The following is a 144,179-nucleotide window of genomic DNA, read 5'->3' as shown; positions in this document are numbered from 1 at the left end:
CCCACTACCCAGCCCCCCTTTAGTATTGATTTATGTGATGCCCCCCTTAGCACTCTCTCATGAATTAATGCCCCCCCTTAGCACCCATAATTCACTCACAGGATCTGCCCAACACCCAGAATTGAAGCATAGGACTTCCCACCTTTGCCCCCAAACAACCTGCCTGTGGTATCCTCAAACAGCCTCCCTGTGCAATGATTTCCCCCCACTTATACATCCATGCAATCATACATGTATTCATTCATTCATTATTCACAAACATCCATTCACTCATTCATATATTCACTACCTCATTTACAGATACTAATCATTTACTCATTCATTCACTCATTGACAGATGCTCATCCGTTCCCTCAGTCACGCATACTCATTCATACCACCTCCCCACCCCCTTACCTGAACTGCAGAATTCTGCAGGAGCCGCTGCATCCCTCTGCGTTCTTCTCTTGTACCCCCGGGAAAGCAGGAACAGAGTCATGTGATGTGATGTAAAGTCACGTGACTCCGCTGGTTTCCTGCTTGTCCTGGGTGGAACAAGAGGTGAACAGCAAGCAACGCACAGGTAAGTGGCAGGTCCTCTGTGTAATTTCTTGTGCGTAGCCCAAATCAATGTTCAGTGTTTTTATTAATGTTTCAGAGAAGATAAAGACCAATTTCATTTCCTTTTTAAGGTATGGTGCTTTTACCTCCTTTTTCTTTAGTTGCTGTTTATTGTTTTGCCTTTTTTTATTTACCCTTGTACTCACTCAAGAATCAAATTTCTATGAACACAAAGTTGTGTTCATGTAGTCATACAATCTTAATTTCATTTAGTTCATAAGTCATCAGAGCCATTGTTAACATTGTAACATTGGGGCAGCGCAGTTGCCCTTAGACAGTTCTAAGTTTTAGTATAAACTACTTAGAGTCTCTAGAATCATCTTTTTTTCACATCCAACTTTCTGCAGTGTATGCTCAGTTTGTACATTATTCCAGTGCCACAGGGTTGAGTGAAAGCTGACCATTTTAGCAATCTCCAAAGTTCCCACTTTTATTATAACTCACAGTTCTGTAGTATATTCTATAGGCATCAATTTATTTATTATTATTATTATACTTTATTTATAAAGCGCCAACAGATTCCACAGCGCTGTACAAGGTACATTTTTTTACAGATAACGACAAGTACAAAATGACAAGCAATTGACATACAGATACAAGAGGAACGGAGGGCCCTGTTACCGCAGGAACTTACATTCACGGTATGTTTGGTATATCACTCACAACTTGCAGAATTCTTCTCTTTAATTTCTTGATGCTATATAGTGGACACCAAACACTCCCATCTCCGCAAGAAAATTCAATCAGGCAGTGCTCCGGCCATCAAGTAGTCTGACAGCAATTTTTCACCGGGGATAGTCAGATCCTCAAATATTGACCGGGATCCTCTCCTGCGCCCACATCCTCTGGTCTCTCTGTTCTACTTCCAATTCTCAACCACTCAGCATCTGACACAACTGCAGTCACTTTCCCAAGCGTCACAGTATTTCTCTACCTTAGCCCCGCCTTTGACGTCCTAAAGCACATTCAGATTTCATGGGATGTAAAACCTCCTTTGATAGTACAGAAATCAGTGTGAAACAGTTAACTATTTCTAGTTTCCATATTAATAAATTTAGAATGTTAAACTGATCCATTTAACAAGCAATGGTCCATCATTCCTCATGGGAATGTGACTTAAGATATATATATATATATATATATATATATATATATATATATATATATATATATATATATATATATAATTTAATAGTTATAGTATTTTTCCTCATCACTTTTCCGCTTCTTTGATGAGAAAGTAGCTGAAGTATTTTTGCACAGTTTTGTTACATTAAGTATAATCTGTTATTCTGAAGATGTTATTCATGTGATCAATAATTACCCTCGGGAATGTCTTGATTAATGACTGAAATGATGAAAAATAATTCTTTTTCAGTTTAAATACGTTTTAGGATTATTTTAATAGCGCTCACATCCAACCAGTTCACATTGAAGAAATGATGTCAAAATCTGTCAAAATCTGTATCATAGAATGTACCTTATTTTTGATCTATCAAAATATGTCTGGGGTACTTTTAGTCAATTGCAATTATTGCACTGCATGTTCCCAGTATGGTGCTATCACACACACTGTTAACCTTTGGGTATAATATTGTCATCTTTTCTCTTTTATATGGCACTTATACACAAAAATAAAATAATGTAACACTCACTTGTATAGTTTTCTTCAAAAATGTGTTCTTTATTAAATATGCTTATTATAATCGTTTTTAAACGAGATGTTTTAGCAAAGCTATCATTATGTTATAAGTTTTAATTCTGAACATACCAATCTTTAATGTATTATAAGTTCAAATTGCCATGCATTAGTAGAATGCATTGGGTTCTTTTTTAATATTTTATGGCATTATTATATTTACTGTGTTATTTTTAAACAGCTTGATTTAAGTATATAATTAGCGCGAACTTGGCTGTGTAGCAGGGCTCTTGAAAGATGCTGCCTAGTTAAATTTAATCAAGTAGATCACAAAGTTTGCTGTAAGGTTTTCAACCATTTTTTTGGCCCCTGGGAATTAGCATAGCTTAATGGACAGGGCACATGTTTGAGTAGTGTGTGCTTGGTTGTCGGTATGTTGGGGGTGGGGTGCCCTAGCCAGTGCCATTTTGAAAAGCAAGCTAGCATCAATTTAGATTGTTTGTACTGATAATGCATTGTGCTTCTGAGCTGCATCGCACTACTAACGAATCTACGTAAACCGGTATTTACATGTTTATATATTTTTTTGTATTAAAATAATCTTAAATCCAAAAAACAATCTGCCACAACAAAATCCATAGGAATGCAAGTTTTTAGGCAGCAAACCAAAATATATACATATAGGAGTATTTGTATGGACCTCGTCACACCTATTTGGATGCAAGATAACATACATTAAATATCAAGCTTATTTGCACAAGGCCTTTGCTAGATTTCTGAGTGTATGGATAAGTTACCTTGTGACATACCCTATATGAACAAAAGTATTGGGACACCTGACCATTACACCAACCAAAACAGACTTTTATGGCATCACATTCTAAATACATAGACATTGATTTGTAGTTGGTTCCTCCCCTTTCTATAATAGCCTCCATTCTTCTGAGAATGCTTTTCACAAAATGTTGAAGTGTTTCCATAGGATTTTTTATCCATTCATCCAGCAGAGCATTTTTGAGGTCAGGCACTGATGTTGGATGAGAAGGTCTGGCTCGCAATCTTTGTTCAGATCTATCTCAAAAGCATTCTATAGGGTTGAAGTCAGGCCTCTGTGCTGGCCAGTCAAGTTCTTCCACACTAAACCCATCAGTATTGTCCCCTTTAGCATACCCAGGGGCGTACCTAGAGTATTTGGCACATGGGGCGGATCCTGTATGTGGCACCCCCCCCACACACACACTTTAAAACTTCATAGCTTCTACCGTTATATACCGGCGCAGACACTGAAGGTGGTACAGCATAACACTTACTATTATCATTATATACTGAGGCAGAAATTGACGGTGGTACAGCATAACACCTATCACTATATACTGTGGCAGACATTGACGGTTGTACAGCATAACACCTACCACTATATACCGAGGCAGACAATGACGGTGGTACAACATAACACCTATCACTATATACTGAGGCACACATTGACGGTGGTACAGCATAACACCTATCACTATATACTGAGGCAGACATTGACGGTTGTACAGCATAATCCCTATCACTATACATTGAGCCAGACATTGACAATAGTGCAGCATAACTCCTATCACTATATACTAAGCCAAACATTGATGTGGTGTAGGCCTACCACTTCATTAGTAGTAGGGATGCACCAAAACGAATTCTGGACTAAAACCGAAAATGCAGCATTTACCTGGCTGAAACAGAATATGACCCCCCCACACCATAAAAAAAAAAATCTAACACTTTTATTTAAAGTAAGTAACACACCAAAATAGGACAAAACAATTAAATAACAATATTAATATATAGATATGATTGTTAACAGCAATCACATTCCTATCATGCCCAGGCATACCCAGATTCCAGGATGTACCCGCAGACTTGACATGATAGGAGTATGATTGCCCTATCTACCCCTTCTCACTCCCTTTTGTCCTACCTACCCCTTCTCACTCCCTTCTCCCTATCTACCCCCTATCCCCCCCGTCTCACTCCCTTCTCCCTATCTACCCCCTCCTAACTATCTACCCTCTCCCCCTTTGAAGTTCACTTACCTTTCAGGAGTCCTGCGGTGGGGGTGCAAGGCCTCTGTCTCCCAGCTCTGCCACTGTATGGAACAGTATAGAGTGATGGGAGTTATGATGTACTAAAGCATAATTATAAAATGAAAAATACATTGGAAATGGTACAGCATAACACCAATCACTCTCACACATTTACCAATCCGCACATATACCAATCCACACACACACCAATCCACACACACACCAATCCACACACACAGCAATCCACACATACCAATCCGCATATATACCAATCCACATATATACCAATCCACATATATACCAATCCACACATACACTAATCCACACATATACCAATCCACACATATACCAATCCACACACATACCAATCCACACACATACCAATCCACACACATACCAATCCACACATACACAAATCCAGACATATACCAATCCAGACATATACCAATTCAGACATATACCAATTCAGACATATACCAATTCAGACATATACCAATTCAGACATATACCAATCCAGACATATACTAATCCATACATACCAATCCACACATACCAATCCACACATATACTAATCCACACATACCAATCCACACATATACTAATCCACACATACCAATCCACACATACCAATCCACACGTATACCAATCCACACATATACCAATCCACACATATACCAATCCACTCTCACTCACTGAATGCTTTCCTACCTTTCCTCTTTTCTCCTTACAGCTTCTTTTCCTCCTCTTCGCTCCTCTTCTTCAGTTCTTCTGTCTTCTTCCGGGTTCAGTGGGCGCGGCTTCAGTGTTGTGCGCCGGGATCTGACAACAAACCCCGGCGCACGGCAGCTGTTGCCGCGCGGATCGCAAGGGAGCGATATCGGAGGTCTTTAACAGACCTCCGGCTCCCTTGAGTGATTTTAAGCCGGGTTCAAGGGTTGAACCCGGCTAAAAATCACTCAAGGGAGCCGGAGGTCTGTTAAAGACCTCCGATACCGCTCCCTTGCGAGCCTGCTCCTCCAGCGGCGGACATTACTGTCCGTCTCTGGAGGGGTGCCGGCAAGTTGGCACCCCCCTGATGAGCGGCACCCGGTGCGGAACGCCCCCCCCCCCGCCCCCCGCTAGGTACGCTACTGAGCATACCAATACATTTTGGACAATGCCATGCTTCCAACTTTTTGGGAACAGTTTGTGGAAGGCCTTTTTCTATTCCAGCATGACTGACTGTACTACCGCAGTGCATAAGGCAAGGTCTATATTGTTTGGTGGAGGATTTGCACTTTGTATTAGCCAGCAGACCTTTAAGGATATGTACTTGGCCATGAAAAGTCTAAACCCCATTTCGAAGTGAAGTAATTTTTTTGACATGCTTTCACATCTTAAGGTTCGGTAGAAAGATTAGTTTCCTAGCCGTTTTCTACAAAAAGCTGTTCCTTGGCATTGCACTGTTAATTTCCTTTTAAATTGGAGCCAGGAATGTAACAATTTGGCACCTGGAACGGATCCTGTAAGTGGCGCCTCCCGACACACTTTAAAATGTAAAGATACCTACAAAAAAAATTAATGTTGGCAAGAGTATTCATTACACCTATTTCAAACCATTTCAAAAAATAAATGAATAACTTAAAAAATAACTTAAAAAACATTGACAGGGGTACAGCATAACAGCTATCACTATATACTGAGGCAAACGCTGATGGTGGCACAGCATAACCCCTCTCACTTTACATTAAGCCAGGCATTGACAATAATACAGCATAACCCCTATCACTATATACTTAGTCAAACATAGACGTGGTGTAGGCTCTATGTTCCATGTTCATTTGTTCAGCAGCAGCGTGCATGCTGCAGAGCTGCCGTTGCTCTGCAGCATGACTTATTATGTTTTTGGACTGTTGCAATAGAAAATATTTGAATACTTGACGGCAATTGACGCCAGGCATGTCGCAGAAATGCATCCCGTTAAAGACAATTGGCGTGGCACGTTATGGAGGTCCAAGACCTCGATTTTTGATTCACAGCTAAGGTCGGTGGCCATCTTAAACTATGGGACTCAACCTCTGTGGGCCGTGGCTGCCTAGGTTAACACTGGGCCTTCCCTAGGGACAACCAGATCTGCATTTTAAATCTGTACCCTAACACCTATACCTGTCCTTCCCTTTTTCCTGTGTTTGTCAATTTCCCCTTCCTGGGTAAAGTGTTTATATAAGCTATGCCTAGTCCCAATAATGTGTGTTCTCCTGCATCCTGACTGGTGTGTCCTGTTGTTGTTCTTTGGGAACTGGAGAAGCTACCCATCTTGTAGCCGCCTTTCAATATGAGGGAGATGGCAGGGACTACCAGGGACATCCCGGTAGACCCCTGGTTCCTATTACAATATATTGTATTAAACATGTAGCCACATTAGTAGCTAGTGCCCTATAACACATATTCAGGAATGCAGTGACTGAGATTTTCAAGAACAATTCTATGAATGTGTGAAATACAGAACATTTTATATAACACCTTACTCCCTTACAATCAAATTCACTTTACAATGTTACAAACCAATCAGGCTTGTGGCCAATACAGCTAGAAATAACAATTTTATATGGCATAAAATGAGCATCTGTGCTACATTTTGCCAACAGAGTAATTCATTTTGTATCCCCATCAGAGGTTGTCATTGATAGCCGACATGACATTAAATACTGATGTTATTTGTTAAAGTTTGTTCTATTAAAAGAAAAGTAAGTCCAGCTGACACATTTTTTCCCATAGATCTTAAGAAAGAATCTTTGAGTATGGTAAGATGACAAGATTTTTTTTATCATGGAATGCAGATATTTTTTATACATCTATATACTAAGCTTAAACAAACTTGTCAATATTCTGCCCTGATAGACAAATAAGTTTGCACACCTTATGTCGCTGCATTACTAAAAATGTTGCATAGCAAGTAGCGTGAGTACTTTTATGTTTCATGATTTTTTTTAAAGTCTGTTTATCTCTGTGTGGTAAAAAACATGAGTTGTCAGTTCAGTTAGGATCACATAAATCACATAAACTTGCATGACAGTACTCGCAAAGCAACTTGCGTATTCACTAGACTTGTGCATTCGTATTCAGGCGAACATGAAAACGAACACGAAGGGTGCGTTTTCATTGTTCAGCCCGAATACCAAAGAAATGAACATGGCGGCGGCAAAACGTACATGAAGAGGAAGACACACAACATGAAGAATCTTCGTTTTCATCTTTGTTAATCTACTAATCTCCCTGGTCCATTCCCCATCTAGCCTACCTTATCTGCACAGCATCGCAGGGGTTAACAGGAGCGGAAATCCGTAGGTTCAGGCGAGGTCTCCATTGGACGTCTGGATGGGCTGCCTCTGGCATCAACCAATTGGAGTGGGGAGACCAATGGTTTCCACAGGCCTAGTTTTGGCGTCAGGAATTAAAGCTCCATACGAGCGATTCCCTAACTCCTGGAGCAGGCCCAGACAGAGTTTCGCCGTCATGAGGTAAAGGTCCGTACGAGCGAGATTGGTCTCCTCCGGCCGAGTTTCACCACCAGGATTTTAAAAATTGTGTACGAGTGACTTTATTGGTCACCAGCAGGGGGGTCGTCTGCCATCAACCAATAAAGTGGAGGTGCACTTTATTGGGTGATTGCAGCGGAGGCCCCTGTCGGCGACTAATAGAGTTGCTCGTATGGACCTTTAAAATCCTGGTGCCAAAGCTGCTGCGTATCGTTAACCCCTGTATTAACCCCTTCTAAAAAAAATAAAATAAAAAAGAATAAAAATAAACACGAATATTCGCCCGAACCGAACACAGGAACGAGTGAATATTCGTGGAATACAAAAAAAAAAGTTCCCTCACAAAGACCAACACGAAGAGCTGGCCGGTACCCAAGTCTTTTATTCACCAACATACAAACTGCTTGAAAGTAGATTCAGCTGCACGTTGTTTTTTTCCAAGTTGAAGTCAAAGTCATACAAATGATTATTTATTAATTTATGTAGTAACATCATATTCCACAGTGCTGTAAAATTGACTTATAAATCCAAAAATGTACAAAACTAAAATATTTGATTTAAAAAATAAAAAGACCACCCCCTTGAAAATCCCTATGTAACCTGTAAAAAAAACCTTAATGTAGTGTTTGTTTTTTTAAACTGGGATGAGTGACTCGCATTTCACCTAGCCTATTGTGTTAACAGGGCAACGTTGACGCTATTTTTTTAAATTCAGAGCCAACTATCCTACAGTTGAATGTGGTTTTTTTAAAGTAAAAATTTAATTTCCAAGTGGTACAATTGCAAATTACACATTTAGCTCGACGTGTGAGTTCACAGACAACCCAAGGTGTGATGGCAGCTCAGGGGATTGATGTGCCCTCAAAGGGCTTTATCATCCCACTAAAATGCCATCACCTCCCTGTGGGCCCTTCCATTTACCCCTAGCCTTTAGGAAAGATGGGGATGGCATCTCAAGGTGCGTGGACAGCTGTCAAGGGGGTGTCAGAGATAAAATTACCTTTACGTGTGAAAGAATGTGTTTAGGCCTTAAAGGCCCTTTGAGGACCACACTATGAACCCCCTCTATTGAGGACAATTTACCCCAAGAATTCAGCTCTTAGTTCCTTTACGTAAATTGTAGGCTAAAACATTAGCCAAGCAAATCTACTGTTTTTCTCCTGTACGTTTTAGGCTGAACATTCACATTTATAATAGTTGGTGAATTCATATTTGGTAAAACATTTGAGAATACCTATTTTGTGTAAAAAAAATGTAATATGCTTTCAATGAGCCTTTGTACTTCCTAGTTTTAGTTCTTGTTCACAGTGAGAGTAAATATATTTACTTTTATATTTTTCAGATTGAGTTTCTATTTCTATATTTGTTTATATACTTAAGATTATTTAAGAAATACTGTTGTATTTTTCAAATACTGCATATATTATTTAATACATATTAAATAAGAATTCTATTTTATGATGTTGTGTAAAAACCACAAATAATATTTTTTTTACACTGTTTAAAATAGTTTTCTTATTACAACAAATATAGAAAAAATTGATCTGTGGGGGTAACTGCAAGAGAGGAGAGAGGATGTCACCAGAAGCGAAGTGTTCACCTTAGGGCAAAATGGCGGTGCTTTTGGTGACTTTCTCTCCAGGTAGCGGTATTCTCAATTAAAGAGGGTTTTCAGACATATATGAAGACAGACAGGGGCATAATATAAAATATATCAGCGGTTTAATATAAAAAAATAACATCCATCTTACATTTAAGAAAATGGAGTCCAGTGTCCACAGTCAGCGTCCTGGGGGTTAGATCTTTCCCTACAATATAGTGTATTGTCCACACTTCCTCATTTGGCTCACTCACTCCTCCTCATTTAAGAAAATGGAGTCTAGTATCCACAGTCAGCGTCTTGGGGGTTATATCTTTCACCACGATATAGCATATTATCCACACTTCCTCGTTTGGTTCACTCACTCCTCCTCCTCCATAACAGAGCGTAAAAAACTTAATGACATTACGGCACAATGCGTTTCACTATAGTAGCGTCTTCAAGGTGCCTAGAAAAGCTGTCTGTCCTCATATCTTATATAGCAATAGTCAATTAAGATGATTGATCAGTTAAGATGATTAAAGATAATACCCTTACGCAATTAACAATGGGTGGATGTCAATTTATACAACAATGTAACAATGACTCTGCTCTGTGACTTTACGTTGGTCTTTCGCTGGCTGAGTTGCAGTGGCGTCTCCAGCTTTCATATTTAGGGGGGGCACATGGGGGGCCAGGGACCAAAGTAGGGGGCCAATTATAAACGGTACATATACACTACATATATATATATATACATATATATATATGTATATCTTAGACGTGCAGTTTTAACTACATAATATGTACTTATCTCGTTGAAGTAAAGACCGTGATTGAAATACGATTTCAAGATAACAGCTGAACTGGCAGTTATTTTTCATTCTTTACCATTAGCCCCTGCTGCCAATATATATATTAATATTAACCCCTGCTGCGGATATATATTAATATTACCCCCTGCTGCCGATATTTATAAATATTAGACCCTGCTGCCAATATGAATATAAATACTAGACCCTGCTGCCAATATATAAAAATATTAGCCCCTGCTGCTGATATATATTAATATTAGACCCTGCTGACGAAATATATTAATATTTGTCCCTGCTGCCGATATATATCACTTGTCCCGGCATCCGATATATATTAATATTAGCCCCTGCAGCCAATATATATATATATATTAATATTAAACCCTGCTGCCAATATATAAATAAATATTAGACCCTGCTGCCAATATATAATATTAGATTTACAATATTAGGACAAAATGTAACTGCGGCACATAACAAGGAAGAACACGTTTTTACATTAATTTATTTGTACTTGTGAAAAAAATACAGATGTCAGATGTAAAAAAAAGATTCACCTATAAACGAATGTCATCAAATTGCCAGCTCAGAGAAAGACTGAATGTAGTAGCCCCATCAACTGAAAACTGTTTTATCTATTTTAATAGCCTTCAGCAGGAAAAGACAGCTCTTAGCCTCAAACGCTGGAAGCAGCACATGATTAATGGATATCCCAAACAGAGCAGGTGTGGTAACAGAGATTAAGACATTGATTAAATATTCTACGTTCAACAAGGAATATCACAAGAAGCTAGAAAACCCAGGTTACCTTAGCCTTTCTTCAGTGTTATTGGGAATGATATTGGCAAAAGGCAAGTTTATCAATGTAGTCTGAATAATTTGTTAGGAAGCGTAAGGCATTGCCAACTATTACCTTCTGGTGTTATAATATTATTATTATTATTATTATTATTATTATTACTATTGGTCTATGGGGAGTTATTGAAATATCTTTTTATAAAAATGTTACATTTTATTTTAACATTTTACCAACCCTGTGAGCTTTAGCTAACTTAACAAAATATCTCTGTTACCAGAAAGAAACACTTTGGGCCACTATAGCCAGTATTTCCAACTCTGGATATTTTTTGTGCCTGGTTGAAAAATACATTTGGATTTGTATTATTATTTCTTACAGCAAATCTGAGTTTTGTAACATTGTTCATATAACTAAAACAATGGGACTATTTATTAAAATTGATTCTGGTGCAAAGGATTAAAAGCACTCTTTTTATGGTGCTTTGATAAATGAAGATCGTCTTCATAAAGGATAACCAAAGGTGGGCCTGGGGTTATTGACGTCTAGCTGCAGTAATTTCTTTTGAGCCCCCTGTAACTAAAACATGTACATAATAACGCCCATTCACTTTAATATACACTTACACATACAGTATATACCAATACTATCTCCATTGTACACTAACCCTAGGCTCACCTCTGACACTCTATAACTCATTCTTATAACATACACAAATGCATTTGGATTTGTACAAATTTGCAATTAGAATTTGGAATCGAGGAAGAGGACGTGGCCAAATGCGCCAATTGAGGGAAATATTACGGCGACCGCATTGCACTCAGTTGGCGCTTTGGGTGACTTACTCTTACCCGATTGGATTATCAGGCAAAGGACATTACCGCAAGTACCGTCATTTTGGCGTAAGTTCCCACCCGGTTATGTCTGCGAAGATGCGGAAGCAGAAGAGGACAGAGGAAGTGTTTGGCATTGAAGGTAGGGAAACATTCTCAAATGAATTCTGTGAGAGAATGTGGGCACAGGGCAACAAATTTAGTTCCCAAATAAAAATGTCTCCCAAATTTTTGGCTGAACGGAATCATCAAGGAAATACATTTGTTGCCCGAAAATGAATCAGTAGCATACCTAGCAGGGACCGGCGGTCCGCCCTAGGTACTGCTCATCAGGGGGTGCCACCACGCCGGCACCCTCCAGAGACTGACATTAATGTCCGCCGCTAGAGAAGCAGGCTCGGTTGGGGGATCAAGGATCTCCCTCCAACTGGCTTAAAGTCAATGAAGGGAGCAGGAAGTCTGTTAATGCAGACCTCCGATCCTGCTCCCGTGCGATGCACGTGGCGACTGATGCTGTGCGTCGGAATTTGATGTCATATCCCGGAGCACAACACTGAAGCCACGTCCACCGCCTTTTCACCGCTCACTGCACCGGAAGGAGACAGAAGAAGAGCCAAGAGGAAGAATGAAGAGGAGGAGGAAAAGGAGCTGTAGCTGGAAAAGTGACAGTGACAGAGGAAAGGTAGGAAAATATTCAGTGAGAGTGGATTAGTAAGTGTGTGAGAGTGATGGGTGTTATGCTGTAGTTTATGCTGAATGTTTGTGAATGAATGTTTGTGAATGAGTGTGTGTGTAATACCATGGATGTGTTAGTGGGGGGGGGATAGTATGGCATAGGCAGGCTGTAATCACACTCCTATCATTCCCAGGTTCCAGCATGTACTGGGTACCTGGGCATGATAGGAGTGTGATAGATGTTAGCAATTATATATATATATATATATATATATATATACACACACATATATATATATATATATATATATATATATATATATATATACACACACATATATATATATATATATATATATATATATATACACACACACACACACACACACATATATATATATATATATATATATATACACACACATATATATATATATATATATATATATATATAATATTGTTGTTGATTTTTTGTCCAATTTTGGTGTGTTAACCACACTTTTATTAAGTAAGTAAGTAACACACCAAAATTGGACAGAAAAATTCAATAACAATATTAATAACAGCGATCACACTCCTATGCACAACGGTCCACAACATGTTATTTTTGACTCCAACTCCAATCGATATATTCTTATTTCCAAGTCTTTGAAGCTCTGGTATTCCGCATCACCCAGAAGCAACACCACAAGGTGCTAATACTGTATTTGCTCAAATATATTTGCGCTGAAAAATACTCCTTGTCTTATATTCAAGGCCCTCAAATAGAGGTCTGACTACAAGACTAAGATCCAGATCCCCCACAGCACTGCAGGGGACCTAGACACCAGGGAGTCTGAAGCATGGTGGACAAGTCTTGGGATGCATTGGTAAGTCGAGGGAGGGCAGAGTGGCATATAGGGGGTATAAGGCATATCTGGGGGGCAGAGTGGCATTTAGGGGGGGAGAATGGCATTTAGGGGGTACAAGGCATATCTGGGAGGGCAAGCGGCATATAGGGTGGTATAATGCATATCTGGGGGGAAGAGTGCCAAGTCTGGGGGCAAGTGTGCATAACTGGGGCAGATGTGCATAACTAGGGGGCAGGTTGGGAAATAAAAGGAAATAAAAACAAGAAATGCATTTTTCTCAATTATAGTTTTTATTAAATATAAAAAATAGTGAATGTGAATTAATATATACTAGTAAAACGTTTTCTATAGGGTGGTCTTATATTCAGGCTTATTCTTTTTTTCCTAAATTAATTTTCAAATTTTGAGGGGTGTCATCTTATAATCAGGGTCGTCTTATAATCAAGCAAATACGGTATATTGTCAAACCATGTTGTTTGAAGTCTAGTGAAATATTTCTATACAGAATTAAGTTTGTATTAGTTATTTAAAAAATAATAATAATGCGATTGTATTAGCTAGTTTAATGAATACTTTTTTAATGAATTTTATACATTTATGAATTTTACACTAGCATATTTATTTACACATTCATTGAACTGTTTTGGTACTAATGTATGACAGTAAAAACTGTAAAACAGAACTGCAAAATTCTTGCTTTAAACGTGTTTTATGTCATATTTTTTGAGGAACTTCAGCCTGGGACACTTGACAATGTTATTATTAATATAGTCAAAAAAGCTTTAGAAGAGGGTGAATTGCTTTCAGGAAATATGCCTTGCTGTCTGAAGTGTTGCATTGGCATGATAAGTTGGTATTGAGGCTTTTCATGACATAAATGCACAAGAGATAAATGATATTTCTTAAAGTACAAAGTGACAAAAGAACAAGATGATACTCTACATGCTCAATGAACAGAATATAATAAACTCTGGTTAACCTGCTCATACAACATCTTTGTGCATGTGTCTCCTGAGAAATAATAAAGAGAATTAATCTGAATCAAATTACTATAATTAAGTGCATGTATAAATGTACAGCTGGTTTGTTTGTTTGTTTTTTTTTTAATATGAAAACACGAGACTACCAGAAAACTAATAATTACATATGCAATGTTTTATGTTTCAGTATTCTAATGCATTGTTAAATATATTTCTATATAACAAAAGTTATGGTGGGAAAACCCCTCAACTTAAAATTAATAAGGTAGCAAAGGCATTAATAAATGTCTACACCAATCAGACATTTCAGATGACTTGTTTTTCCCTCAGCAAAAAATTGCTGACACACCTGCAAGGGAGAAACAAAGAAAAGAGAGGAGGAGGTTTATCTGAACGTGTCTGAAGTCAGTGAAGCTTTCACATGATTCCTGGTAGCACTGAGCCCAGGCTGGTGCATAATTTCACTCCCTCGAGTCCCTGCTGCTCAGTCCAGAGTACTAGTATCCAGGTACCCAAGAGTACCCAAGTAGCCCAGGGGCATAGTCTCTATTAGACGTGTGCATTGCAAATTTACTGAATTTTGGTAAATTCACAGATTCAGAAACCCCAAAAAGCATACTAGACTCCCCCAAGAACTGGACAGTAGGATTTGTGAATCCACATTCACTCACACTCTCACTCACTCTCTCACATTCTCATTCTTGTTCACTCTCTCTCACGCTCTCTAAATGTTTCCCTACTTTCTCTCCCCACCATTTCCAATTCTGCTGACTACTTGCACATCTTCTTTCACATCTTCTTCTGCATCTTCTGTCTTCTCCCTTCACATCTCTCTTCTCTATCTTCAATCTTTAATCCTTAATCTGGTATCTTTTTTTTCGGCAACATCTACCAAAATGTCAGCGCTAATGAAGAAGTGCAGAAGATGCAGAAGCGAAAGTGATTGGCAGATAAGGTAGGGAAACATTTAGAGAGCGTGAGAGAAAGAGTGACTGAGAGTGTGAGAGAGTGAGTGACAGTGTGAGAGAGTGACAGTAAATGAGAGTGAATCTGGCCACCAGCCAACTAATCTCGTCCCCAAATTAAAAATGTACCCAGATTTTTGGCTGAATCGAATGAGCAGGGAACAGAATTTGTTGCCTGAAAATGAATGGGACAAAAAGGAACCAAAAAATGTGTCCAAATTCATTTTGGCCAATTTGCACACGTCTAGTCTCTATGCAGCGGTGCACATCAGGGCTCTTCCTACCTTGCCCCATCATGCTGCTGGTATAAGACCTCTCTTCTCCTGCAGCAGTCATAGCACCTTAAGTTTTGATTAACACAATTACTTAAAATGCAATAACTAAAAGTAGAGATCAGTTTCTGCGTGTTTATTTGCAGTATATTTTCCACTGGGATAAAACCTGAACGACATATCAATAGAATCTTTATTTCTGGCAATTAGAATCTAAACAGAGAAAACAAATAAAAGGGAGGCTTGCACGGTACTTGTTGGAAATGGTTACATGAATACGGTGTCAGGGATCCACTGTAAGGAATGGAAGCAGAGAGGAAGTAAAGGAGAGATAAGGAAGAAGGAAGAGAAAGGGGTGGAAGGAAGGAAGGTAGAAAAAGGAAAGAAACAGAAAGAGAGAAGAAGGAAAGAAGTAAAGGAAGGAAAGTAGGGAAAGTAAAAGGGAGGAAGAAGGACAAAGGAAAGTAATGAAGGATATAGAGCCGAGAGAGGCAGTGTTAATAATAAATATAATATTTAAAGCTCTTAAGTTAGAATGGTTGACTCATAGAGCAGTTTCAACATAAGGCAAACAGCCAATGTTCTTTTATTTGACTATAAAACTGCATTTCTGTAACATTTGGTTGAGCGAGATTCATAATAATTATAATATTATGTGTTAATTAAAAAATGTACTAAAATGCACCCATTGTGATGTAAAGCAAATTTCCTCATAGAGTTCTTGTTGGCATATTAAAATGTTCATTGCCATCATTTAAAATGCTTTTACTTGTGATATTAAAATAAAACATGTTTTGTAAGAAGAAATTCTAACATAAGGTTGGTATTAGTTGAGTACTATGAGATGGAAGTTCAGCACAACTTGAAAAGGGACTGTAAGTGGATAATGCAAGGTAGATCAGGTCTGATCAGAGATCTATATTGCCCTCATCTCCTTCCTAACCAGTATGTTATATGTCTGTCATGATTATCATTAATTAAATAAAATTTAATAATAATCATTTTCTACTTCTCTGGGAAATGTGATATACTATATGGCAGCGCTTTTATTCCTCCATATTCTCTTACCTCAAGTTATCAATCAGGCAGGGCCGGCCCAAGGCAAAATGCCGCCTGGGGCGAATTTTAAAATGCCGCCCTCCCCCTCCCTTATCTACCCTTCCTCTCCCTCCGTCCCTGCCGCCCTCCCCTGCCCCATTATCTACCCTTCCCCCCCCGTACTTACCTTTCAGCAGTCCTGCGGCGAGACTCCCTGTTCGGTCTCGGTGCCGGCTTGTAATGCTGAGCGCCGGAGAGGAGAGAGAGAGAGGGGCGCCGAGCGGGTACTGACCACTCGGCGCCCCTTTCTCTCTCTTTCGCTTTAAAAAAAAAAAGAAAAAAAAGGGGGCCGTCTGGAGCGGTTGCCCCACTCGGCTCCATTGTCGGGCCGGCCCTGCAATCAGGAACTTTAAACATCTGCAACACAACAGGCTGGCTGCCACCCCTCAAGGTCCACCCCAGTTTGTGCATGAGGTTACCACCTTTTCCTAAACAAATGAGGCAAAGGGACCACTCAGTGTTGCATGTACTGGTACTGTGTGCCTGGAGCTCCGTTCTTGTAATTCCTTAAAAAACATTCATAGATGGATAAAACCCCATAGATGAGCTATTTGACGTAGTTGAAATAAATAAACCTGTTTTAATAGAGGGATTTTCTGTTCTGTTAAAATGGTTATGCCCCATATCCCTCTTTTTTCCACTCCATAAAAAGCTTTAACACTATACATATTAGACTTCTGCATTCATATTTGGGAGAACATGAAAACAAACGTCAATGTTGTGTTTTCGTTGTTGAAACCGAATACTGAATAAACAGTAAACATCATAAACATATGGCGGCGGATAAAAGGAAACGAAGATGCACAACACGAAGAATCTTTGTTTCTTCATGTTCGTCTTGGTTTCTGCTTCACACCCACCATTTCTTGAAAGAGGAGCAGGGACACTGATTGAGTGAGCTGATTTTTAATCAGCTCCCTCCTGCGACATCATGCTTTGTATAATGCCTATCAAATTTAAAATTAGATAATAATAAAAGATCTTTAACCAAACCGGTGCACTACTACTATCCTTAACCTTACATTAACCCTATTACTCTGTCGGAACTCATTTTGAGTTTTTGACCCACTGTAAAATTGGTCTCAAATTCCCTATTCAACTTCTTCTATGCTTTAATTGATTTCATCAACGAACACGGGAGTGAACGAATATTCGTAGAATACAAAGATTTTTTCCTTTAAGACGAACACAATGATTTTGCTGGCACCAAAGTCTAATACACATGTTTAAGCTGACGGTTTATTAAGATACAATTTAATTGCTGTGTATCTGCCTAATTTATATGTGTAAAATATATGTTCTTATCTCAGTCAAACATATCTAACAAAGCTTCATCTTAGAGATAATTTTGTTTTTTTTGTTTTTTACACTCACTCACTCTCTTTCACACTCTCACTCACTCTCTCACACCCTCTCACTCACTCTTACTCATGTTCTCTCACACACACTCTTACACTTTCTCACTTTTACTCACTCTCTTCACACGCTCTCCCTGTCTCCTTTCCTGCAGGCCCACTTCTTCTCTTGCCTGTTTTTTGTTGTCTTCTTTATTTGGATAGCCTCTCCTTTTTTACTCTAATAGAGGGGAGGAAAGTTCCATGGAGGCTTCGCCCCTTTTGAGGAAGCACTCCAGGAAGCCTGGTCAACTGACCTGATAGAAGGGAGAAGTGGATGAAGAAAGAAGCCAGAAGAACAAAAGGAGGCAGGAGAAGACGTGGAGCTCTGGGAAAGGAGAAAAGGATGCAGACATTTTTTGGCAGAGAAGGTAGAGAGGCTCAGCCAGCACAGACTTTACCCATTGTGCTTTGCTCCCTGACTCATGCACTGCTGCTATTCAGCAGCCCAGTTCTGTATCTGCATATCAATTTGCATAATTCGTCCTCTCCACAACCCCCCTCCGGCTGCTTGGGACGTAGCTGGCTTAAAACTTCCTACTGCATAAACATTTATTTAGGGTAGTGGAGGCTGACATCTTATCTGCCATCTTACCTGCTCTAGGTATGTGCAAGATTTCTGCTGAAGAAGAAAGCCATGCGTTTACTCCGAATGTTAAATCTGTCACAGGCTGAACAATTGTATCTGTAGCAATCAAATTTTTAAATTAAAGTCTGACCTCCTTCCTTTGGGCAGCAATTGGTAAATGGAGCAATCAGCCTACTAAAGCTGTTTACTATAATGGTAACTGATGCTATGGGGATGTTAAAGTTCTAGCAGGCTGGCATGTTGGAAAAAAGCCTGCTATTATGCATGATTAAGGGATCATAATGTCACAAGAGCTACTACCCAAAAGTAACCCCCCTACCTCCATTTAAGAAAAAATGTACAAGAATAATGGAAAATAAAAAAAATAATTTCTTTTTTTATATCTTTAAACAAAAAATGTGCTAGTTCATCTGACTTCAACTTCCATAACTCTCAGTCAGAATACAGATGAGAGTGAAAGATGCTGTGGTCGTTCTGAAAATCTCATTGAATTCAAGTGTGGTACTGTGATAGGATGCCACATTTGAAATAAGTCAGTTTGTGAAATTTCATCCTTACGGTCAACTGTAAGTGGTATTGTTGGAAAATGCAAGCGTTTAGGAACAGCAGCAACTCAGCCACAAAGTGAAAGACTACATAAAGTCATAGAGAAGAAGCTTTATGGAATGGGTTTCCATGGCCAAGCATCCGCATGCAAGCCTCACATCACCAAGTTCAATGCCAAGCATTGGATTAAGTAGTGTAAAACACGCTGCAGCCAGACTCTAAAACAGTGGAGCCTTGTTCTGTTGAGTGATGAATCACGCTTCTCTGTTTGGCAGTCTGAATTTGGCAAGTCCCAGGAGAACGCTGCCTGACTGCATTGTGACTGACTGCAGTTTGATCACTGGGCAAAAAGTCCCACGGAAACACTCCAAAATCTTGTGGAAAGACTTCCCAGAAGAGTGAAAGCTATTATGACAGCAAAGGGGGAACTTATTACATATTAATGTCAATGTATTTAGAATGCAATGTCATAAAAGTCCCTAAACCAGATAACAATAAATACCATATTTGCTCAATTATAATAAGAGGTTTTTCTCAGAGCAAATGCTCTGAAAAAAAACCAATGTCTTATATTCAAGGTAATCTTCTAATCAGACCTCAAACAGAGGTCTGACTGCAAGACTAAGATCCAGATCCCCCGCAGCGCTGCAGGGGACCCGGATCCTACTCTCTGGCAGCCGGTGGACATCTGTGCGATGCACGCAGACAGCCTCCTCTGCTGCCAGCACTTCCTCTAGGGCTTCTATGACGGAGCGTTGGCATCACATGACCTTCCGGTGCTTATTCATAGAAGACCTGGCAGTGGAGGTTGTCTGCTATATATGTCTCAAGTTAACGTGTAAGCTGTTTCAAAGCTTGTCACCTACAAAACTACAAAAATTTCCTACAGAGAAAAAAGTGTTTTGCACCCAAAGGGTTAAAGAAGACTTTTTGAATTGTTTCGACAGTAAAAGAACAATGCCTAATGTCATTTATAATGCATCCTCACCATATTTTTGAGAAAAAAGCCAAACAAAAAACATCAAATATGATTCATGCCACCATTGTTCCTTTACCATACATCTGATTCTCCTGAGGTTAATCTTACATTTTTCAAAGCTTTTTTCTTAGACAGACATATCCTCTTCAAAGCTTAATGGAAAAACACAATGCATGCATTTTGTATTGTATTAAGTATTGCTAATACATAGAATGCAAGTATTAAGTATGAAAACAGCTTATCCTTTTCTTACCAAATTACAATTTAACAATGTGTGCTTACATTTGATATTTGTATTGAGCAAAACAAATGAAACATGGTATACAGCTATGCTGAAATTCAGCTTTCTATGCCATCAATTAAAATAATAGCGTATGGTTAGTATATGTAGGTAACATACAGCGTATGGGATGTATATGAAAGCACATACAGCATAATCTTTGAGAATGATCAGTGATATGATTAACCCCTTTCAAATCGCTGATCAGGCTGAAAGATTACAATTAATAAATAAAAGAAATAATTTCAGAACGACATTTAAAATGTACATAGATATCCAAAAAATTCTAACTATAAGCAGGTTCACCACACGCTGAACATTAAGCAGTCACTTATTGCTTCAAGAGACGCTTTACAAAATTGAAAAAGAAGGTGTAAATTACGTTGTGGTTGAAAAACAGTCTGTTTAACTGATCAAAATGCTGTCAAGAGATTGTACCATTCGTTTCAAGGATGACTGTAGAGGATGAGCTTAATGTCTTGAAGTATCTGAGACAAATGTGTCTCAAATCAATAAGCTGGAATCTAAACTTTCTGTGTTGCTGGGTTTTATAGCTTTTGTTTGCATTGTAAGGACATTTCCTGAAAGTATTTCAGAGTAATATTCCAAAACACAATATCAATTATGCTCCGGGAACTTTTCGTGAACTTTTATCCTTTTGATAGCTCTTAAGGGGTTTGAAATAAAACTAGACTTTTCACTATTGTAGGAAGTTTATATACTTCTGCTTTGCTAACTCAAAATTTTAAAGATAATATTTGTGCAAAAGGTACTAATTTACACTTATGTATTTGTATAATGATCACTAAAAAAAATGTGTAAACAATCCCCAGCAGTAGGGGCCGGACTGAATATGCAGTCCAGGTATTCTTAGGCACAAAAACTACTGATATCCCAGTATAACCAAAACATAACCATTTGCACTAAAATATTAACTAAACAAACACAACATAGAGTTATTGCCAGTCTATGTCAAACATAACGGCAGAAAGACTATCTAATAATCTCTAAGAACATGCCTTAGCCAGATACATTTTGCCTTACATTTTTTTTGAAAGGAACATTCTTAGGGATTTAGTTCATTTAAGTTAGATTTTAGTTATTTAGTAGCAGTTTTAAATGAAAGTTACTTCTTTGCCATTTACCATCTTCTTTTCTTTTGTTACTATTATGACAGTCCCAATTGTACACCATGGTACAACATTCTTAAAGAAATGCGAAGCAGCTGACTATAGCATTTCAAAGCCAAGCTGTGGCTCATTTTGCAACCTTGACTTTTTAGGCCTACAGCCTTCCACAAAAGTTGAGCAGATATAAAAACAAAGACACTAAAAACATATAATAAAAACATATAATAAAAACACAGCGTTTATTAGCCATTCTGTTGCATAGGCCAACAGTCATATCCCCTTCCTCCATTTCCTGACTGTTCAGGCCTATAACCTATATCATAATCATCCACCCCATATACACATACAAAGATTATCTTGTTGTTTAGGGTGTTGGCCACCTGCCTGGCATAGGCCAAGAGTCAAATTCCCCTTTCTTGAGTTCCTGACTGCTTAGCCCTATAGCTGAGACAATAACTCCCTTACCAAAAAACAACTCCTCAAGTTATGTCTAGTATGGTAGTATGTCATTTCTAGTATGCTGGAGGGTATTAGGTTCGCATCATATGTGAGATATTGTTTGAAGTCTGTCTTTCACCATCTGCTATGCTACTGGAGCAGCAACAGTCTTCCACACACAAGGTGACTCAAAAGACTTATAACATACAAACTAGAACAAAACACTATCTACAAAAAAAGTCATTCAGGGAATTAAAGCAAAACTATAGTAGTAAGTGTCGTATTATTTATAAAATGTGGTGTTAAATTTAAACATTGTAAACATTTACAAAAATGTTCGATGACCTGCTGACCTTACCATATATACAAACATCAAAAGTGAAACTGTGACTATTTGGATGGTAGATTTGTTTGATTAATGTTAATCCAAGGTTGGAAACATTTACATGTTTAATTAAATTACGGCTACATTTTTGCCCATGACAAATTTAGCCAATAAGCATATTAATTTCAAGTCTTGACGAAGGCAATTAGCCTTTGTTTTTGCCAGTCTTCACCAGCTTAATGTTATAGAAATTGGCAAAATGATTTTTTTAAGAGATAATTCGGCAGATTGATGGAAACATTCTACAGAATATCTCATATCACTTAAAGATTATTTATACGTATTGAAAACTAATGTGTCTATATCATTAGAACAGCTACTTTAACTTTTTGATGTCCTGCGTGCTTATTGTAATTCATTAGTTCATGCAGCCATAGTAAGGATTTGATAAAGAGAAGGGAGACACCTGCAGGGTGAAAAAACCTCTTCACGTTTAGGAAGCGGTCCTCTAAGGGTAATAAGGCTCAGGAACATTGATTTATGGCAAACTGTGTGCTTTCATTTACAAGTGCATAAAACAAACATCCCCAAAACAAAATCCCATTGGAGACCTTTGTGGCTATACGTTTCTGGCCCAGGCTGACCATCTTAAACATCTACCAACTTAAACTGCTCTGCTCGGCATAGCTAAGCCAGGCTCTGTAGAACCTCCCCCTACATAAAACACAAAAGTAAAGGGAGGTAAGGCCATACTTGAATCTTTTTCATTGTGAGACTTCTGTCCCACCACACAAAAACCACATTTACATCCATTATGCTATATCATAATTAATACATTCATTCTTTCATGCTCTCTTACAGGGCCGCCATCAGGGCCAAGGCTGTCCTGGGGGGCACTGCTGTCCTATGAGGCCCGCTCGGGGAAAACTGCCAAGCTCAGATCTCGATACTACAGAACCACCAATTAGAGAGGGCTGGATTAGGAGTCCTCACTGGCAGAGGCATCGCTAGTCTCCCACCTCAGACATGTTCCAAGAACTGCAGCAAGCTAGTGGGAAAATGCTGCAAATAAATTAAGTATAGTGCATTCTGGAAAAAATAATAATTACAATTTGTAATGAGACCGCAGTGCATTCTTAGCTCTCAAACAGCTTGTCAGTGCCATACTTGTTCCCAAACAGCTTTCCTGTGCCATCTTTGTCACCAAACAAAAATGAGCAGGAGAGAAAATCCTGGAGGTATGGGAGGGGGGTCATCTAGGAAGGAGGGAGGAGAGAATATTTGTTCTGTAGGGGACCATAAAATTTCTGATGGGGACCCAGATATCTATCTATCAAAGAAAAAGACAGAAGAAAAACAGAGAAGAAAATGAGAAATAAAGAGAGAAACATAATCTGAATAACAAACACTGTCACATGTGCTAATTTAGTGGGAAACAAATGTTTTTTGATAAAAATCCCTAAACGAATTAACAAAAACTACTGGTAACCAAGAAGGTGTTGGGGTTTATTTAAAATGTTATGCATTTTCAGTAGTCTGTATGATTTTCCGCTTAAATTTGATAACCACTAAGCAATCAGTACATTTTACTGCGTGACTAATAACTGTTTTCCTGTTGCCTGGTGAATTTTTTCCCAGGCCTGTAAAAAAACAAATTTAATGTTCACACCATACAAAAAAATATTTTACAAGAAGCTTTGCTTGCTTATGTTAATGGACTATAATTTTTAACAACGATGAAATAAACTTCACTATTTGTTTAATTATCCATGGTCCAGCCTTAGATACACAGTTAATGCAATAAAAAATTACCATTTTTTTTTACTCCTATTGGTTTCATGTAACGTTATTACTTCTAGGATATGGCAGTGTAGTATTGTTTGCTCCTGTACTCTGATTATTAATATAGTATATAAGGAACAGGAATGTAAGACATTATATTACCATTATTCTTTCTGAAGCCTTCCACCTGATATTACTGTTCTATTGGTCTTTTATTGTTAATACAGAAGTCGAAAGCTTTTTTTAAATACTGTCTGTGACCCAAAATATCACCCTTGCTTAATAATTACCCCTCAAATGTGTGATTTACAGTTAAATGACTTTGAAATTAAATACTTTGAAATGTACAGACAGCAACCGTCTTCTTCATAAATGTAGAGAAGTAGAACCATAATTTTAACTTCTTTCTCATATTAACATTATAACCTATAAGATCAAGTGATTCCGCTTACAAAGCACTAATGTTATAACTCACATCTTGTGCTTGGAGTTTTGAGCTCAACAGCATAATGTGAAGTCTATTTAATCAGAATATAACTGACCCTATATTTTTATTATGGAAGACATATTCTCTACAATGTCACATAAGGAAATAAATCACTTTACACCACCTTAAAAAGTCCCAGTAAAATTCATTAACTAGTTTTCAGCTGTTCCATGATAATGTTATCCTGCCACCTAGTGGCTTATTTGAATACCTTCGCAATTATGATTATTTTATAACTGATTCAAACCAAGGAGAGGATGGGCTAGATTTCCAACCTTAAACATTGAATGTTAGATTAGGTAGGTTAACTTTTGCAACATCTTTTGAAAAGCTATATATATGCAGAACACTAACTAACTATTATATAACTTATTTTCAAAAAGTAAGGCATTCCTGATGTATGAATATATAATATAATTCTATATTTAGGTGAATAATTAAAATGATTGCATATTAAAATATTGCAGTAAAATGACAATTGTATACATGTAGTGTTGTTGTTTTTGTATTATTATTTTTTATAATTTAGGCAACCCAATAATTTGATTATTTGGGACTTCATGACAAAAGATTTAAGACTCCTCTGACCTCACTTTAACAATTGAATTCTGCAACAACTTTGTGCCAAATCAACCAATAGGGAAGGGGCATACTGATTACCCTAGGTATGGGCCAGCAGCCTCAGCACACAGGTTGATGTTGGCGGTTGTAAAACTTATTCAACAATGAAGACCACCAAACAATAATAATCTGCATATGTTTGTTGTTACCATTTTTAAATAAAGGGCAAGTTTGTTTGTTCAAAAAAACACAAATGGGTTTGTTTATTTAGCAACAAGTGTGTAGATGGGTTTAATATACCAATTCACCAACCCCATTTTGCTTTATGAAGGACCATCTCAGGTGAGCTTTATCTGCAAGATGGGCCAAGTTGGCTCTGCATAATGCATAGACAAAGCAGAAAGATTTGATGCAAGTGACCTAGCATATTCAACTAATCCCTTCTTATAGGAAGATCTTACAGGGGCCTTTTTAAGACACAGTGAGGATGGTAAAATGAAATGATCAGTTTGCCCAGGTTAATCAATACACGTCAAAACAGAGGTGACAGGTTACCATCTGACAGTGGTACAAAAAAATAGTTTTTTTTGTACCATTGCTCAGTTTACAATTAAGATTTCCTGAAAGAATAAATATACGCATTTCACATTTCTAATGTTATATTTCTAAAATGTTATTCTATATTTCTAAAATTTCTAAAATTCCATAAATTTGCAATTCGTCCAAATCTAAATGCACACGTCTAATAAAATGTGAGAGATAAGAGTTTTGTCCTTCTGTTGAGACTAGATTACTCCTGCATGTTCTGTTCTGATTTACAGAGTGAAACACCACATAAAGATGCCTGTAGAGATCTGTGAGTATAGACACACTCTACAACGTGCGCTAGTGATAACATTCACGTCACAGACAGACAATTGCAGTGGAAATCATAGATTTCTGCACAAATGATGAGGGATGATAGAAAGTTATCGCAAAATTCCAAAGTGCTATTCATCAGTCAAAGAGATGGTCTGGGTGGCTTTATGTTTTACAGATAGGAAGCATTACGGAGAAAAAACAAAATGACAGATAGAAGTGAATGCAAAATTCATCTGGCAAAGAGATGTGTCGGGTGTAGTGTTTTTTATTATCAGTAGTTAATATGAGATTTGTTCTAATATATCTCAAACAAAGCAATGCTTTCAGAGAACATAGAGGCCGTCAATACAAGTTTTGCACTGTACTCAACATTACCCTAAAGTGGTTTTGTCCCATGTTCTGTAAACGTAGCATTAATTGACAAAAAAACTATAATGACAAAATGGCTTAGCAATATAAAAAAATGAAAATAGTATGATTGTCTGGTATCTAATATTGGAAAGAACTCTGTCCAAAGTCAGATCAACACATATGTTGTGTTACGCAGAAGTATCAGTATTTGCTTCTGAAAAACTCATTATTTTTTTTCAACATAAGCTCTGGTACATGTTTCAAGCATAGGTTACATTTGACACAATGAGGAATTTAGTTCTTAAATCAGGAGTTCAGGATTTTCCTTCTACAGAAATGTCTCATTAGTATAATTGCTTACTAATACAATTTCATAGGAAACAAAATTATTTATAAAGAACATGACAAATCATTTTGCAACAACAAAGGACCAGGATTAATGCATTAACCTTTCAGTAAGTGCTATAAAGTATAGAAAAAATCATAGCATGATTATACCTACCCTGAAAAAAATATGATGAAGTTAAACCTAATCTTGAAGGTTTTGTTGCTGATGTGCATACTATAAATCTTAACGGTACTGTCAGAGCCCAATGCAATTAATTTCCAGAGTGGTCAGTTTTTTCTACAGAGTAGCCTGTAAGAAAAACAGGATGTATAATTTGAATGTCACATAATAAACCATTCGCCACCTTTTATAAGATACATGTGAGTATTGAGTTAATAGATGAGCCATATGCTTGCAAACCAGTTTGAGGACCTTCTCACATGAAACAGAAACAGATCAGCAGTCATGATTGATTAAAAGGAAACATGTTCAATAATAGTGGTATAACTGTTTTGAATTAGTATGTAAGCTACAAAAATAAACATATCCATGTTCATGCATTGTAGTTCTTTATATTAAACTTGTCTATTCCTTTATTTCAAAGTAATCTGCAATGTTGACTTAGTATATGGGTAAGACATAAACATCCATGTGGTTTAATGCACATGTTTGAACACATCCACACTTTCACAATCATGACATTAACATTCATCACACATACATAGCACAACACATTTGTTTATCGTTTGCGGTCCTATTATCACCCCAGAATGGTGAAATATTTTAGGCAATCTTTAATGTTCTAGGATAGAATGTGTCGTTTCCCCAAGGCTACCACATTCAGCAGAACAGCCTCTGGTGATAGCAAGCATAGAACTTATTTAAGTCAAGGGAGATGCAATTTATCTGAGCTTGTAAAGCCTTTGACAATAATGTTATGCTCTATTGTGTTTATCTTAATTGTATCCCTGTTTAACACTGTTGAGTGGGTTGATCCAAGTGTTACCAAAATAAAGGCCAATGTATTAGGTCTGGTATAGAAATTCCTCATCACCTAATTATAATCACTCAGTAGCCCTATTTTTTCCCCATGCATGAATCATTGCAAAACCACCTTTAAGGTAAGTCTGCGTTTTTGTTCAGTCTTGTTATTAGACTTTGGCACCAAATGTTGTATACATTGCAAGAATCTGGCAAGCTTACTTAAAAAAGATGTACCCTAAACATGATCATTTGACCACTGATAAATATAAACTGATATATATATATATATATATACTGAAAATCCAATTATATTTAACGTAATTAACTTGCTTGCATGGAACACACTAAACGTATACTGTATGTATATATATATATATACATATATATATATATAGTAGGGGTAAATGGGTAGGAATAGAAAGGAGGAGGATATAGAGGTAACTGACATACCAGGTAGGCCTAGAAGAGAGACCCCTCCCTTGAGAATAAAGAAATGAAAGAATAGGACAGATAAAAGAAGAGAAGAGAGGACTGCAAGATGCTGCAATGGTGTTGTGGGAGTGAGCGGCTCTAGTGAAATAATACCACATAACATAAACCGAATGGAACTTCAGAACATGCCCTCAGAGCGGAGCCTATATGCAACAATTTTGTTTCCCGCCCATTTGGCTCAGATGAAATTCGGGAGAAATTTTTTCAGAAATTACATTCTGGGGGCGTACCAGAGGGTGAGAGGTCCCTGACACCTTGTGAACTCACCTTTCACCTACTGCAGCACCGTCCCAAGGTAAAGGAAGAGTTCCACACTCATTTGGACTGCATGCCCACCACCAGCAACAACAACGCTGCACAAACGGATATACACATCCAGCAGCAAGCTATGGGACACAATTTCTCCAAAAAAATAGACTAGGGAGATTAATTGATCCCTCAAAGTAAGGTAGGTGATATGGCAGCAGCAGCAGCAGTAGTAGTAGGGCACTGATTGTAGGTTGACACTGGCACATATCCAGCCCCACAGTACAGGAATTTTCCTTAAATATTTATCCCTCAGAGTAAGGAAGGAAATTGAGCTGCAGCAGAAGCCGAGTAGGGCACAGGGCAGGCACTGGCAGATAGACTGTTCCCTCCCCCACCTTATATTAGAAACCTGAGCAAGAATTGACTGAGGAAGGTCATTGGGGCACAGGCGAGGCACAGGCAGACAGACACAACCAGCCACAAGACTCCCCCTCCCCACCACCATATTACAAAAAAAAAAGTGATTCCCTAAAGTAAGGTACTGTGCCTGAGCATGCAGGCAGTGACAGATGCACATGCAGCCCCCTGGAGCAAGACTGAATTTCTTCAATATTACACAAATAAAAATAATTGATTGACCAGAGTAAAAAAAAGTAAAAGAGAAGCAACAGCAGCAGTATGGCACTGGGCCTGGGCAGACAGACTTGCACTGGCAGTCCCTTGGAGCAGGACTAAATTTTCCAAATATTCTAAAAATTAAAAAAGGTTACCCCAGAGTAAGGACGGTGAAAGGGGAGCAGCAGCAGCAGTAGTAGTAGAGCAATTGGCTTGGGCAAGCACTGGCAAATGATAGGTGCATGCAGCCCCATGGCACATGACTGTTCTCCGAATATTATATATTATACATATTATATTGTCACCAATATTTATTTATTAATGAAAAATAACATATAATATGATATGATAGTGAGGTCATAAAAATTTACTTGTCCACAAAGTAGAGATTTGACTGCTAGCATAAATGGGCACCTTTCTTAAACTACACAGGAACAGGTTTTAAATTTTAACCCCTTAAGGACAATGGGTGGTTCCTAAACCCATTGAAAACAATGTATTTTGAGCCCGTACATGTACGGGCTTTGTCATTAAGGGGTTAAACAACTTTTCTGCTTAGTTTTGTCATCAAAATGTATCAATGAAGATGAAGAATAATGAAGATGAAGAATAATATATGATAAGATAGAATGATAATACAAATATTTTGTGCTTTGGCCTAAAATAAAAAAACTGTTACAAAATATCTGATGCAGTCTCTGTGAGTGGAAGATAAATTAAATAAATACGCTACAGTAGTCACTACAGCTTCTCCATTCCACCCCACACCAGTAACTTTTCTGTGCTAAAATAAACTATTACTGCTTTATTAACTTGCAGTATTGTATATGAGCAATGAGCATCAATGAGCATCAATGAGCATCAATGAGCATCAATCTCAGCCTCTACTAAGATATATATAATTTTATTCAACATATACATGATGACATGTGCTAATGTTAGAAGTACTGTTGTGTTATGTGTTTTCAGTGTTCAGCTCACTGCTCCTTCGCTCAATATAAAAATGAACTCATGACTACTAGTCACACACTGCTTTGGGTAATGTTAATACCTAAAGGAATTTAAGATCCCTAATCCTCAGATCACATGACAATAAGTAACCATCCAGCATCCGGACTGCCAACCTGACAAATGTTACTACTGGAAAAATGCCCCAAACAATTTCATCTGTTTAGAGTTATGAAAATGTTTGGCATAAATTACAATACAATAGTATCAATAAATGGGTGTTTATTTAGTGCTGCAGATGCTATTTATCATAGAAGGAGGTTATTTGTTCTCTGATTATCTTTTTGTTAATGGCAAATAAGGAGTTCCGCAAATAAGGAGTTTTGTGCTATGTAAACTCTGAAGCTTTCTTTCAGGACTGATTTTTTTTTAATTTTTTTGTACTCTCCGTGACAATGGATTTAACATTTCTGCTGTGTTTTTGGGTATACAGGTAAAAATATTCAAAAGGGTTTCAGGGTTTTCATGGATATAAGGAAACCCCACTTTATATCAGTAGTTTATTGCTCATTAGCAAATTACAATACAACTTATATTTCAAGCATTCCTCGCCCGTGATTAAATTATTGAAATATCCTGTTGCTGACTAGATCCATAATTTACAAACACTGGAGCCCAAGGGCCTTAATAAAGATAGACAGTGTTAATTTTTCACTCTGCAAACAGATGCAGACCATTAATCTTTTATATATAGCTACATTTCCAGTGTTATATTGTAATGTTAAAGAGTATATTCTCGAATATATATATATATATATATATATATATATATATATATATATATATATATAACAGTACATATACTGATCCTATGATGAGCTTGACATAATATTCTAATATTCAGTATACGGCTAGATATAGTAATTCAGATTTTTACATTAAGTTGGCCACATCTTATATATATTGGCCACATAGTATATATTTTAAAAAATTAACTTGTGTTGTCAGTATGTACCACTGTAGTTGTAGTTGGGGCACACAAATGAATTTTTATATAATATGGAAATTATATTGTATGTTTATTAGTATAACATAATGTAATGTAATATTAGGGCTGGGTGCTGGATAACTGGTAAGGCCATACAGAGAGACAAGAACAAATCAAAATAATAAAATAGTTTTAATTTTCTTTAGAAAAACATATTTTCTGTTATTTTCATTATTATTCAAATATGTACTATAACAGATCCAGTGGCATAGTTGGGGACATAATGGTATCTTTCAGCACATGGTCAATCATCCAATCATTTGGGAAGTCATTTAGGTCAGTTAACATTACATTTGTCACCTTTTGCAGTGCCTGTTTCTGAAAGGTTGCTTCTAGAGATATGTCTGGAGCTTGGTCAAGGGTGTGGCCACAGGAAAGTAGGCGCTGGAGCTATGGGTGGAAGGGGTGCATGACTCGCCAGTGGGAGGTAAAAGAATTAGTGAAGAAAAATGGGGGGCCTGCTTGGCCCCTGGAGGTTGATACTTTGGTTAGGTGTGTTTTTCCATTTTATTTGCAATAAGAGCAGAAAACATTATTCAGCAGTGAACTGCACACAACAATATGTGACCAAGGCCCCAAAACAACTTTAGAGATCAGGGCCACTGTCCTTGCCTAGTCCATCTTGAGGATTTTGAGGGTGAAGACATGTCCACCCAGGCCACTGATGTCTCCACTAGACCTCCCATGAGTAGGCCTATTCGCCTCCCATCCTGGTTGATCCACAATTTTGTTTCATTTTGCAAAGGGGCAGTGTGGGGCCCTATCAAGATGTCTGGCTCCCAGGTGTCTTTTATACGGGTAACAAACTGAGATTAAGAGCACTCTCTTAAAGGGAGTGCTCCTAATCTCAGCGTGTTACCTGTATAAAAGACACATTTCCACAGAAGCAATCAATCAGATTTAAAACTCTTCACCATGGCCAAGACCAAAGAGCTGTCCAAGAATGTCAGGGACAAGATTGTAGACCTACACACGGCTGGAATGGGCTACAACACCATCCCCACCAAGTACTAGGTCATATTTTGCAAAGGGGTCAAATTCTAATCAATTTATAACTTATTTGAAATACGTTATTCTTGATTTTTTTGTTGTTATTCTGTCTCTCACTGTTCAAATAAACCTACTATTAAAATTATAGACTGATCATGTCTTTGTCAGTGGGCAAACGTACAAAATCAGCAAGGGATCAAATAACTTTTTCCTTCACTGTATTTGGTGCTTGGGAGTGAGATATGACCTTGAGAGGACAGGGGCTGTGTGTGATGGGGATTTTGGCCTTGAATTGGTCAAGTCCACTGCCCTTGGCTGGTCTCCGTCACAGAACATCCCACTGCTGCCACCAAATATTATAGAGACCCATTCACCAACTGAGTAGCTCCGCTGTAGTGATCTTCGTTGCCACTGAAAGCTCAATTGCTCAAGGGAATAACCCTTTGTGATCACCCAAGCACTAGTCAAGACCTAGTGTAGGGTGCAAACAGAACTAGGTTTACTGAGAACAGCAAATATGTTTATGAACACAAACATATTTAGATCAAGAATATAATCCCATCAACTACCAGACAGCCCGAAGCCACCATATGGCTCTATGTCCAGCAATGCCCACCCCACAAAGAGTCACTATTTTGGGGTGATCCTGAGGAGGAGGCATCAGTCCCAGGTTATTGATGGAGAGCTCAGGGTCCAAGGATGTTATGTTCCAAAAAGCGACTCGACTTGTCGTGAGGGCACTGAGCGACTGCATTGGAATCCTTCTTGGGAATAGTCCCCACAATAGCCAGGCCAAAGTTCAAGAGCCGTGGCTGGGTAAACCCTAGTTCAGAGATGAAGGGGAATCCAACTAGCACAAGGGGAACACAGGGACCATGAACCCTTAATCCTTGAGAAAGTCTGTGAATATACTCCATATACTTTAGCTGAGGGGGTAAGGCATAGGGATGGAGGTGCAATACATGAAATGAGGCCAAAATAGTATGTTGGACAAACAAGACACAAGACACAGATGCAGGTCACAGGGCAGACACTAGCAGACACATCCAGCTACATGACTGAACCCCCTCCCAGATATTAGGAGCAGGGTAGGTGGGGGGACACTATCCAACAAATCCCAATATTAGGGAAAAAAAGAATGTATCCCCCAGAGAAAGAATAGGCATTGAGGCAAAGGGCAGGGCACATGGCAGACAAGGCACTGGCAGAAAGACACATTCAGTCGCAAGACTGATTCTCCTTGCGCATAGATATAATTGATGCCCACAGTAAAGATGAACATTGAGCTGGTGCAGCAGCAGAGACAGGGCAGTACACATGGCAAGAATGGGCAGACAGGGATGTCCAGCTACTTTGTATAGGACTGAACTTTCCCAGTATTAGAAAACATTTAAAAAGCGACCACCTCAGAGCAAGTAAAGAAAATAGAATAGCAACAGCACTGGCAGATAGGCCCCTAATCGAGGGAGAGGATGTCACAATTTTTACAGAAGTTTACCAGAAGGTCATGTAAACAGAGATGCAGATGAAGAAAGAAGACAAATGAGAGAAGAACAATTAAATGAAGATGCTAGAGAAGAAACATAGCTGCAAGATACAGAAGCAGAAGTGGATGACGGAGAAGGTAGGGACATACAGAGAACGTGCGAGAAAGAGAGAACGATAGTGGAAGAGAGTGGGATTTATGAGCTCATGAAATTCAAATGAAAATTCAGAGCTTTTTGCTTTGCTTTCGTTTGTTTCCTCTCACACTTCAACTCTCATTAGTCTGTAAGTGCTACTGATAAGTTAAAATGGCATAAGCACACTTATATATCAAATGTTTCTCCCTTTACCTTTGTTAATGCTAATTGGCCAGAGTGAAAAAAAGAAAAAAAAACACAGACTGGTGGCTCAATCACAGCTAACCATACATGAAACCACCCCCTGATTTTTTTTTTTTACTATTTTTACACTCATTTTCTATGTACATTCCCACACACAGTCAATTCACACTTTACCCCATTAAAGAATGCTAAAACAGGTTGAAATGGTGCCTAAATGCCTTGCAATGGCGGGAAAAAGGTGGCAAATGAATGGACAAATCTCACTGAAATTTGGGTGATTTTGCCATTCATTTTAATTTGTTTTATCTTGGACGAAGGCACAAAACCAGCAAATTTCATTAAATTAAAGTTTGTATCCGAAGTCTAATATTCATTGATTCTACAGCAACACATTAGAATCAGCACCTGATTCATTTGAAATACATTCTCAAATCAAAAGGATTAAATATGAAGGAGCTAATCGCTTAATAGCTTTGTATCTGATATGTAATCCAATTTAAACCGTATGTTGTCAAAAAGCCAATGTACATTGCAGGAAAAGGTGGAGAATTAGCAGCTCAAACTACATTAAGCTCACAGCCATAATCAGGGGATCAAATATTGACCACGCACATCAAAAGCCAAAGAGACTTTTAAAGGATACATATGACATTTTGCTCACCTTTTAGAATGTTGCCTGGCAAAAAAATTATATCCTCCTCCCTAATGATGTTAATAACTTATACAGCATTATTGAAAAGGGATGTACAAAAGTCCAAAATATCCTGGAGTAAGAGCAGAGATTTCATCAAGACCAAATCAATTATATCATTGAGGAAATCAAATTATTTTTGGTTTCAAGATTAGTTTTATCTCTAGAAGAGGGGTACACCTATAAACACCAGATTCATCCCCAGTTATGGTAATTTGTTTATGATTGCCTGGGAATATGACCACATCTACTCAGACCATGACTAGAGGGCTAATCTGGTGTCCTATGATATGTTCTATATTTGAAGCAGTTCAAGTGAAGATCTTAACAGATTTTTATAGTTTTTTTTTTTTTTTATAAAAAAAAAACAGTGAGGTCTTAACTACTTAATTCAGTAAAGTTAATTTTTTAGATTAACATCCTCAAATAGCGTATAGAGGGGCACTTAAAATTAAAACAAAATTAATAAAAAGTAATTTGAAAGACAAAAAATACAAAGATTATTATTTTAATGTTCTTAATGGATATTTTGCTTGTGGCTATTCTGTAGCATGCCAAACCGTCCTGACATGGAAAGAGTTAAAATATTAGCAATTTAAATAACCATGGGGTGTCTATTTAAAAAAAATATATGATTTGATGGAGTAAATTGAATTGGCTGGGTTCAAAGATGTCCAAAATAGAGCATAGGCGCAGACTGACCAGATGTCAAAATGAGAAAAAAAGCGCAACTCCCTAATGTGGCCTTTTAGCACCCAAACAACCTGACAAACCCATGCATGTGTGGTATCACTATTCTCAGGATGATGCTGAACACATACTGGGGTGTTGTTTGACAGTTACATATACCAAAGGCTGTAAATTCATATCTAAAGTACAATTTGTGTGAACAAAACACACAAAAATTACTACCACAAACTTTGGGAAAAAAGGCTAGTGGTAGAATTTGTACATGGAAAGGGTTAAAATACAAAAATGTGAAATACCTTGGGGTGTCTAGTTTTCAAAAATATATGGCTTGATGGGGTAAATATAATTGGCCGGCTTCAAAGATATGCCACATGGCACATGGGAGCAGAATGACTAGATTTGGGGGAAAAAATATTTTGAAATAGCAAATATACTTTTGCCCTATAACTTTCAAAAAACATTGGGTCTTCCTAAACTCAGGACAAATAGTAGAATCTATTTAGCAGGTTTTTTCATTAGCTTTTGTAGATAGGTAAAAAATGTTTCAAATAAAAGTGAGAAAAAGTGTTTTTTTCAATTTTTCACCATATTTTATTATTTTTATAGGCGATTAGATGATATGATCAAAGAATGGTATCCAAATAAAGCGGTTCTTGTTCAGAAAAAACAACAGATGAGTGGGTAATGGGAGAGATAGAAATTACAGCTAAACACGAGCACGGCAAAAGTGTTAAAACAGCATTGGTCACTAGGGGTACAGAAAAAAAACAGCCTGGTCCTAAAGGGGTTAAGTAGCACCAGCAGATTCAGTAAAATAATTTAAAATCACACACACAATAAAAGGTAGGAAATGTGAATGTGAGATACAGAGGAATCGGGGCGGGAAAGGGTAAATGTGGGGAGGACATTTTGCCCCCCACCCTGGAAAAAAGCCATCATAGAATAATGAAAGTGAATTGGTTGGGGGCTAATTGCCCAGAGAGTGAAAGAAAAAAGCATACCGCTTGGATACCAATATGATGAGGCATATAGAAACATACAATTTGATGCCACACAAAGACTATCCAGTCTGCCCATTGTTATTGGTTTAAGAATCAAGTCTTAATTAGTCCTTGATCTTGTCTTAGATTCAGGATAGCTTTATGCTTATCAAATGCATGTTTAAATTTCCTTACTGTATTAGTCTCTACTACTTCCTATGGGAGGCTGTTACATTTATCTATTACCTACTTTACATTACATCTTGTTCTAACATTACTCCTCCTTTGACATAAACTTCCCTCCTGTACCTTGTTAAATCCCTTTAAGCATACACTATCTCACAAAAGTGAGTATACCCGTCACATTTTTGTAAATATTTTATCATATCTTTTCATGTGACAACACTGAAGAAATGTAAAGTAGTGACTGTATAGCCTGTATAACAGTGTAAATTTGCTGCTCCCTTAAAAATAACTCAACATACAGCCATTAATGTCTAAACCTTGGCAACAAAAGTGAGTACACACCTAAGTGGAAATGTCCAAATTGGGCCCAACGTGTCAATATTTTGTGTGATCACCATTATTTTCCAGCACTGCCTTAACCCTCTTGGGCATGGAGTTCACCAGAGCTTCACAGGTTGCCACTGGAGTCCTCTTCCATGCCTCCATGACAACATCACGGAGCTGGTGGATGTTAGAGACCTTGCGCTCCCTCACCTTCCGTTTGAGGATGCCCCACAGATGCTCAATAGGGTTTAGGTCTGGAGACATGCTTGGCCAGTCCATCACCTTCACCCTCAGCTTCTTTAGCAAGGCAGTGGTCATCTTGGAGGTGTGTGTGGGGTAGTTATCATGTTGGAAAACTGCCCTGCGGCCCAGTCTCCGAAGGAAGGGGATCATGCTCTGCTTCAGTATGTTAGAGTACATGTTGGCATTCATGGTACCCCCAATGAACTGTAGCTCCCAGTGCGGGCAGCACTCATACAGGCCCAGACCATTACACTCCCGCCACCATGCTTGACTTTAGGCAAGACACACTTGTCTTTGTACTCCTCACCTGGTTGCCACCACACAAGCTTAACACCATCTGAACCAATTACGTTTATCTTGGTCTCATCGGACCACAGGACATGGTTCCAGTAATCCATGTCCATAGTCTGCTTGTCTTCAGCAACGTGTTTGCAGGCTTTCTTGTGCATCATCTTTAGAAGAGGCTTCCTTCTGGGATGACAGCCATGCAGACCAATTTGATGCAGTGTGCGGCATATGGTCTGAGCACTGACAGGATAACCCTCCACCCCTTCAACCTCTCCCGCAATGCTGGCAGCACTCATACGTCTATTTCCCAAAGACAACCTCTAGATATGGCGCTGAGCACATGCACTCAACTTCTTTGGTCGACCATGGTGAGGCCTGTTCTGAGTGGAACCTGTCCTGTGACTTATAGCCTAGGACATCTTTATGTAGAGCAACAATTCTTTTTTTCAGATCCTCAGAAAGTTCTTTTCCATGTTGAACTTCTAGTGACCAGTATGAGAGAGTGTGAGTTAGGGCTGCAACAACTAATCGATAAAATCGATAATAATCGATAATGAAAATCGTTGCCAACGAATTTCATTATCGATTAGTTGAATCGATTTTTATCGATTATAAAATGAGGGTTTTTTCAGAGCAAACGCTCTGAAAATACCCCTCATTATATAATCCGTTTAGTCTGACTCACAGCAGCAGCTCCTACTTACCAGTCCCTCCCTGTAATCACTGTGACAACTGGCCCCGCCCCTTCCTTCTCCCAGAAGGCCAGAACCACATGGCTGTGACACTCATCTAACTGTAAGTATAAAATTAATATTTGGCTACTGAAACTTAGGGGAGCTGGGGGTTAATTTAGGGGCAGTTATGGTTAATGGGTGTTTAGGGTTAATTTAGGGGCAGTTATGGTTAATGGGGTGTTTAGGGGCAGCTATGGTTAATGGGGTGTTTAGGGTTAATTTAGGGGCAGCTATCGTTAATAGGGTGTTTAGGGTTTTTTTAGGGGCAGCTATGGTTAATGGGGTGTTTAGGGTTAATATAGGAGCAGCTGTGGTTAATGGGGTGTTTGGGGTTAATTTGAGGCAGTTGTGATTAATGGGGTGTTTAGGGTTAATTTAGGGGCTGTTGTGGTTGATGGGGGTCTTTAGGGTTAATTTAGGGGATGCTGTGGTTAATGGTGTGTTTAGGGTTCATTTAGGGTAGTTGTGTTTGATGGGGTATTTAGAGTTAATTTAGGGGTAGTTATGGTTAATGGGGTGTTTAGGGTTAATTTAATGATGAGGACTGAGGGTTAATTTAATTTAATAAAGTTAACTTAAGGCGCAGTAAGAGGTAAAGGGGGGGGCAGACTAAGGGGAATCTAAATCCTGGGGGCAGTGAAGATTAACCCAGTACTTATTTATAAAAGTATGGTGTCAGTGTGCTGTGAACAGGTCTGTGACTCTGAGGGGACTATGAGATATCTGGGGGGGGTATAAGGCATATCTGGGGAGGATGGAGTGACATATCTGGGGGTATAAGGCATATACAGTATATAAGGCATATGTGGGGAGGGCAGCGTGGCATGTCTGGGGAGGATGGAGTGGTGTATCAGGGGGTATAAGGCATATAAGGCACAGTGGCATATGTGGGGGTAGAGTGGAGTGGTATATGTGGGAGGCAGCATGGCATATGTGGGAGGCAGCGTGGAGTGGCATATGTGGGAGGCAGCGTGGAGTGGAATATGTGGGAGGCAGCGTGGAGTGGCATATGTGGGAGGCAGCGTGGAGTGGCATATGTGGGAGGCAGCATGGAGTGGCATGTGGCAGGCAGCGTGGAGTGGCATATGTGGGAGGCAGCGTGGAGTGGCATATGTGGGAGGCAGCGTGGAGAGGTATATGTGGGAGGCAGCGTGGAGTGGCATATGTGGGAGGCAGCGTGGAGTGGCATATGTGGGAGGCAGCGTGGAGAGGTATATGTGGGAGGCAGCGTGGAGTGGAATATGTGGGAGGCAGCGTGGAGTGGAATATGTGGGAGGCAGCGTGGAGTGGTATATGTGGGAGGCAGCGTGGAGTGGTATATGTGGGAGGCAGCGTAGAGTGGTATATGTGGGAGGCAGCGTGGAGTGGCATATGTGGGAGGCAGCGTGGAGTGGTATATGTGGGAGGCAGCGTGGAGTGGTATATGTGGGAGGCAGCGTGGAGTGGTATATGTGGGAGGCAGCGTGGAGTGGCATGTCTGGGAGGCAGCGTGGCATGTCTGGGAGGCAGCGTGGCATGTCGGGGAGGCAGCGTGGCAAGCCTGGGCTCAAATGTGCATAAATTGGGGGGGCTGGTTGGGAAATAAAGACAAGAAATGCATTTTATCAAAGTTTTTTTTATTCTGCTGTTTGTATTTAACATCATTTGTTTATTAAATTATTTTAAATAAATGAAAAATGTACATTCTTTTTTTTTATCCGATTAATCGATTAATCGAAAAAATAATCGGCCAACTAATCGATTATGAAAATAATCGTTAGTTGCAGCCCTAGTGTGAGTGTGATAACACTAAATTTAACACACCTGCTCCCCATTCACACCTGAGACCTTGCAACACTAATGAGTCACATGATACCGGGGTGGGGAAATGGCTAATTGGGCCCAATTTGGACATTAATGGCTGTGTGTCGAGTTATTTTTAAGGGAACAGCAAATTTACACTGTTATACAGGCTGTACACTCACTACTTTACATTGTAGCAGAGTGTCATTTCTTCAGTGTTATCACATGAAAAGATGAATAAATCTTTACAAAAATGTGAGTGGTGTACTCACTTTTGTGAGATACTGTACATCTCCTCTTCTTCTTCTTCTTTCATCCAAGCCATCCATATTGAGTTTCCTTAATCGTTCATGATAATTTGTGTCCTGCAAACCATTTAACATCTGTTAGCCCTCCTCTGAGCTTTTTCCAAAGTGTCAAAATGCTTCTGGAGATGTACTTTCCGGGAATGTATACAATACTCTAGGTGGGGTCTGACCAGACATCTGTAGTGGCAGAAAATTATTACAAGATACAACCTCCAAGCTGGCAAAGTAACAGTTCGGTGGTAGTGTGATAGTTCAAAATGCCTTTCACAAATGATGTCAATTTTTCCACATAAGGCTTCAAGACTCTATCCAAATATAGGATGACATTTTGTGTTAACTTAAAACGCCATTTCTGGAGACAATTGGCCATCTGGGTGGATTTGTTTGATCCTTGTGGACTTTGGAAAACAGTAAAAGCTGAGATTCATTAGTTTTCACCAGTTGGAAGCAGGGAGTACTCTTCAGTTGCCCTACCTCTTTTTTAAACGTCTTCCGTTTCTACCTTACTCCAGACATAATGTAGGTCGGGTAGGCAACGTATCATGTAATTGCTGCTGACATATCTCCAATATTAGGTGCAGGCGGGCTCCATTCGAGTGTTAGCAACTAAGTTATCCCTGTACATCTAGGAGAGAGGTGCTTTAAGTAGGATATGACCATCTATACTGCATTAGGGTTTCCCCTGATAATTACTTACAGTTTTATTTTTACTAGGAAACCAATAATATTTTATAACAGCTGATTCCATTAGTCTTTAAGTGTTTATTTGTCCCTAATTTCAATTTCCAATTATATTAAATGAAAAGTTAAGTTTTAAATTTAACACACTTATAAAGCTGCTCCATTCCTGTCTTTTGTAGTGAGCATACAGAATTGCATTCAAAAATATTAAGTAAGAACAACTATTTTCATAGAAAAGTGTTAGCTTCTGACAAATAATATTCAAGAATAAATAACCACTTAACAGTCACAGACAATCCCGTGATATGAAAACTTTTGTACCATTGACATCGTGGGAAATAAACAAACAAGACCCGATTTACTCAGGCATAACCATACTTGAAGAGACTTAAGATGGGATAGCCACATGATTAAAAAGCTGGCTTTAAGGAATTAAAATTAACCTGCAGAGGATTCAACACATTCAGGGTGTCTGTTTATCAGGATCTGTAGATTTTATTCTTACTGACATTTTCTGAACAATGGCCCTGTGTGTTAAGTGGGATAGCGTAGTACAATTTGAAGGAAGTAAGTATTAACACGCTTATTTTGCACAATACACATAATAATAAAAATAAAAATAATAGTAATATAATTATATTGGTTGATTACACCAAATATAAATATATAACATAAGGTAAAACTTTCAACAATAGTGTAACTGCTGCTATGCATGAAAGTTGCAGATTTTCATATAAATCACTTAGCTGTGGGTTTTCCTTTTAAACCATGTTCCTAATCCTTGCATAACTCTCCTCATTGTCAGATTCCTTCATATGAATTGCTGGGTCACTGTCACATGCCTTTAGTATGCACATTCATTCACAGGGAAATGTCAAAGGCCATCAGTCTTCTCAAATTGTTTTCAGAGATGTCCCAAGAAGTCTTCTTTCATTAATCAGAACTGTATATTCCTACTGCATGAAATAATTTTCTTCAATGTTTCATTTGTCCACAATGTAATTAATTCACAGTTTAATTGATTTGAACCACATTTAACAGCACATTAAAATAAACTCAGTTGAAAGATAATATGTGCAGCTAAGTATATAATCACTGTAAATAAACTAAAGTTAAACTAAGATTCTAACACAGAACATCAACATCAATGTATTTAAAAAAAGAAAGAGGATATAGTTTATAAAAAAAGTTTATTTTAAAGAGAAGACTGAAGGGGACCAGGACAAGGGGTAGTGCGTAGAAATCACAGGAAATTCATAGTAATATTAATATTATTAAATTATGGATGAATGGAGATAGCATTGCTGCAGATGTGGTAAGGAATAATACGCTAGACAAGTTCTGACATTTTTTTAACATCACAAGAACCTGGCATGGGAATACAGCAAAAAATGCTAAATCTGTATGACCCAGATAAAACATATTGTAATTTAATAACATATTTGAGTTTGCAATTTTTTTTTTTGGTCAGTTTCATCAGGATCCCCTCGTTTTCGGACGGAACAGGCAATTTTCATTAAAAAAACAAGTTCGTAGGAATCAAATATATATTAGATATACAATAGTTGGACCATTAGCTACAAGTTTAACATGCGTACCCCTAAATAATAGGTGCCCCCCACGAAATGATTAATAGCATTAACATGATAAAATAAAGCAGACCAGTCTTGATATTGACCAGTCCATGATATTTACCAACAAAGGCTGGATTTACTTTAGGGACAAGTCACTTATAGATGCACCGTTTATATGGTCAAGTGGTTCCTCCCACAATGTAGTTACTTACATAATAATAGTGGGCTGATCCTGGTATAACATTAACCACACCGCAGTTGACAAGACTTGCACCTATCCATGTAGACACACACAATGGTCAAAGTACCAAAGAGGAGGAGGTGTTTTGACAAGCTTGGCAAAAGTTCATACTCGTCTTCTTTTGACAAGTCAAACATTGGACCTAGGCCTGGCTGGAGCCCACTGTTGAGCCCATCTATAGTACTTATGTAAACTCACTTTTTAGGGATCACACCTGTCTAAATAGAGAAAACATATATCCTGAAATTGATTTAGCCCATAGTATTCACATAATACTTTCATAAGATAACCAGCTGGCAGCTCTTTAACTACAACTCCCAAATTGGCCACATAACTATAGATACACTCATTTTAGTTCCATAATAGAGCAATCTAGACTTTAGCCATAATGTCTCTATTTATATTTGTTGCGATAAACTAACTAAATCAACCTTGTTGCTGAATTTATTGATAATACAGTTTAAAAGTATTTCAATTTATCCTCCTCTTCTTTCCTCTATTTTAATTAAGTTTTCTTCCCAATTCGCATTCTCTAAATATTACCACATTAGCTTAAATTGAAACTCCATCTCTATTAATAGATTTTAAGGGTGCTTGTTAAATACCAGCATTCCCTTGACAGATGTAAAATGCTACTCGTTTTGGTATTTGGAGCCAATCTGTGAGTTTCTATGGATGGCTGACATGGACAATCCTAAAAGGGAAAAACTTGAAATAGAAGTCAAATGTCGGGTAGTGTCTTCTTGCTAAATAGTGACCACAGAAGTATATTTTCATTCATCTACAAGTAAGCCACTTCATTTTACGCCCAAGATTTTCAGTTCAGCAGAGGGATTTTGTCGGATTATACAATGAGAACACCCGAGCTTAACTACTTTGTTATCATCGTCTTATTTGCTACCCATGAAACAAAAGGTGAGTCAGTAATTTTATTCAAGAAAAATGTGGTGTACTCTGTGTTTTTAACATATTATTAAATTGTCATATAACAACATGTTATTACAAGGACTGGTTCTTCCTTTTTTAATGTTATAGGCAACATAACATTTATTATTACCATAATATGGAGTATCCGTAACTTTTTTATTTCTTTAAACATGCATGACATAAAGCGAATATTCAAATATTTAATAAATAAATTACGTATATTCAGTTTAGTAGTTATATGCTTCTATGTATATGTAATAGAACTAAAAATCCACAGGTCAATAACCAGGTAACTTTCCTTTCCAGTAAAATATACAGTCACAACGATGAATTTTATAGCTTTAGGTATTAGAAATGAATGACTGCAATTTCTATGTAATTCGATAGATAGATAGATAGATAGATAGATAGATAGATAGATAGATGATAGATAGATAGATAGATAGATAAACAGATAGCAGTAAGAGCTAGGTTAGATAGGCAAAATGATTCTTATCTATCATTAATTTCTATGTTTCTATAGATAAATAATAATTTGTGCAATGTTTGCACTATAACATAAGTCAATTACATTGTCATTACTTTGTTGGTGAAGATAAATATAATTTATTCTACAGCACAGAATTAGATATAGATAACCCCACAGATAAACATCGATTAAGTAATCAAGTTATCACATTCCCCCCTGGATGCATGGAGGGGTTTCTTACATATAAAGTGTAAAAGGTATCCTGGAAAACATGTTATGTTATTAATAATGCATGTAAGATTTTGCAACTATGCTCATGGTCATAGGATCACGAGAGTAAACTATGTTTGCAAGATACATGCAAAGACTATAGTAGTCTGGTGGAAAAAAGTTGAGTTGATATCACTGATATGCAGAATTATTGCCAAATTCTTATTTAAAAGCTGAATTGTGAGAAGACCATAAACTATAAACATTTTACTGTAGCGTAATCTGACTGCTACAGTGCAATGGAGGTAAGAAAGACAAGATCAATGACTGATTAAGATCTGAGTCTTATATCATGAAAAATGGGCAGACTTGATGGGTTGGGCACCACCAAATTCTATGTTTCTATGTTAAACCTACACTGTGTAGAAAGGTATCTTTTAACATTCTATTGTCAGGAAATTCGTGATTATTCGCTCTCATTAGGTTATATCTCACCTAATTTTAAATTGCTGATTGCTGTTGGTTGGTTCATATAGTCATTGTAAATCATGAAGAAGATCATGACCTATTACTGATATTACTGATTACTGACCTATTACTGATATTTGAAGGGTGAACTTTAAAACTAAATATATCCAAAACTATTAAACTGATTGACAAAATGGAGAATCTGTAGGTAGTTTGAATTAATGAATTTAGTTATGCTCAATGACATGGCAGTGACGGTTCACCTCATGTTTTGACCAAAACATGCTAAACTGAAGCTGAAGATAAAATCTATCTACCCACAACCTCCCATTTTGAAACAGAGAAATAAAGATCCATTTTAACCCAAACTGTAAATTTCTAAAACTGTAATAATGCAAGAATGTGGACAACTGAGTATATTTGAAATTTAGCTAATGATCGATTTAGTGTCAAGATGGCAAATGCATAAATGAGTGTAAAATGATCTTTGACCAAGTGTAAAAAATATGGGAGCATTATAATTGTCAGAAATCAGTCATGCTTGTGTTTTAAATGATGTTCAGCAGGGAGCAACACAGCACTTGCCCCATTGATTTGGATTCAGGTGCCTGCTGTCTCTACATGCTTGCACTCCCAGAGGTGCTTTGATGATGCTGAATTAGACAATTTAGAATGCGCTTTTGGGAAGAGATAATGTGCTAGTAAATTATAATCTCTTATGAGAGTCTGGTGATGCTAACATACATTAAACAAATAATTAAATTAATTTCAGTGTTTAAAAGCAACCAAGACTAAATCCTACAACAGGGACTATTAAGTGAACGCTGCTTAACCCTTTCCTACACTTCAACTGGTTTAATATTATTTTAAACATTTTTAGTGAAGGATTATTAAAATATGTATTTTAGCAAGGCTCAGATAGGGTTCTCCCATATCTACCTTAAATAATAATGCCTGATCATTATATATTCATAATATTGTATAAAATCTAGAGCTGACCATACTTTATCAAAGACATAACATTTAGCATTTCTCTTATTTTGGCTTTGTAACTTGAGTAAAAAAAACCACCTTTTTGACAAATTTGAGACCTAATAATTGATTTACGGTATTAATAGGTGCAGTCTGAAGCCCTCAATCTTTTATGGGAAGCCTTTAGACAGAGATGAATCCATGGAGAACTTGTTTTCAACTCCAGGCCTTGAGCACAATTTTTTTTAAAAAAAGCTTATCCTTATTCTTATACTATTATTGGCCCTCAAGGCCAGGAGTTTCAAAACCACTGCATTAGAGGATCCTTTAAATGAGTACATCGTGTAGAGAATAAGATGTTTACTATGTGTATTTATTGGATGTGTGTAAAATGTGTACTTGCAGTATGAGAGTGGTTAGTAATGTTCTGTTGAAGCTTGCTATGAGTTAAACCAGGGATCTTGTACGGGCCTTGTAGCACCTGATTCAAACACCACCTCAACGACACAAATCATAATGGCATCCATTTTACACTGCGCAATAATGTAAAATTCTCAAATGCTTTTTAGATATTTTTGACAGCCTTCTTCTACTGCATAGAGATAAAGAGTCTGATTTTCATCTCTGGGCTTACAGAAAAAAAAATCTTTAATTTCATAAAACTACTGTTGATATTTTCTATTGCTTCACAGGTCTAAATAAAATATGTTCTATGAGGGAGATAAAAATATTTACTGTATGCACAGTCACTGGTTAAGTGCAGTTCAGGTAGAAAGTGGACAAATGATATTTATGCCTGTCTTGAAAATCGACATAAAATAATTTTACAGAGAAAGCCGTTTGGCTAAGGAGTTTTATTACACGATAAATCTGCCACTGTCAGAGGCCTAGCATAACTTCTTGGTAAATCACAATTGGAGATTTGAGAATCTACCTACACTGCAGACAATAGTAGTGTGCATTGAAACACACACACACACACACACACATATATATATATATATATATATATATATATATATATATATGGTATTTTTTATTATGAATTTTTTGTTTAATGGATTTTAAATTTGATTACTATTTTGTTTGCAGGAAATGTTTCATCTCCGGCTCCTGGTTTTTCCTCTTCACCACTGATGCCAATATCAACCGTGAAATCGTCTACTAGTGTTACCCAAATTGAACAGAATGCACATATCTATCCATCTATCACAATACCAGCTGAAGCACACCCAACACTTGAATCAGGTATAATAATGTCTTCAATAAACGAAGAATGGCGATAACTGAATAACTGCTATTAAATTTCACCAATATCTAAAATTGCAATAATAATATTTAATCATTGTCTTACAATATGTTACTATGTTTATTTAATCTAGTAATCAAGGCTAGGTTTATAATTCAGATATCTTTATGTACAAAGACCACTTGCATAGTTGTGCTTAAAAAATAGAAAGCTTTTGCACGAGATGCTTTCACAGAGCTGTTTTTATGTTATTATACCCTCAAAGAAAAGAATAAAATTACATCATTTAGAGGCTGCACCTTTAAATAACTTTTAGGCATTTCATTTATGGCATACTTCCTTTGTAGCCTTCCAGGAGGTTACAAAGGGAACATCACTCCTGACTCCAGAGATGTAGAGATGACACAAGGGGTTTCTTTATGCCTTTGGCTAGCATTGACATTCCAGCCATTTCTCCACTCCAGACACCCTGTTATTCCTCCACAAAGGTGAACTATTAAGCAATGGGTTTTCTTACCTTTATTATCCTCAGTTTATCAGGTTGATGCTCAAAATACAGTATACGTGTAACACATTTTTTCCAGTGTTTCCATTGGTTTTAATAGGGGGAAAATGAACTCATCGATATTTGTGATTGAGCTTTGCATCCTGGGTTCTCTTAGTCCTCAGGCCAACTTTAAAAGTGCAACAAGTATAATTGTATTAAACTCTAGGTATATACATAACAAATAGCACACTCCTCATAGTTTACTTCTTGGTCTGTAGTAATTAAAATGGAAAAGTTATACTACACCAGTTAATCTCTTCTCCAACAGGCACGCATTAAACAAGATAAATGGTTTGCACACACATTTTTTAATTTTGTTTTGTGAACAATAAAGTGTTTTTATTATCTGTCCTATATAACTTCTGTTGTTCAATTAAAATAACTATTCAGTCCAATTGAAGACCTATGTTCTAGACTAAGCAATTTAATGTTTAGACTTTTAATTTGCACCAGCTTGTTAAAAGTATGTAAAAATGCAGCAGTTATAGTTACTATAATCCCTTAAAAGTTCATTTGTTCTTTTCCTTCAGTATCATAAATACATTTTTTTGCTATGCATATCTGCAGTAGGTCTCATGCAAGCCAGAGAGGGGTTTCTTATAAAAGGGATTATGCACAACATAAAATGGTTTATTCAAACAACACAAACAGAACTGCAATTTCAAAACCAAAATACCTTCTGCATTTTTTGGAAATAAACCAGTAAGAAGTGAGCAATGGAGAAATTATATGTTGAATTAAATTAAATACTAGCCTTGCTCTGCTTATTTGTATCATACTAACAATAAAACACTATTTGACCAAAAGTATGAGGACACCCATCCTAATTATTGGGTTTAGGTGTTTCAGCTACACCCATTGCTAACAGATTTATAAAACTAAGCAAATAAGCATGGAATCTCTACAGTACAGACACACATTGGCATTAGTGTGGGTCATACTGGAGAGCTTGGTGACTTTAAATGTGGCAATGCCATATAATGCCACCTCTGCCAGAAATCAGTTTGTGACATTTCTGCCTCTGCCCTGATATGGCCGGTCCAATGTGCTATTATAGTGAAGTAGAAATTGGTAAAAATCACCTGTCTTATGTAGTACACTCATTACCAAACTGCCTAAGGAGCAACATCAGCACAAGCACTGCACACCAGGAGCTTTGTGAAATGGGTTTCCATGGCCTAGCAGTTGTACACAACACACACTGCCACTGGACTTCGGAGTACTGGAAATGTGATCTCTGGAGTGATGAATCACACTTCTCTATCTAGAAGTCTGATGGACAAAACTGGGTTTGGCAGATGCCAAGTGAAAGCTACCTACTGGATTATAGTTTGCTGGAGGAGGGATAATGGTCTGGGGGTATTTTTCAAGGGCTGGGCTAGGTCCCTTATTTCTTATTACTTTGTGTTCCATCATGATTCTGTCTCTGTGCACAAAGCAAGGTCCATAACATGATCTGATTTTATGAGAAGGAACTTGAGTGCCCTGCACAAAGCCTTAACCTTGACCCTACTGAACACTTGTAATGCCAATTGCCAAGCCGTCTAATTCAACATCAGTGGCTGACAAATGCTCTTTTGGCTGAATGGGACCAGATTCCAACAGACACATTCCAAAGACGTGTGGAAAGCCTTGCAACTTTATATTAATACCCATGGTTTTGGAATATGATGTCCAACAAGCTCATATAGCTGTTATGGTCAGGTGTCCACATACTTTTGGTCATATAGTGTTTCAAAAAATGAAAACTGTATGTTATTGGGGTTTATTTTAGAGCCAGTGTGGCACTAGGCAAGTCTTTCCATTGGTGCCCCATACAAACTGTCCAAAAGATATATTCTTTTGCCATGATTCTCCTTTTTCATATTTTGAACCCACACAAATAATACATTGTTTTGTTTAGAAGAAGTAGGGCCTTCTTTTAAAATCATAGAAATACACAAAACATGATAATTATTAGTCATAATAGATACAAATAAACCTGTACTAAAATAAAAAGAATCAAAGTTTTAGTGATTTGGTTTACAATTTCTTCTATACTGTAGGTGTCACCGCTGAACAATGACCACATTTATGTTCAGCAACATATTCTAATTACAGTTAAACTCCACATACATATTTTTTATGTTCAAGTGGGCCACATGCATCCTTTACATATTATACTATATTACATATTTTTAATATGATTGACTTAAGGAGTTTGGGGTAGTATTTTTATTTATATTATTATTTTCCTTTTTTGCATTGTTCCCGGTGTGGTATGGCTCCAGATCCCATTGGGACCAATCATACATTTTTTATATCAGTGATGTCATGATGGCATAACTGGGCTCACAGCAAATTTTATTTATATTTTATTTTTTCCTTCATTTTTTTGTTTTACTTTTTTCTCAATAGACAGCCTGGTGTCCTGTGTAGTGGTAGGGAGATGTTCCTGTCTCCGAAACAAAAATTTGGGATGTATTGGTATGTTCTAATGGGCATCTTGGCACAGTTATTAAGGATGTAGCAGTATATCCTAAGGGATGTGTAAAGGTTAACTGTCATGCTCATTAACTATTGTTTATACATTTTTACGGTTAGTTAACCCCTTAATGACAAAGCCCGTACATATACGGGCTCAAAATGCATTGTTTTCAATGGGTTTAGGGACTGCCCATTGTCCTTAAGGGGTTAAAAACAGGATTCTCATGCTGTACTCTCCATCTTTTCAGTCAGGGTTCCCAAGCTCCCAACATTTCAGGTTCAAGGATATGTTCAACTGTTTTCTGTAGCCCTAGAACATTCTACATAACATCAAGTACGGTAGTTCCTGTTGTATTTATTTATGCAGAGAATAACTGAAATCCAATAACAATTAACCCTTACACCAACAGGTCTTCATCGCATTAGCCCTTTTACATCACTATTCTCTTTTGGGCACTACACCATGAGTGTTACATTTTGGAAAATAATTTTAACTCAGTTAGCTTAATGTGGGTACAATCAAATCTGTGAAGTGTTATGCCCTACTGTTATTCTTTTAATTGTATAACTATAACATGTTATCCTGTTATAGAGTATAAATGGTCATGAATTCTAAAAAAAAGAGAGAAAGCAGAAACATCCAGCTGACATTAGCCACCATGCTAGTGGCGGAATGCCAGTTGCATCAAAGAGTAAAGTTGTAGCAGTACGACTGTGCTAGGGTTGGTTTATTTATCTGGTTAATTTATGGTTGATAAAGGTGATGGTACATTTGATAGTGTCCAGGTGTACTTTTTACCATTTACCATATCATTAGGTTAGCAATTCATTGTCACATTACTATACATTATTATTTAGGTAAAACATAACCAATAATTGTTTTACAACATTTCAGGTATCAGTCACCAACAAATAGAAAGTGTCATTATTTTGGTGATGATATTTTGGGACTTAATAAAAAGCAATAGCCTTATTAAATGCATCCTCTTCCTTAGGCAACAGAACATCGGTAAACAATAATACATTTTCACATATTATGTAATTAGCAAAAGCAATTACAGAATAGTCATAAATTATAAAAAGGTATGATAATTTTGAGAGGTTTCATAAATTGTGATGATACATTTACTTTTAATTAATCCACATATTGTTTGTTTGTAGACTGAATCATTTTGAGAAAATGATTCCACATTACAAAGTCTGCCATGAAGGTACTAACTGGAGCCACATTATAGATTACATCATCATTATTATTATTATTATCTTTTATTTATATAGCTCAAACAATTTATGCAACTCTTAATACAATACATATATTGAAGGGGGTATGACAAGACGAGAATTGACAGACTAAGACAAATCGATACATTAGGTTGAGATACGATACATTATGTCATGATTCATAGCGTTCCTGTCAGAATTTATTCAAATTTGAAGTCATTCTCAGAATTGGGGAAAGGCTCCTTTAATCAACAGGCAGCTACCGTATGGATCAAAAAGCAGAACATTTTTATTTCATTATTTTCATTATTAAAAAGAAAAATTGTTTAATGGTAAGTGTAGTTCCATTTGTGTCTACAAAGTCTTGCATTTTGAAATTAAATACCCAGAAACTTTTATTATGCTTATTTTTGTTGGCCTTTCATGATAATTACTCTCTTTTTCACAGATGACATTTAATGACTAATACTTGGAAAATATGTTTTATAAAACAATCACATGGGTGTTAGCTTTGTTTGATTTTTTGCCTCATATTTTGTGTGCTTTGATGTATATTACACAAATTCATGGTGTCCGTTATCTGTATAACTCAGGAATTTCTAAAGCATGTATTTTTATTATAATGTGCATTATAGTAAACTTATAAAAATGTGACACCTGTAACAGATGGCAGTAACAGCAACAAGTAGGTGTCGGTGTTTGTTGACTAACATATATGTTCTACATTCTTTTAGACCTTTCACCAGAATTACCAAGCAGCAGTTTTTCACCAGAGCCATATAATATGGGGCCTTCACAGATGCCACAGTTTCGGGAAAGTGCTAACTCAGAGGTTTCTCGTGTCAGTGAAGAGACTAACAGTATAAATGAAATCCTTACTGGAAATGATGAGCTCTTCAACATTAATCAAATAACTATATCACCAGAACTGGGAAATATTGTGCAGGATTTGCCTTCAGCAAAATCAACACCATCTGTTAATGATGAGTCAAGAGTCAATGTTAATGACAGAACAGAAATTGATCTAATCATAGATGGAACTGCATCTTCAGGTATATATGAAACTATTAAAAAGCACAATGTTATATAACTCAAAAGAGTTGTTTATCTGATGCATGTCAAATCATATAGGAAACCCCAGCTAAGATGCAGGAAAGTCTTGGTGTTCCACAACTGCAACCATTGTCAGGTTATCCCCAAAAGTAACCAAGCTGTCAGTCTGGCATAACTCTACTGAGTTATTGCCTCTAGTTGAATAAGCTTTGCATATCAACAGATAGTTAAGTTAGCCTTGTCCACATGGAACCATATCCCCATCTGTACATCGTGGAGGAAGAGGAGGTGAAAAAGTTGAACTTGAATTAGAAAACTTGAATTAGTTATAAGCTTCCAAAAGTGAGCAGAGATTAGATGAATTAATGTGGTTAGCCTCACCCATTAAGGCCCAATTAGTTGGGATATTACAGATAAGGAAAGTGTCTGGATCTGTACATCATTCTTGAGCAGTCTTGATGAACACAATGGATCTTCTCTGCCATCAAATTATATTTTTCTATAAATAAAATGTATTTAAACAAAATGAGTTAAACCAAGAAGATGAATTCTACTATAAGTTAGCTGTAATTGGGGCAATTGATTTATTGGAATAGTGGAAGTATAATAGTATATAGTATATAGGGCTATATATCTAATCTACCAACAAAACAGACATAAAGACAAAGTTTTACAGAAGCATATGTACAAAGACAACATTGGAATTCAGGCATTTACTATTTATGATTTTCCAAGATTATCATTAAGTAGAAAATATAATATAGAAAGCAATCAAAAAACTTTTCTGAAAGCTATACTGTGCAGTGACTATAAACCATATAATTATAGCTGTTTATTACATGTTTTTTTTTTATTTCCCTGTATTCCATCTTATTCCTTCTAGATAGTAAGCTCTTATGAGCAAGACTTATCATGTCTTGTTAATCCATTGTACAGCGCTGCGGAATATGATGGGTACATAAAACAAAACATTATTATTATTATAACTAAAAGTTAACTTTGTGAAATTATAGTTACAAAGGTTGTAATAATTCCTTAACCTTATAGTAGAAAGGGCTATGCAGAACTGCCAAATGTTTCTCCAAATAAATTGGATTATATAGGCAGAACCATTTACTTATGTAAAGAAAGTTGTCCTGGATGTTCATGGGATCTAATGATATCTATATTTGTCCACAGGCATTACAACAAAAAAAGGAAGATTAGGACCCGAGCCCTGGAAAATTGGTCTAATCTCGGCAGCTGTGTTTCTTGCAGTGGAGGTTTTAGTGCTGACTGTCTATTGCTTTGTATGTAGAAAAAGAAGGTATGTTTTTGACTTACATTAATAATTTCACATTATTGAGCTTTTACAGAGTATAGACACAGTAAAGCCAAATAATACACACACATATACCTCCCTAAGTAATCGTAATAATGAACAGGATCAACATAAAATGCAGAAATAAATCAGTCTGGGTACAACAGAAAATAGCACTTGTTTTCTAAACCTGAACTACTTTTACTGTTAATAAGTAGATTATATAAATACATGCCAATGTTCCTATATTGATAAATCATGTCATTTTTTTAAATTACTCCTATAAGATTCCCCAGTTTATACCCCCCTTTATGAACCAACACTTTTTAAACACTGTGTGAAGTACTCCAGAGATCAACTTCTGCCTGCTCTATTTATTTTCATGAAACATTACCCTCTTTAGCAGCTCTCATGTTTTTATGTTAGACTGTTGCCAGACACCGTTACTAGGAGAAGTAGCGTACTCCTCATGCCAATCCATGTTTATACAGAACACTAGATGCAAGCACAGTACACCCAGCAGTCCTGCCTATGAGGAGCTGGGAAGCTAGATGCAGTGTTTGTAAGTGAGGTGTTGAGGTGAATGAAGAATATAGGTGATATAAACACTCACTGATGCCTAGAAAAAATGACAGAATGGGGAAGGGAATTTCAGAGAGGGGGTAAAGCATGGTGAAATCCTGAATGCAGGAATAGGAAGAGATAATGATGGTAGAAGAGAGACAAAGGTCATGAGAGAAACAAAGCGGGTGGTTAGGGGTGTATTTATATGTGTTAGGGATCAGGAACCAGACGGCCACGAAATTTAAAGTGCAAAGCACTTTTATTGGAATAATTAAGCAAACAGAGCAAAATCGTGATCCAGGAGCATATACCAAATAATAAGCCAGGGACAGGAACCAAGAAGGGTACTTAGACAAGCTGGGGTCAGAAATGCAATGTTGTCAGGAACAAGCCAGGAATAAGGAGCCAGAAGGGATATCAGAGAAAGCCAGGCCATGCACAGATAATCAGGAACACAGGAAAATGCACTTGCAGCCAAAAATAACACAAGGGCAAGTAGGAAATGGGCCTAGCTGCTTAAATAGCCTGGAAGGGTTTGGCTGATAACAATCAGGTGAGTAACCATGGTAACAGAGGAGAAACGGCGGTTCATTAAACATCAGCTGAGTCAACCTGACACAGGGAAGAAAAGGCTGCTTGTTTATTCATCAGCTGAGTGTAAAAACACAGAGCAGCTTAGCCAAACAGATTGGAGTGTAGAGATATTTCCAATGGTGCGGCGTTGTTAAGGGCCCCGTAGGTCAGGCATTTCAATTTGACTCTGAAGGGTATGGGGAGCCAGTGGACCGAAAGGCACAGAGGAACAGCAGAAGAAGAATGGTGAAAGAGATAAAAGGAAAGACTAGGCTCAGTCAGGATCCCCAGTAGCAGAGCTCTGCAGTCACAAAAGCAAAGACACTCTGTATAGTTAGGAGCCTCATTCGTGTTTTGTGTATTTATTTATAATATTTATATATACTATATGGACAAAAGTATTGGGCTCAGACTCTTTGGCAGAGATGTATAAATTCAACCACCTAGCCATGTAGTCTGCATTTACAAACATTTGTGAAAAACATGAGCCTAGGTAAAGAGCTCAGTGAATTCAAGACTGGTATTGTGATAGGATACCCTATTTGCAAGTCAATTCATGAAATTTCATCCTTGCTAGATATTCCACGGTCAACTGTAAGTGGTATTAATGGAAAGCGTTTAGGAACAGCAGCCATGAAGTTGAAGACCATGTAAAGTCACAGAGCAGGGTCACCAAATGCTGAGGTGCATGGTGTGTACCAAGGCTCTGCTATCTCCATAGCTGAAGAGTTACAAACTTCCACTGGCATTAATATCAGCATAAAAAGTGTGCAGAAGGAGCTTCATGGAATGGGCAAAATGGGTATACTGCTTGAATACTGCAGCTTGAATATAACAGATTCATAAAATATTAATTTCGAGACACGCATGGATTAAATTACAGACATGGCCATTCAAAAGTAAACATGCAATTATTGCATAATGATTGTCTAATTAGGATCTCATAAGAATGTTGCAAGAAACTACACCCAGCATTATTATATTTGCTAAAACATGTAATTATAAAAAAAAACATTCTTCAAGCAACAATAAAATTACTGTTGAATGATGACAGCAAAAAGCAAGTCTAGTTATTATTTAATAATTATCATGATTTTTATGAATTATATACTGCAAGTGTATTATGTATAGTATGCTTATCCACAAACAAGTAGAAATAAGTGCTGCATCTGTGTGTTTTTTACACATTTTAACCCCTTCATGACTGATTTTATTTTTTGTACCCTTATTAACAATGAAGGGGTCTCATTTACTATACCTACACAATATTTGCATTGTCTTTTTTTAAGGACAAGAAGGGTTTTCTTTAGATTTTTATTATTCTTTTGATCGTATCATGTAATTAACTGACCTTTACATAAATTATTGCATGTTAGAGGACAATAAGTACAAGTAACATATAGCTATATCAAAACCATTTTTAAACTATGGTCCTTTTTGGGTTTTTCTTGGGTTGTTTGGGGTTATAAGCCACATTTGGGAGATGGGCAATTCAGTTTTTCAACTTGGAATTTCCACATGTTGAAAATGCTGCCCCATGTCCTATTTGGGACATTTACCCCTACCAGACCATATATGTTTGAAAACTAGACACCTCAGGATGTTTCAAATACTGGTATTTTAATCCTTTCCAGGCACTAATTCAGTAGAACCTTTGACTAACCGTAGTCAAAGTTTGTAGTAGTATTTTTTTCCCACACATATTTTACTTCAGTTATGAATTATAGTTCATGGTATATGTCACTGTCAAACAACACCCTGATGTTAGGGTGACCACATGACCCAGGTTGCCCAGGACAGTCTCGCAATGGGACTTTAAGTCCTGGTCCTGGGCAGCCTCAGTCCAGGACAATGCAACAGTGAGAAGGGAGGGAGAGGGGGTAGATAGTGAGAAGGGAGAGGGGAGGGGATAGATAGTGAGAAGGGGGTAGATAGTGACAAGGGAGAGAGGGGGTAGATAGTGAGAAGGGGAGTGGGTTAGATAGTGAGAAGAAAGGGAGAAGAGGTAGATAGTGAGAAGGGGGAGATGGGGTAGATAGTAAGAAGGGAGGGAGAGGGGGTAGATGGTGAGTAGGGGAAGAGGGGGATAGATTGTGAGAAGGGGGAGAGGGGGTGGTAAGGATATGGAAATAAAGAGTGAGAATGAGTGAGAGAATGAATGAATGGGTGGATGCATTGTGTAAATGAGTGAGAAAATGAAAGAATTAATGTGTGGATGCATTGTGTGAATGAGTGAGAAAATGAAAGAATGAATGTATAGATGAATTGTGTGAATGAGTGAGAGAATGAAAGAATTAATGTGTGGATGAATTGTGTGAAAGAGAGAGTGAATTAATGAATTAATGTGTGGATGAATTGTCTGGATTTGTGAGAATGCATTAATGAATATGTGTAAATAATGTATGTGAATGAATGAGTGAGTGAATAAATGATTGTGTGAATTAATTATGTGAATGAAAGTGTGAATTTGTGAGTGACTGTAAAAGTGTTTGTGTGTATCATGTATAAGTAGATGTATAATTTGTGGAAAGGCAAAGATGGTACAAGCAGAGTTTTCAGCCTTGGGGACCAAGATTGCACAGGCAGGGTGTTTATGGGACAAAGATGGCACAGGCCGGGCTGTTTGGGGACAAAGATGGCAAGTCCTATGTGTGTAATTTGGGTGCTGGTCAGGTTCTATGTTGGCAATGTGGACTCCAGGGCTGGCTTTGGGGTGTGCGACCTGTGATCTATGCCTCTAATTTAGCAGGTTTTATCTATACCTTTAATGCTGAGTTTTTATGTGAATTCCAATTGATCAATACCTGCAAAGCTGGGTTTGTGTGTTATTCTGTTGCTCCATATCTGCTATGCTATCTTTCCATACATTATTTATTAATATCGGCAGTACAGAGATAAGTACATATTATGTAGTTAAAAATGCATGTCTAACACACACACACACACATATATATATATATATATATATATATATATATGTGTGTGTGTGCAATCTCATGCGCTTCATAGTGTGACCCTGAATGGCAGAAATAAAATGGTCACCCTACCTAAAATGCGTTCAGCAACATCTCCTGATTACAGTGATAGCACCTATGCATCCTTTTTGTTGGGTATTTTTGGGACTAAAAGGCAACATTTGAGAGATGTGCATTTTTCAAATTGGAATTTTGACATGTTGAAAATTCTGCCCCCATAGCCTAGTTCGGAGATCTTTGAAGTTGGCCAGTTCATTTTACCCCATCAAATCATATATTTTTGAAAACTAGACACCTCAGGATATTTCAAATGCTGGTATTTTAACTCTTTTCATGCACATTTTTTAACACCAGCCTTTCTCAAAATTTGCCATAGTATATATATTTTTTTTTTTCCCACACACATTCTACTTTAGGTATAAATTTACAGCGACTGGTATATGTCACTGTGAAAAAATACCTCATTATGTGTTCAACAACATCTACTGAGTGATACCCTCATGCATGGGTTTGTCATGTTATTTGGGAGGTAACAGGTCACCTTTGCGAGTTGTACATTTTTGAACCATTTCCATTTACCCCATCAAATTGCATGATTTTACTATTACCATGACGTAAAGTCATGATTTTATTAAAGACACGGAGGCGAGTATTGCTTAACTCTTTCTTTACTGGAACAAATAGCAGCAAAGAAATTTGAACAGAGAAAAACAAAATACAATATGTGGCCCCAACAGCCAATCATCACACAGCATACATTATAATACAAGTCTCCAGCCGGAAATCATCCTCTTTCTTTGGTAGACGAACTTGATCAGCTCCACCAACGAACCGTCCAACATGAGAACAGACGAAAACTCTTGAACATCCGTAGAAATCAGGATGGGAGCGAAAAGACGGACGAACAGATCAAACTGCATGGAAACAAGAAAACAAAATCTACAGGTTAACTCCAGTGCATGTAAAGCAGGAAAAAGGAGAAAACCAAACACACAGAAATGGCATGAAATATTCGGAGAAATAAAGAAGTGCATTAGATGAAAGACAAAACACAATATCACACAGACCAACGTAGCACAAGAGGCAAATAATAAATAATGAAATAAATAAACGTGCCCCCCATACAAACCATAACCCATAGGGCGGGAATGAGTCCCACGCAGTGGAGGAAAAAAGGGGGGGAAGCAATACTCGCCTCCGTGTCTTTAATAAAATCATGACTTTACGTCATGGTAATAGTAAAATCATGCAATTTTATGACAAGACACGGAGGCTCCTATTGCAAGTTCAAAGCTGAGCAACAATAGGAGAGAAAATATGCGATGAAGGGCGAAAATAAAACTCCTTAAAGGTAGATGGCCTGGACCAGTCCGCAGCCTTCATCAAATCCTCCAAACGGCCACCAAGACTGATGACTTTTGTGGCAACCGCACTCCTAGAAGAATGGGCTCCAAACACCGAGGTGTCCACCCCAGCAAGACCCAGCACCCTCTTTAACCAACGTGCCAGGGTCGTAGAGGAAACTGGACCGAACGGAGCCTTGAAGGATATAAAAAGATTGGGATGAGACGAGGATCGCAAATGCGCCGTGCGCAGCTCATATTCCTTAAGACAAGCCACAGGACACAACGAAGGAGAAGAAGGAAAAGCCGGATAAGACACAGACTTAATAGAAGTCTTGGTACGCCTCGAGATATTAAAAGTAACCCCCGAAGGGTCAAAAGAACGACTGTCAACATCCAAAGCACGAACGTCCGCTACCCTCTTGCAGGACACCAAACACAGCAAGGTAAGTAATTTAGCCGACAAGTCCTTGAGAGGAAGGGACTCATTAGGAGGCCAAGACGCTAAAAATGAGAGAACACAAGAAACATCCCAAGTGGACGAATACCTAGGACGGGGAGGTCTGGAAAGCCTGGCACCCTTCATCAAGCGACAAACCAGAGGGTGTTGTCCAATCGGACAGCCGTTGAGACCATCATGGGATGCCGAAATCGCCGATCGGTAGACGTTGATGGTGCGGTAAGCTCTGCCAGCCTCAAAGAGAGACGAGAGAAATTGGAGAACCGCATTTAAAGGTGCAGAAGAGGGATCCAAGTCCCTAGCCAAGCACCAACCAGACCAAGTTCCCCAAGCTGATCCATAAGCCTTCCTGGTTCCCGGGGCCCATGACGCTGCCAAGAGGCGTGAAGTCGTGTCCGAAATTCCGTGGATTGCCCAAGGTCCCCCGAAAGCAGCCACGCCAGCAGGCGTAGCGACCCGTCCAGAATCAAAGGATGGGAATGACCCTCCGGACTGAGTAGGAGAAGAGGAGAGTGGGGCAACAACCTGGGAGGATCGATCGACAGCTCCAACAACGGAGGGAACCACGGTTGTGACCTCCAAAGCGGGGTGATGAGGACCAACTGAACACCCTGACGCCGAACTTGTAGCAGGGTGCGCGGTATCATGGAAAACGGAGGGAAAGCATATTGGATCCCGCCGACCCAATCCTGAGCGAACGCATCCACCGCCAGTGCGCCTGGATCCGGTCTCCAGCTGAAGTACCGTGGAAGCTGTGCGTTGAGTCTGGAGGCGAACAGGTCCGTACAAAAAGGACCCCAAATTGACACGATAGAACGGAACACCTCTGGATCCAACCTCCAATCGCTGGAGTCCCGTAGATATCGAGAATACCAGTCGGCCACGGAGTTGTGCAATCCGGGAAGATATTCCGCCTGGACCACAATATTCCTGTTGAGACAGAAATCCCAGAAGTGATGAGCCAAATCCGACAGGGTCTTGGAATGGGTCCCGCCGAAATGATTGACGTACCGTACCGCCGAAACATTGTCCATCCGGAGTCTGATGCAGACGTTGGCACGGTCTTTGGAGAAACTGCGGACAGCAAAGGACCCGGCCAGTAACTCTAGAGAGTTGATGTGAAGACCAGCTTCCTCTGGGGACCATCTGCCTCCCGTAGTGAGCCCGGCGCAATGAGCTCCCCAGCCATGAAGGCTGGCATCCGAATCGATGGTGAAATCCGGTCGAGGACCCACGATGGCCTTGCCATTCCAAGCTTCCAGATTCCGGATCCACCATTGCAACTCGGCCCTCGAATCCGCGTCCAAAGAAATGAGATCCGCATAGGACGCCCCTTCGCGAAGATGAGCAATCTTCAAGCGTTGGAGAGCCCGGTAATGAAGCGGAGCCGGAAAAATCGCCTGTATGGAAGACGTTAGCAGACCGACAATCCTGGCCAGGAAACGGATAGAGATGGACGGGCGTTGCAGAGCACGAGACAGCTCTTTGCGAATAGAACGAATCTTGGAAGGCGGTAGACTGAGCATCTCCTGATCCGCATCCACCATGAAGCCGAGAAACTCCATCCTGTGGGAAGGTGTCATACAGGATTTCTCCTCGTTGATGAGGAAACCCAACTCCGATAGGAACGATATTGACAGGTGCAGATGAGACAGCAGAGTGCGACGATCCTGAGCCATGATCAGAATATCGTCCAAGTAAATGATAAGCCTCACCCCTTGCGTGCGAAGCCATGACACCACAGGACGAAGCAACTTGGTGAAACACCATGGAGCCGATGAGAGCCCAAACGGAAGACACGTAAAACGCCATTTCCGTGCTTTCCAATAGAACTGCAGGAGATCCCGTGACTGTTCCGCCATGGGAACCGTGAGGTAGGCATCCTGCAGATCCAATTTCACCATCCAGTCGTTCCGCAACAGCAGGTCGCGAAGCAGATGAATCCCCTCCATCTTGAAATGCCTGTAACGTACCAAAAGGTTCAGAGATCTTAAATTGATAACTGGGCGGAAACTGCCGCCCTTCTTTTGGACCAGAAATATGTTGCTGACATAACCTGGGGTGTCGTCTGAGACCGCTTCTATAGCGCCTTTTTCCCACAGAGTGGTCAATTCGGTGTCTATAAGGATTTGGTCCTGATGAGAAAACATAATGGGAGAGGGGAGAACCCGTTGACACGGGTAAGAAATTAATTCGATCGTGTAGCCCCGGACACAATCTAGGACCCACGTGTCCGCTGTGAGGTCTTTCCAAGACCGGAAAAAATGACGGAGACGTCCGCCCACCTGAAACGGGAAAGAAGGAATGGTTAGCAGTGTACTCACCATAGGGACGGCGATGACCTCTTCCGGAACCCCTGGCCCGCCATGGCCTGGCCCGTGACGGGAAGAATGGAGAAGGTTGCTTGAACTCCCGACGTGGAGGGAGTTGCGTGAAGGAGCCTCTGGTAGTTCGAGAAGAACTGAAGGCATTACGGCCGGCCAGACGGCCCCTGAATCTGCCGGCCCTGGTGGAAACCCGAGGATCAAACACACGTTTCATTGATGATTGGGCTTTGTCCAACGCGGTGAAAGCCCCAACAAATTGCCCTAGCTCTTTAATGAAAGAATCCCCAAACAGGAGACCCTGAGCATCCTTGCCCGCCTCCGATAAGGCGAGATTGGCTAATTTAGGCTCTACCTTTAGAAGGATGGCCTTGCGTCTCTCAATGCAGAAGGAAGTGTTTACATTCCCTGCGATACAGATTGCCCTTTGGATCCACCCCAAAAGGGTGTCTGGGTCAACAGATTCCCCTTTCTCCTTGGCATGGGACGCCAATTCAAACAATTTTGTCAGGGGGCCAAACACATCCAGGTGTTTATCCTGGCAGGATTTAAGGGCAGACTCTAAACCCTTCCTAGGGTTCCAGCCAGATTTGGCTAAATACTGGACCATCTTGGGATCCACCGAAGGGGTCTCACAAACCTTGTTTGGGACAATAGGGCGTGGGCATTCCGCTCGTAATTTATTCCTTGCGGATTTAGATAGGGGGCGTCTAACCCATTTCTCTAAATATTGGGCAATATGGGCAGATGGTACCCATTCGGATGACCGTGGGTGGTGAAGACTTTCCGGGTCAAAAAGGGAGTCTCCCTGAGGATCAAGAATCCCTGGTGAGGGTGAAGTGTGAGAGACCCCTGGGTCCTCTTGTTTGGGGGAACCTGGTTCCGAGGAATCAAAAGGCTCCTCATCCAAATCCTCATCAACCTCAGAGGAATCTTCAACCGGCATGACCTCCTCAGTGGAGTCAGGCTCCGAATCTGAGTCCTCGGGGAGTGTTTTAGCACACTTCCACCGCCGCGCCCGTTCTGCCTGGCGCGGGTAGGCTCTTTTGCGTGCTGATGTCACGCTATCTAGGGCGGCATGGACATCGCCGTGTTCAACAATTCTGGAGGTCGGGGCTTCAATGTGTTTTTGTTTGGCCACTGCTTTTTTATGAGCCGTCACTTTAAGAGGTGCTGCAGCTTGGAGAGAACAGGTATTGATTGCCTGGGCAATTGACTGTGACAAAGTAGATGTCATGGAACCCATAGCAGCTAGGATAGCATCAGATACCGACTTTTGGAAATCTAAATGCGGCCCAGAAGTGGAAAGGAGACTACTACTCCCACTAGCCACAGGCAAAACTGGTTCAGCATCTAAATCCCCCTGAGGGAGAACATTGTCTGCCTGAGAAGGCATCTCTTTGACAGGCTTAGGCATGATGGCAATCAGGAGCAATTATACCAAATAATAATGAGATCAGCCTGTTTAATTGCACTGCCGCAATAGAGAAAAAACGGGAGTTGAACAAATGAAAAAAGGTAAGTATAAGCACCAGGTTGGGAGCTTACCCCTGCCTGGGCGTACAGAGAGTTGTCCGGAAGAATGGAGATGACAAAGAGCACCACCGAGCAGCCGATCCGCGTGGAGGAAAAACCGCGAAGAAGAAGCTGAGGAGAAACGGTCGCCGCGCGCATGCGCGGAAAGTCAAGAGAGATCTACTCGCGGAGAGACGCGAGTAAAAGAAAAAATTACGGCAGCCACGCCGGTAGAAGTAAAAGGAGAAAAACCAAAGCAGGACATACCGGGAAGAAAGGTAGGTAAAGGGGAACGAAAACGGAACCCGAAACGGGAGAAAACAACCTAAAATAACCCCTAAAGAAGGGGAGACCAACAAGAGAGGGCAAAGCCCAAAACCCAGGGAAATTAGGAATTATTAAACCTGAAATATAAACGTGAAAGCACACAGAAAACGGGCAAAACGATAGAGAAGAATAAAAATCAAACGGAAATATATATATAATATAAAATCACATATAAAGTAATGGAATACACTGGATAATACTTATCTGATCCAGTGAGCAGCAAAGAAAGAGGATGATTTCCGGCTGGAGACTTGTATTATAATGTATGCTGTGTGATGATTGGCTGTTGGGGCCACATATTGTATTTTGTTTTTCTCTGTTCAAATTTCTTTGCTGCTATTTGTTCCAGTAAAGAAAGAGTTAAGCAATAGGAGCCTCCGTGTCTTGTCATAAAATCATATTTTTTTTAAAAACTAGACACCCAATTGAGCATTTAAAATGCCAGTATTTTAACTGTTTCCATGCAAGGATTTTTGTGAAGATGTAGCACTAATTTTAGGATGGTGTTACAATAATGTACAATAATAATGCATGAACACATAGCATTGCAGGTATAGATCAACAGAACACACAAACCCAGCACTGCAGGTATAAATCAACTGAATAAGACATGTATTTTCAGGTATACATAAATAATGTATGGAAACATAGCATAGCAAATATAGATCAACAGAATAACACACAAACCCAGCTTTGCAGGTATAGATCAATTGGAATTCACATAAAAACACAGCATTAAAGGTATAGATAAACTCCCTGAATTACAGGCATAGATCACAGGTTGCACATCCCAAAGGCCAGCCCTGGCATCCACACTGCCCACAAAAAACCTGACCAGCAGCCAAATTACACACATAGGACGTGACATCTTTGTCCCCAAACAGCCCAGCATGAGTAAACTTTGACCCCAAACAGCCTAGCGTACAACATCTTTGTCCCCAAACAGCCCAGCCTCTGCCATCTTTGTCTCATAAACATGCTACCTGTGCCACCTTTTGTCCCATAAACCTGCCTGTGCCATTTTTGACTTTCCACAAATCAAACATCTATGATACACACAGGCACTTTTACAGTCACTTACTAATTTACACTTTCATTCACACAATTTATTCGCACAGTCATTTACTCTCTCGCTCTTTCATACAAATTTACACATATTCATTAATGCATTCTCAGAAATTAATTAATTATCTCACTCATTCACACAATTTATCCAAACATTTATTCATACTCTCACTCATTCACACAATTCATACACATATTAATTCATACTCTCACTCATTCACACAATTCATACACACATTAATTCATTAATTCTCTTACTCATTCACACAATGCATCCACACATTAATTAATGAATTCTCTCACTCATTCAAACTCTTTATTTCAAAGTTTAGATATCACATTTTGGAAATTTCATTGTAGGAAAATAAATCTATCCTTTGAAATGTCAAAAGCTGTTATCACTTCAAGGGATATTAAAATATTTAAATACTTCCTATAACAAATGTGAAATGGTATGATTTTCATTGCAGGAGTGCTTTTGTAGTAAAAAACTGTGAACAAGATAGTGAAGCTGGAGAAACAATTAATGTTGAATCCAATGACAATACAATAACCGGAGAGGAGGGAACATTAAACTGGTGAGTAGCAATAGGCATTTTGAATGCCCTTAGGCTCTGATCTGACAGATTATTTCAATGACTACAACTACCTCAATGTTGATTACAGCATTGGCAATGTTGGGGGAAAAATGAAACAAAAATATTGTTTTAAAGTAATAAAAATACAATAAAATTAGAAATACTTATAGAAAACATAGTGATGTCACCATAAGGGTTAATGTCTGGTTAGAAGAGCAATTCCTAAGGTTTAAAGACATCAAGGAGCTCATCAAAGTTGAAAAAAATAATAAAGCACCTAATACTGCTCCTACTACCAATACAAATAATAATAAAAAAAACCTTTGCTGTCCCGTACTGAAATGTTTTAAAAATAGTAAAAACTAGTATAGGATATAAATGAGCATTTTGGACAAACAGCATGAGAGGTATTTCTGTTCTTAGAGTTGTTTCTAAATATACTTTTTTAATCGGTGTCACATAGTATGTGGAAGAAATCATAAGTGTGGCAAAAATATTCATGTCTATAGGCTTTTGAAAAACTCTGGTGATGAAAGTGTTAAGCTGACTTTAAGTTAAAAAAAATACAACAGATGGAGCTCTGCAGTAAAGGGCTGTCTATCTATCTATCTATCTATCTATCTATCTATCTATCTATCCATCCATCTATCCATCCTCATAAACTACAAACTGCATTGTTCATAATGGGTATAGACAGCTAAATGGCAACTTATTTTAGAAATCCCTAAAGGCTTGCTTCATTTTACTCATTAATTTAATGGCCTAACATGGTGGGGTGCCCTATGCCCTAACAAATTTGGCCCCATCTGCTCATGTTATTAATCCAGTTAACCATGGTCATCACAATAAAAAGAGGGGTTGATGACTCCTGACCATTATTCAGCTCCTGATGATCTAGCAGAATACAAGAAGGTGTCTGCTTCCAGCCTTCCACCCGTGCTCTTCCTGTGGAAAGTCACAGAGAGTAGTGAGTTAGGCTTTTAAAATCCAGAGATCTCTGAATCCCCAGTAAATAGAGTCTGTGCATGAGGCAAGAGATCTGTGCATACTAGATAAATCTTTCCTGAAATACAAGGACAAATTCCAGCTATCCATCTCTATACATATAGCAACATATACCACTTTACATGTTAATTTGTGAACTTTTATTTAACTTGTTATCATGTGTAAAGTAGATGGTAGAACACAACTTGCTTTATGTTACTCATTCATGTTTTTGTTCCAATACTTTACATACCTTTATTAAAACTTACTTCCCTCAGAAACATGTACTATAATTGTACAAAGAAAAGTCAGTTTCTAAAAATAACTGTATTCAAATCTAAGTTAAAATATAGCAGTAAAATCATATCATTAAATACCACACTTTTAGCCAGATATTAATTTACATTAACTGCAATATATTATAAATTAAATGTTATTATATGTCTCTTCTATTTATTTTCAGTACGCATGTAGTGGACGGTTCAAATAATGCAGTGCAGGAGGAAGGGCAGAAGAAATGTGAGCTTAAGAGTAAAACTATGGACAATAAGTCAACTGATGTCTAATTATTTTATGTTCCTGCGGTCCTAGAGAACATCATTAATACTGCAATTTTTTTTGCACTTTTATTACTTGTATCATTGGTCAAAAAACAAGAGAAAAATAGCATGTTGTGTTTTTATGTATGCACATATTAACAAAACAGTATGACATTAAAGCAGTGTTTGCTACTGTGTTTAGTAACATTTTTAAGCCAATGAATATGTGTTAGGAAATTTGGATACATTGGTCTTGGTTTTTAACTTTATTAGTACTGTTTACAGTTTGAAGTAATTCAGGCTTAACAATGTGAAACACTCTGGTGGGCACTTAAGGCAATATCAGTTCCCAGTAGTATGCATGGATACTATTATGAAGCTGGGTGTTAGAGGAGAGTGTATTGGGAGTACAGAGGAACAATCGTTGCTATTAGATAGATCACCAGCTAAAGCTTGTTCCCTTAGATTCCACGAGTCCCCCTCCTGCGCATCATAACAGTCTAAGTGAGCAAACAATAGCTATAGGACATAATGGGGTGTGCTAGAGAGCATACATAATGGTGTGAGGGAAATCATTGGGAAGGGGACAACCAAATTGCCACCTCCCCACCTAACATACAAATATGTTACACAATAACACTGGAAAATGTAACTATGTATTTTATGATATGCTAAAAAATAAAATATTTGAACAAAACATGTTTATGTTGTCTTTGTATATGGTAGTCACATAGGAGTTGTACTGGTCATCAACATATGGTTGATTATTAAAATTGGGACAAAATCCTTTAAATATGTTAATAAAAACATTCTGTGTGCTTCTCTTTATCACTCGCCTCTGTTTGCTGACAATGTTGTATTGTACCAAAGCTGCCAAATACAATTCAGAGAAAAATTTATAAAGCGTTATCAGAATGACACTTTTGTCTATAAACCTGTGTTCAAAGTATACAATAACTCTTCTGAATCAATACTTTTATTGCTGTACAAATAGAGTTTAGTGACTGTAGCACATTGTTAGCATTTTTCAACATCCTGTTTTATAGAATCTACTCAAAAAAGACATTTTCTGTATAACATACGCACAATTTTGAATCTCTTGACTTTTATTCATCATGCAGCATGACTTTGGTATCTAAGAATTACCTTGAGGCAAGGAAGGCTAATAATCACATGTGTGATTCTTAGCAAAAATATCCCTAAAAGGACACTAGCTTCCACCCAACACTTTAAGCTAGCATTAACCAGCAAAACACATTAGGAAGCAAATTCCTTGGCCCAGATCAGATCTCTCTGAAAAATAGAAATATGGTAGCTCTAAATGTAATTTTATGGGATACATAAAGACTCTATCAAGACTAAACATTCTATTGATGTAATAAACCATAAGTTTGAAGTACCTGAATTAGTAAAACATCATATCAAAGAAGGCATTTGCAACCCACATGTGTGTGGTGTATTTATTTAACTCACATGTATGTTGTCACATGACTCTTTAACTTCAACTTGGTTATAGGTATTTCTTTTGAACATTAAAGAAGTACATAGCAGCAGAAGACAGAATTAGATAGATGGAGACACAGCTTAATAGGCATAGGGAAGAATTCAATTAAGAGTTTTAAGCGCGAGGAAATCCATATCGGTGTTAGTCTACAGATTATACTACCTGCACTCATGACAGGTTACTAGCTGGCAAGGCCAAACTTGTCATAATGGAAACATGACAAATGACAATGGGTCACCAGGCTGATATGTACATGTGATAATGTTCAGGGCTGGCCTTTGGGGTGTGCACAGAGCACCATGGCAGCAGGGGCGCCACTAGGTGACCACATGTCACGGATTGCCCGGGTCCCGTGTGGCCTAATTCAAACGCCGGCATGTCATGCTGAGATTCGGAATATGACATCATATTCTGGCGCTCTGAGTAAGAGGAACAAGGGAGGCAGGGCAACCAATTCCTTCCTCAGCGGAATTGTGTTGGGGTTGGTTTGTGACATACATTATGGTAGAGGGAGATCACTGAGACATTTGAGGCATCTGGTATAAAGCGCTGAAGAAAATGTCAGGGATATGCAGTATTAATGGTAGATAAACCAGAAGGCGATGTTATGATAATATCTGGTATCATCTAGACTAGATAGGATGTACCCTAACCATTTAAAGGATTGCTGGCGAGGATGCGATATAGAGAAAAACGTATACCACATATTGTTGGTCTGTCTGAGGGAAGACAATTTCATAGCAGTATATTTTCCCTCATCATTAAGTTATTACCAAACCCCATCCATTACTTGCATTGCTGCATTTGTTTCAGACACTTTTTAATGCACAGAAGACAATCATGTACATCTTGATAGCAACAAAAATACTTATTGCTAGATGCTGGAAATCTGCAGTGGTCCTTTCAATTATTTTTAAGCATTACTAAAGGAAAAAATATATTAATACGCAGCCCACTGGGTCTTCCATTCAACACATCCAGATTATAAACAGACCCTTTATGGCACCTTTATGTGGAATCAGAGGAGGGGAAATAGGGTAAACTGTTTTGTAATGAGGTTGTGTGAATTTAATAATGCAAGTAAGGAAACTTTGTAAGGTATGGTATGCATCCATATTAAGAATTGAGTGCTCTTCTTGAACCAAAAAAAGGATCCCTCTGGACATCAGATTTTTTTTGTAAAGTAATGTTTTGACTCATATTTTGATCAATAAATATAATCTAGTACATTATTACATTTATAATTTTAGATAACCATAAAAAAAACAAAGCACTCTGAATATTCCTTCATCTTCATTTTTCCATATAAATCTGTGTTTCCCAAGCTATGACTGCTGTTTCCAAAGCTCTTGTATAACCAGAAAGGTTAATCCGAGCCTATATTCCTAGAATCTCCTCCCAAAATAAAAAAGGGTGTAGGGTGACACGCTACTCTTAAAATCCCAGACTTACAGTCATCTAGGTAATACTTTTATTGTAAAATGCCTTAAGAAAAATGCTGAAATAGCCTAAAATGTGCTTTCTTGTTTTAGCTTTTGCAGTGCCATTTGCCAGGCTAGTTTAGGTCAACATAGGACAACATAGACAAGTCCCATACAGCTCTTGTACCATACAGCATGTAGTGAATAATGCAGTATCAGTCATGATAGTAGTATACCCCTACATACTGTACTAGAGTGGTACTGTGAAACCAGTCCTGAGACTACAAGGCCAGTAGCCAAAAAAATCACATGCATGTATCCGCCCGCAATACTTTTGCAGCATGCAACTGCCTCCTCGGATAAGCATTGATGTGGGGAAAGTTTGAAGTGCTGACTGTCACTAGCTCAACGTGAATTTCGTGAGGTCTATTTCCATTTCTGTTATAAACAAAACTTGTTACGTATCTTAAAAAGTGTTAATCTATCAATTCCATGGAATATGCTCCCATATTTAAACATTTGTGCCAAAATTCGAATGTGGCAATATTCCATTTGAGTGCGCATTTGTCAGTATATATATATATATATTCACATTCTCAAGAATGCCATTGTGTGTATGTGTGCGCATGTCAATCTCAAAATATATAGATTTAGGACCAGATCAGCATTGAAAAATCGAAGGAATGCAGCCATCTGCTTTATACACTTGGACGGATGCTGCACTGTAGTATCATCTTCAAACACTTTTAGAGCAAAAATTATATAACTGCTTAGGCCTATATCATCCATACAGATATCAGTAGAATAACTTTACTCTTTCACAATAAGGCACCAGACACAAATATGTGGTCAAGGGCTTGGCCACAGCTTTATTGAACACATTGACCACCAGGCCAACTTAAGGACATCAACCACCTGCCAGCTGATGGATGATTTAGCATATCAGGCAGTTACACCAAACGAATACACCAAGAGCTTCAAAGCACACTGGCTTAGTCTCTCCCAATTGGTTACGGAACTACCAATATTAGTCTTCTTAGCAATCCATTCTGGGCAGGAATGTTCCAGATCTTCTCCCTGCCTGATCCTGGTTGAAAAGGAGGTAAGAAAGTGCCTACTCTGTTTATATACCTGCTTCATACAAAGTTCTAAACATGAACAATGAATGAGAGAGACACAAAGCATTCATGCATAGGACAGCAGTCATATCCCCCTTCCCCATTGGTTCAGGGGAGCCCATGTATGCACCAGGCAGCCACATTGGTTGGAGGTCCTGTTGAGCACGAACCCACTGGGCATTTTTCCGGTCTGCACAATGGCCAGTCCTTTAAATTCAAATTAAAGTCATTTTTTACACAGGGCGTGGTAGTCTATGGTCAGCCTTGTTAGCTATCCACCAACAACTGACCTAGATGTTTTCAAAAGAGCTTAATATTTGCCTAAATGCCTTGATGAGAACCAGTCTATAATAAGCCTCATTGTACATAAAATCTGCTTTTGCAATACAACCATGTGCCAAAGGAATTGTGTCCTGCAGGCTCCTGGCTGAAAGAACTACTGTATCTGTGGGATCATGTGCATTAGCCAGAAATCCACATATTATAATTTTGTTTAAAGGTAAATTAGAGAAGGGCTGCCAAGGGGGAGTAGGAAGTAAATTGCCCCTAGGATGGCGTGATTGAAAGGTCACTGCTTGAAGCTTGAGTTATTATACTCGGGATGTCTGTAATGTGAGTAATGAAGAACTTTAGGTGACATTTCTATGCTACCTTGATCCTTTTTATGGGTTGTCTATAGATTATGGACTAGAAAGTACGTACGCATGCACTATCCTTTATTACAGGCCCTCCAGAACCTGAAAATCATAATTATTGTTTATTTCTAATGTTTTTTTTTACACAGACCTCTAATACTAGTGTGTGCTTTTGTGGTTTATATTAGTGATGGCTTTCATGAAAAAATCATTTTAATGCTAGGTTGTTGGTACCAGATGCTCTATTAGCACACAGGGCATGTGGTACCAATGACAGCAAAGGGGTGAGGGGCATTCATGTCTGTATGCAGTACAAGAAAAGTACAGCGCACTTTAGACGTGTTAAGATGACTTTAATGCTTTAATGGTTACAATATTACTACTTCTTCCTTGTCAATCTTACAAGTTTGCCTAAAAGCTGACAGGCTTAGATCACCCCATCACACCATTTTAAGTGAAAAGTTAGCAATGCTCATGAGTTTCCATTTATTGCATTTTACGCTGCATCAGTAATATCCATCCTATTGATCCTATAAACTAACCAACAAATCCTTTAATTTTATTTATTGATGTGCTCATGTTAAAAAAAAAAACCTAAGATGAATGTAGTATGTATGCACAATTTGAACATGAAAGTATAGTTTGCAACCAGAACTATATCACTGATGATATAAAGCTAAACATCTAAATAACTTGCATTCCTATCTCCAGTCCCCATATCATTGAGGTTTTTTTTGGGGGGGCATAACCCCTTCGAGTCCAATGACACACTACGCACATCACATCGGTCTACAGCTGATTCACTTGCATTTCTCTACATGTCACCAATTCTACAGCTAATCACATGTACGGGTAACATCAGATGGCTCTCTGCTTCTCTCCCTCTCGCCATGAACATGAGCTGAGGGGAGACAGAAAACAGTGTTTCCCTGGATCCCAAACCCCAGTTTTCTTTAAACAAAGAAAATGCAAAAAAAAAGGAAAACCAAAAAACTACAGTTAATGAATATATTTTTGGTATTATTCCTATTTACATGATCTGTGTTTAATTTATATACCTGTGAATAAAACTGAATATTTTTTTATATATTTATCCTACATATATATGAATATGGTTTCAAAGGAAAACCCTACTTGTCTCAAAAATATATATTTAATTTGTCTGGGCACAGTAAACAAACAAGAAGGAAATAAATATGACATATTATTTCGTAATGCACCCTGCAAACTTACCCACTCAATTACATATTAAACTGGTTTTATCCAAAAAACATAGCAATTCAGTAGTTCCCATGTATGGTGTTGGTTAAATATCTGGTAACAAGGATGTTGAACTTGAATGGTCAATATGTTTCATTGTTAGACTGATGCACATTTACCTATATGAGTACATTTCACATTACTGACCAGCACATATAAAGTGCCACCCTGCAGCATGTGGCATGTATAACCTCAAAGACATAAAGCAATTATTCAGTTCTTATTTGCTCTCAAACGCTATTGTTCTATGTTTCCATAAACCATGTCAGAAAATTGTCAGATGTTACCTTTGATGTACGAATTACACTTTAATAAAATGCGTAATTAAAAATGGCTCTGCTAAGTTATCTTTAAATGAAATGTATTTTAAAGGGGAATCTGGTTACTTTAACATATGAAGAATACAACATCATGCCTTAAATACACTGTATACTATATCGCACGATGTACGTATGGACCTGCTACGCTATTAACATTTATTTTCTAGAGTGTAGTGCGCAATTCAATTGTGGAGTTCAAATGAGGCCAGGAAAGGGTTAATCTCTGTAATTAGTAAATTAAAGCCTCAATTGAGCAAGCACCTTTAGATCTGATAAATACCAAGCACCGGCAAACCTCAGACTGTATGATTAGGTAAGAGCTTGTTATTTGTGATGCTTTGTTTAAGCGTTCTGTGGGTTTGGTCCTGTAGCCTATATGTGTCTGTAATATTGCACTCTTTTTATTAGATGTTTTATAGCTGATATGTTCCTGCAACGAGCGTTTAATGCAATTCTTAATAGCGGACTGAATATTTCTTGAAGTGTCGGGTTGTTAACTATTCTTTTGAATTTGAATAACTGTCTATTGATATATTCCGGACTTCAGTGGTTTTGTGAATTGTGTGTGTTTGACCCATGCTCTGGACCTTGTGGTCACAAGGAAATCAGCATGGAGTTGGTCATGTGCTAAGTGAAGTATACTGTGATATAAAGGGATTAGGATAGGCAGGGAAAAGCCTCTCCTGACCACATCAAACGGGTTATTGAGACATGGACTGTAAAACAAACTAGGCTGTCTCCTTTTTTCCAGCTTTTATGCTTTCCCATATCATCACAAAAGAATATCCCACATATCAACCGGTTCTGTAGGTCGTTGGAAGGTAGGTGGAGGTTCTCCTCAGTAGAATTTAGTAGTACTGAGTCATTCTGACAGTTTAATTTTAGTTATGTAATGTTTTAACTTCTCATTTTGTATCTTTTCAACATATGTTAATGTTTTTACAAATGGATTCTGGAGTGTCTGTCTCCTGGTGGCTTGACTTTGTGGGTTCTTTAAATTTTTTTTATTTATTTATTTTTTTTTCTTTTGGGGGGGAGGGAGTTAGAAAATTGTCTACCAGTTTGATCCTTTAATTGGCATGCCTGTCCCACCCACTCAGGGTGTGCATAGTATATAAACCTTTTATAGTAGTATCCCTATGGAACAACTTGGATGTATTTTACACATGATCTAGAGGTGTATGCAATGTAATCCCTGCTGCATCTTTAGTTTGTCTCATTTCTTTTCACTATACGCAGGTAAGTGAGAAGACTAACTTTTTTTTCTCTTTTTAGGCTATCGAGCCATATTGTGTTTTTTCCTCTTGACAAACAACTCGGAAGGCATTTAGGAGGATATACATGTGTATATGATATAAATTTACACACTGAGGCTAGTGGGTTTTTTTTTTTGTCTTTTTTTTTTTTTTTTCTCGTATATAACCAACTGATAATCGATGTTTGTTTGTTTTTCACCTTGGCTAAATGTCTCTACTTCTTTCTCTCTAGCTATGGCTGCTTTGAACAAGGCAATGTTTTCCTGCATCTCTTGGAGGATAATTGTGGTCCTTGCACTTGTTTCTATTGGCCATGATGTCTCTGCCCAATTTCCTCGCCAGTGCGTCACCCCTGAAGTTTTGGCGAGTGGGGAGTGCTGTCCGGGTCTTTTCCCTGATCAGTCTCCAGACCCAAATGACCAGTGTGGTGCTACAGTGGGTCGTGGTATTTGTGTGCCAGTTATAGTGGACACCAGACCTCATGGACCCCAGTATCAGCTCGATGGGCTAGATGACCGAGAGCAATGGCCAACACGTTTCTTCAATAGAACTTGTAGGTGCGTGGGACGATTTGATGGCTACAACTGTGGCAGCTGCAAGCCTGGGTGGACAGGTGATAAATGTGACCAGGCAGTAGTAGCAAGTAAGTCGTTTTTCACTTTATATATCTTATTTAAATTGTAACGTGTAAATTTTTTTTTATTTTAAAAAGCCTATGTGAGTCTTGTGGCAATTGTGTAAAATTCCTGATGCCCACCATCTTGCGATAGTTGGTCTCTCCAACCACTCTGCATATTTAAAATCTCAGTGACTAAGAAACCACAAAAATATCATGTTAGTGACTTAGTTGTGTGTGCATATGAATTATATGGACTATGTTCAGCCTTACTATGGGGGGGGTGACAATTCCACCCACATGAACTATAAGTCAAGAAATTTTATTTATATTTGGTAAAAAGCTACATGAATGCTTATTATTGGGTGGAGCTGTAGGATAGAAAGCCAGCGAGGCTTGTTTTGAAAGCAATATTGGCTTGGATACACGTCTGAGAACAAAAAGGTGTGACAGTATGTAATGAGTATTTCTGATAAGAAGCAGAGCAATCACTTTGGCAACCAGCTCTGCGTTAGAACTGCACTTTATATAATGACCACCGTAAAGCATATGCCAGATGTACAATAACTTTAGAAAAGAGCCACTGTGACTATTAAAGCAAAATAGTATAATTGTTTGTGGTACAATTTATACCAAAAAATATCACTACAAGATGGTGGAATACCCTGTGGGCCAATGCCTTCTTTGAAAAAGTCTGACTGGTATGCTGGATACCTGTAGCCAATAATTATTGCACATATGTTTACCTAGCCATAAAATTTTCTATCCAGTCAGGAGAAACATCTTAGATCTGCGCAAAGAGGAGAGGAAGAAGTTTGTAGATGCCTTGGACCTTGCAAAGAGGACAATCCATCCAGACTATGTCATAGCCACAAGGCGCTATGTAGAGCTTATAGATCCAACCCGAAACACCACAAACTTTGAAAATATATCGATCTATGACTTCTTTGTCTGGACCCACTATTACTCTGTCAGTAAGACTTTTCTTGGCCCTGGCCAAGGAAGTGCGGGTGGTATAGATTTCTCTCATGAGGGTCCAGCGTTCCTTACCTGGCACAGGTACCACTTGATGCAACTGGAAAGGGACCTCCAGGTATGTCTGAACTTTCTTTCCCTTAATTGACCAATTCTGTTTTTGTACAATGTGAAATTTGACAAAGCTCCATAATTCCTACATCTGTTTTGTATAGATATCTAGATGAATCTCTAATGGTTGCTACATACCATAGAAGTCTTATTTTTAATCTTGCTACTCCCAGTTTACTGGGAGTTATGAGAAATGAACATTGTTTTGTTGTAACCAAAACTCTTTGTTTAGAAACTACTTCGTGATCCCTCCTTTGCTCTTCCATATTGGAACTTTGCTATTGGTGGAAATGAGTGTGACATCTGCACAGACGACCTTGTGGGTGCCAGAAGTAATTTTGATTCTAATTTGATCAGTCCAAATTCTGTGTTTTCTCGTTGGCAAGTTGTGTGCGAATATGTGGAAGACTATGAATCCTTGGGAACGATCTGCAACAGTAAGTTCGGAAGGAAACATATTTTATATATAGCAGATTCTGAGGGAAACTCTACAAGCACATGTTAAAAGGGGATTTTGGTGTTGTAGAAAATGACTTTCCTTTCTTTCTAGATACAGCTGGCAGTCCGATCAGGCGAAATCCTGCTGGAAATACTGCCAGGCCAATGGTACAACGGCTTCCTGAGATACAAGATGTTGTACTCTGCTTAGAAGTGAATCTGTTTGATACGCCACCGTATTTCTCCAACTCCACTGACAGCTTCAGGAATACTATTGAAGGTACGTTAACTCTCAAATAGTCAAAATGACTGTAAAGTTACTGAATGATTACAGAAATGTAAATTTTCAAAGCTACCTTATGTTGATTACATGTACCAAGGTTTTGATTAAAGGAAAGTGTTTTGTGAAACCCCTTTCATCTTCTTACAATGACTTAATGTATGAGCTCATTAAACTCCCCTTGCAAAATAATAAATAACTTAATTATGCAGCTCTACCCAAGCGCCTCTTACAAGAGAACACTGGGGTTGGTTCTTAATAATGCATATTGGAGCCAGGGAATCAAATGCATCTGTCCTGTCATCTTCCCCCTTTTGGCTTGATGAGACCATGAACTCCTTTTTAGCAAAGTATCTGCCATAGGGGCATCGTGTCAAGCTGGTGTGTGTGGTGTAACAACTGGCCTGTTCTTTCAGCTGCTCTCAGAGTATAACATTACACAAATGCTTAGAGTATCAATCTGCTTATTGTGCGTGTAATGTAGACTCAAAATACTAGTTTAGTGTCCCTTAATACAAATGTGCATAAACTGTTTGCATGCTATGCATATGGGAGCACAATGAAACAAGGCAAAAACATTGGTCTATCAACCTTTGGTAAGGTGTCTGTACTTTTCACACAGGATACAGTGAACCATCTGGGAAGTATGACCCCTCTGTGAGAAGCCTCCATAATTTAGCCCATCTGTTTCTAAATGGAACTGGAGGGCAGACTCATCTGTCTCCAAATGATCCAATCTTCATTCTTCTGCATACCTATACTGATGCCATATTTGATGAATGGCTTAGAAGGCATGATACAGGTAAAGGAAAAAACGTTGCCCTGTTTCCCCACTAAAAACAAGGCTTTTTTTTGTGTTTTTTTTTTTTTTTTTTTTTTTTGTAATATATAAAATTTTGTTTTCTTTCCTCTACAGATCCAGCCCAATACCCAATTGAGAATGCCCCTATTGGCCACAACAGGCAATACAACATGGTCCCATTCTGGCCTCCAGTGACTAATAGTGAAATGTTTGTAACTGCACCACAAAACTTGGGCTACTCATACCAAGTCCAGTGGCCAAGTAAGTGACGTGTATGTGTGTATATAATACATCTTCTGTTTGCTTTGTAAAATAAAGCACTTTAAGGTAGGATATGCATCCACCCCGTTAGCTGGCCAGCGAATGTACTGAGTACCTGCACTTGATGTTCCTTTATCTCCAGCCAGCTATAAACACACGCCAATTTAACTTTTCTTCTTATTTCAGGTCGTTCATTCACCACTACAGAGATAATAACTGTTGCTGTTATAGCTGCTTTAATCCTTGTAGCTGTAGTTTTTGCTGGTGTTTCTTGTGCTGTACGCCGCAGAAGAAGTAAGAATGAGGTACTCCAGCCACTGCTTGGTGAACAATACCCACGTTACGCTGAAGATAATAAAGAGAACACTCAATCAGTGTGAATATACTGAACTGACTTACAATAAATGACTGTGTTCTAATGAAGATTAATGTTTTTATTTAGTATTATGTTGGAAACTTCATCACCTATCTTACTATGTAATATGGCTACTGTAGAATATTTGACAACTCAATGTTCAACCGACTGCAGGACACCAAAATTGTCTTGTGTACTAGAATAGGGCTCTAACATTAAACATGTTGTGAAAAAGCTTCTAGTTTCTTGTACTTGCGCTTTAATTGGAGTTTGGGGATGCGTGTCTGTCATGGTAGATGTCAAGTTGGTATTTTTAAAACAATACAACAGATTATAGCATTGGTGTAATATCTTGCTCGTCTAGGCTTTGAAATGAGGTCTATACAAACTTTTCTGTAGATGGTCCATGGCATATGTTCTTTCTAGGCAGTACCATAGCATGTTCACCCTTGGCATCATTGAGTAATAACTTCAATAGTTTTTTTTTTTTTTTTTTTCTCCCTGTTATGATTAAAAGCAAGGGATCTATAGGTAACAACATTTCTCTACAAGCATCATAGTTTGTTCAGCATCCGAGTTGGCAGAATCTTTCATGCAGAAGTATTGTGTGGACTGACCTAAACAGGCTATTGGATGCAGATAGAATCTCTTGAGTGTAGTGCATACCTTCTTTGCCCCCCCCTTTTTTTTGTTTATTTTATTATATCTATATATTATAATAAATTACAGCAATACAGTGTGGGTAGCTTTTGAGGCTTTCTCTTTTATTAAAAAAGTCAGTCTGCTTCTATTGCATTGCTAATATAGGCAGTATTTCAACTAGATTGTAGACTCTTGGAAATACTTAAATTTACAACTTTATCATCTTTCACCTCTGCTATCTTTAGGTAGAATCCCTAATATGAATTTTCCCGGTTTCTTTTAGGGGGAAGATCTATGCGGTCTCTGCGGAGAAAACAAGTTAGATCATGATGATATGCGTGCAATGACTGACCAGCAAGGGCCATGCAAAAAGCCTAGTAACCATGATCCCATTTATGCATAAACTTAAATCATTAACATTATTTAATTAAGCTTGGGCACAGGTTGGTGTATGAACACAATGCTAACTGTATATACTAATGGAAAATTATGTGTTTCAGCATTCACTTCAGGGCTTTTCTACATGAAACCTATACAGGGAACTAAAAAAGCTGGGCTTTTTTCCTCCGGCAGGGTTGATGGCAAATACTTGGCTATTCTAGAGCAAGCACTTTTTTTTTTTTCTTCATTATACATGGAGTTATCTTGTACTTAATATATCTACACACAAGAGTGACAAGTGATGCCTTAGAGCTAAGCCTCAAGTTTACGCTCTAGTTGCCCTCCCTAGAAAAACTGTGCCAGCTATATTTTCTATATGAATAGGACAAATCTGTCCATGAACACAAAAGGGAGAGGTGTGGATATTTCAATATTAAAAGGGATGAGCTTCAAAATGCAAAATGTTTAACTCTGCGTCCATGGTGTTATTACATGCACTATAAAACGACTAAAGCAAAACTACTGTTTAGGGTGGCATTTGTTATTTTTTTGTTACGGTCAAACCATATTTGTTACATGTCCCGAAGAATGTTTTCTAAATCCTCATGCGAATGTTGCCTTTTAAAATGTACTTTGTCATTTCTACCTCTAGAGGTCAGTATAAGATTATAATGCTGATTACCACTCCACATACCCATGTAAATTGATAACATATAGTGATTTATCACAACAGGTTTTGCAATTTATTTTTAATTTGAACTCAATTTTGTTTTAAAAAATATTTTCAATTACTAATGAAAAGTGCTGACTATACCTAAATACTAACTTAAATGTGAATTTATTACAAAGTTAGCAATGACACAGTTTTGTATTTCTATAAGATTTTACTTTTAAAATGGGTATGGGGGCAACTAGTGTATAATGTTTGTCTTTACTTATTTACTTATGATATCCAGGTATCTATTTATTATTATTTTTAATAGGCCAGCATATTCACTGAATTCAATAGGTTATCATAGATTATCAAGATGTCAGAAGCCTCCTTAATTAAGCTGTAATTGCACACTTCTAAACTAATGTAATTTAAATATAACAATAATCAGTGGGAATTATTTTTCCATTCACTTCAGATCAGTCTGAATATCTTATGAACACACACACACGTTTGGAAGGGTTAATAAAAAATTATCTTCAGGAGATGAAGCAGAGACTAGATTTTCTAGGTTCTACACTAGTGTTTTCATCCTAGCTGTTCGCCTGAAGAAGGCGGCAGTACGATATGTGTCTTAGGAATCTATACGCTATAGAGAGTTGTTATTCTCTCGCTATTCATCATGAAGGGTCTAACACCAGCAGGTTTCTTTAGCAAGAATGACTGAGCTGGTTCTGCACAATTTAATGGGTGATGGTCCTTTGAAGAAATCCACTGATTTAATCATACAGGGTAAACCAAGCTCTTCCTGCAACTGAAGCTTATTGGGTATGGCCCTTCATAATGAATAGGAGCTGAAATACAACTCTCCCTTTAGTGAATAGACCCTTCTTTTTGCATGTCTCCATTCTGTACATTTGCACCACTGAAAAAATAGCATAGTATATGTTATTTGTGCCGATGAAGATGTGGTTCTCTCTGCTTATTTCTACTATACCAGAGTTGTCACTTCAAACAAGCACCCGTTTGGGAACAAGGCTAAATGAAAACGATACAGGAAACACCTTTCTGGCGTGGACCTTGTTTGGGCTGTACGATTCCTTAAACATGCAAATACATGTTTGACATGTTGATTTCATTGTTTCGGAGGTGCTTTATTAGTTGAATAATTATAATTTACTATTTTTGCTGCAGGGGAAGGGGCTGATCTATCATGTTTTCTTATGTGATGCTACAATTTCATTTATTCTTTTTTGAGCATGAATAATAATAAAAAATAACACTGGTTGATGGTATTCATATTCTGGAATTGTCTAAATCTTATTTATTCTTGTACATCCAGTTACTGATATCTCTTACTATGTGTTTTCTATATGAATCTTTGGTAATATTACATTTTTGTCTATGATTTCAAGTTCAAGCCAAAAATGAATTTGAAAGGGTGTGAAACAGGTAGATAAACAACTTTTAGCTCAGATTATATGGGCAACAACAATGCTAAAGAATATGTAGGAGAATGAGCACAAGGCTATCTACTGTTCTTCAGTTTGGAAAACATAACTACCATCTATTGAAGAGTTAGAGACAGTCCAGCTCTACTGATGTTCTGACATCACAGATTTACACTTTTATTTTAAATCATATACACTAACCAATACAGGTAATAGTTAATGTTTAAATTCCCTTATATGTTTTAAGCAGCTGGTGTATTTTCTGGTGGCGCCAATTAACAAATTGCTTCAAGCCTGCTGTATCAAACTGGGTATATTGATTTAGTTGCCCTTGCTAACAATGCTGCATTGCTAAGTGTACTTGATTCCATCTATGGTGAGTCTCAATATGTCATGGATAGATCCACACCTTCTATACTTTATATCTGATCACAGGATACTTATAAACACAGAAACATATGTGGGAGACATTGTGTATAGGAGGGTACATATCAATGATTGATTGGTGGACGTAGCCAAAAATTGGTCTCATTGATGGAAATGACTGTGATTGATAGGTCCAAAAACCTGTGGGAGTTTTTCTTTACTTTTTTCACTCTGGCCAATCAGCATGTCAGGACCCGGGCGAGCAGGTCGGGTAGGAGTCCATGTGCAGGGGATACGGGGAACTCTGTCTGTACCCCTTTATGCATGGTGACAGAGAGATAGGTACAGACAGAGTAGCAGGACTGGAAAGGCAGAGACGGGAACAGAGGCAGGTACTGGCTAGGGAGCTGAGGCAGAGAGACGGGAGCTAAGGCAGGTACAGGTACAGGCACAGATACAGGCACGGCCCACTGGCAGGGCGGACGGGAACGGAGGCCCACAGGCAGGGCGGTCGGGGACGGAGGCCCACAGGCAGGGCGGACGGAGGCCCACTGGCAGGGCGGACGGGGACGGAGGCCCACAGGCAGGGCGGACGGGGACGGAGGCCCACAGGCAGGGCGGACGGGGACGGAGGCCCACAGGCAGGGCGGACGGGGACGGAGGCCCACTGGCAGGGCGGACGGGGACGGAGGCCCACTGGCAGGGCGGACGGGGACGGAGGCCCACTGGCAGGGCGGACGGGGGCGGAGGCCCACTGGCAGGGCGGACGGGGGCGGAGGCCCACTGGCAGGGGTTCAGGCACAAGCACGGGTTCAGCAACAAGCTCAGGTACAGGTAGCGGCTCAGAGCAAAGCAGTCCTTACAACATCAATGCCAAGGCCCTGACTGAAGGGCAGGGCAGGTCTTAGAAAGGCAGGGCGTTACTCAGTCAATGAGGCGCAGCTGTACCTGATAATGAGCTCCAGCGCACTCCAGAGGGAGGAGGGTGGCCACTAGAGGAAGCAGATGGAACTACCACATGTATGATACAGCCAGGGTTCAGGCAGCAGAGAGTGGATCCTGACAGTACCCCCCCCCCCTCAAGGAGCGGCCTCCGGGCGATCCTAGGACGGCAGAGTCTCAGTAGCCAACGGTGCTGAATGCTCTTCTTGCTCGTACAGCATTTTCAAAGACGTGCAGGTCACCCCGGCGTACAATAGTCCCATTAGACGCCACCACACACTCTGGTGACATAGCCTTGGATGTGCTGGCCTGGGTGTTATAGACGTTAGCCGCTGGATGCGTGGAAGTAAAAGTCCCGGTGAGTGCTTGTCTGGACTGACTTCTAAATTCGTCAGGGGTTAGGAATTCCCCCTGTACACAGAGTCCCACTGACCGGTATGGGCTATTACCGGGACTGGACTGGATGGAGGCAGGAATGGAGAAAGGTGTACCAATTCTCTGATCGCGCAGAAGTTGCTCGTACCGGTTGAGGTCTTTCCTGTGCACGATCGTCCCATCGGACGCCAGGACGTTACCGGGAGCCCCAAGGGAGTGTCTTGCGGTTTGGGGTTTACTGTTCTTAGTCCTGTGAGCGATGGGAGTGGTAGCCCCAACCGCAAAAACAGCCGTGTTGTTTTTGAGCTCGGGTGCGTAAGCCATCTCAGCCTCTGAAGGAGCATCGTCCACGTCCGACCAGTCAGGATTGTCCAACATGATCTGGACATCTTCTGACATGGCTTCAGACAGCGCAAGTTCTCCTGGTGCTGTGATATGAGAAGTCTCTGGTTCACCGGACTGAGGAAGAGACGGGGTGTGCTCCAGCTGTGACAGGTTGCTGGTGTCATCTGCAGGTTCCTGGGCACAGGGTTGGTCAGTGTGGGTTGCGGGTTGCTTAGCAGGTTTCCACGGACAATACGTTATCCTATGACCGGTCTCACCGCAATAATAACACAAGTTGTCCTCTCGACGTTTTTGTTTCTCTTCTTTGGTGAGAGGCTCACGCTTAACGCTTTTCTGTGGTGTTTTCTTGCCCTTGGTCTTGGTCATAGGCTTTTGTTTAGTGCTATCACATTCCAACACAGACCTTACAGATTTGCACAGCTGCAGAAGACACTCGGCCAGTACTTCCAGAACTGCAGTCATCCCCGCGGACTCCTTGGTATGGCCGTGGCATTCTGTCAGGACCCGGGCGAGCAGGTCGTGTAGGAGTCCATGTGCAGGGGATACGGGGAACTCTCTCAGAGTAGCAGGACTGGAAAGGCAGAGACGGGAACAGAGGCAGGTACTGGCTCGGGAGCTGAGGCAAAGAGACGGGAGCTAAGGCAGGTACAGGTACAGATACAGGTACACTGGCAGGGCAGACGGGAACGGAGGCCCACAGGCAGGGCGGACGGGAACGGAGGCCCACTGGCAGGGCGGACGGGAACGGAGGCCCACTGGCAGGGCGGACGGGAACGGAGGCCCACTGGCAGGGCGGACGAGGACAGAGACGGGTTCAGGCGCAAGCACGGGTTCAGGCGCAAGCACGGGTTCAGGCGCAAGCACGGGTTCAGGCGCAAGCACGGGTTCAGGCGCAAGCACGGGTTCAGGCGCAAGCACGGGTTCAGGCGCAAGCACGGGTTCAGGCGCAAGCACGGGTTCAGGCGCAAGCACGGGTTCAGGCACAAGCACGGGTTGGGTTCAGCAACAAGCTCAGGTACAGGTAGCGGCTCAGAGCAAAGCAGTCCTTACAACATCAATGCCAAGGCCCTGACTGAAGGGCAGGGCAGGTCTTATAAAGGCAGGGCTTTACTCAGTCAATGAGGCGCAGCTGTACCTGATAATGAGCTCCAGCGCACTCCAGAGGGAGGAGGGTGGCCACTAGAGGAAGCAGATGGAACAACCACATGTATGATACAGCCAGGGTTCAGGCAGCAGAGAGTGGATCCTGACACAGCATTTACAAAGGGAAAGGACAAGTATTAGATATCTAAATTTACTGATGACATTTTAACTTGTCAGTAGCAGCAGTTACAAATCGATGAGAGTTGGCGTATGAGACAGTGACAGTTAGTTTAGCAGAGGCTCACCTACCATACTACTAGTTAATTAATAGTTTAATTCAGGAAATTCAGTCCTGCTCCACGTGGCCATCATCTGCCAGTGACTGCCTGCCAAGGCCCAGTGCCCTACTGCCACTAGAGGTGGCACAGGGAGAGCACTGTTTCAGGTGCAGAGGTGGTACAGGCAGGCTGTTTCAGGGGCAGAGGTGGCACAGGAAGGCTGCTTAAGGAGCAGATGTGGCACAGGTATGCTGTTTCAGGGGCAGAGGTGGTACAGGCAGGCTGTTTCAGGGGCAGAGGTGGCACAGGCAGGCTGTTTTAGGGGCAGAGGTGGCACAGGAAGGCTGCTTAAGGAGCAGAGGTGGCACATGTATGCTGTTTCATGGGCAGAGGTGGCACAGGTATGCTGTTTCAGGGTTAGAGGTGGTAAAGACAGGCTTCTTAAGGGCAGAGGTGGCACAGGCAGGCTGTTTCAGGGGCACAGGCGGTACAGGAAGGCTGTTTATGGGGCAGAGATGGCAGGGGCTGAAGTGGCACATGCAGGTTGTTAAGGGGACAGTGGTGACAGAGGAAGGTTGTTTCAGGGGCAAACGTGGCAGGCTGTTTAGGAGGGCAGAGATGGCACAGGCAGGCTTGTTAGGGGACAAAAATGGCACAGACAAGCTCATTGGAGGCACTGACAAGCTGTTTTGGGGGCAAAGATGGCACTGTGGGACACCTTGCTTGTGAAATTGGTGTGAGGTGTGGGCTCATGAACTTGACCACGCAATAAAATATATGGGCCTGGTGTCGAAAAACATGGCTTCTTTTCCATTCCCAGTCCCTGGCCAAATCAATGGAGAGCCGACCCACTATGGACCCACTAAAATCTTCAGGAAAGGCTGCCAGCCAAAAGGCACAGATATATAATATATATAATATATATATATATATACACATAGTGTATTCATAGAGGATGAAAAATGTCAAACGCAGGCAAGCACGAAAAAAGAAACCAGAGAAGTAGAAAAGGAAAGTTTTAGTCTTTATTTTCTGAATGGTAAAAAGCATTGTTTGCAACAAACAATAGTATACATTTTTAACAATAGATATCCTGGTATTTCTTATTGCAGTGAACATTTCTTTTTATTATGTTTTAGTTAGGCAGCTATATGATAAGAAGGGCCCACCTGTATAATTGTATATTCAGGGTCATAGCTCCTTTATTTGGCCTTGAGTGTAGGGTCTAAAACATAAATTAGAAAGTTTTAACATTTTGGATCCTAATAACTTTCATCAACTAAACCCCAGAAAATATTGAGGACTCTGCATACCACAGGTTTTTTTCCATGTTTAAAAGCACGTTCAAACTACCTATCAACACATTAACTGATGTAGTTAGGTGAATTACACCTCCTTTCTGTATATCCCACTTTGCAGCCTTATGAGCCACATGTAGGGTTTATGTGGTCATTCTGGTGTAAATTGATGTATAGTGATCAGGTTCTTACACATTCAACCAATGCATTATGGGTCCATAATTCCAATAATAGTATTTCCACACTCAAACCAATACATTTGGTGCCAGCATATTTCAAGGTCTACCAGAAGGTGTCACTAGCAATCCTTATCGTTGCCTGCTTAAGTGTGAGCTGAAACACCAGTTGAATTTAACAAAAGATGAAGTACCGTGTGGCATGCAGTAAAATAAACCGATCATCTTTTCATAATAATACTCTTGTGTATACCAATGCTTTAAAGCATTAATTTCCAATTGTAGATAGCGGCATTCCTAGCACATTTGACACCCAGGAATGATGTTATCTTAGGAAGGGTCCACACAATGTATGATGAAAAAGTGAGGATAGTGTTAGTTAGTAGCACCTGGAGACAATATTTCTTTGCTACCCCAAGTAAATTAAACTCATTCTCACTGTAAAACCATACACTTTTACATACATACACACTCTATCTCCCTCCCAACTAACTCCAGGCTTACCTCTGACACCATACGCTGAAACTAAATGCTCACACACAAATAGCATATACTGTACACTTATAAATACACATATGCTCACTTAATTTATCACCCTCTTCCTCTCACCTCACCATGTCTCACATCTCCCTCATCTTCCTCTCCCTCTCATACATTATTTTCCTACTCTCTCTCTCTCTCTCTCTCTCTCTCTCTCTCTCTCTCTCACTCCTCCTGTACCTCCCTCACACTCTTCTCCTGTTTCACACTCTCGTCTTCACATCTTTTTCCTCTCCCTCTCAAACCTTCTCCTCCTTTTCCATTCTTTAACACCTTTCTTATACACTTCTCTCTCTCTCTGTCTCTCTCACTACCTAACCTTTGCCCTAACAGTTAACCAGTTTCAAACACACATACACCCCCCCCTCTCTAATTATCTCTCGCCTCTTTCTTCCAGTAACTCTCCTTTTTCATTACTTCTTCTCTTTCTCTCTCAACCTTCTTGTTATCTCGTGGTGCGTGCCGCTTCACTGTTGAGTGCCAAGATATGACATCATATCTGCTCAGCATCAGTCGACAGCACACATTGTGAGGAAGCACTGAAACAGAGGTCTATAGGAACAGATATCAAACTCCCTTTCATTTTGGGCTGGTTAGAGCAAGATCCATCCTCTCCCCCACCTACCAGCTCATCCAGCAGCGGGCAGTCCAGTCCTCCTCTGGAGAGATATGACTGGGTGGCAGACATCACAAATTGCTGACCACCGCACCCTGCTATTAAATGGTACATGGGTTTCTTCCCTTATTCTTTCATAATTTTGTATTACCACAAGCTAAAGTACCAAGCTTCTTCTAACTAGCATTTTGTATTAACACAAACTTTTGTATTAATAAAAGTTAATTCAATTAACTGAAAAGGGTATTGGATTTTGAAAAACACATTCAGCTCCATATAGAGGAATAAAAATATCTGTTTTGAACCTGCTATTCTTTGACATTTTTTATTAATGGTATACCACCTAGCGTGAGTATGACGTAATGATCAATTAGACCACATTTTCCATACAATCAGTGATGTTTATTGTACCACGAAAGGAAAGTTTTGATACACAGCTGTTTTTTTTCAGCCAACCTCTTTAAAATGGAAAAATACTGTCAATCAATGGAAAAAGATAAAAATCCAGTAAATACTGAAAAGGGATTAACTGGGAAATACATATTAAACTAAAAGTTGCCTTACTAATACCAAAATGTTTTGAATTCATAAAATCCAAATTTTATGAAATATAGTTGCAATAATTGTTGGGGAAAAAATGTACTGCTTTACACAATATTAGAAAACCAAAAGCATGAAGAAAATTGGTTAAGTATTATTAGTGATATTAGGGATCTATAGCGCTAAACAATGTTACAGATAAAAGACATCACAGGCTTCAAATGGTAAAAACATTCCAGATGCTGTAATTGGGGAATTTGGATGTACTTTTCATACTGACTGTTTTTTAGGTCCAGTGTTCTTCAAACCTTTGTTTTTAAACCTCTCTTTCACATGGGTCAAATGGGGCAGCTGACCTGGGCCCAGGTTTCCTTTGGGGTGCAATGGCAAATGGCTCTTGGCCACTCTTCACTGCTAGCATAGTATGGAGTGGTAGGTATGTGGTTGTTTAAAAAGAAAGAAAAAACAACATGGGAGACTAATCTCGAACGGACAGTGCTGAAATAGCTTGCCCTATAGAAAGATACCTACTCAGGAGTGATGTTACCAGTTTTTTTTGCTCACTTGCACCATTACAGATGTAGCCTCAACATGAGCATATCAGACTGGTCTCACCCATGTGTGCACCCAGATTGAATGCATAGGACTTGTCATCTTTGTCCTCAAACAGCCTGCCTGTGTCATCTTTTCCACCAAAATACCTCTCTGTCTGCGCCATCTTTGCCCCAAAGAGACTACCTGTGACATTGTTGCCCCAATCAGTCTGCCTGTGCCACCTTGTTCCCAAAACAGCCTCCTTGTGCCATCTTTGCTAAAAACAACCTGCCTGGGCCACCTTCTTCCCAAAATGGCTTCCTTGTGCCATCTTTGCTCCAAACAGAATGCCTGTTCAATCTTTCCCCCCTACTTACACATCTATGCTATCACACCCATCACACCCAAATCTACACCTGACACTATCACACGTAATTTATCCCACAAGACTGAAATAAGCATATGGACGAAATGCACCTGCACAGGCCTGAGCACCATCCACACACATGTACCTTCACACAGGTAAGAGAAGATGGAGCCCTTCTGTCAGTGTCCCCCCAACCCAGTAACATAGCATTTATACTTATTCAAACTTGCCAAGCTCTCCTTAATACAGTCCTCTGTGGACACCCATGCCACACGGAGCTGCCCTGCCACAGCCCAGTCACTGACATTTAATCATGACCCAGTACTGAGCCTCAACTTTGATTTTGGCTCATCTGTAGAACAAACTGACTACACCGCTTTGGTGCATTATTAATGGTGTCCAAAGAAGGCTATAAATTGCATATAATATAATTAATATTCTTTTATAACGCATTGTTTATAATGGAAGATGGCTGTTACTTGTTTGCTCACCATAAACATACTGAATTTTGAAGAATCTTCTATCTAACCGATATACTATTTTGAATGTAATACAATTCTTTAATTATGCATACTGTGCATATGTTTGGTATGGTTAGCTCATAGCTTTTCCTTCAAAATGTGGAATGCACGTATGTGTCCCTCGATTCCTTCTCTCATGCTCGTACATTCAATTACATTGAAGTGCCTTGACCTAGACATGACCTCAGGGTCATTTTGTCTTTTCCACATGTATGCTATAGTCATTATACAGAAAACCTCCTAGGTCCTACTATCAATTTCAATATCTGCACAAATAACTTAGCCTTGCATTTCAGCAATATGTTCTCCTACGTCTCATCTAGGCTCTTAAATGGGTATCTCATTTTACCGTAAACATTTGTCTGTCTGCTAGACTCATGCGTCATCCTGTTGTGAGATCATAAAATATTCTGAGTAGCCAATGGCATCTTCTGGTTTATCTTGTGAGTGGTAGCAAAATACAATATATGTATATATGTTTGCTTTTAAATCAAACATTGTCATATTAGCACTATGGTAAATATAAAAGTCAGTAACATAACCATAGAACAAAAATGTATTTTATACATTAGATTCTAATCCGGTAAAGAGTTATATCAATGATCATTAACTAAAACTGAATAGTACTAACTTTACTAATCTGTCAAAAAGACTGCATTAATTGAGGTAAATTGAACAAGATTTCTGAAACCATAATGTTTCACATAAACAATGCAGCCGTGTGTTTTTGTGTCATGATATTTATGACTCCAATCAGTAGACTTTCCCTTGCCAATTCAAATATTAACAATGAATGTTTTATTAAAATGTATGTATAATTATTTATTATAAAAATATTTTATAAAATATATCATATATTTGTTTTAAATTTAGGAACCTCTGTAAGGACATAACAATTTCAATTATATAGCACCAACAATTTATACAGCGCTTCTTTCAATACATATTTTCAATGTGTATGACAAAACTGCAACTGACGGACTAAGACAAACTAATACATTAGGTAAAGAGGGCCCTGCTAGAAAGCTTACACTCTGTATCAAGGAGTACATGGTCTCGATATTTCTAGACTGATGAGATGACCCCAATAGAAAGTTTGTGACTAAAACTGGATTACTAAAACTGTAAGAATTAGAAAATTATCATTTCTATAGAATTATACTGCTTTGATTTGATATTTTCACTAATTCTAATTTAAAACTGTAGTTATGCTAATATATATATGTACTATGTACAATGTACAGTTGACATACTGTATAGTATATGGAGGTACTATGCCCTTTGTCTACCTTGGTAATGTTCCATGTTTATGTGTTATATATATTCCCCATTTGGCAAATGTCTCCACCGGGAAGGAGATACATCTTTTGACTACAGTCAGGGTTCCGGGAATCATGTGTAGAAGGAAGAACATAGGGATTTGGATTACCTAAGAGAGGCACTTTGGACACGGCCAGACAGTCCCATATTTTTTCTGCTCACATAGCGTGTGGACAGGCATATCAAGCAAAAGACCTCATGCTGCAGCACCTGATCTGCTCGTTGTGCCAGATGGCCAATCTGGGCATGACTTGGCAGGTATTTATTTCAAAAAAGCTACGTCTACTGTTCATCCATTGTTTTCTCTTGTCTAGTCTCCATGATCAATATTTCTGTGTTAGTTATACAGGACCTCCCTGAAAAGGAAGAAGTGATACTTATCATACTACTATAACATTATTTTCTATCTGTGTGCAATATTCAAAGTACAAAAAGTAAAAAAGGAAGAGAAAACTTTACATATCCAGTGCTTCAAGAATTCAATTTAAAGCAAAGCTATCAAGTTTCACTGAGAAATTCCGCAAAACTAACAAATCATTCTATTCAAGTGCTTAAACACAATGCCCTAAGAGTACCTATCACATTAATAATTAACTTTGCTCTGAGTTAGCAAGTATTTTTTTGTAATCAGGAACCCTAAACAGAATCCACATATTTTATACTTTTTTTTCTGTATTTTGCATTTTAGCTGTTTGTCATGTCAAAAAAGTTAATAATTCTAAGACATATGTCAACAACTACAGTGGCAGATGTATTGATGATTGATTTAAGAAATACATAGTGAGAGTTATAGTATTTTAACCTTTTTTTAAGGTTTATTAACTATGTTTCGCTCCATTAGCAAAATGCATAGTCAAAAAATGTCATCACTCAGTACTCAGTATAAATGCGTTCCAATGTTTTTTAGGACAAAGAGTCAAGTGTGACATTTCTGTAGAAAAAGAGTAGCTAAAACACTACATAAGGTAGGTTAGGTAAATATGTATTTACTCGATACAGTAAGTTGTGAAGGCATGAAATAGCACACCAATAGTGATTATAGCTAGATGTCATATGCAGATCCGAGAAAAAATGGCAGCATGTTTGGGTGGTAGGGATAAAGTCCTGAGTCTCAGACTTTCCTCTGTATGTCCCTAATTTTCAGGAGGAGGCAGAGTTCCTCTGGGTGACATATCATTGAGAGTTGCATTGAAGATTTGAAGGTTGAGGCTTCACCAGGGTGAGTTAGCGTGTGAGTGTGTGAGTATGTCAGTGTGTGTGTATCCAGGTATGTTAGTGTGTATGTGTGTGTGGGGGGGGTGTTAGTGTGTGTTTGTGTGAGTGCCTGTGTGTTATTATGAGTGTCTTTGCGTTAGGTCTAGGTGTGTGTGTTAGTGTGAATGCCCCTCCAGAGATCAGGCTCTGGATCTACCTCTGCTAGATGTGTGTGAGCTAAGACTCTTTTATATATGAGCCTGTTGGATACTTTGTGTGGGAACTCTCGCTGGAAGGGTATCTTTGTACACTTTTTTGTGTTGCACATATAATTTATTCACTTATTATTTCGTTGCGCAGACACTTGTGTGGTTTTGATTGTATTTAATTTGGAACATTTTGGGGAGTTTGGTCCTGTGTCTTTGCAGCACCACCTCTTCAGAAGGTGTAATATTTATAGTTAATTAGAATATTGCACTTCACTCTTTTGTATTTTGAGTAATTAGCAGTTTTTGTTTGCAAAAATGTTCACCTGTTAACAGATCGTGTGCTTTTATATTTTATTTGAAATTGCTTTTTGTGTTTGTCACAGAGAGGAAGTAGGCCAGGTGTAGTGTGGTAGGAATGGGAGAGTGAGTGACTAGTTGAGGGAAGAGACAGGATCAGCAACAGAAGGCCACATATAATAAAGGTTAAGCCAGGTTGTCTGTATTGGTCCTCATGGAAGAACCAAGAGGAGGATTTAGCTTCTCTAGTTTAATGTACTTCCCAAAAGCATGGCATGGCGAGGATGTCTCTAGGCACTTTTCCCACTGGCCTGCTTAATTCAAGTGCTGCATCAAAATGCTGAGTTAGTGTTCACTCCCAGCCCATGGACTTATATATATATGGCATTAGGAATCAAACAGGATGCACATCCAACAAGAGAAAATAACATTTTGCAGGTGGGACATTGGGTTAGTCATTGGTTAGTCATTACAAACATAATTCGCAATGTACTTTTAATGTCCGGACACCAAAAAGACTGGGATTATAAAAGGCTTGAAATGCTAATGCAACACAATAACTATGCATCTGTTTAAAAGTGCAACTTTAATTCCTTTACAATAGCATGCCAGAAGACACAGCAAACTCTCTAGTAACTATAAAAAGAGAATCATCTATTGAGTAGTTGTTGAGTGATATCATGTATGTATGTGTGTATGTCTAAACTGAATTACAAGACAGATTCCTGTGTTTTGATTCAACTTGCTCGACAGGTAATTGAGCAGATTTCATCATCAGGTTTCAATTATTGAACCCTTGGGTATTTATTATCTGTGTTGTGATTGGATAAAAGCTGCTAGAATCCCACCTGCTCATTTCAAGTGTGATTCTATTTCATCTACCAGTATCATGCAGATCTGTAAATGCATGCAGAACATTATATATATATATATATATATATATATATATATATATATATATATATATATATATATATGGGAGCTATACCACAATGTATATGTGTATATATAGATATACTGCATATCATTTATGGCATATCTATGCTTGATTTAACAAGCGCATTTTTACATTATGATTTTTTTGTGGGGGGGCTTGGATATTTAACAGCACTAAGATTTCTAATTCTGCTTTTAGTAAAAAAGGTGTTAAATTCTGCAGGGTATATGGAACAGCCCCATTACCTGTTGACTACATGTATATTTTTAATGGATGTGTATTGGTGCACATTACACGTACGACTAATATATATAATATACATATTTCTGTTTATTACATAAACATTATAGCTGGCAGAAATACTTTATCCATGCAATGTAAGCATGATCTGGGCAGGGTTCCCAGTAGCTGAGCTGAGTTAACCAAAGTCTAATATAATGGCAGCTGCAAGAACGCACAGCAGTTGAGGCAGTGCAGACACAGCTGTCATTTAGCTACCGTGCCGCGCTCTTTGAATAATTACGGTAGGAGGGTTGTGTCAGATCAGGTCCTCTTGCCACTGGGGTTTAAAGTTTCAACAGATCTGGAAACACAATGATTTGGATGAAGCGGCAGAGTGAAAGAGCCCGGTCACCTTATCAGACTTAACTGCCCGGAGCTCACGGAGCCTCCGTCATCCTCACAGCAGGCACGTCTGAGTGTGTGTGCTGCAAGATCTCTGTGCCGGAGGGGAACATACATGGGTGTAGAGAGAACAATCGCTTTGGAGTTTTGTTGCTCTTCTTCAATTGCAGCTTAATTGCACAGGAAGAGCGCACACCCTGTTGTAACTTGTTGCCACTCGGGAATCAATGGATTATCTGTTTGATTCTATACGTCTGTAGAGCATACATGGAATGATCGCTTAGGGATCACACAAGAGTTCAAGGATCCAGACATCAGACGTTTCCTGGAGTCTCGGAGTGCCAACTGTGTGTAAGGATGGCTGCTTCTTCAATAGACCTGCGAGACATAGAAATAAAGTTAGGACGCAAGGTGCCGGAGAGCCTGGTGAAGTCCCTCAAGGAGGATCACTGTGACTTGATGGATGGCAGAGATGGGATCTCTGCTGAAACTTCTGCTGCTAGCCTCCAGGCCACCTCGGTGGAAAGGCTGGAGAATAAGATACAGCTTCTCAAAAGAGATATGGTAAGTAAGAGCAGGAGTGGCAGCTTTGCGTCACACACTGGCATCTGTGGGTGGATTAGAATGGAATTCATTATATTCCACTGTATGGATTGGTTGATATCTTAACGTAAAGTCATATATCTGAAGTTTTATGAACAATAAACTGGTAGCAAATGGTTAATGTCTATAAATTTGCTTTCTTGCCAGGCTAAAGTGATTTACAAAAACTCATCTCTTCATCCTTGGTAACAGGTGTGACCTTCTGCTGTTTCAAGCTTTTATGATATGCCAACTAACTTGCAACTAACCTTTCAGATTAAAGTGTGTAGATTTTGTTAAAATGAATCTAGGGTGTTGGCAATGAGCGTTTCACTGAGGTGGTGATGGATAAGGACATCTGTCCTCCAGCAGATGTTATAGATGTGTATGTATGATACAGGGAGGCAAGGGATAGACATTAGGCTACCTTGATCAAAGAATTACAGACCAAGTAAGGATTGAAGTCTTACAGCAGGTAGAAAAAAAAGGCAGAATAGATACGCCAGATGGTTCTTATCTTCCATCAGGTTTAATGTTAATATGTTACTAATGCTGTGAAAACGAATATTAAAAATGTTTAATTATTTCAGAATATTTTTTTCATCAATTACTTTTATAAACAGTGATTTCTTCTAATATCTGGTGGCGCATAGGTTAATTTATTTTAAAACATGCTTCTGCCAAATCAAATGGGAAATAAATTCTTTGTCCATTGTTAAATTAACCCCTTAAGGACAATGGGCGGTCCCTAAACCCATTGAAAACAATGCATTTTGAGCCCGTACATGTACGGGCTTTGTCATTAAGGGGTTAAGAAGGATAGGCAACAACTGGTTTTGTGGTGGACATTTACCATTCATTGTACCTTGCTAGATGTGTCAGTTTGTGCTTTTCCTTTAAACCCAGTGCCTGCTTTTGTGTCAGATGACAAGTGTTCCTGGCAAATTAAGAATAAGGCAAAATTTTACCTGATTAAAGAATCATTTCCGAGAAAGTTGTGGGCATTCAATATTGCTAGAAATGACATTTCTAATGTGGTTTATAGTATACACTATAAAAAAAAAAATTGTCATAAAAATGTAAAATTGTGCAAAGAAGGTGAACAGAACATTTAATGCAAGCTGAAAGCTGTATGTGTTATACAAAAAGTGAAGTCATTCTCCTGAATCTTTTCTCTCAGCCATTTATGCAAATAAAAAGTCTTGATCCCGTCAGTAATTGCAGTAGCACAGTTAGGTCCCTTTAGTAGCTCTCAGGGCACATTAAAGGTACACTCAGTAATCAGATGCATGAATGAAAGTGCAAGCCAACATGGTTGGTACAAAAAAAAAGTCCATGGTGACAATCATGCATTTCATACATGGTGGTACATCACGGCCCCCCTGAAGTGCTTGTAGACTGCAGTCGTACCTCCTCTAAGCAGAAGTGTGGCACATTTTAACAGTGCAGAGACTTACATTAAAGTGGAAAGCAATGATTGTTGTGTTACATGCTCTGGCTTCTTCTGGGATAGAGGAGAACCTTACAAACCAGTCTGCAGCTTCTCTAACAAGATTCGTTCCATCAGGAAGTGGTTGGCCCATAGAGCAGACAGGCTGAAGGAGACATACAGAGGCATTTTGGACAATGCTATGCTTCCAACTTTGTGGAAACATTTTGGGGAAGGCCCTTTTCTATTGCAGCATAAGCGAGGTCTATAAATGGTTGGATGAGATTGGTGTGGAAGGACTTGACTGGTGCACAGTCCTGGTAAGCCCTGACCTCAACCTCATCCCAATACCTTTGGGATGAACTGGAACAGAGTTTGCGAGGCAGGCCTTCTTGTCCAACATCAGTGCCTGACCTCACAAATGCTCTACTGGATGAATGGGCAAAAATTCCCACAGAAACACTACAAAATCTTGTGGAAACCCTTCCTGGAAGTGTGGAACCTGTTATACCCGCAAAGGGGGACTAACTACATATTAATGTGCATATATTTAGAATGTGATGTTATAAAAGTCCCTATTGGTGTAATGTGTCCCAATACTTTTGTCCATATATTGTGTGTATACTGTATATATAGGGAGAGGCAGAAAGAGAGCGATCAGGCAGGGTAATTATCTTCCAACAAACATGGCAAAATGTCAAAGCTGAATTAACAAATATATTTTAATAAGACACACCCAAGGATGCTGAATTAGGTGTGGTAGTGCCAACAGGCAGAATTATGTAAGACAACTAATCATATTCAAGTCATGATATTTTTTAGTCTCTTATTATGTGTAACATCATATTGCAAAAACAAATTATTTCTTATATTATGTTTGTAAAACAAGTCATTTGTACCCTAATAACCCCTTCTAAAAACAGGTTAAATGTAAGGTTTGTTTCAATGCAAGATACAGCCAGTCCTGACTACTATGCTCATTTGTCCTCTGACCACATAGTACCCTTTAAAGCCGGACTTACTGTTAAGTTATTATATGCCTTATTTTTGTTATTTCATCTCTTGTCAGGGTGTACTACTGGTCTACTGTACACCAGTGTCCTAAACCTTTAATGGTCCATGGTATATAATTCATTGGATACCTAGAGATGGTTTGTAAGTTCATTGAGAAACACAACATCAAAAGAGAGTGTATATTAACTGTTGGTAAGATTTTTCCATGATAGAATGGCACTTGGCTTGCATTTCTATGTGCTAATGAAAAAGCCATCTATAATAATAAGATATGTAATTATGGAGGATCTAATGTAGAACCACCTTAGCAGTATCCACTAACATTGATAATTCTTCCATCTTGGACCACAACCACATTTATCCCCTTAAGAAGTCGAAATAATATTTACACTAGAATGTCTCATAGGACTATATTAATACGCATTGCATCATTATTCTGTGCATCGCTATAATTATTAATGTTGACAGTATACAAGAATTAGGTGTTTTATTCCTTAAAGTCATCTTAAATGTAAAAATAATTAGAATATGCATATTTGAAACTAAAACAGTCATTTTATGCTTAAAGAAGATACTGTTTGTGTAAGGTCACTCATATTTAATATTTATCATGGAGTTCATAACTTGAATAACCTTATTATGTTTTGTTTTTCTTAATTGCTTTGCTAATTACTTGTATCACTTAAACAATGTTTATAATGCAAATTTAGGCGTTACATTTGATGGTTCTGATGTCTGTTCCTCATCTCACAGCATCATACAGTTAATGTTAATGGATGATTACATTATAAATTAATTCTAATGACATAAAGGTACCTCCCAACTGGTCCATGCTCCCCACTGCGTACAAAGGCAGATAGTGGGACAAATACCAAAGACAAGTTGACGCTGCCCGAAAACTGCCCGAAACTGTGTGAGCATTTAATGTGTATTAAAATGAGGATAATTTTTTTTATACTATAAGGAAATAAAGCCAAGTGTCTTACTGTGCAGGAAGATATTAAAGGCTGAAATTTAAATAATCAGTAGTTCTAGGCAGAGACTCTTACGTACGTACTAATCTAAAATGTATGGAAAATGAGAGATCTTGATTCCTCAGGTACCTGTTTTAATAATATTATTTTGATGTCTGTCTGCCAAAATCATATTGAGTCTCCAGAGTGGTCTGGAACAGCCTGGCATACAATTTAGTATCAGAGACGTGGTGTTGTCTGGCGTTACATCTGTGGGCTGCCAGATCATTGTTCAATAATTGTATCTATCGTCTTCAGGCTTGGACTGGCCATCAAGCGATACTTCATAAAACTGTATATTGATCGTAAATGATAATATCTCTAACGACATATATTTACTTTGAATCTCTCGTACTTGGTAACATTTTCATTAATGGCAACATGCAAGGTAGAATTGTTATCAATTAATTCTAAGCGTTTATACTAACTGGCAAGGGAGGCTGGCAAATGTGAGCATGATGAACAGACTCTAGTGGCCCTGTAATAAATGGGGAGTTGGAGTGACTAGAATGCAAATATCTCCATGTTTGCTATCCTGAATGATTAAATAAAAATAATGGAATGTCTTACTTAACATCACACTATACACTTCTCTGCTTTTTCCGGAAATTAGGTACACGTCACAGTGTCAGCACCATGTAGGATTGACGTTCCATTTACAATATAAATCTCCATTTGAAAGGAAATCACTCACACCTGAAAACATTAGCCTGATCTCAACCAGGAAAAACAAAATTTAGCATTCTATCTTTAATTTTGTCCTAAACCCTTCTAAATTTGTATTAATTACTTTAGGCCTTCCATAAGGCCTAACCATCTTCTCCACCCTTGCTTGCATGCAGTTGCCTGTAATTACATATTTAATTTACTACTTTTATTACTACTTTATGTTTTATTTTAATATTTTGCTATTTCATTCACTGCCCTACAGGTATATCCTGGTATTATTATTTGATTTTGTAAAAATTCTCATTACAAAATATGAGCAAGATGGATAATTGCGGCTTTGTTGTGGTGGTTCCGTGAGACTATATCATTTACATGTGATGCATTAAGGTTGGGCTTTGTTTTGCCATAACAATAATTTTCATGCTTGCAACAAAAATCCAATGTTTTCTTTCTGGATTAATAGATTCTTTGCGGTCTGTGGTAGCATTTTACTGAACCAGCGTGATATATTTTAGGTCATTATGTCGAGTTTCATAATAAGAAAAGTTTGTTTCATCAAAAGCATAACATATGAACAATAGCCTTTTGGTCGTTGTTGAGTGCTTTTATTACTTTGTTGGTTAATGAGCCCCTTGTCATGTTCCACCGCTGCTCACATTAGAAGATCAAACAAAAACTCATTCATTTTGGACAAATCCTGTTAACTATCTATTGTACTTTTTCTATCCTTTTAGTTATTATCCTATAGTTGTAAGGGATATGCATCTAATATATGTCACAAAAGGCCACATCAATATCAACTGTGTAATTTATTACTATATTTTCAAGCTCAACTACCCATGATCCTCAACTATTTGAATAACTAGTTAGCGTGGCCCGGAAGCCTTTTGTAGATCCGAAAACAGGTTATGACATAATCACATAAGTATTTATGCAGCAAATGGTGTCAAACATCCTTTTAGAAAGACACATATTGTCACAAAAACAGCAAAGGATCAGTGTAAAGAATCTGCTAATCGAACTGTATGATGGACGTGTAGATTCCAGTCCGTTGAGGATCTTCAATGCAGGTTTCCACGCCACTTCTCCACATGACCCAAGTTCTATCTCATTCCACGTCCTAATACGGTTTAGTATGACCGTTGTTCTTTTGTGTACCAGTATATTGTATATTTTCATTCACTCCTATTGTAATGTCACAACAGAATCTGCTGCCGCCCTATAAAATATAATGTAATACACAATCATCCCTCCATTTTTGGAAATCCGCAAATAGAACAGTTCTATTTGGAATATTAATTGTGGAAAAAAAATAGAAAAATAAAATTCAGCACTATGAAAAGATTTTATACAACAAAATGCAAACAAGTATTATATTTAGGAGAATGACGTGAATAATCCTATTTAAATCCACCCATAGTGCAGAAAGGTTTAGATTTCTTTGAATCAAGAAGTGCTGTTGTGTCAAATTTCTTGAGGAACAAGTCTAATAAACAGATTAGATCGAGACATAACTCTAATCTGTGAAAGCTAAGAGCTTTATAAACAAAGTCTGAGATGTGTTGGTGCTAACCACAAGTTTGAAAAAACAAGCACAAAACCAGACCTGCAATTTCTATGCATAACTTATTTCCGAAAGAGGGAGAATATTGTCTGACATTTAAATCATGCCGTTCCATTGAAAATGCGCATTTTTCTTATCAGGTGTTTAAAAATAGCATGGGTAATTTAGAAAAATGTCTAGCTAAAGTACATTAAACAGCCTGTAGAAAAAGTACTTTGTTAGCAGCAGAACATCAGTCTAGAAGAACCTATACAAATGAAATCAAGCATTGGATGCCGTAAAAGGTTGAGTCACATGTCCATTAGCATTAATTATTTTTGTAAATGTTGTTGTTATGTTTACTTCCGAAATAGAGGTATTGTATATGCAGACATACTCTTTTTATAAATCACATTTTATATAATAAATATTGTTAAACAATCAGAAAAGTGAACATTGCAGGATAATGTAGGTCGGTTATCCGCCAAGCTGTTGGTGGCAAGGTATGCTTTAGGTCAGTGGTTCTCAACCCGTGTATCCTCAGGACCCACATTTGTCTTTGGTCATTAAGTTGCGACCCAAAAATAACCTCAGAAAAGATGAGGGAGTGGAAAGGCTGTCCGCGGGCTGCAGCAGGAAGAGGGGAGGAGCAATCATAGAAAAACTTTATTCACCTCCCACTAGGAGCAGACAGCGACCGCAAAGCAATCAAGCAACTTGCTTTGCGGTCGGGGAGTAATACTAAAGAACATGCTGGACCGGAGGCTGCCTGATGGCCCTGATTGTTGCGGCCGCGGTCCTGACAGCCTGCTGCTCGCGGATTGCCGCTAGAATGTGTAAGGCAGCCCCAGGAAAGTGAAATTTTCCCAGTATGCCTCCAGTCCGGCGACCCATTGAAGACAGGGTCGCGACCCACTTTTGGGTCACGACCCATGAGTTGAGAACCACCGCTTTAGGTAACATATACAGATCTACCAATATAATTTGCTACTGCTGCAGCAAATACAGTATATACACAAAAATATCTCTGCATTCTATGCTGTTGAATGGACTGCACATTTATCTGCTTGCACCAGGGGAGGGCTGGTAAGCAATTGTTCCCTGGGCTGCTCTGATTTAAAAAATATTGGGCCACTACTACACATACACAGACACTATGGTCTCTACTGTAATACAGGCTTTAGCCAGTGTTGACGCCTTCGCCGGATAATATATGCTTGTGTTTTTTATACTTCTGTATTACTGTGGCACCCCACAAATCTCCCCGCACTTTTGAAATATACAAAGCACATATTGCATTGTGGTCTGCTATAGATATGAGTGCAACCAATTTGTCTGCATGCCTGTACTTTACAGATGTATACATAGGCATATCATACCTCCAAAGTGTCCCATTTTAAGCAAGACAGACCCTTTTGCAGGCAGCCTTGATCATGGGGAGGTGGCAGAGATCAGAGAATCTCCTCTGACTGCCAATTGAGCGTTAAAGTCGATAGCAACACAGACCTCGGTTGCCGTTCTCAAGGCCACTTTGCAAAATATTATTATTTTTTCTTCACATTAGCAACAACATATCACATATCTTTATGGGCAGATTTATAGTAATATTTTCATTCAGATTTTAAAAGGACACTCCAGCCATCATATGTACTTAATATCTGACAGGCCCCTTCAAAGGTGACAACATGATATAATGTCCTGACATTCTACTTCAATACATCGCCAGGTAGCTGGATCTGTAAGGCGGGTTGATATTCCTACCTCCAGCCCTTCCTCTAACCATTCTCCTCAAAGAAGGTGTCACACTTCGAGCACATGAAATCTTGGGGATATGCCAAATAGATATAGGTTAAAAGCAACTAATATTGCCTCCTTGTGGGACATTTAAGCTGTGCTTTGTTATACAAAGTAATTTCCCTGCTTTCTTATTCAATGTGTCGCAAAGTGTTAGGGTAAGAACAAGATCGTCCTTCTAATCTAACCTCTGCCCATCTCCAGCCACACTTCTCAGCAACAGTATCCTGATTTAAGAACTTGAAATGCTGGGTATGCATACGTATGCATACGTCTGCTCGCAACCTTATTCCATTGTACTGATAAGGTACTTGTTTTCATAGATTGTAACTAAATAGAAAAAAACTTGACATTCGGTTGTTATATAATAAATTGGGAATGAAGCCAGTAAGATATATCCTGATATACCTCTGTGAGCCTTATTTTCAAAAACCTTTTGTACAAATCTCATAGCTTTGCAGGCTTATTGGTACATGAAGTGAATAATTAAATAATATATCATACAAAAAAATTATGTTTAAAATATAGTTTTTACTGGTTATGTTTGTGTGTTAAATTAAAGCATGAATTTAATAGTGTGCTATATGATTTTATCAATATTTGTAAATGGTCTGAACAATATAGAATGTTGACTGACCTTCCCTTTGACCCAGAGTAGCCAGATTGCCCCTTAGTGCCACTTTCATTAGCCTTCAAAAGGTTGCAAATAAATGGGGAAACATGCAAACCTGACATTGCAGTAACTAATAAATATCTTATGCATGCTTCACTAATGTCTGAAAAATATATCTCCAATCAACTTTTTGCTGATATTCGCATCATTCATTAACCTGACAAGGCCCATGGAGTTGAATTCCTAGTCTGTTTCCTGCAGTCTCCGACAGGATTACTCAACAGCCTGGATCCTGCTGAGTTCATTATTATGACTTATGCTGGGCTGTTGCCAGAGAAAGCCAATGGAGGCTCAAGTTGCCCCTTTATTGTCCCTTAATATTTTATTGTTTCCTTAATACTTACTTTAATACTTACTGAGGCCAGTGGTTAAAAGCACCAGTTCAGTGTCATGAAAGCGCTCCCAATCAAAATCAAAGGGAGCACTTGCAATGCATGCACATGGGGTCTCACTAGACCCTGTCCATAGCATCCAACAAGCCAGTGCTGGAGCCGACTGGTGGTTAGTATATAATGTGCTTGGAGAAGTGTTCAGCTGGACACATCTCTTGCATGACAAATTGCTGGGGGAAGGGCAATTGCACATGGGGAGGGCATGCATAGTTTCCCAATGATTTTGCAAGGGGTAACCTTTGAAGGGACCTGTCAGCTATTAAGTACTGGAGTGTCCTTTTAAAATCTCAGTGAAAATATTACTATCAATCTGCCTATAAAAATGTTGTTGCTAATATAAACAAAAAATAATAATTGCCCCTGTTTTCCAAAGTATAGAAAACATTGCTTTGAATTATTCTAGCTGTTGAGTGAGGCATTATATGCGTACAACCCAAATAATATTTGAAACAAACACACATTTGTCTCGTACCCACTTTGTGTTTACTAGCTCTGTGTAACTGCACAGTCAGTATGACTCGAGGACATTGGCTTGTAGGAGGAATGAATAATGCCAGAGGAATTCAAAAATCGCTGCTCTGAAGATCTTATCTAAACTATCCAGAACATTGGAGCATGGATACTTTTATTTATACAAATGCTATTTATTATTCCAAATTAAAAACCTGTTTTAAAAAGGAGTATGCTGCTCCTTAAATGGATAAAACAAATAAGCAGCATTTGTCCTCAAAACACATAAACATAGAGAAATTCTGACCAATGTCTTATTAAAGATAGCCTTACTTATAATATACATATGTATGTATGCAGGTGTAAATGTGTGTGTATCCTTATGTACAGTATATATTATATATGATGTGTATATATATATATATATATATATATATATATATATATATATATATACACAGTTGTGTGAAATAGAACCTACACCCTATTTGAAATCTATGGTTTTACATATTAGAACATAATGCCAATCATCTCTTCTTTAGCAGGTTAACTAAAAATTAGGTAAATACAATGAACAACAACATATGACACAAAACGCAATGTCATGATTTATTTACAAAAACAAAAATAAAGCCAAAATGGAAAAGCCATGTGTAAAAAAATTTACTGTTTCCATAGGAACTCACTAAAGCCATGTGTAAAAAGTACACCCTTACTGTTTGCATAGGCATTAAGATGCTAAGTAGCAGACAGGTGCTGCTAATCAAATGCCCTTGATTAATATATCATCAGCAAGTGTGACCGCCTCTATAAAAGCCAACGCTTTTAGCAGTTTGCTGGTCTGTAGCATTCAGGTGGGTGTTAAAACAATGCCTAATAGGAAAGACATCAGCAATGATCTTGGATAAGCAATTGGGGGGGGGGGTAAGGCATTTCCAAACAATTTAAATAAATCATTCCACAGTGAGAAAGATTATTCAAAAGTTGAAAATATTCAAGTTGACAATCCTTCCAACAGTTACATCTCAGACTCTACAGGCCTCAGTTAGCATGTTCCATGTTGAAGTTCATGACAGTTCAATTAGAAAAAGACTGAACAAGTACGATTTGTTTGGAAGGGTTGCCAGGGGAAAGCCTCTTCTCTCTAAAAAGAACATGGCGGCACGGCTTAGGTTTGCAAAGTTGCATCTGATCAAACCACAATACTTCTGAAACAATGTCCTTTGGACAGACAAGTCCAAGGTTTGACCACAATGCACAGTGCTACGTTTGGCGAAAGCCAAACACAGCATATGAGCACAAACTCCTCATACCAGCTGTCAAGCACAATGGTGGAGGGGTATCATTTGGGCTTATTTTGCAGCCACAGTCATTGAGTTGACCATGAACCCCTCTGTATACCAAAGTATTCTGTGTGACAGCTAAAGATTGGCCGAAATTGGGTCGTGCAACAAGACAATGATTCCAAGCAAACCATCAAATCTACAACAGAAGTTATTGCTTCTAAAGGTGGTTCTACAACCTATTGAATCATAAGGTGTACTTAGTTTTTCAACATTCTCCATTTTTGCTTTATTTTTGTTGAATATATCATGACATTTTGTAATATGTCATGTGGTGTTCTTCATTTGAGATTACATTTACTTACATTTTAAACCTGCTAAGGAACAGATGCTATTTTATGTTATGTATAAAATTATATGATATGTTATTATGTCCTGATGTGTAAAACCATAGAATTCACAGAGGGTGTACTTTATTTTTCACATGACTGTATATACATCCACATACACACCTGCATACATACAGTACATATGTATTTTACTAGTAAGAATATGTTCAATAAGACATTGGTCAGACTTTTATGCAGTGAGAAAGTAAAGGAGGGATATTCCACGTTCACTGCCTATACCACACACACACAGAGGCCTTGCCATGTGACAGTGGTTGTAGCTCAGTGGTCAGATATGACTAGGAGGCAAAAAGGTCTCTTGGGTGGTGTGCTATAAATACCAAATAACTGTATATTTGTAGAATAAAACATAAAGTAAACCATTCTGAGGAGATGTTTATGGCATGTTGTGTCATGTTAACCTCATGTAAATTGCAGTTTCCAAAATAAACGCATGTTTTTTTAAGGCCTAAAGAAATAAAAGGAGTAATGTTTTGACATTTTTCCAAAGAAAGATATATTTGCATTTAGATGTTATATCAATGTGGGCTCATGTTAAACTTAATTGGCAATGTCCATCACATTGAACATTTTTAATGCTTATATTAAAACCCGGACTTTGCTTTGAGAAGGTATAGTAAATAAGCATCTCAATGCTTATACCTTCAGGGTTTGACAGGGAAAACAGTTGTGTTTGAAGGCATTTACAATTCAATTTAAAATTGTTTTCAGTACATTTTTGTTTACATTTTAACTAATAGTACAAAATGACATCTGAATTTGTTGGTCTTGTAAGGTAGTAATTAAAGCTTAGGCTAAGATATCCATATTATTTATTATCCTATTTAAATTGTGGCAGAGGACTGGAAGGGTCCTAGAAAAATCTCTCTAATCAAAATTTTTCACTTTCTCCCCAGATTTACTTGCGGGCTACCGATGTAAAACTGATGAGGCAGCTACTCATAATCAACGAGAGTATTGAATCCATCAAGTGGATGATGGAGGAGAAGGAGATCATAACAAGCCAAGGAAGCAGTCTTAGTGGAAGCCTTTGCAGCTTGCTAGAGAGTCGGGACACTTCATTGCAAGGAAGTTGCAACAGTTTACATGACTACAGTGACGGCATGGATGAAATATCAGTAGGGAGTTACCTGGACACTCTAGCAGACATTGTTCCGGGACATTGTACACCATCAGATTTTGATGAGTATAGTGAGACACAAGATGACTCTGTAGATCGTCAGCCTCTATGCAACGATTCTAGCAATCATTTTGAGGAATATTATTGTTTCAGATAAAATTCCACAGTAGAGAACCATGCTGATTTTTATGGTTGTATTAGTTTTTACTAAATGCATAAAGTATACATAGTAATATGTATCAATGGCCCATTGCAGTTTACTAAAGTCCATTTAAAGCATATGCTACAGTTCCTATTTAAAAAAAATGAGTGTATTTTCATGATTTCCCCTAATTAAAGTAGTAATATGGCTAATTAGTTTAATTTTCTTGGTTGTAACTGGTATATTTTCCACATTATGTTTTTCTATTTATTTTTGTAATTATGATATTTGAGAATATAATTGAAGATCTACTTTTTACATGATCTTTTTATAATAAAATAATATTAATAATTAAAGGATCAACATTCCGTATAAGAGATTTTTTGTTTCCAAATACCATGGTGACCTTTTTAAATATCAAATACTTAGCAAACCTTTCATATTACTGTACCAATTTCCATCACGTTCTCATTGAATGGACTAAAACATTTAAATTGTTATTATTCCCAAAACCTTCTATATGTAAGGCCAATAGTTGACCAGGTTGTGTAGTTGTGTAATTTGAAAATGTATCTTTGTGTAATTAAATCTATATTTTACAAAAGATTACCAATGTTATTTTTTCAGGTTTTTGTTCAGTTACACATATTGTTTTAAAAAATGCATTGTCTAATTTGGAAGTTGTTCAAATTTAAAAATGTTTACAGTTTCCTTTGTAATTAACTTTTTTGACTCATTGACATGTTTTGTGTGAAATAAAACAAATGTTAAATAACCATATTTTAAACAAACAATTAATCTGTTTAATACAGATATTATTGTTCCACATTATCAAATATATTGTGCAATATTTAGTTTGTGTTGCTTTCAAACAACAAATCTTGAGAATCACAAGTGGTTTTACTGAATATTTGCCATCACAAACAAGAGAAATGTGGCATCTGACAGACTGCAGTAGCAGACAAATTTTGTCATTTAATTTTTGGTCCATTTGTCATTTTGCCCTTTCGGCTCAGATGAAGATCGAAGGGTATTTTACATTCACAAAATAAATTTGTTGTCACTCACCCTCATTCACTCTCTCATGCTAACATTCACTCTCTCCCATGCTTTTTGAATGTCTCCCTACATTGTCCGCCGACCACTTTCATGTTGCTCTGCAGCTGCGCTTCTTCTCTTGCATCTTTTTGTTCTTCTGTCTTCTTTCTAGATCCACTCTTCCTTGTGTATTCTTTCTTTGTGCACTTCTCCATGGACATGACCTCCCAGTGAATATCCGGAAGTGGGGAGAAGCTGTCCCCGTGGTTTGAGGTGCAGAAATGCTTCTTTCTCAGCAAATCTGTGCAATTCAGAGAGAGTGAATGAGAGTGTAACAGAACATGAATGAGAGTGTGAGAGTGTGAGTGAGAGTGAAAGAAACAACAAAATCCAAACAAAAAATCTGAGCTGCTTCATTTTCGTTTGTTTAGTTGTGGCCCCTCCTTGTTTAGATTCGTACGAACTGATGAAATTGGCAAATTTCATTAAAATTTAAATATGTAAGAATCAGAATGCACAAGTCTAGCACACAATAATCATAACTATAAACTGACTGAGGTTGTCCAGGAAAATCCAGGTAATTACCTGGGAGTCTTTTTGTGTGTTTAGCGACAGATCCACCCATTCTTACTATGGTTCTGCCTACTCCTTGCTCCATTTTGGGGGTTAGGCTATACTTCTAAGCCCATTGACTCACATATACTGTACATGCAACAATGACCACAATGTACATTTGTTACTTAGAAATATTTTATTTTTCGAAAATTGAATGAATTAATCTGCCAAACAACTCAGAAATGCTAGTTTTGCTATGGTTTACTACAAGGCACAGCTTCCTTTTGGACAAATAGTTCCAAAAAAGGTGATAGTTTACCAACCCATAAAAGAAGGGTAATTGTTAGACAAATGGTCCCAGTGTTAAATATTAGCATTAGGCATGACTACATAACAGGGGATGGCTAACAAAGGACACAGGGGAGGTAATTGCCCCTTGGGCTGCTCTGCTTTGATAATTGTGAGCCTCTGCCTGAAGAGTTACATATACGTAATTCCACAGATAGTCATTGGAGTTTCTAGTTTGTCTCTGTGTTTGGCCCATTTAGTGGGACCTTCCCCCCAAGACTATTGCCAGTACACCTCTAGTTAATCAGCTGCTTTATCTTTTGCATATCATTAAACTGATATAACCTTTTGTTCAAAATGCACACATTGCAGGTGTATTTGTCTAAGTTACACATACAACTTAAGTTCACGGAAAAGTTAATAAACAGATGACATCACAGATTACTGTAATTTGGTGGAAAAATATTTGTGATTACTTAAGCCGGTCATGTCAGTAAACGGAGCAAAGGGGAAAGACCTGTCATGTGAACAAAGGATCTTTTGTAAATGGGATAGCTAGGGAACATAGTGTATGTTGTTACTGACCTTGTTAATAGAATAACTAAGAGATTTTATCTGAGTAAGGTATGTTGGCAGGACTCATAACTATAGAGGAACAGAGGGTAAAAGAAGTAGTGTATCGTTGGCTGTGAAAAGGGTGGTAATGATTACTGAGAAAATCTGGAACGTTATCAAGTTGCTGCCCTCTTAAGCTAGTCAGATAGCACTGTTTGGTATCTGAATTGTGTTCACAAGCTCAACATCAGTTTCAATATCAATATGAATGACTTTATCATTTTAAACCTTTTTAATTGACTCTTAACCTAGGTTTGATACATATTGTTCCTCTGGGAGTAAGGGCGTATTTTGTAACTATAGTAAGATTTCAGAAACATCCTTAAAAAAACACCTACATGTTACCTATAGGAAAACCTACTCATGGATACATAGTCTAAGACAAACCGTCGATCCCAACACACAAAACATGAACGCAAAATATTGTTCCCCATTATTTTCATACATGCTGAAACCAAATAGTAAAAATAATGAAAACTAACGAATTAAGTTTCTTAAAAGCTTCCATCCTGCCCCAGTAGTACATTCCATATACTGTATATAGTGATACACACATCCATATTAAACATGCAGCCCATGTTGGTGACATAAGTATAGCATCCTTGTTCCCCGCATTTTTAGGGTTATAATTCCCATCACCCTCATTATCATTCTGACAGGGGGGTGATGTGAGTTGTGATCTCCAAAAGCCCATTTTTGCATTTATAAAGTATAGAGAAATACATTTATTTATATAAATATATGTTACTGTATGTTTACAGTGAGTGGGATATACCAGACCGCTTCTCCAGGGCACTAAGGGGAAACTCCGGTTTGTGGGAGTGGCATTGCACCAGGCCCTCTCCCTGCCATTTCTCAGATTAAAAAAAAACAGCATGTGTTCCGCAATGTCTGCAGGACCGTCCACTGGCGTTGGTGGGACCATCCACTGAGGTTAGCGGGACTGCCCGCAACAGCAGCAGGGCCTCCCACTGACGTCAGCAGGGCCTCCTATGCGCAACCCACAAGGGAGAGCACCAGGTAGCTGGAGCAAGAAAGTTCCCAGGTATAGATACAGGGCCGGACTGGGACACATTTGGAGACTAGCCCCATATAGTTTATCTCGCGGTCGACACCCACACGCACCCCTTATACATACCCGAGTCACACTATTTGTCATACAAATAACTATAAAACACATTATTTGTATTAAAATGCCAGAAAGAAAAAGTGTTAATAAATGAAATGCATTAGACATAATGGAATAAAAAGATTTGCCACTGAAAATGTTTTTTAGATAAAAAAAGTTCCATTTTATTCAGTGGAACAAAACAGTGATCACATTATTCCTCACGATATTCTTGTAAGAAACTTTTATTTCTTTATTGATTCATGTAAACTATTTTTTTTTATTATGATTGAGAAAAATATTTTTTTTTGTTTGGCATATAGGGGGGTATAAGGCATTTCTGGAGGCAGAGTGGCATATAGGGGGTTAAAAGGCATTTCTAGAGGCAGAGTGACATAAAGGGGGTTAAAAGCCATATCATGGGGCACTCTGCCTCCAAAAAAGCCTTATGCCCCCCATTTAACACCCCCCCCCCGACTCACCACTGCTTCTGACTCCCTGGTGTCCGGTGAGGGCAGCGGGTGGAGGCCGGCATTCATTAAGTTAAAGGGGCACGCACTGCGCCGCCCATTGGCCATGCCTCGGCTCTTCATCCCACCCCTTTTAAGAAGTGCTGAGGCATGGCCATTGGGCGGCGCTGTGCGTGCACGCCAGCCCCTTTAACTTTCTTAGGCGCCGGTGGCCTAAGAAGGTGGCATGGCTGCTGCTTTTAATCCCGCTCACAGCCGCTCAGCGGCTGTTTTGAATGTTGGTCTGGCGGGCCGGCCCACGGACCGACCGGCCCACCGGGAAATTTCCCAGTATCCTGCTCCGGCCCTGTATAGAGAGCTCAAGTACTGATCTCCACATGGTAGCAGGCACCAGGCATTTTATCCTGTTGGCACAATATATCAACTGGCAGTTAGTTGGTGCTCTTTTTTGTTAACATCATGATTTTGGAGATATTTCGTTCCATTCCTTTTACCGCAATTCCTGGGAAAAGTTTTCTTTTTACCCATGGAAAACTGTGCAATTGCTTTTTTTCTGCAGTTAGCTGCCCTGAGGTGAATTTTTCATCTTGGGGAAAGATATGAAGTCTTAAGTAAAAACATTTTTTTCCAAAAAAATACATATTTTATAATCTTTCACCTTATTAAACTGCCAGAATCCCTGGTGTACCAGGCTTTATGATTGCTTTCTTGTACACACGTGCCGACTTTCCTCACACCATAAAAATTGGAATCACTTTGTCTAACAGACATTTTCAAATTAAGATTGTAGTCAGTCAGTACTGGGTAAAATTAAAATATACAACTTTGATTGTCAACTCAGGATCAGTGCAAAATTGGTTTATTTTTCAGCAGCAGGCATCATGAGAGTGTTGGCTCTGCCAGGGCCGGCCCAAGGCAAAATGCCGCCTGGGGCGAATTTTAAAATGCCGCCCCCCCCTTATCTACCCTTCCTCTGCCTCCGTCCCTGCCGCCCCCCCCCATTATCTACCCCCCCCCCCCTCCCCCCGGTACTTACCTTTCAGCAGTCCTGCGGCGAGTCTCCCTGTTCGGTCTCGGTGCCGGCTTGTAATGCAGAGCGCCGGAAACTCAGCATTACAAGCCGCCACCGAGACTGAACAGGGAGACTCGCCGCAGAGGAGAGAGAGAGGTAAGCGAAAACCACTTGGCGCCCCTTTCTCTCTCTTTCTCTTTAAAAAAAAAAAAAAAAAAAGGGCTTGCCCCACTCGGCTCCATTGTCGGGCCTGCCCTGGGCTCTGCTGGACACTAGAGCTCACCACTCAGCACAACCCCCTGCTTTGGCCTGCCTAACTATTAATAATTATTGTGCTCTATAAAATGTTTGGGTTTTGCTGTTAGTGTAAATGTATTACTGAAACCCAACATGTATAGTCCCTGCCTTGGCCTGGCAGTCTACTTTGTGAACAAAGTATTTTGTGCTCTACAAAAATATGAGGCTTTGCTGGCAGTGTATTACTGAAACAAGAATCAAGAACAACATAGATTCTAATTTGAATATATAAAATAATCAATTATTGAATAAAAAAGACTTCTGTGCAATTCTCCATAGGGTAATATAATGTCTACAGTGTCTACAATTCACTCTACACCAGCCAATTATCTGCAGTAGTAATACTCTTATGCTACTTGTAGTATGGGAGCCGAGACACAGTCTTAGCTGACTAACATGACTGTCGCTGACTGACATGTCTAACCCTCATCTGTTTCTGGCTGCCACTGAGTTACAATGGCATCAACAACCTTATATGACCAAGCTTCTCCCATCCCCTTGTAAATTGACATGAGTCAAAAAGTAAAGAAAAAACCCACAGGCTATTGAAACTATCACAGCCATAATCAATGAGGCTGTCCCTCCAATTCAGGCCACAATTGTTTTGGATACTTCTAATTGTCAATCAACTACTCCTAAACACAATCCCTTCCCACTTTCCTTGCTGAAAGCCAAAATGGCCTGTAATGCGCCAAGACAAACAAATGAATGAACTTATAACAAGAAAATCAGAGGTTTAACTGCAATTTCCATTTGTTTTATACAAATGCACAAATTAGGTGCAATTAAATTCATATGAACCCAAATGCACTAAGTCTATTATATTGCCTAAATGCAAAAGCACAGAGGATTTTACAGACACCCCCACTTACCTTTCTAGTAGGCCCACTGGAACCACAAATTTAATGGGAACACAGGATTTAGTTTTCTCTAACTTCTCACACCAGGCACATTTTGTGATGGATGCTGCATGATGGACTACCTGGACCCAGAGAGAAAACAAAAAAATATCCCACTTTACCTGAGCATATACATACCACATACAGTAACATAGTTATTTAGGTTGAAAAAGACACAAGTCCATCAAGTTCAATCTTGCTGCTGATCTAGAAGAAGGCAAAAAAAACAAAAAATAAAATAAAAAATAAGGAATATTAAAATGGGGAAAAAAATCCTTCTTGACTCCAAAATGGATCAACAAGCTATAACAAATCCTACCCTAAAAAAATCATTTGGCATAATACCAGACAAGAGAGAATCCTTGAAGATCAAAAGCAATCGCTATGTGTGTGGTATATCTGTGTTATAGAGACCCACAAAGTGAATGTGGCAAATTCTGTTCTTAAATGGGCAGGGAATGTAATTCTTAAAAATAAATGGGCCAAAAACAAACTGAATCCGAATAGCTTTTGGCACATAGTAATCAGTTGTGTAATAAAAATGAAAAAATAAATAAATAATAGGATAATTAGGTCATTCCTAGAGATTGCTCCTGTGTTCTTCTTCAACATAAGAACTGCCCTAGATGGCAAGGTTTGAAGTGGCTATGTAGTTGCCACTCATAAAAGTTCACCTCATGAATGCTGGGATCAAGTAGCCTGGCATATTTTAATATGGGCATTAACATAGTTGCCATTTTTAAAGAATAGGTCGTCATTCACATTCTTTATAAACTGATCAAATAGATACAATCCAGTTTCTTTCTCGTGATGATTGTGTGAAATATGACACATGGAGCTATAGGTTCTTCTCTACATTTTCTACTATATATATCTATTCTGGTCCAAAACAGATTTTACTTGTCTGTGTTGTAAATAAATGTTGATAAAGCTTCCAATTTAGGTAGGTAGTACGGTTTTTGAAAAATGCTTCAATCACATTTTTCCACTTTTGTTATTTACTTGTCAGTAGCCGAAGCCTTATTGACATGTATGTAACATCTGGAACGTATCCTATTTCACATAATCCTTCCAACTGTTCCTTTCTCATTTCACAGATAACAGCTCATTGTTACATATCTGGGTGGAAAACTGTCTGCCTTCGGCCTGTGCCAAATATAAACAACAGAAGAGAAATGAAGGGTCACATATACTCTTTAACTTCTTCTGCCTGAAGCCTCAGAAATACATTTACATACACATGTATGGGTTTTGATTGCCGTTCTACCCCATATTACACCATATTAGAATTTTTATGTTAATCTTGTCAAAACAGCTGTGGAAAAAGATTGCCTTTCTACCCCATATTACAGCATAACACTGAGCTTTGTGATGGACATTTAACTGAATGTCCACAAGGCTTGTAATGGTCACTGGTGTCTTTGCATAATGTATATTGATGCTGAGTTCCTCGTTTTTTTTTTAATGAAGTGACATTTCCATTTATTTACTTACATTTTTGTCTATAGTTTTATTAGATAACAATTACATACAAAATAAAATGTAGAAAATATGGAAAATTTCGTTTTGGCAAATCTGCCATTCATTTGTAATGGTTGTGTGGTAAAAGTCTCATGCTAGTCAATTAACCAGTACCAAAGTTAGTCCCTGTGCCATGAAGCATGAAAAAAGGTCCCCTGCAGTTTGGCCTGGGCCTGATGGATATTCTAGCCAAGGGTATAAACAAAATGGAATTCTGTTATGGTAACAAGTAAAGTGTGTTGGTTTTAGTACATTAGTGAGTTATCTGACATGATTGGTAAATAGGTACATTTTCATAACATTTTTTTCTTGCAACAAGGGAGTTTTCTCCATTAATGTTCAGTTATGTTCTCTGCCATATCGATGCATATGCACTTCAATTTCTATTTATTCTATTGTGTGTACCAATTCTTATCCAAGTTCCTGCCACCTATTTCCACCTGCCCATTTAGATTAGTCTTGTCTTTGAACCTAATTCAGTTTGTATTTCAGCTTAATTAAACCTACCACTGCTGTTTTTGTTAAAAAAATATATTATTATTTGACGCCACTTAAATGTATATAAGATAACGATTCTGTTACTAATGAAGTTGAACCAAGTTTACTGAATTCAACCACAGTTGACTCAGTCTATCTAGCCAAGTTTCCTGGAGATGCCACCAACAGCTGCTCTGATTACATGTTTGGATCCTCTGTGATTACCATGGGTTTGTCCTAAATCTTAGCTTGGACTTGAGTCAGAGAGTTAGCAGGAGACTATAAACATACTAATTCATGTCTAGTTGATGAAATAATCTTTGGTCCTAAAGGATTTTTATAGTTTACCAACCTCTCCTTTAGGCGCACAAGCTACTAAAAGTACTACACTGTAAAAACAGGAAGACCTGAATACTGTGGCGTGTACAAAAATGTAGTGGGCATTCAATACTTATGTTCATTCTTTCACATAATTAGGTCAATTATTTAGGTTTTGTGAACCTCTCAGGCAAATAACTTCTCCATAAGCACACCTTCAAGTACAAGATTAGACACATTGTTGGAATGATGCCATTTTGTTAGAGATCAACACGTGGCATTCCTTGCTCATATTTCTCACAATAAGGTTTGGATAGAGAACACTCATTTCCTTCAAGGTTAACATATCTGATCCTAAAACCTTTAATCCTTTGCGAAGAGACAGGCTGCCATTTTCTTCATTCAGCGCTTGACAGAATATGGTTTCTGGAATTACAATGATAAGCACACCTATTGTACTGTAAGATAAGAGAAAATATAAATATCCAGATAGGAAAGTGCACACAGCATGGCATCTAGGGGAACAGTGTGCATTGGGCTTTAGAGAACAAAAAATGGTTTGTCTGCTTGAAAGTATGATTTTGGTTAACAACTGAACACAAGCCTAAAAAGGAAGGTTTATGGAGAAATGGGCACATCCTTGGGAAGGTTTTAGTTATTCCTACCATCATCGCTCCAGCCATTGGACCATTTTCTGCAATTGTATCAAAATATTATTGTGTGATAGGATGGGAGTCTATGAAGTATGGACGTCTATGAAACAGTCTATAAACTATGAAAGTCTATGGACAAAAACAGTGCTCTACACTAGAAGCATACATAAATCAATTTATAATTGAAAGTGGTTTAAGTCTTACTAACAGTACCATGAAGTAAATACTTATTGGGTGTGGTTGTTCCAGCTCAACCATTTCACATACTAGTTCCTCAGCACTCCTTAAAATCTCATCATCCATTTAAACTACCAATCCACCAATATAATTATGCAACATTTCTCTACCTCATAGCAATATTCTTGTGCCATGCACAATACAGATGGCAACATTCAGATGTTGCCATTAAACTACTTCAAACTGATGAACGACGTCAATCAACTCAAGTAGTGTTTTTTGTTTTCTTATCCATAGGTTGTCTATATGAAAGACAAACTTATGGTGAGCAAAATCTGTATTGAGGCGGGTGTAGAGTGTAGAGTGTAGAGAGTATGCTGGCTGGACATTTTCTGAATATCGGTTTAACAGCATATGCATAATTTACAATCATGAACATAATAACATTTTTTTTTAAAATGAGAAGTGAATTTGAAATAAAAGTTTTGGCATTCATTAGTGCAGACCTATGCCTGGAAGGAGAGTGGTTTTATTAAATTAAGGGCCACCTGTATACAGCATTTATCTACACATGTTTCTTATTTTAGTTTAATTGAATTTGGTTCTTTTTTTAGGAATCCATCATCAATTATGTTATATTATATCATGTATTCCATTTGTCAAACCGTCTTAAGAAGCTTCTCTCAAATGAAAAGATAGTTATACATAAATGTTAACAACATGTAAATATTTCTAAATACCTCAGGTCACATAAACATAAGCTTTTTACCTAATACATTAAGTAAATTAAAACATTTTGGGAAATCATACCCTAGAATTAAGCTTGAAATAAGTATCTGCTATGCCTTACCTCGCAACATATAGTACATGTATTACAGTTTTTGTTTGTTTGCTCTTGGGATATAAATGGGGGGCATACGAAATATATTATTATTATTATTATTATTATTATTATTATTAGATTTAATTACAAGCAATGAGGAGAAGGCCAGCTTACTGGTCCAAGTAATATTTTATTCTTTCAATTCATTAGCCTACATTACTAATTATTTCTTTTGAGGAAAGGGGTCTTTTTTAAGGTTTATACATTGAAAAAAAGAAGAAGAATTTTGTTTATATATTTTTGTTTATATATTTTTGTAGGTGTTTTGCTTTTCTTCTATCCCTTTATATTATATGTGCAAGAACTCAAATGTCATTATAGCCAGGAACTATAATGTGATATCATAAGATTTTAAGTATTTTAATATGCTGGCAATACGATTTAACTTATTCCCAGAGAAGCAGCTTTTATTTTGGTCTGTCACAAAGGAGTTTTTGGGCCAGAACACTAGCATTCTTTTGTTGTATTTGTCTATAATTTAAAGTGTCAAATGATTAATTTAACACCCTCTCCTCGGTTAGGGTTTCAGTTAAATAGTTGCTTTTAAAAGAGAAGTGGAAAAAACAATTAGTGGATTGGAGCACAGTGGATATAATGTTTCAATTACATATTTAACAACTATGTGCCTCTCAAAGTATTGAAACGTATCCTTATTTCATAAGTTTACCAGAAAATTAGTTACTAGGATACACCTAAATATTGTTTTTTTCCTTTTTGCATGGAGCATGTTTTTCACTTTTTAAATACAATAAAGCATTATTCTGCAGGTGAGCAGCGGTGTAATTTCAGCTTTGTGGTATTACTGTGAATCCTGAAGGCCAAACCCCATTGAGTTTCTCCTACAACAATGACTGAAATGATCTTTCACAATAGATACATAACAATCATAAAGATATATTGAACTGATTTAATTATACATTATGCAGGGACAGCTCATTGAGTTTGGCCCTTCATAATGCACAGTGAAGTAAGCTATCACCTGAGCCAGTAACACCTGAATGCAGTTTTTTCTGTTATTACTGCAAAATCCAAACTAATATCCAGGGCTAAACAATGCTTTGTCATATGGCCACACAGCACTGGTCATTCTGAAAACTAGCCACAGGCCTTTAACCCCTTAACGACAATCCACGTACATGTACGGGGTTGCCGTGCAACGGGTTAACGACAATGCCCGTACATGTACGGGCTGCCGTTAAATAGCTGCATCGCCGCGATCGGCGGCTTTGCAGCATCCACGGAAGCCTCCCAAGTGAGGCTGACCGTGGATCCGGCGAGGGGCGGCGCCCGGCTAAAACAGCTTAGGAAGCGATCTGAATCGCTTCCTAAGCATAAATGGTGTTACTGACATGCCTCGATATCGAGGCATATCAGCAACACTAGCCCCCTACCCCGATCGCCTTGTGATTGCTCCGAAGAGCAACCACAAGTGCCATCCTGTAAATGACGTTGCCGTCATTCACAGGATGGCATTAACAATAGAAATGAGTTCACAGAGGGTCTATCCAGACCCTCTTGAGAACTCTCGAGCTCCTCCTGCAGGTTGAATGCAGGTACTGCATCCAACCATGCAAGGTCAATGGAGCCCAGCTCACTAATGAGTCATTAGTAAAAAAAAAAAAAAAAAAAAAAAAATTAAAAATAAATTTACAAAAAATTAAAAAAATGTTTAACAAAAATAAAAATAATATGGTAACATATAAAAATCCCCACTGTCACCAAAAAAAAAAAAAAAAATTAATAAGCAAGTCCTAAAATTCTTTATCTTTACAAAAATTCCAGCATGGAAAGAGTTAAAATATTGGCATTACAAATGCCCATAGGGTGTCTCGTATTAAAAAATGCATGAGTGGATGGGATAAATTGAATTTGCCGGGTTCAAAGATGTCCCAAATATGGGACATGGGGGCAGTAGGATCAGATGTCTAAATGGCCAAAAAATACACACCTCACAAAGGCGGCCTTTTACCTCCCAAATAACCCAACAAACCCATGCATGTGGGGTATCACTGCGCTCAGGAGATGTTACTGAACACATATTGGGGTGTTGTTTGACAGGGACATATACCAGGAGCGATAAATTTATACCTGAAGTACAACGTGTGTGAAAGAAATACAAAAAAATTTACTACCATAAAGTTTCACAAAGGCTGGTGGTAAAATTAGTGCATGGAAAGGGTTAAATTACCAGCATGTGAAATACCTTGGGGTGTCTAGTTTTTAAAAATATATGACTTGATGGGGTAAATTGCATTGGCCGGCTTCAAAGATACCCGAAATGGCACATGGGGGGAAGAATTACCAGATTTGGAAAAAATGGTTTTGAAATAGCAAAACGCTACCTGTACTTATTGCCCCATAACGTGCAGAAAAAAGCAAAAAAACATAAAAACATTGGGTATTTCTAAACTCAGGACAAATAGTAGAATCTATTTAGCAGGTTTTTTCATTCGTTTTTGCAGATGAGTAAAAGTTTTTTGTTTAAAAAGTGAGAAAAAGTAATTTTTTAACAAAAAATCCCCATATTTTATCATTTTTTATAGTAAATTAGATGATATGATAAAATTAATGGTATCTAAAGAAAGCCCTGTTTGTCCTGAAAAAAACAATATATAATATGTGTGGGAGCACGAAATGAGAAAGAAGAAAATCACAGCTAAACAGGAACACCGAAAAATGTTAAAATAGCCATTGTCCCACAATATACTACGAGTAATAACCCCTATTGTCCTTAAGGGGTTAAAATAATTCCCAAGTTATTTTTACTTGTTATTAATGACATTTTTCCCTGAATTTAGATTTTTTAAAAATGCAATACTAGCTATGGCAGCTGTGAAGGGGCATAACACCTAATTATGCAACTTTTGTTGTCCCAAGAAAAATCTATGAATGATGCAAATGATGGAACCCAGTACTTACCTCCAAGAGAAAAAAGCCAGTATTATTGTACCAGTATTTTTACTTCTGCGAGTATAGATTTGGATTGGACCATCACAGAAGTCATTTTAACATGTTTTGGTTTTCTTCTTTGGGCATCTGCTTTTAGGGTTTTCATTGGCTCTTTTGATATTTTTTAATTGCCTGTAACTCTAGAATTTAACTACTGCTGTCTGGATAAATAGATGTTTCTTTCACTTGCAGACCTTCTTTATTATCCATTATTATTACAAGCTTCCCCTCATGCCACCCCAACATAATCATGCTCAAGCATACATCTGTGCAGCTACAGACATCACCCCCTAACACATGGTCTGCATGCCACTTGTTGCTTGGTGTGTGCTTATGACATGACCAAATACTCCCCAACATCAGAAGGTGCACAGGGCTCAAGAGAGCAATTGTTTGGAGAAGTCTGGTCCAGTAGCTTCACAGGCCACTACATCAGGACTGTGGCTGTTGTTGGGGCAGAAGCATCTAGGAGTTACAACAGCTCAGACGTGACGTGATAGACCATGCACATTCACAGAGTGGGACTGATGTATAGCATCACTCACTACAGAGTTCCAAACTGCCTCTGGAAGCAATACCAGCACAAGCATTGTGCGTTGATAGCTTAATGCCATCGATTTCCATAGCCAAGTAGCTGCGCACAAGCCAAACATCACTCTGCAGTGCCAGGCATTGGCTGGAGTGGTGTAAAGCACAGCACCAAAAGACTCTGGAGCAGTGGAAATATGCTGTCTAGAGTAATAAATCTGGAAGTCTGATGGATTAACCTGGGTTTGGTAGATACCATGAAAATGCTACCTACTGTAAAGTTTGGTAGATGAGGGATAATGGTCTTGGGCTGTTTTTAAGGTTTGGGCTGTGCCCCTTACTTTGAGCAAAGGATAATGTTAATACTATAGCATATAAATATATTTTAGACAATTGTACGCTCCCAACTTTGTAGCACCGGTTTGTGGAAGGCACTTTCCTACATGACTATGCCCATGTGCAAGGTCCATAAAGACATCTTTTAATGTGTTTGGTATGGAGGAACCTGCAGAGAGCACTAATCTTAACCCCTTTGAACACTTTTGTATTGAATTGGAGTTCCATTTAAGAGCCAGGCCATCTTATCTAACATCAGTGCCTGATCTTGCAAATGCTCTTTTTTGGGTAAATGAGCACAAATTCCCATAGACACACCCCAAAAGTGTAGAGGCTTTTATTGCTGCAAAGGCGGGGGTAGCGCCAAATAAATGGCCAACATTTTGGAATGGGATGTCCAACAAGCTCATAAAGATGTTATAGTCAGGTGTCCACATACTTTTGGTCATATAGTACTATATAGTATAGTCATATATGCACAATAACCCTATTTAATGTAAGGAATAATTACTAGATTGCAATACATTACATAACAACAAAACTCTATGTTGTAACACCCAGATTTAGCTTGGAGTCCAATTTTACTTAAAAAAGCAAGTCTTGCTCTGTCTCACCAGGAAATAATACATTTACTAACCAGATTCTTCCCTTAGCTCTTATTACATGGAATTGACAATGTTTTCGAGGAGCCACGCAATATCATTTGTGAAGGGTCATTCAGCTGTGCGCATATGTTTTATTATGACAAGCAGAACAAAACATGGCCACACAGCTGAATCTATTGACCTAATGAAGCCAGAACAGAACATGAACAGAGTTTGGCCTGGGTCAGTTTTGGCTATTATTTAGGCTTTTACATTCATGGTAATTTAGCTGTTTGCTTGTTGCTGGGAGGTCGTGTTATTGCTAGAACAGTTGTCTACTGTTTAAAGGGATTTGACACCTGTCTATGTTTACAACAATGATGTCTTACAGTTTTTTTTCCTTAACAACGTTTCTATTGTATGCTTGACAAACTCCGCTTTGTCACCTGCTACTGATACACAATTACACAAAACATTCCGTAGACACATATCACATCTAAAAATGAATTTTGTATGCAGACTATCTAGGGAAACTCTACCTATTGCTCAAGGAGTTGATTAAAGAAGTGTTGGTATATTGTGAATTAGTAACACAATGTGCCATTGGAACACGGGAGTGATGTCTGATAATGCGCCTATGAAAATATTTCATTAAAAATCAGCTGTTTATAGCTACAAATGTAATTTATAACATTTACAATCCATAGCTATACCCAAACAATACAAAAATAAAATATATATTTTTTTTCATCATTGTGCTGGCCTCTTTGGAAGTGTGATATTCCTCTTTTATTGCAGGTTCGGTCACGTGGAAAACCTGCAACATAAACTTTGAAATATTATGAATGCCTTTGGAAGAAAAAAAAATGCTTTATTTAAAGTTCGGAGGAATCCAGCCGACTGTTTTGTATCAAGCTGATTTATACAGCTCTTACGAACAAGTTCTGTCTGTCATGCTGAATCACTAGACAGGGCAGGTGTAAACGTGTTAATGGTTATGATTTGTCCATGTGAATTAAATCTATATTTCTGCATACAACAGCTAGTATTAAATACATATAACTGAATACAATTTGTTTACATACAGTAATTCTGTAGAAAATATTACATAAAGCGCAAGCTATTGGTTTTTTCAAAGTACAACAGTGTGTGAATTCATTATTTACGTGGAAATGAGATATTGCAATTTTTGTAGAGTTTATGTTTTTTCTTAGATCTTCAATAGTCTGGTTTCAGATTTAGTTAAAATTAACAAAGTGAAAAAAAATTTGTGACACTAATTTTACTAGAAATGTTACAATAAAAATGTGCTTCTTAAATTCTTACAGAAACATGGAAACATAGAATTTGATGGCAGATAAGAACCATTCAGCTCATCTAGCCTGCTCATGTTTCCTACTGTAGAGATTCATATATTAATTCCTCCGAGGTCTGGTCTTAAATTCACGATAGCCATATGCCTATCCTATGCATGTATGTATGTGTATGGGATCAGGGCTGGCCTGGATCTCCCTCTAACCAGTCCAAAATAAAGGTAGCGATGTCTGCTCATACGGACCTCTGTTTAAGGCTATTGATGCTGAGCACCTGAATATGGTGTTAAATCCTAGTGCTCAGCACTGAAGCTATGTGCACCGCAACGGAGCACTGAAACAGACCTTGCATTTCTACCACAAAACTTCAGAAAGATAAGAGATAGGAGGAGATAAAGATTATAAAGGGGGTAATAATGGGAGAGAGATAATGCGACAGGAGCAAATGATAATAAGAGATAATAAGGGAGAGAGAGATCATAAAGGATGAGGGTGACAGAGAAAGGGGAAGAGAGATGGGGACAAAAGAGAGGGAGATAAAGAAAAAGAGAGATAGAGAAAGAAGAAAGATAAAGAGAAAGGAGTGAGATAATGATATATGAAGAAAAAAGGAGAGGGATAATGAGAAAAGAGGGAGTTAATAGAAAGGGGAGAGTTTTCATACATTATTTTATTTGATGTGCTTTTTCAGTTTATCTATAACTGCACAGCTGGGTTTTTGTGTTATATAGTTGCTCTTTACCTGCAAATACAAGGTTTGAACAATTAAGGCTGGCCTTGTATGTGATTCCGCCACCAGAGAAGAATTTCTGAGATCCAATGTTATATAATCTTTATAAGTAGCATAATTAATATTGATGAATATTCTCTAAATGTGCAGAGAGATCTATTTTAAAGAATTTGTTTAACTAAAGCAAACACATAAGAGAATATATTCAAATTAATTAAACTGATTTATTTAATATGCTTGGCGTCATATGTTTCATAAAATGTTTCATTGTATTTGCTACTCATTCATAACTTTTTATGTTATGACATAACATGTCTAATTCAAAGGACATAGATATAAATTAGTAACAGGAGAAACCCAGATATATGATATGCATGAGTAACATAAAACTTCCTCTGCATCTATATTACAGCTGCATCCTTTCTCTCATGAACAGCAGCCATATCCCTATGCATATATGAGATTTTGGGTTTCAGAACTGCCATACTGTATAAACATGCTGCTTTCTGCAAACATGGCCTTTGCATTGTGTGAGTTAAAACCTTCTGTTACTCTGTCATTGACCCCTGTTCTGTTTCTATATGCAGCGTCCTGTCCGTGTCAGCCTTAGTTTCCTGTCCGAGGGCTATCCAGCCTGTGCTATCCATCTGGCCTAGTCTCGGTCTTGTCAAGGTCCATCCATTTATAACTGTTTGGTTCTTTCTCTGCCTTCTGATTATTGATCATGCCTCATTTGGGTAAAGAGAGAGTCCTTGGCATCCTCTGCATCTAGGCTCCCCCCTGACTTACTTGCCCGGGTTGTGACATTTCCATGGACATATTACTCTTTAAGGCCACTGGCCACCAATTGATACCCATACCATCACCAGCTGGATAGCATGAGTTGGCAACAAGGCCAACCCATTGGACTTTTACCAAAAATACTAACAATAGGTGTACCAATAATATCCCTTTGTGACAATGCTCGGTAGTCCATACCCATATCAACCTGGAAGTGGTCTTATTAATCTGCTTCCTAGCAAGTTCAATACCCAAACCAAGCGAAATAAAAAAAAATGAGGCCTAATGCATAAACGAAACCTCCCATTTCCCAATGCACATAGTAACATTATGTTGAAAACCCACCTAGTCACCTTCATGGCTTCTCAAATTCTGAATGCATGGATCAATGGCAAACCCTCCAAGCAGCACTGGAATATTGCCACCATCTGGTACCTAGATAAGGGGGTCCCGTCCACATGTACCAAGAGATTCCTTTTATCTGTGGCCTGACCTCCAGGGATGCCTGCACAGTGGCAGTTCTTTTATAACCACAAAATAATCCCTACCAGCCTGTCTTTGACTGACAAACCTTCACCCAGGCCATATCCCCGTCACCAGTTGTGTGAAGTGCAGGCCTCCTGATCTTTCCTATCGGGGCTGAGCAGCTCATCACCCTAAAAGCCCCCCAAAAACGATTGAACAAAAAACAAGAAAAACTAAATTTGTCCTGGGACACACAAACACCCCTAAGAAGACTAACACTACTCCACCTAAACCCTGAAACTCCTGCTTAAGCATAAACCTTTTCGGTAAATCCTGTTCACCTCTGGCCTTAAACAGAAAGGCAAGAACTGTCATTCACCTGTCAAGGCTCACGACTGATACCCAAGAACTAAATGGGTAAAAAAAAAACATCCAGTTTTTCCCTGTCCTAACATGGTGTTATATGTATGAATAAAGTTTCAAATGAAAGTCTTACCTGTCCGCAAAAAAATCAATATAAAAGTTGTTGAGAAAGAGGAAAATTAAGGTTGGAGAAAGACCTAACAAATAGAAAAAAAATGTATTCTTTGTAACAAGACAAGTTAAAGATGTGATGAGTGGTTCTTCCCATTTCACACTAAATCTCCTTGTTCATTGCTTCATGACAGATATTACCTGAAGCAGTGCTTTTGCTTCCTCCATTTACATCAATAGTTATTTTCATGTATTGAATGTTGAATAGAGATTAAATAGAGAATATTAAAACAGAATTGGATCATTACATTGCCTTTCCTGAAGGTTTAAAAAAACATAAAATGATCAATGTCTACTTAATTATCAATGTCTTGAGCCAGGCTCCTTGCAAAATAGACATGAGCTTTCCTGAAACACCACAAGCCCTCTGCAACCCATAATTTTGAGCCATGCTGCTTGCCAAATGGAAAAAAAGCTTTCCTAAAACTCCACAAGCCCCTAACAAGCCGCCCTGTTGAGCCAGGCTCCTTGTAAAATCGCAAAAAGGTGTCCATGCAATAAATGTACATGGGAGATGCCAATCCAGGCCTGCAAGTTAATGTTACATGAACTTTAATGCACTTTACTGCACTCAAATTTGAGCATGCATTTTTTAGTTGTGATCAATGAACTGGAAAGTTGTGGAAAGAACAAACTCTTGTGACTCCAATTATAACATTATTTGTTTTTTAAGGGCCGACCTGGCCCTGTATAATGCATAATTCAATGTGTAAAGAGACTTTAAAGAAATCTGATTTAACAATGTGTTATACAAGTCAGTCGTTCTCTTTCTGTAGCAAAAGTTCACTAGGGTTAGCCCTCCACAATGCATTGTACATTAAAAGAGTTAAAACTACAGCTCTCTTGCCAACAATTCTTTTAGTGAATATACCCTCTTGTGTAAATAACTAGATGGAAGTATCTTAAGAAATTGTTTGTTTTAGGACTCATGTACTTAACCAAAATTGTTGACATAATACTGCTTCGATTCAGTGACATTTCTGGCTAGATAGTTAGATAATTCCTAAAAGTCATATATTTTTTTTTAAATTTATTATAAATTGAGACCTGCATGGTCTATATTTACCAAGGTGGAAAGCTTATGCGACTGCTGAAAGATAAATGTTTGGTTAACTACTGAAATGTATTTGTATAGATATTAATTTTGTATTCTAAGTGATTCATATACCGATGGCAAATAGTGAGTGCTTTTACTAGCTCTTATAACTGAATACTACACCATGAAATATCATTACGTAGAATGGAATGTAGTTTTTACCATGATAATAATTTAAAGCAAACGATTTCCTTCTACCATGATTAATCAAATGTAATCCTCCTGGAGCATTTGATCTTCTTGTAAGTCATTTAACTTCATTACAAAGTCAATAAGGTTCCTGGGAATTAGCCATTTCATAGCCACCAAGCAGTGACTTTTTTCCTCCCTATTATAAGTTACTAACTTGTTTTCTTTCTCTGTCACAGCAGGCAGTTGGCATGTCCTTGTCAGGAATTGTAAGTGGCGTGGAGACAGAAGTTGGCGGTAATGTTGGCAAGTTTTAATTCTGCCCTAACCCCCTGTGTTGTGAGGTCAATGAGCTTGGTCGTGCCCACCAAGCTTATGGTTGGCAGGTGGTTAGCACTGGTTTGTTGGCAGCGTACGTAGCTGTTGGTGTTATTGGATGAGGTGGTGAACAAAAAGGCCGGCAAGGGCGGTTATTGTTTCTGATACTGTGTTGGGCGGGGCTAAGTTTTATATGTTTATATGTATTTATGCCTTTGTTTGCTGTTATGAGGGTTTGTGTTCGGTCATAGCCTAACTCAGTACATGGTGTAATATGTAATGAAGACTGTGCCCTGTTAATTTCCAATCAACTATGTGTGGTTATTTGGGTTAGAGGTTGGTGGGTTGTTGGGTAGTTAGAGCATGTCTCCTCTACCTTCATACATACAAAAGTGATGTTGATTGGCACAAACCTTGATGTTCAAAAACCTAAACAGTGAAAATTTGGCTTTCATCCTCAAATATTTCAAATGCACATTGTATATCATAAAGTGGATACTATTTATCCTTTGGCTCAGCTTGTATTGATAAATTCAGGTGGGGCCTATTTAAAGGAAAAATAGTTTAGTTTGCATATAATTTAGCGCATTGCATAAGTTAGAGATGCGCCCTCCCCTCGTCCAACACTAGTGCCCGACCTTACACATGCTGCACTGGATGAATGGGTGAAAATTCCCACAGAAACACTCCAAATTTTCTGGAAAGGCTTCCCAGAAGAGTGGGATCTGTTATAGCTGCAAAGGGGAAACCAACTACATATGTATTTAGAATGCACATCAAAGTCCCTATTGGTTTAATGGTCAGGTGTCCCAATATTTTTGGCCATATATATGTGTGTACATATATGGTATATGTTCATTGTTAATGTACCTACAACTTCTTATTTGTGTGTCTTTGTTACCCCAAGTAATACTGTACATTGGCTTTTAGTGGCTGTTATTTGCAATGACTTGTGAGAACCAAGACACTGTACAAATAAACCAGCACTTCTCTATCTGTGAAACTACAATAGTAAAAGAAAGCGTCCCAGCTGCCAAAGAGGGACTTGTATTTTCAGTGGTCTTAATGGAATGTACAAGCACATCGTATGTTTATTTAGTTTTTCAAGGAAAGGCTTTAAATTAATCTTATCACCAAGGCAACCCACAGTAACCGCTAATGTGAAATGTTTGGTATTTTGGACTTTTAACCTCCTTACACTTATATATCATTGAGATATGTAAATACTGAATGTAATTATTTATGTATGAGTACTGTAGATTTGATTTGAAATACAAAAGCTCCACAATTCATTATTCAAACGGAAAGGATCTGTGTAACACACAGATTCATTTATGTGGGGTTAGTAAAAATCTTCACTTTTCTAGGAATGTCTTGTAATGTTATTACGGGATCTGGAATGTCAAATAATGGCAATTTATGTGTTATCACTCAAAAACATAAAATACTTAAATGGTTCAAAATAAACATAGTTTATTCATAGATGCAAATGTGACTAATTTATCATGAGGCAACTCATTTGTGGATTTTAGAATATCTTCTATAATATTCCATTATAGTCATGTTTTGAAGATTATAAGCCGTTCTATGTGGTAAAATACATTTTGTATCTGTTAAACTATATATATATAACTGAGGTCTTAACTGTGTCTTCTTTCTAAATCTAGCACATTGGCCTAAAATGTGGTTAAAATAATATGTCATTTTTTTCTCTTCTTGTTCTTTCTCTTTCATCTATTCACTTAAAGGTTAAGTGGTCATTTGAGTTAAGAGTTAATTGGACCGACCAGACTTAACTAATGTTCCATTACCTTGCACGGTACCCCTTGCAAAACAACTTGCGTATTTACTAATATATACACCGATCACCCATAACATTATAAACAAATGCCTAATATTGTGTAGGTCCCCCTTTTGCCACCAAAACAGCTCTGACCCATCGAGGTATGGACTCCACTAGACCTCTGAATGTGTGCTATGGTACCTGCCACCAAGATGTTAGCAGCAGATCCTTTAAGTCTTGTAAGCTGCAAGGTGGGGCCTCCATAGATGGATCCTGGTGTCACGTGTTTTCCAGGTAAGCGAAGTACATGTACACTGCCATCCACCTGATTCCTCAGACCAGGGCACCTTCTTTCATTGCTCTGTGGTCACGTTCTTATGCACTGTGTATTCTAACACCTTTCTTTCAGAACCAGCATTACGTTTTTTCAGCAATTGGAGCTACAGTAGCTTGTCTGCTGGATTTGACCATGACCCTGTAGCCAGTTCACCGCTTTTCCTTCTTTGGAACACTTTTGAAAGGCATGCATCTATAAATTCTACAGGTTTCAGGTGAGGGCATGTAAGTTGAATAGCAACATATGAACCTTCTTTTAAAAAAAGTAAAATTGAGCTAAAATATATCAACCCCACCCCTGCAATGAATAATTTAAAATTCATAAAAAATATAAAATAAAAATATACATAAATATTTTTTGTTTATAATAATGAATCAATTTGGGGGGTGAACATCACCCGCTTTTCTCCCTACATTCAGTCCCTCGCCAAATTCTAAAAAAAATCTCTCGTTTCTGCCCATTCCTCCACAAAAACTCTGATTCATTCACTTATCATTTCCCGTCTTGACTACTGCAACACTCTTCTGGCTGCCATTCCACTGTCTTGACTCTCTCCTCTGCAGTCTGTCCTAAATGCTGCTGCTAGGCTTATCTTCCTTGCACTCCGCTCCTCTTCTGCTTCCCCACTCAGTGAAATGCCCCACTGGCTCCTTATTACCTTTAGAATTAAATTTAAAATCCTGGTACTAACATTTAAGGCCCTCTATAACACTGCTCCTCCATACATTTCTGTCCTCATAAGCAAATACTCTCCTACTTGATCCTTACGTTCTTCGCATGGGCTAAGGCTCTCCTCCTCACTTATCACCTCTTCCTTTTCCGGCTACAAGATTTCACTTGGCTTCCCCATATCTCTGAAATCTACTCCCAACGAACCTTTAGCATTCACCCTTCCTCCCAACATTCAAGAAACATCTCAAAACTCACTTCTTCAGAGAAGCATACCATCTTAGCTGCTAGAACTTCCTTGTCACCGATACAACCACAACACTACCTCTCACGCATTTCCTTTGGCCCCGCTCCGCGCTCCCTAGCATGCAATCACTCCCTCTGCTCCTGCACTAAAAAATAGGTATAGCTCAAATAAACAACACATAAAACAGCACTTGCATGTATAGATCAACTGAATAAGACAAACTTTATATTTGCAGGTATACATAAATAATGTATGGAATCATAGCATTTCAGGTATAGATAAATACAACACACAAGACCAGCATTGCAGGTCTAGATCAACTGGAAATCACATGTAAACTCAGCACTGAGGGTATAGATCAAATTAACACATGTAAACAGCATTGCAGGTATTGATCAACTGAATAAGACATACAAACCCTGTATTTGCAGGTATACATAAATAATGTATGGAAACATAGCATAGCAGATATGGAGCAACAGAATAACACAGAAACCCAGCTTTGCAGGTATAGATCAATTGGAATTTACATAAAAACTCAGCATTAAAGGTATAGATAAAACCCCCTAAATTACAGGCGTAGATCACAGGTTGCACAACCCAAAGCTAGCCCTGGTGTCCACACTGCCCACATAGAACCTGACCAGCACCCAAATTACACACATAGGACTTGCCATCTTTGTCCCCAAACAGCCCAGCATGAGTCAACTTTGTCCCCAAACAGCCCGTCCTATGCCATCTTTATCCCATAAACACCCTGCCTGTGCCATCTTGGTCCCCAAAGCCCAAACACCCTGCTTGTGCCATCTTTGCCTTTCCACAAATCAATTATACATCTATGATACACACAAACACTTTTACAGTCACTTACTAATTCACACTTTCATTTACATAATTCACTCACACAATCATTTATTCTCTCACTCATTCACACAAATCATTTACACATATTCATTAATGCATTCTCACACATTAATTCTCCCACTCATTCAGACAGTTCATCCGCACATTAATTCATACTCTCTCATTCACACTGTCACGGAGCTGGCTAGTTCGACCAACTACCTCCGCTGTCTTGTGCTCCCTTAGCCTGGGACAACACACTATCCCCGGTTCCCCAGTCACTAGCCGAGACTCAGTGTAGGGTAAAACCAAACGAAGACTGATTTATTTTGGACACACAGAGCTGGATATATCCATCAAAACACACATTAACATAAAACAAGATATTGGGACACAAACCGCCCCCTTAATCTGCCTCCCAGAGACAACAGGGGCAGTAACGAGATTAACAATACAATGGGGGGGAGACTGATTTATACAACATTAAACTGAAAGAATGGCGGTCACTCCCTGGTGGCAGATCCTGGCTGTCTGCTGGAGATAATCCCCTCAGCCAGTGATGGGATGATACTGCTAGGGGTAGCCACAGAAGCCTTTACAAACCCAGGGCCCATAGTCAATAGGGAGGAGGCTGGCAGTCAGGCCTCTCCAGTGGTCCCAGTGATGGAGGCTTCCGTCACACACAATTCATCCACACATGAATTCATACTCTCACTCATTCACACAATTCATCCACACATTAATTCATATTATTACTCATTCACACAATTCATCCACACATTATTTCATTATCTCACTCATTCACACAAATCATCCACAGACTAATTCATTCATTCTCACACTCATTCTCACTCTTTATTTATTTCAATATTCTTACTACCCTCTTTCTCACTATATACCTCTCCCCCTTTTCTCACTATCTACCCCCTCTCCCACTATTGACCCCTCTCCCTCCTTTCTCACTATCTACTCCCGCTCCCTTCTCACTATCTACCCCCTCTCCTCCCCTTCTCATGATCTACCCTCTCCCCCTTTGTATTTCACTAACCTTTCAGAAGTCCTGCAGCGGGAGCGCGAGGCCTCTGTCTTCCTGCTCTGCCGCGGTGCGTGCTGAGCACCGGAATATGATGTCATATCTCAGCGCTCAACATGACATGCTGGCACCGCAACCGAGCTAGAGGCCTCGAGGAGGAGACTGAGAGGCGCAACCAGTTGCTGAAAACTTCATAAACAACCGATCGACGCCCCTGTCTATCCTCTGCATCCAAAAAATAAAAAGGCATTTCATTTCCGGGACAATGCATAGGCAATCCGGGAAATGTGGTCACCCTATGACCCAGTTTTTAATCAGCACCAAGGAGGAAGTATTTTAACCCATATTTAAGACTTCCCCAACTAAACCAGGATGCAGTGTTTCTGATCGCTTTGTGTTTAAGTTTTAACAGCTTCACAAATGGTTGTTGGTTTTTAATCAGAAAGTTTGTTTATTACTATTTATTCTCCTAGGCTTTTCCTTTATTATTGACACAGCTGGGATAAGACCAGCCATTATATGTAATTGCTTGCAGCACGGACACATGCACAAGGTTTGTTGTTATTATTAATTTTAACTGGAATGAAAATTACTGAAGTATCAAGGGAAGACATCATCAGTGTAGTATTATTTTTGCCAAAATCAATATTCAAACGGTCAGGTATCTCACACAATGAAAATGAAAGTGTATAAAGGGTTGCCTGATGTCATGTGTATCACAGTGTACTACAACTCTAAAAGGGAAAATAATGTGTACTAAAAAAGCAGAAAATGTGTTTATATTTTACATTTCTTCTAAATAGGACGCAAAGTCATATAAAAAGTCTTAGTAAACTTCTGCCCCAGTCGTACTACTAATCATACCCCTTATGGCACATCTTTCCCCATGGGTGGCCGGGACCGTTTCATAGTTCTACTAGCTGTGATTGAGCTATTATCTTATAAACAATTTACCTAAGGAAAACTATATTTTTTTCAAGACAAATTAATATATCCATGGATACTAAGGTAAAGTGCTTATCTTAGGATATAGTGGTAAAAGTTAAAAAACAAAACCAAAAAACAAACAAACATATTTTAGCCAATTGTTTCCCTAAAATATAATCCCAAAAAGCAACAGAAATTATATTGTTTTCTTAAGAGCTCCAACTTCAGGAGTTGTTCTTTTGTCTTCTTCTGTAGATGGATTCTCAAAGCGAGGTGCACAAACGCTTGTTTCTCCATGAACCCATCTGCAATATTCTAGCTTCTTGGAGTATTTCCGCAAAAGGGTGTAGCCATGGTGTGGCAGCTCCCTCATTTGATGAAGAACTCCAGGAGGCCTGCTCAATGGAGAAGCAACCAAAGAGGTAGCAGGAGTTGTAGTCCACTTTATACTTTTTATGCATTAAATATATATTTTAAAAAATCCATTGTCTATTTGTTCTAATTTAATTTATTTTCTGAACATTGTTTTTATTGAGGGAGTTAAAGTGGTGGAGGAAGTTCACCTATGACATCACTATGCATAGTTAAAAAAATATTTGAAAAAATAATTCCAGGGACAGCTATCAATTACTTAATTAAAAATTCAAGACATGAAGCAGGCCATCAGGGGTGCACAAAGGGTGCCATACTAATTTTTTATTAATATATTCTGTTAATCCCTTATTAATTGTGGGATAACATGTGTATTATCAGCTACATTGGCTCTATGTGCAGTCTACATGTATCCTACATATGTATGGAAAATGGAGAGAGTGGGCTCTTTAGAAAATAAGTGGCCTTTCATTACTTTTTAGCTTGGTTTATCATGCATAGCTATTTAGTGTGGGGGGTATTCTTTGCAGTTTGCTTAAAACAAGGTATCATTTCTTTAAAAAATGCAAAAAAGGAAGCACAGCCTAAAAGTATATATATTCAGAATTTGGGGTGCTGCTAGTATGACCAATATCTACATATAATAGAACAAATCCTACTTGAGGTGTAAGTACTATGAATTCTGTCAAATATGGCAACATATTGCTTAGCCCACCACAACATCTTTATTTAATCCCATACCAGCATCAGCATAACATAACAACCTGAACCATAAATAATCCTCTAACTGGTGAGCATTGCCCAGCAGGCAGTCCTAAACACCGAACACTAACAGTCCTGGTCCAGCTAGTGTCATGAGCCACAGGTTGGGCTTGCCTCTCAAAGCCCTATTGGGCACTGCTTTCAGTACACTCCATCAAATGTTGGCCAAGGGGGAACTCATCCACAGCTCTGATTAAAGAACAAAGAACAGGAAACTGCAACAACTATACACAAATCTATCATTGTTTGACTGGGAATGTGTCCAGAAGAATTTAGTCAGGAAAGAGGTAGAAACCCTTCATCACCCACCTTATAAACCCTTACAAGTCTGCAACTTTGTTGCACCTACCAATGACAAAACTATTGGCATGCCCATAATCCAGCCTAGGCCATTAATCATATTCCCTAACAGTCAATGGGGCCATGGTATGCAGGAGAGGTGAGAGCTACAGCAGATAAAGTAAATTGTTGCACTCCAAGGGCTCCTAGAAGTGAGAATTCTTGAACAGTGTTCTCCCTGCTTGATGTAGGGTATGTGAGCTAATGTCAGTTTGTCCCACAAAGGAGATCACTGTTAATGACCTTTCTTAATGCAGAGATAAGTATAAACTCACAATTTGACAATAGATAAAACAGCCCATCTATGCTTCCCATTTTTTCTGATGTAAGGAATTCTAACCACTATAAGTCCTTTGTCTTGGCCCATAGTGCATTATATGTACCCCATGCATGTTTACATTTCCTTAGAGTATTAGCATCCCCCACTTCTCCTTTGAGACTGCTCCATTTATCTACTACTTTCTGAGTAAAGTAGAACTTCAATATATCCCAACTAAGCCTCTGACCCTCTAACATTGCTGATCCTTTGAAATAAGCTTGCCTCGTGTACTTTGTTAAATCCATTTAAGTATTTAAATACTTCTATTGCATCTCCCCTTGCTCTTCATTCCTTCACACAATGCATATTAAAGTCTACAAACAAGTTACCACTCCTCTCGGCTCTCTCCAATTTGTCAATATCCTTCTGGAGATGGGTTTTACAATACTCTAGGTGAGGCCTGAACAGAGATCTGGCAGAACCACCTCCCTCATTGTGCTATTTATGCCTCTTGCTATAGAACCCAGCACCCTGCTTGCTTGTTCTGATGCATTGCATTGTCTGCTTACATTTAAATGATCAGAAACATAGTCCCTCCCTTTTGGTGTTATTGACCTAACAGTGTCCCCAATGCTATATGCCACCTCTGTATTTTTATGTCCCAAGTGTATTATTTTACATTTATCAACTTTAAACAGCTGGCACACATTCTTCTAACTTACTTAAATCATTTTCCATTTGACTTATTCTACTTTGAAGGTCTACCCTGTTGCAGACCTTTGCATCATCTGCTAAAAGACATACAGATACCACTGTATCAGAAAATTCTTTGGGCCTTCTGATACACGATCCCAGCACAGTCCGACAGCATGTTAACTGTTAAAGTTCATGACCATACAATTAGAAAAAGACTGAACATGTATGTTTTGTTTGGAAGGGTTGACAGGATGAAGCTTCTTCTCACTAAAAAGAACATGGCTGCACTGCTTAGGTTTGCAAAGTTTGCATGCTCACACACACAAACATGCATGCTCACACACACAAGTACACATGTATGCTCACACACACATACACACACAAGTACACATGTATACTCACACACGCAAGTAGACATGAATGCTTACACATGTACACATGCATGCTCACACACACAAGTACACATGCATGCTTACACACACAGGTACACATGTATGCTCAGACACACACACACACAAGTACACATGTATACTCACACACACAAGTAGACATGCATGCTTACACACGTACACATACATGCTCACAAACACACAGTACACATGCATGCTCAAACACACACAAGTACACATTCACTCATGTGTACACAAGAGCCCTTTCTAAACAATTTTAAACCAGTCCGAGGAGACAGGGGTTGCAGGAGTTGCACCGGGCCCCGTAGAGGTACGACCACTGCGACCCCTGTAGTTACACCAATGCGGTCAACTCACAATTTAGTAAATAAACCTATTTAACTCGAATATTGCAATAGTAAGCCACTATTTTCTTTTATTTCACATTATATATTTCATTGTTCTCAACATTCTTGTGGCTGAACCTGAACTTCAAATAATGAGGAATTATAACAGTCAAATAGCCAGACTTTTTAAGGGGAGCCTATATGTATCTTGCCAAGTAGCATTTGCAAATTCTAGAAAAGTGATGAAATGAGATCATTACAACATTCCAAGAAATAAAAAGACAAAAATAATATAAAGAATTAATTTCCAGAAGACTCTGGCATATTTTCTTAACAACCATTCCAAAATGTATAGTAAATTGTTGGCTGGTTACTACTTTTTCCTTTGGCCGAAAATGTGTCAGTAATTTAAAGACGTAATCCCACACAGAGCTGGTTTTCATAAGAAAGTCATGTGTATCTATAGTAGCCTTATGAAAAGAAGCTGCGCTTTTAGTAGTGAAGATGTTTAAGGTCACACAGTTTATTTATCCTAATTTAGAATTGTTCCCATGGGAAAGGCGATCGTGGTAAATGAAGGGGAGGCAGACATGAGCACAGCTGAGACATTGCGCTGAAGAATGAAGCCAAATTCAAGTGTATTCCAAGTCTCAGATCATCTTATTTACCAATCATATTTAGCTGTATATTTACAATACTTACTGGCCATGGAACTGAAGTGACCTCATTTACGCAGCCAAAATGTTTTCCCCCAGAAAAATAATAATGCACCAAATATCCATAGTGTAGTTTTCTGTGAGCTGTTAACTGCTATATAAGATATAGCAAGGCAAAACTGATGTAGTTGTGGATCAAAGTGCTAGATTTGGAACCATCATCGACAGGCTTAGTATCTATATCAAGAATATGTCTATGAAGCAATAACGGTGTTGACAGTAAATGACAGTAAATATTTGCTAAAGGTATTATGCATCTTGGATAAAACAAAGAATCAAGTGTTTAGGAACCCCAAAAATGTAGGGTATCATATAGTGACCACACGTGCAAGTGCTCTAGATTGTAATTTCGCATGAGCAGGGCCCTTCTCATCTAATGTCTCTGTTAGTAAATTGCTATGTTATATATTAATTGTCCTGTTTACCCATTGTACAGCGCTGCTGAATATGAGGGCACTATATGAAACAATTACTACTAATAATAAGCACCTGTATTAAGTCAACATAGCTGGGGAGACTAAGCTACAGAAGCCCAATCAAACTTGACACGCAGCAAACACGGATGAACTGAATGCTTTTGTGCCATTTATTATTTTAAGAGGCAACAGATGTTCGGTCTTGTCTTTCTTTGCATACTGTGGCAGTATCTTATGATTCACGTCCCGAACGCCACTTACACCAAGTAGATACTTCCTATGGGAAACTTTTTTGTTTGTCAAATGAAGAATTTTAAGTCGGTGATACCCACTCTAATTTGTAAGAAACATATGACAGTAATGGAGAAATAAAATTTCTACCAGCAATCAAGCTGGTTATGTTGAAGATCCACTTTATCATTGCTGATGTGGTATTTATTTTTGGAAATACTGAACAACAAACATAGTACATAATATATGAATGGGTTATTCACTGAGCAATTTCCTTAATAGGGGAACGTGGTGTGCAAGATTGCTGTTATAATTAAATTGAATACTACAGCCGAAGCATTTTTATATGGTAACTCATGTCTAACCACACTGAATGAATGTTAGCAGTGGTGACCAAGCTCACAAGACTGTTTTGTTTTATATTTACTGATTGCAACAGTTGTTAGGTTGTGTGCAGTTTGCTAATTTAAATGAAACAAACTCTATAGTCACAATGTATTATACACAGATCAGTCATAACATTATGATCACCTGCCTAATATTGTATAGGTAGCCCTTTTGCCACCAAAACAGACATGACCCGTACAGGCATGGACTCCACTAGATCTCTGAAAGTGTGCTTTGGTATCTGGCACCAAGACGTTGGACTTCTTGGTCCATCACATCCCACAGAAGCTCGGTTGGCAGGACCCAAGGTTTCCCAGCAGAACATTTCCCAAAGCATCACACTGCCTCCATCGGCTTACATTTTCCCCATAGTGCATCCTGGTGCCATGCGTTCTTCAGCTAAGTGATGGACAGGCATCCTGCCATCCAGGTGATGTAAAAGAAAACATTATTCATCAGACCAGGCAACCTTCTTCCATTGCTATGTGGTCCAGTGCCTAGTCGCTTTCAGCAATGGACAGGAGTCAGCATGGGCACTCTGACTGGTCTGCGGCTATGAAGCCCGAAACAAACTGTGATGCACCGTGAGTTCTACCACCTTTCTATCAGAACCAGCATTATTTTTTTAAGCAATTTAAACTACATCTGTTGGATTTGACCACACAGACCAGCCTTTCGACACACAAGTGCATCGATGAGTCTTGGCCGCCCATGACCCTGTTACCGGTCCACCGATTTTCCTTCCTTGGACCAATTTTGATAGGTACTGACCACTGCAGACCGGGAACACCCCACAAGAGCTGCAGTTTTGGAGATGTTCTGACACAATTTGGCCCTTGTCTTTTTCTAACACATCAACTTTGAGGACAAAATGTTCACTTTCTGCCAAATATATCCCATCCACTAACAGGCGCCATGATAATGAGATTATCAGTATTATGCACTTTACCTGTCAGTAGTCATAATGTTATGTCTGATCGGTGTATATTAAATAAATGTTAATTGAGTCAACTCACAAGGCTATGCTGTTTTATATTTATTGATCGTTTAGTGATCATTGCAAGTGCGTAGCAATATTTGCACATGTTTAATAGCACTTTGGGGAGCAATTTTAAATATTTGCTAGAAACTTATAGCACCACTGTGTATCCTTAATAAACGATTATAACAATGATATTAGGCTGGTTTCCTGACTATGCAATTTATATATATTTGTGGAAGGTATCCCTCCTCTGCCTTAAACTCAGCTCACTTTACAGGACAGTTGTTTAGATATTTAAAGGCATATTACCGTATTTGCTCGATTATAAGACGAGGTTTTATACCCCTCATTTTATAATCTGGGTCATTTTATAATCAGACCTCAAATAGGTCTGACTATGAGACGACTAAGATCCAGATCCCCGCAGCTTCAGGGGACCTGGATCCTCCTGTCTCACCCCCCCCCCCCCGCCCCATTTACCGGTACTTCTGAGTCCCCGGTGTGTAGCTGGGGCAGCGTGTAGATGTCTACGTGATTCATGTAGATAACTTCCGCTGCAGCAGGAAGGAGGTGTGGCTAGCAGCGGGGGTTGTCTGCGTGCATCGCGCAGACCTTCCCCGGCTGTCAGAGATCAGAGTTCCCCGCACCGGTGCCGCGCATAAGGCATTTCTGGAGGCAGAGTGCTCTGTGAAATGCCTTTTAACCCCCTTAATGCCACTCTGCCTCCAGAAATGCCTTTTTAACCCTCTATACGCCACTCTGCCTCCTGAATGCCTTAAACCTCCCTATATGCCACTCATCCCCATAATATGCCTTTTAACCCTCTAAATGCCAGAGTGGCATATAGGGGTATAAGGCATTTCTGGAGGCAGAGTGCCACATAGGGGGTCAAAAGGCATATCATGGGGCACAGTGGCATATAGGGGGTATAAGGCATTTCTGGGGCAGATGTGCATAACTGGGGGCAGGTTGGAAAATAGAAGGAAATAAAACTAAAATATTTTTCTCAATCATAGCTTTTATTAAAAAAAATAGTTTAGATGAATTAACATTTACTGGTAAAACTTTTTTCCTATAGGGTCGTCTTATATTCAGGCTTTTTCTTGTTTTCCTAAATTAATATTCAGATTTGGGGGGTCGTCTTATAATCGAGCAAATACGGTATATGCTGTTGAATGATTGTGTAAAATTCGTGTAGACAGAGAAGTTTCCTTTTATAGAGGTTGGATATTATTTTCCTCCCTCAACAACATTAAGACCAGTTTTGAAAAGAAAGGGGTTATCCCCTAGTAGACTTATTCTTTTTTGTCTAAAATCACTTGGGGACTAAAAATTGCATTTAATAGCTGAGAGATTCCTTTGAATCCCTATCATATAACATAATACTTAAGATGTGCACCCAATGATACCTCCTGCGGGTTAGCCCCCCCATATTAAAAGTTTTAACAAAAGATCATTCCATTTGTTAGATCAGGCTAGATCCACTGTTTTTTTTTCCGTTAGATCTACTCTAAAATATGCAATATTAACAAACTGTTATTGATTATGATAGTTCCGCCTTAGATCAGGTTTGATCAGACAAAATTTTTGATAGATTTAGCCTAATTACTAATGAGGGGGGCTGGACCCCTCAACTGAAATGTTAATTTTTTTTATTGATTTTGTGTATATAATGGTTAGATCCGGTAAGATCAACAGTTTTTTTTGTTGGATCTATCATGCAGGAGGCAGTATTCACAATCCTATTGTGTGCGCGGGCTATAGGAATACATATGGGTTGCCCCCCCAACTGAAATTTTTTATTGATTTTGGTAGATATTCATTAGATCCGGTAAGATCAACTATTTTTTGGTATTCTTGAACCAACTTGTAAACCAAGGTTTGCATTTGCACAAGCATTCAATGGGCACCTACTTTTGTAACAAAAACGGCACAACATAAGCTTTCTGCACACGCCAACTAAATTAGAGGGAACATTATGTGCACCCCAACAAAAATTATTCTCATAAACAACCAGTCACAATAAAATAATTAAACAATTACACATTCAAAATGTTAACTGCTCAAAAAAGATATGGATTAAAAACAAACCAGTGAGTCAACCACCATGAAATATATAGTAAATAATTCCAGATAAAAGTAAATAAAATAATCATTGTTTATATGATATTTCCTGGTAAAGGGCAATGCTTTTTTTATGGAACTGCAAAGGTTTAGCAAAAAAAAAAGAAATATTTTATCTTAAAAATCCCAAACCTATTTTAAAGAGCTACTTTCCACTTATATGTAAATAGGATTCCAGACTTTTGGCTTTAACTCAGCTTTAAAAGAAAAAAAAGATGCTGACCTTTTTCCAAAAGTATTTTGGAGCTATTATGTGAAGGATTTTCCACTAGGTTCCCTGCATAATTTCTAAGTTGGCAACATCATTTGGAGTGTATGTTAATCTCAGGAATGAATCAACAGAGTTCACCATGTGATCAGAAATTATTTTCCTACGATTTTTCCAATGCAATTCTGGGCTAACCTTAGAAGGTATCTTTAATTATATAAATACGATACGTACAGAGTGAGACAAAGAAACCGATATGGTAATGTATTGTATATCGTATATAGACACCATACCTCACATTATAGCAATTTTGATTGAGGATTGAGTTTCCCTCTGCTTAAATTGCATTTCATTTGAACAGTTTCATAGAATTTTGTGTATATGATGAAAAATACATATGGTTCTAGAAACCATTATTTCATAGCTTGTATATAGAAAATAATGCCATATAACAAGCCGTAACCTGATGTATACAGTGATGTAACTCATGTATCTTCATTTCATGGTCACATCGCACAGACATCTACCGGCCGGCCCCGCTAGACAACAGGGAGTCTGGGGGTGCATTTGGTAAGTCGGGGGGCCACTTCTAGGAAGCAGAGTGGCATATCAGGGGGGCAGAGTGGCACTTGAAGGGGGCATAAAGCATATCTGGGGGGCAGGTGGGCATTTCTAAGGGGCATAAAGCATATCTTGGGGGCCAGAGTGGCATATCAGGGGTTATAAAGCATATCTGGGGGGCAGAGTGGCATATCAGGGGTTATAAAGCATATTAGGGGAAGATTGGCATATCAGGGGTTATAAAGCATTTTAGGGGCAGGTTGGCATATCAGGGGTTATAAAGCATATCTGGGGACAGAGTGGCATATCAGGAGTTGTAAAGAATATTAGGGGCATATTGGCATATCAGGGGCTATAAAGCATATCTAGGGGACATAGTGGCATATCTGGGGGGCAGAGGGGCATATCTATAAGTAAGGTACTTATAAGTAAGTATGGTTTTCTGTTTGTATATGACATATGACTCTACAGTAGATACCAAAAATGTTAAAATACATGTATGCCTGTTCATTAGATAAAATACTGTTTTACTATTCCACTAATGTGTATTTTTTCTTTTAAAAAAAACAACTTTAAAATAGCACCAAACTTTAGGGGTGCAGCCTATAATTGAGCCAATAAGGTATTTAAACACCTGGTCCAGAAAGGTAGGAAATGTAAGCTCCTGAGAGTTTTTCATCTGGTTGCTACCCTCACTGGCACTCTGACACACTACTCCTATTCAGGCTCCTCGGCATGCCACTTTACCTTGGGCCACTTGAGATCTCCCTTATAACCAGCCCATATAGACTATGGAGCACTGACACTGCCTCCATGGTGACCTTAGGGGGCCACCAAGGGCAGCATCCAGCCCAGATTCCAATAATGAGGTGTATGTGTAATGCTAATGTTTTTTTTAAAAGATAATAGGACATTTTACCAGATGTCGCGGACCCCCATGCTAGATACTTGGTAATTTGCAAATTTGTTAACATTTTACTCTTGAGCACTTGCACCTTGTATGTTTGATTATTTCATTAAGCATTTCATTTACAAAACTGTCTTGAGCAGTACCTCTCTTTGAATACAAGCCTGAACTTTTATCCATATGTATCTACGTGATGATAACACCACAAAAAGCTTACGCCATCAGTAGCCTGAATGAAAGCAAGTCCAGATGTTTTCAACACATGCTCCGTGTCTTTTCTTGGTTCTGGTGCTCATTAATGTTAATGTATGGTTTCAGTGTGCTGGCAGTGGATGTTCCACCAGTTAAACTTCACAGACACGTCACACTTAGCAAGTAAAAATATAACGTCAAGGGAAAGGGAATAACTAAAATTAAGGTTACTTGAAATGTGAATCGTAAGAACGCTTTTTGAGGGCTCGCAGAGGAGAGAGGGGTGCCGAGCGGGTACTGACAACTTGGTAAGATAAAACCACTCGGCGCCCTTCTCTCTCTTCTCGGCTTTAAAAAAAAAAAAAAAAAAAAAGTGCTGCCTGGAGTGGTTGCCCCACTCGGCTCCATTGTCAGGCCGGCCCTGCTTAGTGTTTGTTTTCATGTCCGCCCGAATACAAATGCACAAGTCCAGTTTTAATACACATATATATTTGTTATATACACAACTGTGAAAAGTAGAGTTTTAGGAAAAATGACCAACGACTGAACTCACAAATGTATATTGTATAAGCTCATTCAAAAAATGCAATATAAAGAAATCTTGGGAGATGGAAATTTTTATAACAAAATCACACCACAAACATTTTTCTCCAGGTTTATTATTCTACTTAAGAATAGTTATTTATACACATATACAATTAGTAATTCTTTCTAAAAATATCTAAGAAATGTGAACACACAAAAAAACAATAGTCATTCTAATCTCAGTGTACAGCAAATGTGCAGAAAACGTCCTTCATAAAAATTCTTTAGCCTTTGGTATAAACAATAGATACCATTGTCTACATATTCATTTTGACTGCGATTACATTGTTAATGAAAACGGCACTAGAATTCCATAGTAATAATCTGATTTCCAGGCTCTGCTATTAACATTCACAAAATGTTATCTGGGTAGGTACCGAGCTAAAATTGTAAAATGATGGCTAAATACTGTTACGCTTAACGTATTGGTTTTGCTGATTGGATTATCTAAAAATCTATGGAAATAATACGAAATCCAAAGAACTGCATTTAATACTTAATTTAAATTAATAAGCAGAAATGATTAAAGCCATGATAGCTCTCCATACACTGTTTGTGCTCCAGTTTTTCTACCTACGCAAATACAGCAGTTGCCAAATTCATAAAGAATTTTTGATAATGCAACAGTAAAAACCTTCTGTCTTTATGCCACGCATATGCAACAATTATAAAAGCATACTCATTATGTTATTAGTGTTGAATTATATCCCAAAAATAGGGTCAGCATTTTTCAGTTAAATAATAACATTTTAATTATAATACCTGTTTTTTTTGCACTAAAAACACCTTTCTCTGCCCTTTTATATTTACCAGCATGATTTTGTTTTAAAGGATTCTAACAATTTATACTACATTAAACTCCAAATATGAAATTTGCTCCAGAGTACAACAGTATAGCGACTTACATATTAATTCCACTCTACCTACTATATTATTAATTAGGCTTAAACATACAAGTCCAAGGCCCAATTACAGTATATGTTGCACAGAGAACTGAGGGAGCGTATTCTAGCTCATGCCATGGGTGTCCCATTCATTTTTTATCAGGGCTGTCTGGGTGAAAGGGACATCTGCCATTTGGCCAGAATTACTTTGGGGGTCCATGGCATCCAATACATGCTGGAGGTCCGCACAACCTTCGCACAGACTTCTGCACTTACTTTTCCTCTCTCTTAAGGAGGAGGGACCGTGCATCACTGGTGCGGTCCAGGTGAAGTTGTGTTCGTCAAGAGGTCTGTGCCAGAGGCTGTACAGACATACATCTCCCTCATTGCTCATTGGGTAAGCCTTAGCCCAATTAGGTATAACGATGGGCCTGATTTTTTTAATGATATGTTACCTTATAAGATTTGAAACAATCTTACAAACACACACTCAACATATAAATACGTTTTGTTCTCTATTGATAAATATATAAGATAAAAACTAATAATCAGTAAATCATAATACGATTTAACTGGCAGCATATTTTAGGGTGTGTTAAAAAAGAATTATGAACT

The 144,179-nt window shown here is 38.5% G+C and overlaps 3 protein-coding genes across 4 annotated transcripts; all 3 read left to right on the top strand.

The window, feature by feature from the left end:
* Positions 1–43,291: 43,291 nt before the first annotated feature.
* Positions 43,292–67,381, top strand: LOC128474275 (uncharacterized). Its single transcript, XM_053456569.1, has 6 exons — positions 43,292–43,527; positions 46,751–46,906; positions 51,876–52,193; positions 53,374–53,500; positions 65,111–65,218; positions 66,666–67,381. The coding sequence occupies exons 1-6, from the start codon at positions 43,464–43,466 to the stop codon at positions 66,766–66,768; spliced, it is 876 nt and encodes a 291-aa protein (XP_053312544.1). The 5' UTR covers positions 43,292–43,463; the 3' UTR covers positions 66,769–67,381.
* A 6,301-nt stretch (positions 67,382–73,682) lies between these two features.
* Positions 73,683–78,329, top strand: TYRP1 (tyrosinase related protein 1). 2 transcript variants are annotated; one of them, XM_053456557.1, is made up of 8 exons: positions 73,683–73,820; positions 74,488–74,898; positions 75,642–75,964; positions 76,190–76,394; positions 76,508–76,675; positions 77,298–77,477; positions 77,592–77,738; positions 77,925–78,329. In XM_053456557.1, the coding sequence occupies exons 2-8, from the start codon at positions 74,490–74,492 to the stop codon at positions 78,116–78,118; spliced, it is 1,626 nt and encodes a 541-aa protein (XP_053312532.1). In that variant the 5' UTR covers positions 73,683–73,820; positions 74,488–74,489; the 3' UTR covers positions 78,119–78,329. The 2 variants fall into 2 exon arrangements, with proteins under 2 accessions (XP_053312532.1, XP_053312524.1); XM_053456549.1 differs by lacking the exon at positions 73,683–73,820 and adding an exon at positions 74,144–74,238.
* A 15,348-nt stretch (positions 78,330–93,677) lies between these two features.
* Positions 93,678–107,368, top strand: LURAP1L (leucine rich adaptor protein 1 like). The gene is made up of 2 exons (XM_053456541.1): positions 93,678–94,345; positions 105,930–107,368. Exons 1-2 carry the CDS (start codon positions 94,139–94,141, stop codon positions 106,308–106,310), a joined length of 588 nt encoding a protein of 195 aa, XP_053312516.1. The 5' UTR covers positions 93,678–94,138; the 3' UTR covers positions 106,311–107,368.
* The last annotated feature ends 36,811 nt before the right edge of the window (positions 107,369–144,179 follow it).

Source organism: Spea bombifrons, chromosome 1, assembly GCF_027358695.1.
Source record: "Spea bombifrons isolate aSpeBom1 chromosome 1, aSpeBom1.2.pri, whole genome shotgun sequence".
NCBI lineage: Eukaryota > Metazoa > Chordata > Amphibia > Anura > Pelobatidae > Spea > Spea bombifrons.
Note: the sequence above shows the minus strand (reverse complement) of the source record. Positions and strands in the feature narration are given on the sequence as shown.

Excerpts from the sequence above, each read along its gene's own strand:
- LOC128474275 (XM_053456569.1), top strand. The coding sequence starts at position 43,464 with ATGAGAACACCCGAGCTTAACTACTTTGTTATCATCGTCTTATTTGCT. Across the intron at positions 52,194-53,373 it reads AGATGGAACTGCATCTTCAG|GCATTACAACAAAAAAAGGA; the intron begins GTATATATGAAA and ends ATTTGTCCACAG. Across the intron at positions 53,501-65,110 it reads TTTGTATGTAGAAAAAGAAG|GAGTGCTTTTGTAGTAAAAA; the intron begins GTATGTTTTTGA and ends TTTTCATTGCAG.
- TYRP1 (XM_053456549.1), top strand. The coding sequence starts at position 74,181 with ATGCAATGTAATCCCTGCTGCATCTTTAGTTTGTCTCATTTCTTTTCA. Across the intron at positions 75,965-76,189 it reads AACTGGAAAGGGACCTCCAG|AAACTACTTCGTGATCCCTC; the intron begins GTATGTCTGAAC and ends CTCTTTGTTTAG. Across the intron at positions 76,676-77,297 it reads CTTCAGGAATACTATTGAAG|GATACAGTGAACCATCTGGG; the intron begins GTACGTTAACTC and ends CTTTTCACACAG.
- LURAP1L (XM_053456541.1), top strand. The coding sequence starts at position 94,139 with ATGGCTGCTTCTTCAATAGACCTGCGAGACATAGAAATAAAGTTAGGA. Across the intron at positions 94,346-105,929 it reads AGCTTCTCAAAAGAGATATG|ATTTACTTGCGGGCTACCGA; the intron begins GTAAGTAAGAGC and ends CTTTCTCCCCAG.